Genomic DNA, 117109 nt, shown 5'->3' with positions numbered 1-117109 from the left:
GAATTTTTTCTAAATATAAAGCTTATTCAGTATTTTCACATGTTTTATTTCACCTTTTCGTTTCATATTCACAATCAAGTTAAATTATTTATTTTAATTATTACATTACTTACTATTTTTTTATTTAAATTGATTTAGAAAAATTCAACCCTTGCTTGTTATTACGTAGTTAAGAATATTTGGCGTTGCATTGCGTCGCCGCTAAAAGGGGGTTAGGGTTAGGGGTGGTAAAGAGCGTCCCCTTCTAGAATGTTCAACATTGAACCCGGCCCGGGAATTTCGACGCGGCTAAAGGGATCTTGCGCTTTGAATTCAAAAGTATTGTTACAGAAAATATATTTTTAAAAGACATTCATGTAAATTCCGACGGTAAAAAAATTAAATTTATAGCAGCAGTAATAGGACTCAGAAATAAAGGCTTACATCAAGCAGACACTAGGTCATACTACAGTAATATCTAGTGATCAACACATTATTATTTATTATCAATAATTTTTGAAGCTATTTTTTTATGTTATACATCAAAAAGATTACACTTATTTCATATTAATTATTTAATTTTATAAATATACGAGAAAAGAAATTCACAAAACTACGTTAGATGCGGCCCTGACACATCTCAGTGCCAGATTTTATTTATGCTTTCATTTTTCTGAGTAGCTTTGTTTTTGGAATTGCAATCACAAATTTTAAATTAAACGTATTCAAAGAAATTGATAAATTGTTTTAATAAACCTAAGTACTAGGAAGTCATACTTCGTAATAAACGGACGAGGTGAAAGATAAAAGATTATTGTTAAATTGTGATAAACAAAATGATAAAGGCTACGACGATCGATTTGCGTTAAATTATTAACTCCTTATCTCTGACCTGAAGCGGTTTGGCCTGAATTTATTCATGAACAATGTCGGAAATTTCCAATGTATCCGTAACATAAAAATTCAAGTTTTTGTTTGTCGCCTTAATTGACAATCTTTATCATATTTAGGATTATTCCATCGAACCATGTGAGTTTGCCACTGCAAACTAAATTACTTTAGGTGGAGTAAACATTAAGTGAACTACTGCAATATGCCTAGGCTTATGATGCTGGCAACATTGTCAAAATCATTCTAAAGGTTTAAATTAGTGATGCAACGGATGTCTGTTTCCGTTTCCGCAAGTGCGGAAGTTCCGCGTGCTTTTCAACATCCGTTTCTGCTTCTGTTTCCGCAACTTTTATAACGGAGATAAAACGGAACTTTACGACGGCTGAGAGATCCAAATGCGCGGCGCGAGACGCGCAGTCCGTGCGCGGCCTTTCGGCACTTGTCGCATTTGTTTGTTTACATACTTTTTCGTGAATCTAAGCGCGTAATATTTTCTGCTGCTGTTTGAAACAATCAGTTTATCTTGCTGGAGTAAAATGTCTAGTTGTTGTCCATATAAAATTTGACAACTGGCAAAATGTGACTATTTCATACTTACGAGTTATTAAATGTACTTTTGAATAAGTGATAACCATGTAATCACCATCATTATTATCATCAGCTCACTATACATCCCCACTGAGGGGCTCGGAGCCTACCCCAAATTAGGGGTGACTAGGCCATAGTCAACCACGTTGGCACAGAGAGGGTTGACTTCACACATATCATTACATTTTTTCTCAGATATGTGCAGGCAGCATCACTATGTTTTCCTTTACCGTAGGAACGTCGGATAAAAGTACATATCTAAATCGAAAAACACATTGGTACATAGCGGGATTCGAACCCAGGCCCTGCAGATTGCAAGTCAAGTGCCTAATAATTATATCTTTTTCTAATCTAGATTTGGTGTTTTTGATACTTAACACATTCACTGTTTACAAAATAAAAAAATGGTAACAGCTGGGAGCCAAAACTTTTAATGGTGAATTTTTATTAAGTATATCTGGGAGTGTTAAATTAATAATGTTTTTTGCATTTGAGCGCTAGGGATGGCAATGGTTTAGTTCACTAATATGTAGATATTTGTTCCACCATTGCATTTCTGTGTACTAATATGTTACAAGATTTTGACAGAGTCAAGTTTTTCATCAAATTCAGGAATATTGAGTAAAACATGTAAGGATACTAATCAAAACCAGCTTTTATCTTCTCGGTTCAAGATCTTGTAACATTTCAAACACACCCACACATACACACACGTATACACACACATAAACATAAACGCATACACACACACGTACACACACATACAACATGGACTCGCTTCAAACGCCGGCGGCTTACTGGCTACTACATAGTGAACGGGCCCCTCGCTCGGATCCGAGGGGGAGGTGCCGCTACTAATAGCTCTGCCCACTCGGATCCGAGTGGTCAGCAGTGAATGTTTTAATAAAGAAATATATTTGTCGTTTGTCAACACGAGTGGTTTGGCGAACATTAATTTGTAAACAGTGTAATTTTGTTCCCTGAAAATAAATTAAAAAAAAAAACATATTTTAACTTATTGCAGCACAGTAAAAATACATATATTGAAGGCTAAAGGACACCGATATCCAATGCCTTAATAAATTAAAAACGAATACAAACTGTTTTTACTAAAAAAAAAAAAATTGTAAATATGTTTTTTTTTTTTATTATTTACACTTCTGTTTCCGCATCCGTTTCCGTTTCTGCTAAAATTTATTTTTGACATCTGTTTCCGTTTCTGGTTCCGGTAAGACACTTCCGTTGCATCGCTAGTTTAAATATTGTACAATTCAAAAATTAAAACAATAAAGTTATAGTACAATACTAAGCTAATACTAAGTCGTAAATTCGTCGTCTTAAATTCTGATGTCTAAACGTGATGAATTCAAATAAACAAATGGAATAAAAAAATATTTAGCGTTATTTTGTGATATAGCAATTTTCACATAATACGAATTTGTGGTTACCACGTTAGCTGGTCACCCTATTTATTTTGTACAATGACGATAAAAGAACACTCAAATTACTTGTATTAACTCATCTTGTGATTTACTATACAGGACACAAGCGAGGTAAATGCTCTCTATCGAATGGAATATTTTTTATTGAATGGTATTTATATGAATTCATATAAGGGTTGTGTAAGACAATTAGCTTGATCTTGTTAAAATCACTTCTTTTAACTTTTTCTTAACGATTTTTCTTTGTCATGAACAGTTGCAACTATAAAAGACATGGTTAACTATGAAATAGAACAAGTATTTTGTAGTATTTCTCTAACGTAAAGATTTTGGATACAGACTTACAAAGTCAATAGTTGATTGTCTGAATTTGGTCTACTATTTTCATGAACAATCGACAAGTATTAGCATATTAAAGTTTCATTGGAATGGTTATCCATTAAATCTTTAAAGTTAATTATTAATTAGTTATCTTACAAGAAATCTCTTTAAAATCTTACAAATGTACCTACAAACTTCATAGTGCTTACAAAGTATACACAGTCATAGTATACAAATACGTAGATTCAATACACATAGTGAATATGCCCTAATTTAGCTAATAGATCTAATATATGACGTCGCAGAAGTTATTTTTATGACGTCACAAAGCAAGGCGCGCTTCTGTCCAATTGACACTGCAAATTGATATTAGCTTTGTCATTATACTAATGAAAAACACAGTACCCATAGTGACGTAAATGCCTCGTTTAAAGAACATAAGTTGAAGTCAGTTTCATCGAGATGTCTACTGGTTTGAGGTGGTAAATTGATACTTTAAAGGCTTCATATTTCTATTGTTTACCTTTACATAATATACTTAGTCAATGTTATAGGAATATTTTTAAAAAGTATGCTAAATTATACTATTATAGTAAAGGTTTAAGTAAAAGCGATAAAATTTTACATCATTCAATTTCACATCATCGTTTTCGTACTACTCGTAAATACTTGAAGGATTAGTTTTACAAGAGGCATTTTTTTTAAAGTGCTGCTATCTGTCGAAATTAGGTTAACGTTTTCGGCCATTTGTTTTTTGACATTGTGGAATATACATACACGTACATATTGGGATTTGGAGGGATTTCGTCATGTCAGTTTGCATAATGGTCAAGACACTAGGTTATAAATTAAAAAATAACAACACGTCAAAGTCAAAGTAAAGCGGTTTCAGAATGAGAATCATTCGATATTGTATCTAATAAATCGTTCTGTCGTCTCGTGTAGACGCTGCGCTGTGCGGTAATTATTTACAATTTGGTTGGTGAGTTTGTCGGCGTGGAGGCGATTGTCTGGCCGTAAACTGGTTCGTACCAGTTAGCACATACAGTACAACGCGAATACGCCTCTACTTACACAATTTTATCGATCCTATTCACTTTTATTAGATTGATAACAGTTTACCTTGAAGATACAGATACACAATCGAACACAGTCTTAGCACGTTTTGAAAAGACCAAACCAACAAAGACCGAGCTTACTACGTGTAATTTATCTTTTAAAGTACTCAAGTACTATGTTATCAGAGCTATTTTTCTAAAATCTCATTTTAAATATCAGATTCGACTTTTAAAGAAGTGGAGTATTGCTCTCTCCATTGCCCTGAGTGCTTTTAGTAATTAGCTAGGAAATTATTTAAGTATTTCTCTGTTAATATTATGTTATCTTTCAATGAAACCGGATCAAAGAGGTTTTATTTCAAAGATGTTTTATAAAACCGCGAGCACGTGTCATCTGCCACTGTAACTGATCTACCACAGAGCATTGAAACAGAAGCTGTGTCTATAAATAACTAGAATATTGATTCACTCGCGATTACGTATTTGTTGCATATTTTATTTACGTCATGTATACGAGCGCAGTGGCATGGATGATTCATGCACGATGTGCTGCTCATATTTAATTGAAGTTTAATTTTTATTCGAATTATGGTTGAATTTAGCAGTAGAATAAATTAAAATAAATTAAAAAAAATATTGCTTGCCTCTTTATTAGGAATCATGTCACGTCATTCATTAAAATGCACTTGCAATTTTTATACTAAGAAAATATTGAATGAAGATTAATGTGTCATATTTCACTTTTCTTTAATACTTTTTAATTGTTTTTTTTTTTACTTGGCTTAAACTAACCTTGACAAAAATTTATGCTCCAGTTATCAAGCACGTTTTTATAGATTTATAATAAAATGACCTACATGATAGCTTTTGACACATTTATCAGATTATTTACAAGGAAAATATAATCTATGTAGGTACCTAAGATAATATAAGTCAAATTTTTGTGGCTATAAGGTTAGAGACGTTGGTACTACTTTTATCAAGATGCTAGCTCTCACCGCGACTCCGTTTTTTGAATTAAAAAAAAGACATTATAAGCTTATGTGTTCTACCAGACTCACACAGACAGTTCGAAATCCGTTAAGTCGTTCTGGAGATACCTTCAAACAAATATCCATCCAAACATTCGCATTTATAATATTAGTAAGATAATTGTAACTAATATTATAAAAAGAGATTAAGTTTACTGAACACTCTGACTAATTAATCGTGCTTGTGTAGGCAAAACTGAGAAATGTACAGTGTAACTAACAGTCTAAATTCTGTCTAATACACTTAAGTGTGAAGTGAAAATGTGTGTAGCTGGCTTTATATTTTAAGATATCGTAACATACAAGTACCTATGCGATATCTTTTGTCGCACTTTATCAATATCTTGTTTATAAACAAACTAACATTATAAAATTATAACAAGGTTAACATTTAAACGCGATTGATGAGATGAAGGAAGAGTAAGAACTAACAGCTGGCGTACTTATTCAGAGACATTATCATTTTAGCTTAAAATGTCCATACCGAGGGGCTCAGAACCTATACAAGGGCTGACTAGGCCATAGTCAACCACGCTGTGCCAGTGCGGGTTGGTTGACTTCACATTTATCTTGCAGGTGTGCAATTTGACAAAAAGAGGGATCGAACGTGGACGTGTAGAATACGGTCCTGTCCGTTCAAACGCTTAACAACTCCGACACTGACGCTATTAAGTGACATTAAGCGCCATTAGATGGCCACTTAGGGAGCCTCTTAGTGTAGTTAACTAACCATTAAACGACTCGAAGAAGGTGGAAAGCAAGTAGCTGATCGCTTAAAGCTATTCGTCGTCCATGAACATTCGCAACACCAGAGGAACCGCAGATGTGTGCCGGCTTTTTAGTGAGGTGTACGTTCTTTTCTTGAAGGTCCCTAAGTTTCAACAAGTCGTACGTCGTTAGATTATTTTACTAAAAACTTTTGAACATATGCATCCTTCTATGTCATAATATTTCGTCTATTTGATTCAATTAATATTCAATGTGACGCACAAGTGACGTTGCATTCTATAAACATGTCACGGTAAGTATCTTGTCTAGTGCTTGTGGAATATTTTAAGGCTTTCGTATTTAGATAATTAATAGATATTCCTCGGGAAGCACCACTTCATTTCTATGAGACATTGAATTAAATGTTCAGACTAGAATAAGTCATGATAAAATGTATATTGTTATTAATGCCCACACATTCAGATGAAAGGCATATACGTCTGTCTGATTATATTACTTCATAATTCACATTAAAACACTCAAATTATTCCCTTTTTTAATTGCGAACTTGGTAAAATTGCTCTCGTTAAAAGTAATTCTTATGCATCTACAAAATAATTACCTAATACTCTTTAATACGATATTGCTTACGTTTTACCAACAGCCATTAATTTAATAATATAACTACACTATATTTAGAAGATCTTTCATACGAATGGTATACAATAGAATGAAATTATACAAATCAATGCGTTGTTGTGTCCGCAACGAAGCTTGAAGGTCAGGAGATGGGAACGACCTTCGTTACATCTAAACATGTTACAAACAAAATTATTTACATTGATTGCTATTGATCTAGAAATTATTAATTATTTCAATTATTATTTTTTTACTTTTCCATATTGAAATAAAGTAGACGAAGACCAGAGAAGTATGGATGGATTGAGATGATTAAATATGTCTGAATTGAGATACCTATACCAGCCGATAGAGATGTATGGAAGAGTAGTAAATACTGTACTTTTTGTAGTAAAGGGCAGGTTGACGAAGATGATGAGAGGAAATGAAAAGTTGCCAGTTGTAGAAAATTTATGAGCAAATGGTTAGCTTCGTGTGGACTTTTTATGCGGAGAGATTATTGGAACACAAACAAGAAAGTAATGTGGATGTTGTGTAAAATAATAATTCCTTTCTACCTTCTTATTTAGAGGGGGAGTGAATTCAGATATGAGTGATATAGATAAAAAATAAAAAGCATAATAAAATAAATAGCTTTAAATATTTATTGAGGAGGTTATTCAATTGCTGAATGCAATAGAGTGTCATAAATTACTACTGATAAGCGCGGCTTATTTAGGACTTTTAGAAAGATATCTTTTCTATCAAACGTAGATAAAAAACGGCTATAGGTACTTATATGTTTACGTACTGTTTATTACATTCTGTAAAAATTCCAACTCAAATATGTAATTAATTTTTAATAAATACAAATTAAATACATGACCGATCATCGTGGTGATCTTTGGGGTAGGCTTATGCCTGGCAGTGTGCGTCATATGGCTGAAAAGAAGAAGAAATAAAAATTGCTAGTCTGGTTTTAAGTACTTAAAATCGATCATGATATCAAAGACATTTTTTGCAGACTTCCTATTTTGTATTAAAATGTAAATTATATTATAAGATAATGTTATCTCTGTGAATCATTGGAATAATCAAGTGGACGCCGCCATCTTGACGCCATCGCATCATCCAACTGATAAGGGAGTAGGTTAATTATTTTTGAATGAGATATTTAAACTATATTTTATTTAATAAAAAAGATTTTTCTAGTTCAATTATAAACGTCTTTACCCTAAATTACTGAAGAGTCGGATTTTAAACCGACTTCAAAAAGAAGGAGGTTCTCAAGTCTTTTAATTAACAAATAGTGTTATTATCTGAACGTGGGCTGATTCGTGGTTTCTTTAGAAATTTAAAAGGTTAATAGAAATGGTCAGTACTGAATAGAAAAGTTTGTTCCTAAAATAGACAGACCATAAGACCGAGTTCACAAGGGTATTTAATTAGAGGTGAGTTTATCTTAGCTTCAGAACGTTAGTATATTTATTTATATTGCTTATATTGATATACCGAAGAAACGGAATTATTAATGTATGAGATGTGTTGTTATTTTTGTAAAATTGACGATTTCTTCCATTTCGTCAGCACACGGAACGGAGCCAAAATAATGTTTTATAGCTCAGCTTTATGGTTACATTTCAATAAAATCGTACGTTTGTTATTGCTAAAATTAAGTACTGCAACGAGTTTACATTTGCATACCGCATGGTATTGTATTTGAATATATTTTACTTACTGAACATCGAATTAATAGAATAAATTTTGTTTATCATGTGTATACGTCTTAGAAATAAAGAACACCATACAGACCTGCAAAACAGACTCCAAAATAACAATAATTATACAATATAGACATGTTACAAGAAAGAAGAGAACTTTCTTTAGAGTTTAGAGACACGCAAAATACGCGCTTGTCGTGGAGTTGCGGAAAACTGAGCCCCTACTACTAACTACTAGAGTTTAGAGAGTTTTCATGACATTATTTTGTTTCTTTTTAGTGCATTTTGTTTGAAATTGTTTTTTTATGTTACTTTTGAGTGCATTTTGTTCTAAATTGGTTTTTTTAGGTAACTTTTGAGTGCATTTTGTTTGAAATTGTTTTTTTATGTTACTTTTGAGTGCATTTTGTTTGAAATTCTTTTTTTTAGGTTACTTTTGAGTGCATTTTGTTTGAGATTGTTTTTTTTTGAAGTCGGCTATTTTGTTTTCTTAAAATTTTTGTTTTATTTCACAATTTTTAGTGAATTTGAAGTTCAATTACAAATTTCGTTAATACGTATAAAGACATAAATAAGACAAATAAAGAAAAGGACTTTCCTATTTGATATGTGTGTAATTCAATTCAAAAACTAATTTAGAATGCAGCAGATAACCACTTATCCTTTAAACAATGAAATAATTATCAAAATCGGTATACAAATTGAAAATTAACGAACTAATACATCGTAGTCGTAGCGTGCCTATAATTTTGTCCAGCCGCGCGCCGCAGTAGCATTTTTCGAATGCGCGTAGTTTTTAATTATTTAATATCTCCCAAACTATTGATCAGAATTACATAGTTTAAAGGCTAATGTAATCTGCATTTAATACTCTAGCCATCAAACATATTTATTTGGATAAGGATTCATATCGAATATAATATAATAGCGCCGTAAAATTACGACGCTGTTTTTCGTGTGCATTTTAATCGAAGTTTGTTCACAATAACATGTTTTTTGTGAGACATCCATAGATGATAGATATATGCCACCGAAGACTTTTATTTAGCAAATTTAAGGATCTATAATTACTCCATACATCATTTTTATGTAAGTCATATAGTTTGACCTACGTAAGCCCAGAAAGCAAAATTGTGCTTTTCGTGTAGCATTTTTCGTTTCCGCGTAAATTTATTCTTACGATATCTCCTAAACTATTAGACAGAATGATATAGTTTCAATTGCAAATATAATCTACATTAAATTCTCTTGATAATGAACATGTTTATTTACATAAGGGTTAATACTGAACTCGAATAATAGCGTCGGAAATAGGGCATGAATTTAATTGATGTTTCTGAAGAAAAAAATGGTTATTGTGAGAAAACTATAAAATATAGATATATGCTATCGCGGACTTTTAATTAGCACATTTAAACAGCTACAATTCGCCATACATAATTTTTATGTAGGTCCTATAGTTTAGCCTACGTAAGCGCTGAAAGCAAAAATGTCCCTAAGTTTCGCAACAAATTTTGAAGCTATATTCAAAATCTACTAGTCTTCTAGTTATTTAAAAAAAAAAAAAAAATGGGACCCACCTGCAAGCACTTCCTTTCGATTAAAACAATTTTTATCAAAATCGGACCACCAGGGGCGGAGTATCGCGGTAACACACATAAAAAAAAAAAATTCAGTCGAATTGATAACCTCCTTCTTTTTGAAGTCGGCTAAAAAGAAAAGAAGATTTCGTGGGCTAATTAAACTGATTAAATATGATACATACAACAGTTTTATTGAAATTGGGTGTCCGAATAAAAAATATTACCTATACAAAAAGGCATAAACAACAGCAGAAGATTTTTACAATTGCAAATCTTTCGTAAACATACAAACCACGCGACAGTTCGTCCGCCTTGTATTCAACTATCGCGCATTCCATTACAATAGGTACGGGTGAAATCGATAACTTGGCTGTAGGAAATTTCCATTCGACGAAAAATGAATCGATTGCCATTCTGAACGCACGGATCGAATCAACAAAGATTGATGTAGTCTTTTATTGAATGTTGTTTTGTATTGCTTACGGATAATTAGATATCAAATGCAAAGATTAAGGGCTATTGATAAGGAGATGTTATTTTTTATATATAAAATGGGGCGCACTAAGTTAGCCTGAAGAATTTAAAGTTGAACCAAATATAATAAAACGATTCATTGCGGGATTCATATAACGTATACACAATATGTTGGCATTAAATTCATAATTTAAACAAGTAACTGTTCTCTTGCCTTAATTACTACTTATTTTATTTGATGTACGAATTGTTAAGAACTCATACTTACCTTTGAATCTAATCATTACCTACTATATCACATAAAGAAATACAAATCTATTATACATTCAAAAAGTCGCAAGTATGTGATAATTTAACTCGAGACAGAAAAATAAAAGGACATGTAAATTATAAAAATGTAACTATCTACGTGCCATTTTCTATGGAAGTTGCCGTTGTTGGAATACTACTCTGTATTATAAGGTGCTGAAAATTTTTTGAACGGAAAGTTTATATTGATATCAAGTAGCGACATAGCTGACGCATTATGACTGTGCCTACATGAATAACTGACTACTAATCGTTGGTTTCTGAGACCAATATCCATGTATAAAATATATCGTCATCCTTCTTTGACAAAACATAGATAACAATACATTTTATACAGGCATTTTGGTTTCAGAAACCAATGATAAGATTTTTAAGGAGTCATTTATTGTGTTTAAATGACTTAATATTTTTGTTTTGTTATTGTCCTACATCCACGGGTATATATGTACCTACCTTGGTATAAATATGTCTTTTCGTTTTGGTATCTATGGATACCTTGAGCGCTTTTGAAGTGTTAATGTTATTCGATTCGGTTACCGATTTTTATTCAACTTGATTAACAAAACTACATCAGTTTTGTTCGGAAATAGGAAGTAAAATAATTGAAGGTGAGAAAATAGTTAGTACCTAGGTTGCATAAATTAGTGTTTAATTTAGACAGCTAAAGGAATATCACCTAAGTGTCTAATACCTATCACATTTTAATAATTTTTAAACTGCTTCATTCTTCATCCTAGCCTCACAAATATAAGCTTTACTAGTGACGTCAGAGTAGGTCGATAGATGTCGATGAACTCTTTTGAATAGCGCACTGTAAGATACAAGTAAGCTCTCGGAAAAACACTGACTAGTTAATAAATGTTACCGGTTTTTAGTATCACTTGATTTATGAGTTTCATGTCAAGTTTTCTAAATCAAGTTGAATGTTGCAAAAATTTCACTTTAAAGGACTTAAGTCTTAAGATAAATATTTTAATCTCATTACATTGATAAAAATAATTTTATAACAAACTTAAACCATATACATATTAGTTTTTAAATATAGAGATTATTATTACAAATAAAGATAAAAAAACTCAAATAAAAGCTGAAACGGTCAATTCTATTTATATCGAAAGTTGTTTACTAGCAATGACATATCCCACGACCTTACAACGAAACGTAGACTGGCATGTTGCCAAATTGCCCATTTGAAGACGAAACAAACGGATAATGTTACTTTAGTCCTAGCAATGATAACCTCAGCTGAATCCAGGTCATACGGTCAAGGACGACCGCTTTGCTCTACCTATGAAGGATGGAGGTAATCAATATTGCCAGTATTAAAAATAGCTTCGCTTGAACTATCTATAATATATATCTTGTTTTTATTTTTAATTCTAATGTTGTTATTTTTTAAGAAATTTGAAATTTTTTTTGTCAATGTAAACGTTAATATTTGATTTTTTTACCAATAGTTTTTTTTAAGTCAATTCATCGTGATTCGTTCCTTGTTTTCAAATTTAATCTTCGTTTTTAATTCAAGTAAATTATATCTTACTAATATTATAAATTCGAATGTTAAGATAGATGGATGGATGGATGTTTGAAGGTATCTCTGGAACGGTTCAATAGATCTTGATGAAATATGGCACAGATGTAGAATATAGTCCGAAAGAAACACATAGACATATTACGTTTTTTTAAATTCCGCGCGGACGGAGTCGCGGGCAACAGTTAGTAAGGAATAAGTGAAATCATTTTTGTTTTTTACCCTGGAGGTATTATTCATTTATTCCTTAATTTTTTTTTTCATTACATTTAGGATAAAGTCTTTAAGTTTTTGTAGCGTCGCGCTTTGATAATTCTTGGATTAATTTATACTTGCCTAAAAGTTTCACCAGGAAGAATATGTAATGTATAATTGTACATTACAATATTTGAACCATAACCCTTGTGAGACGGAAGCCTTTCCTGAGATGCAATTCTACAACGACGTAACGCGCACTGAGAAGAATTACGCGAAAGTAAACTTTATCACAATCGAATAAAGTCATATAAACACGCTTTAAAACTAAAGCTGTAATCATGAACGTACACAGAATTAGTTGCAACCACTTTCATCTGGCCCCGAGCTAGACTCTGCGACGATGGAACGACATAAGACCAGTTCATTAATCGGAGACTAGGTTACACTGGTCATGTGTGTTACATTATATCTAAGCCACGGGTACTCAAACTGAAATATTGTTTTCAATGTATGGTTTTCGCATTTCGGATAACAAATCCACCTAACTTACTTAAGAATAAAGGTAAAATAAATATATACAAAATTTGTATGACTATTAAGGTTTCTTACCGATTTTGGTTACTTAATTACATTCCTACTTATGCTTACCATAAAGGTAACAAATAAAATCGTTTTTATTGAATACTGCATAAGACGTAAACAGGCCAAGTACACTACATAATCTGTACCTCACGTGTTTGAGGACATAACATAATAATATAGTGTATATTTTATATGAATATCCTTAACATAGGTTCTATAAATAGGCTTACTAATTAAGTTTTTTTAAAACTCCGCGCGGACGGAGACGGGCGACAGCTAGTTTGTCATAGGTGTCAGACTAGACAACCGAAACTGTACCCATGGTTCGTATTTTTGAGAATATGGTTAGGTTCGTAATGCCCCGTTTATATGTATCTGTTTAATTTCTCTATAAGTAACGTTGCCAGGCGTCCGAATAAAGCCGGACATAGGCAGGCTTTTTGATTGTGTGTCCGGCCAAAATAAACGATTTTCCGGCTTTTGATAGGCTTTTTATATTTCACAAACGAGAGTGTACCTATTAATACTGAGACAAAATCCTAAATAACATAGGGTGTCCGACCTTTCCACCCAAATGTCCGGCCAAACTGGCTGGTCTGTCCGGCTAGTAGGTTTGACAACCTGGCATCCCTATGTAAGTTACATTTATCGTTACATCCAGAAACTTAGAAAATATCTAATTGAATAACAATGGGTTTCTGAGACCAAATATCACTGTATAAAACATATCGTCATCCCTGTCATTATCTTTGACAAAATAGAGATAACGATATATTTTAACCGGAAATTTTAGTATCAGAAACCCACGGTAAGATAATACGAAAGACAAATTATTATTGCGTCTGAATTCCGTTATTCCGTAAATTTCAATTGCAATAAATTAATCATTTAATGCACAACGTAATAAAAGATTTTAATAATGCAATATCACTTACGAAAATGTTCGGCGCACGTTCTGCGTCACTAGTCCATTAGTTTCAATTGATTTCTGCGCAGTTTTCTTATGGGATGGTTTCATAGTTCGAAAAATAAATTCACGCTCGTCAGAGAATGGGTATAAATAGTGACTGCACAACTGCATTTTGCGGGCAACACTTACGAATTGGCAACATTATTGATACTTTACTGTTGTAATAATGTAACGTAAACTATTTGTAATTTCAAACATAGTGAAATTATTTGTTATGCGAAAATCCTGTATTTGGTTCAGGCGGCCGTGAAAACGCACGTTTATAGTACTTAGTATTGAGATCCCTATCTCCAAAGCAATTATTTTTAACTAAAGTAGACTTAAATTAGATTCGACTCGGCTCACGAGCTTACGACGCACAATATTTTGCGCGCCTCTCGTCACGTAGGCCAATTTCAGACGCCTCCTTGACAAATACGACCCTTTCAAGGTTTATTTTATTTATACACAATCTATGTACTATTTACTTTGTATAAAAACGATATTTTTTTTTGTAAATTCAAAGAATAACATATAATTATTACAACAATCAAACGACTATACAAACGACTGAATTTTGCACTGCAGTGGCCCTCAATCCTCGACCGGTAACAGTACCGTTGATACAGATCAAGGGTTATTGTATGAAGTGTTATTTGGAAAAAAAAAATGTAAAAAAATTGTAAATTGTAAATTTGTAAATATTAACATGGTAATAATGTGAATCATTCATTGAAACAGTCATTTAAAGCCACGTATATTATTGTTGTATGACGAAATATGTTAGTAAACATTGACACTCTCGTCAAAAGGTGCATTGTAAATCGGCCATAGAATAGTAATGAAAATAGATTCTTTATCTTCCTGTTAGGTGTATAAAATAATGAGTTTTCCGCATTAAAACAAGCGGAAAAGGAAGCCACGGTTCCGTATCGGTTTTAGATTGATCACTTTTGCAATCCATGCAACTTGTGTTTATTACTGCAAGGTCGGGAATCCCCTAAACATGTTTTTACATGTAACATTAGTTAGCAAGTGGTATTGATTATTGTGTCAATTCAACAAGTTATAACGTCATTTACTTTGTTTTAAATAAATTTTCGAAAACTATGGCTTATATTTGAGTCACTAGGTAATATAAGAACATTGACCACTGAGACATACGTAACAATTGCCATACCTACTATTCGTCCTTTGCATTTCGTTTAAATATTACAATTTAATTATTACTTAGCTTTAGAACTTGTGTTATACAACAAAATTAATCTTATACTTATAATAAAGTTAAAAGGAATTTCACATTTAAATAAAGATAATATTTCTGAATTCCGTTGAGAGAGTTGAAGCGAAATATTTTTGAATAATGTTAGCTGACCTATGCTTTTGTATGATCGGATAGGTAAAGTAAAGGTCACGCTGCAAACAAACATGAATTCTTAAATTATTTTTCTAAAAAATATTTCGTACTGTACGATTTTCACGTATATCTTACTAATATTATGAATGTGAATGTTTCGATGGATGTATTTTTGTTATGAGGGATGGACGTTTAGAAGCGATCTCGCTGAAATTTTGCATACATATAGATTGTAGACTACATTGAAGAGCATAGTCTGGAAGAACACATAGGTTACTAATTAACTTTTAACACCGCGCGGAGTGAGTCGCGGGCGACAGCTAGTGTTTAAACTAATCTTTATTCCTTTCACGCTCGCATAAAGTGAGCGAAAAAAATGTAAATTCGTTAAAAAATAAAATTTCGTTTGGAATGTAACATTGTTTAAAAATAGATTTTATGTAGCGTCCTAATATTTGCGTACAAATAGCGCTGTATGTGAATCATTTTATAAAAGTAGAACGTGATATTTATAGCGGCAAAGACGGCGTTAAAAATAAATAAAAGATTTATCGATAATTATTCATAATGCATAAATTTGCAAAAAAAAAAAAAATACCCGCAAAAGAAAAGAGTAATTTAGAGTATTATAAATATTAAAATAAAACAAAATTACAAAAATGTATTTACTGATTTCATATCTAACGAAGTTGTTTTAAAATTTAACTGTTTCTTTTTTCGGCGATTAATGTGTTTTCTTACATCAGTAAATATTTATTACTGTTGAACGTATTAAAACTTTGGCAGCCATGATGAATTGCGTGCGAGCCGACTGACTGACTGTAATCATACGTAAATATGTATTAGGGTTGCCATTTATTGTTTGAAATGATTTTCTTTATTACGGGTGTCCATAGGCGATATGGTCCAATCGTGAATTATAACTTTTGAAATCAAAATAAGAATGGAGTCACTTAACTAAGAGAACACTTTTATATTGGTTTATAGAATTTTTAGAGTGGAATTGTTTCATGTAATAATGATTGATAACATAATACGAATTAAATTAAACAACACGATGACAAAGTAACAACTTTTTCACCGTGTTGTTTGTTCATTTTATGGATTAATGATTAAACTACTAAACAATTAACGTTTAAGACTAAGTCACGTTTTAGAAACATAATATGGACAATATATTAGGTAAACAACATGTACAGGTTTCATGATCGGCCATCTTGACCTTGATTATCGTGCCAAATTTAAAACTTATTCAGGCAGATTATTGGAGTTATGTCAAAACTTTTTTTACATTTTCTTTAGAACAAAACAGTAAAAGTCCAATACGTGAGCAACATCACGAGGCAGCCAACGTGGCGGTAATGTGTGCCCAGCTCGTTCAAGAACCAATTACGCAGACGATATTCTTTATAATGTTGATAGATTATATTGTTTATTTTTGCTCCCAGATAAATTGCAATAACTCGCCTTTTAGTCCGTCTTAATCATATTGGGCGCCCGGTACAAAAATCAGTCCGGCGCGTCGTAGTTACCACGTTTAATCAGTGTTAAGTTTTTTTTAGCCGGATCGCGTTTTTACGGGTATTTGGTAAGCTAATAAAACCTAAAGAAAGAAAATGTTATTACGTTTTCAAATGTTTTTCACCAAAATCCACCCATAGAAAAATGAGAATGCTTATTCTAAATTCAATTATACCAATTCTTCAGACGAAACCCAGACGATTTACATAACCAGTTAAATGCTTTTTAGTCCAGTCATTTTAGTAAGTTCACCTCGGAATTCGAGATACCCAGCTGTAAGTCTGTAAATACGTGTATATTGACACCCTAAAAGTTGTCTCAAAACCTACATATGGTAGGGTGTAAGCAACTATTAAATTTCAAGGTCAAAGGTCACAAAAATCGGTTTCTCGCGCTTTTTTTGGAAATATCTCATTTCCTATGGGTTTTTTGCTATTTGTATTTCTTATCAATATTGTTGTATACAAAATTCTCTACAAATTTTGTTTAAAAATTTTTTTTATACGGTGAATCGTTTTCGAGCTAGAGGGCGGAGAGCGCGCGGTCACAGCATCACTTCAGCCTCCGGTCGAAAACGCGCCATATAGTTGAACTATCGCTAAATCAATGATTATAAATATTTGTCAATTTTTTATTAACTATTATATTATACTTTATCATTTTTTTCGTAACTTATCCACTTTTTATTCAATATTAATTTATTTAACATCACTTACCTGCCCATGTAATTGCAGAATTGTTAATGAAAATATTGGAATTATATTTGAATTTTAACCTAATTAATATTAATAACTTCTTACATGATGATAAAAAAAACAAATAAATTATGAATTAATCTTTTTATTAAAAAATATCATTGAATACATTATTTTTTATGAAAGTAAAAAAATGGAATAAAGGGTACAAAAACTACAATATATAATTTTACTCATCTTCTTCCTCTTCATCGTCGTCTTCTGGCTGCTGGTAAATTACAAACTGGTCTTCATTATCGTCTTCAACGACATTTGTCTCAAGTTCTTCCATGATTTCTGGGTCAAAGGTTCCATCTTCGTTAATGTTGCTCTGATATGGTAGAGCATTGAGACAAGCTTGCCCATTACATTGGCCACAAGTTAAAGAGCATTGCAAGCCCGCTTTCCTGTACAGTGACTTCGCTGTCCTGTAGTTTCGCAGTTGCAGAAAATTGTATTTAGCAAATCTTCTGGAGCAGGTGGTAAAATTGTCATGATAGGCTCCAGAAAATCGTTTCGCATTACCCAACCCCATACATGGGCTTCCAAATCATGTCCTAACCAAGTTTGAACTTAATAATATACACGGTTGAAATGTTGATGAGCAGCTGCACTTGTTGGTGGAATATTTGAAAGCTGCACAGGTTTATTAAGTTTTGTAGACTTGACGTAATGCATGTAACGAAGATGATAGAGACTTTTCACAGATTTCGGAGCATTATAGACTGCCAATAAGGTTTGAGTTCCACTCTCTAATAATTTCTGGGCCGAACAATTTTCTTCCTCAAATGCTGCAGCTAGTTCATCCAAATTTGTCAGTAATTAATTAATTTGACAAATATTTATAATAATTGATTTATTGATAGTTCATCAACTATATGGCGCGTTTTCGACCGGAGGCTGAAGTGATGCTGTGACCGCGCGCTCTCCGCCCTCTATCTTGAAAACGATTCACCGTATAAAAAATTATTTTAAACAAAAGTTGTAGAGAATTTTGTATTCTACAATATTGATAAGAAATACAAATAGCAAAAAACCCATAGGAAATGAGATATTTCCAAAAAAAGCGCGAGAAACCGATTTTTGTGACCTTTGACCTTAAAATTTAATAGTTGCTTACACCCTACCATATGTAGGTTTTGAGACAACTTTTAGGGTGTCAATATACACGTATTTACAGACTTACAGCTGGGTATCTCGAATTCCGAGATTCTTACCTAATTTAAGCTTAAATGACTGGACGATTTGGGTTATCTGCATTCAAATTTGAATTAATGCTACTTGGAATAAGGTCCAAAATGCATTTCACGATATTAATGCCCATAACTAAATATTGCGGGCGCAGATAATATAGTGTTTAGTGGAACTGCTTCGACCTTGCCATCCACGTGTTCACTTTGAGGCACTTTCTTGAATTTATACGACACATCCAATGTGAGGAAGTGGATGTAAGATTTATTTGAATATAAATAGAATAAATTCTTAAAATTGTTACAATTTCATGCAACTGGTAGAAAAATTTATTATATTTTAAGTAAAAAAAGATCTTGTTTGTTCTTCAAATTAATTCAGTGTTACAGTTTGCACATGTTTTATTTTAAAATTAAATTAATGCTGGTTATCAATAATGCTAATATGTAAAGTAAAAAAATAAAAAGTATTGGATAACTCGTGAACGTATCAATAACAGTGCGAGAAATAGAAAGCAAGTCTAGTGGGTCATTGAACGCGGAGAGCCGGTGGCCCGCGAATCACAAATTCGCGGCCGCAAGCCGGGCCATCAAAATCATTGCGTCTAGGGCTTAATCATTTTAAGGCCAAGGCCTCTATTATTTTTGGTTATCAATATAAAAGCAAAAAAATGAGTGCGCCCGAATGCCATAGACAAAGATAAAAATGTATTATGTAGACGTGTTGGTTGTTCTCGTTTTTATAACTGTCAACTATATTATATGTGAAAAGACATTTTGTAACGTCACAGTACATTGTTGCAATGAACATGTTCCTCGGTACGTATGAAGTAACTGACCTATCTTTGCTTCTCTTTGCAAACTAATTTGTATTAGTTTTTTTTTATCTAATTACATATTTTTTTCATAACTTTCTCTACATATTTGTTGTTACTGTATAGCTAAGTATTTCCATATAATGATAAAATAATGTATTGTGGTACATATTTCTATCGTTTTTCCGTTGAATGAATCAATTCTAGAGAATTTGCTTAGAGGGGCAATCTATGTCTACATCATTCCCCTTTTCCATGCCAATCGCTACATCTTACAACTATAAAAACATTTTTATTGATAAACAAACCATTACGAATTCTTTGTAAATTCTCTCTCAATCCTTTATTATCACAAAAAACCAACCATGAAATTATAAGAACGTGAAGGTCGATTGATTGCTATTTTGTTTTATATAAGAAAAGCCACATAGAAGATGTCAGTCCAGTAGAAGGTATTGTTATGACCGTTAAAAGGCAATTATGCAAGCTTCGCGGCTGCAAGTGTACGGACGAACGGCTCGCGAATGCTAGGGTTCCGACGCGTTGTGCGTGTCGAGGTCATTCGATTATCGATATCGATATTTAATTAAAAATTAAAAACATAGTAATTAAAAATATCACAGCTTACGGGGTAATATATCCCTTGGCTAAGAGCAAGATTAAGTAGTAGGTAATGTTAAATGTCAAAGCGTTAAATGGTAGTTAAATAAGTATTTATGCTTATCTTTTATGTTGTACATTATTTTTTTTTAATTTCAAACATGCAATCGTAATAATCTTTTTTAGTAACTCTAAGACACCAACTCGATTATGAATTTACGGTTTTGGTAACTTTCCAACTTCGACCTAGTCAAAACCCCTACTATTGCACTCGAATTTCAATTCTGCAACCAATCAAGTTAGCTAACGATAACACTATGCTTCAAATAAATTCCTAAGCAGTGTCCTTTCGTCATGGAATTTTAATAAAATAATTCTGTTTGTCGACACTTTTAATTTCTTACACAGCACGTCACGTGCGTTCATGTTTCATTGTCGACAGTGGAAAATTCCACGGCAAAGCATTTAATATTTCTAGTCTCTTTCACACGCGTGTTGCAAGACATAAAGGTATCTCACTTGTTTCCACTCGACGCAGGCGCTGTGACCTAAGCAATTTTTCTCGCTCTCCCTTGTATGTTCGCGTATATACTTTTCTCACTCTGCAGTGCAACTAAACGTTCTATTTTACGAATAGCTCTCTGCTATGTATACTTCTCGGTCGTCGTCCAAATGATTTTTGTTGGCTGTCTTTCTCTAGAGCTTGAATGAGGTAAATTTTGTTGCCTTGATGCAGAGCTACAGCTTCAAATCCAACAAAATACTATACTACGACCACGTGCTCGAAAGGTTAACGACTGATATAACAGATAACAATATAAATAACAACAATTGCAGACTCGCGCTATTAATTAATCGAGTCTATGTATGGAAGTAGGGGAATAGCTCTTTAGGGCTTTATACTTTACTTGATTGTAAAACGATTTAACTCGAATGTAATGGAATTTTTTACACAATTCTCCTTCATATGAGTCACTGAATTATTGTGACTATTCTAATTTAGTTCTGTAAGGAATTACACTACTGTGAAATATATATATTTACTTACTTAACAAAGATTGTACAACAAACTTTTGCAATAGAATATAAAAAAAGAAAAAGCCACAAAATTGGTGAAAAAATATTTAACAAAGAATACAAATTAAATTTTAAACTTACGATACATTAATGACATTTAAAGGACATAAGAATGAATTAATTTATTAGATTTGGTAGATATTTAAAAGCTAAAAACAAAATGCATAGACAACATTGGAATATAAGTTCTAAAGTGACTCCGTAGTAAATGTTCAAAGCGTTCGAGAAATTTCTAGATCGCCGAGACCCGAGATCCACGGCCGGCCGATGATGCCATAGACATTTATTCTATTATATATACATACATACATTTTATTCTATTCCTATGCACATTTTGATTTTTATGGTAAGAAACTTTTTTATATTTTAGTTAATTAAGGTTGCGGTATAAATCTATATTTTTTTAAAAACTTAAATGTTGATCTATAATTACTAAACGTTAATATTACAATAGAATTGGTACGTTTTTACAATAGTCAATAAAAAATCCTACAAGAAAAATGTGACCATAAATTTTTATTTCTTTTTTACCTGTCTCTAAATAGACCTTGATGGATTAATGGCTAGGAGTATTTATCATGAGTTAGGTAAATATAATTGAGGAACTACGTAAAATCTGTGTAGTAAAAAATAATTAACGTTCAATACGTATTCCAGAAACTCACATTAAAAAATTGAGTCATTTGCGAAATAAGTGGGTTATTCAGAAAAAATATTTAATTTTACTTGAGACTTAAGTGAGAACATTGTGAGAACCGAGTAGCAGTTTCTATTGGTGGAAGTTTTGAAAAATTTGAGGTTAAATTGGTAAGTTAGGTTATAACTTTTAATAGAGTTATTACATCCAGATGTTTTCATATATATTCTAAGATGTTTACAGAACGAAGGGTTTTTTATTTGTTCTATTTTTATTATTAAACAATTTAGTTGGGAAAGTATTAACAATATCTGTATTGTAGTAAAACACAATATTACTTAACCAATAAATTAGTTACATCACGTCCATGCGTAGAATTTACACTAACAAATGAATCCAATTTGGAATTCAGATAAGAAACATTCGATACAAAATAACTTTTTACTTATAAAATTTTCTGCATCGTAAAATATCATAAGTCTACTTGGGCACCACGTAAATTATTTGTTGAAAAAGAAATGTTAACAAAGTAATTTTAATGAGATATTTATTACTATTAAAATATACCTACTAGGTATTTACTACGATAAGAAAAATGACAATCTAATATAGCATTCGTGTTTCATACACGTAAGGCACAGAGCATAAAAGTGCAAAATGAGAGCTTAATCAAGATAATCCTATGCTCATTTGTAAACAAAAGCGTCCGCATGTTTGATATTTTCACTTGCGCAAAATATTGATGTCCGCGTGACGTCACGGGCGTCGCAGAAACGAGAGTTGTTAAATTTACCCGCTCAAGAATTTGGCTTCCGAAATGTTACCGTATTTCCACTGTCTCTTACGACAACGTTTGTGTCTATTTTTAGACTCTGAATAATTAAACACTTTGTATAATATCTATTTAGGAAAAATAGGTTAAGTAAAATTGTAAGATAGGCGTGTTTTGCAATTGTAAAATTTAATTCCTTCCTTACAAGACGATGACTTTCAATTTAACCTCTGTTTAAACAAGGATTATGTCTGTATGGTGTTAGCTTTAATAACTTAATTATGAGAATGGACGTCAGATTTCGTATTTTATTGTTTCATTTACTACCTACCTACCTATGTATAAATTGAAAAGTTCAAGTATAAGCGACCTCTTTAAGAAAATTGCAGTGTAGTGAGACGACACCTTGCGAGTGGAAACAAATTTAAGGTTGATTTAAATGGCCACATGCTGTGACGTGTGCGATAACCGGGGGACTTGGCACCATACACCGACTTTGTTTACAGCGGTCGGCCATGAATTTGGCGGGAGTAGGATGATGAAGTTCACAGTCAAATGTTTGGCAACCAGACAGGTCGCAGAGACGTCGGATACTGCAAAAGGAACGAGGAAGCTTTCTATTTTAAAATCATAATGTTTTTAAGAAACAATATTTAGCATACTTTAGAAAGGTTTAAATATATATATATATATATATATATATATATATATATATATATATATATTTATATATATATATATATATATATATATATATATATATATATATGTAATATATATATATACATATATTACAATTTAATTTCAAAAATGTATATGATGTAGGCACGGTTTTATCGCGGGTATATTTCCGCTAGCGTGGGTTTACCTGGTTGGTACGGCCGGACATTTGCCATCAGTCAGACGAAATGAAATATGTATAGCTACGTATATGATGTAAAATCGATGTCAAGACTTTTGTTGTAGGACTCGAGACTAATTGAACGTTTTTAATTTTATAATACTTCCATCTGTTGGTGAGTAGCAAAAACTAAAAGCCCAGTGCAGTTTCGTCGTCATCTATTGGAAGAATTTGTAATCAACGATTTACATAACTTTGAAGTTTGATTCCAAATTTTTAAAATTATGTCTAGATGGCATTGTTATCAAACATAAAAAATTGCAAAATAATCTCCTAAAAGAAAATGTGAATTTGAAGTGTGATCTAAGGATTGCAGCTGTCTATTCTCATGCATTGTCTTTTTGATTTAATATAATACATATAAACACAGTCCTACTTTAACACTAAAAATTAAATAGATTATTATTTTTTTAAAGTTAATATTCTTTACTTACTTATTTTATACATCTAATTGAAAAAAAAAAAAAATAAGTAAGGTCTCATGTGTTTCTCTGATATAACGCGTTGACAGGTCACGTGTTCGCACTAGATCGATTGTGCGTTGTCTGGGGAAATCATCCCAGAGGTGGTGTAATCGACGCCCATTGCCCACCCCTAGGGGGCGCAGTAACAAGCTTCCCACAATTACATCACGCGTATTACTTAATTAATTGCCGGATAATGTAAATGTAATCGTAACTGGGCGTGAAGATCTAATTTTTAATCCATTACTTACTACTGATTCTTTCAAAACTTAGAATTTTACAACGTTGGTACTTTTTACATTGATATGAAAACGAAAAATTAAAAAGTTGCGTCAAAGTTGCAATAAAAAAAATAATATTATAAATATTAATAGTCATCCAAATCCGGTAACAGCATCACCTGTTTATTGTCTGTTGATATTAAAATTATATTGTGAAAATTGTGTTTTCAATCGATTTTAAGAAAATTTTATTCATGGATGGATGTTTGTTTAAAAGTATCTCCAGATCAGTTCAACGGATTTCGCTGAAATTTGGGGACATCGTCTGAAAGAACCCGTAGGCTACTAATTTGGTTTTTTATTAATTCCGCCGGGATAGAGTCGCGGGCGACAGCTTGTGTAATTATTTTTCTTTTACACCATAATATCTAATTATAGCCCCAAGTTCTCGACACGTGCGCCTTCACAAGTTAGAGGCGCGGGAAACTCACTTACACGACTATTATCTCGGTCGAATTACTACAGAGTTTTGTTGTACATTCGGATTGAGTTAAATTAAAATTAATCAATATTACTGATTATATCTTCCTATTCCAGATACAATTTAAATGTAAATTAAAAAAATATATTTACATGGTTATAAGTTGTCTCGCTATATTCTGACAAAGACATTCGAAGTTGTTTAGCACGTTATTAGCTCATGTTAAATGTATGGGAATGTGCAAATATATCGGCGATAGAAGTACGCAGAGGAAAATGGCTGCGATCCCAAGGGAAGCTCATAGGGACACCTGCGTCCCCCGTCTCTACATTTTAGTACTGTCATTACATTAAAGCAAATATTTTGGTGATTCAAACAAAATTGCAATGTAATCTCTCTACTATATGTTTTTATCGGCCACCTGCGTTAAATTATGATAACGTATCAAATTAACTATATACCAGTAGATTAACTCTGCCCGAATTTAATATCGACTCCACATTAGTATCATAGGTCGATCGAATCAGTGGTCCTCAACAAAATGAAAGTTTTGTGACATAAAGAATATTAAACTATAAACAATGAAGTTAATTATAATTACAGTGGTTATTTTAAGCTGTCTCTACAGTGCTACAGCGAGATGTGTAATGCGAGGCGAGTGTGTAGAGATCAACGGGTTCGCAAAACCGTGCCCTTTCCCGTACGATCCTCCAGCCCTACTTGTAAATTTAACACAATCTGATAGAATCGAGATCTTGGAAATTCTGGAATCGCGATGTCCGTTTTTAGTATACGATGAATACGGTACTCTTAAGCCGATCGAAGACATCTTGACATGCTGCGATGAGATCCAGTTGAGGAAAATGCAGGAGAGCTTGATGCTAGCCGAAGGTATCCTCGGCAGATGTCCGACGTGCTTACGAAATTTTGTCAGACAAATCTGTGAGATGAATTGTTCCCCAGATCAGGCGCGGTTCGTAGAAGTAACAGTGATAAACGCGACGGACGGTACTCCATATGTCAACGAAATCGATTACAGAGTATACGAAAACTTTATGTTGGACGCTCACGCTTCATGTTCCAGTGTGGTCGTCCCTCAAACTGGAATGCCGGCCATCAATCTCATGTGCGGCAATGCTCCCGTTTGCGACGCTGACGCATGGTTCGGATTTACTGGAGATACTACGACGAATCCTTTAGCTCCTGTTCAAGTAAACTTTTTGAGATGGCCAACGGTAGAGGACTCGATGAACGCTCGTGCTCCTCCGTGTGAAGAAACCGTGGGAGAAGATCTACCCTGCAGCTGCGTCGATTGCTTAGCGAATTGCCCTGTTGGAACTGAGCCGCTTCCGCCAAGTATTTGCACTGTTCTTTCAGTAAACTGTATTAGTTTCTCCATAGGAATAGTGGTTTTCGTCATCGGTGTTACTATATTCTGTATACTTTCGATATTGGAATACAGGAGGTTGAGAAACGTTAGAATTGAAAATAATAACTACAAATCTGTTCCCGAAGACAATTTCTTCATTGCATTTTTCCAAGAAACATTTGGTGCAATCGGCGCATTTTCGTCAAAAAATCCTGTACTTGCTATCATGGTCACCACATGGATAGCTTTCGCTATGCTCTTCGGTGTTCTGAATCTCAATCTAAGCTCAGATCCTCTCGAACTTTGGTCTGCACCGGATTCAAGGAGCCGGACAGAGTTAAACTATTTCAATTCAAGGTTCGGGCCATTCTATCGCGCCGCTCAAGTTTACCTTCAGTTTACCGGTTTGGAGCCCTTCGAAGTAGATAACGTGACATATGGCCCGGCTTTCAGAATAGAAGCCTTGCAAGAATTAGTCAAACTAGAAGACGCCATATTTAACATTGGCAGAGACACAGGGGGCGTCGTTTTGAAAGATGTTTGCTACGCACCTCTTAGACCTCGTGGCGGTGAAAAGAGAGTAGAGCAGTGTACATTCATGTCAGCATCAGTTTATCTTGGCAGAGACCGCAACAATATAAATAATGAAACATACTTAGATACCATTCAGAATTGCTTGAATAATTACTTGGCCCTTAACTGTATGGCTGAGTGGGGCGGCGGTGCCGACCCTGATATTTCTTTCGGAGGTGTTACGGGAGATAATATTTTAAGTGCCAATACGCTACTTATAAACTTTCCTATAAGTAATTTTCTTTTAGAAGAAGAGCTGCAACCCGTGCTCGAATGGGAGCAGAAGTTTCTTGATTTATTACACGATTATGAAGCAAATTGGAAACCGGATTTCGTCGATGTTAGTTATGGTGCTGAGCGGTCAATTGCTGATGAAATTGAGCGAGTTTCACGGGCAGAAGTTTTACCTATTGCTCTGAGTTATTTACTTATGGTTATATATGTTATACTAGCTTTAGGAAACATACGATATTGTAGAACTTGGTTGGTCGATAGCAAAGTAACAGTAGGTATAAGTTGCATAATTATTGTAGTAGGTTCCATTTTTTGTGCGATGGGTGTAATGGGTTACGCTCAAATTACATTGACATTGTTAGCGATTAACGTGATACCATTTTTTGTGTTATCAGTGGGAGTAGATAATGTTTTCTTAATGGTTAATACCTTACACGATATAGAAACTAACTTAAAAGAGTACGATGATTACAATGAAAACTTTAGTGCTAGAAAAAAGAGAACATTCGTGTTCACTAAAATGATGAAGAGAGTTGGGCCATCTATGTTTGTTACTTCGGTTACACAAATCACTTGCTTTGCGATTGGAAGTCTTGCTAATTTCCCTGCAGTGGTCACGTTTGCGGTGTTTGCTTCATTGTCTTTAGGTTTCTTATTTATTTTTCAAATCACTACTGTTGTTGCGATATTATCAATTGACTATGACAGAGCCAGTCAAAATAGACTAGATGTATTTTGTTGTGTTCAAAAGAAAGTCCTTCTAGATAATGATCCTTTGAACGCAGATACGCCGTATCAGAGTATCATCGCGAGATTAATGAAACCCTACTCCGAATTTATTTTAAATTGGAAAGTGAAAATTGTTGTAGCAATTATATTTATGGCAATATTTTCCATCAGTATAATATTAATACCGCAACTTGAAATAGGATTAGATCAAAATTTAGTTTTACCTACCGATTCTTACATGTACAAATATTTGCAATCAGTAAATGACGTGTTGCGACTTGGACCACCAGTTTATTTCGTTTTGAAAGGAGGGTTAAACTTTACAGACACAAACGATCAAAACGTTATTTGTGGAGGTCAATTATGTTATCCAGACTCTCTCACAACCCAAATATTCTTAGCTGCTCGGCACAGCGACATTACGTATATAGCAAAAAGTTCTAATTCTTGGTTAGATGACTTCTTCGATTGGTCAAGTTTAACTGGGGCTTGCTGCAAGTACAATACTACAAACGGTGGATTCTGTTCTAGTACTGATCCCTCTCCCGAATGTCAATTTTGTTCCCTCGGCAGAGACGAATTCGGCAACGGTTTACGACCAGATTCAAAGACTTTTGAAAATTACATACCGTTCTTCCTACAAGATACTCCGACCGATCAGTGTAATAAAGGAGGTCTCGCTAGCTACTCGGGTTTTGTTAATTATTTGTTAGATTCAGAAGGGCGTGCTACTGTCCACGACACTGCCTTCATGGCATATCACGTAGCGTTGGGAACATCATATGAGTATATAAATGCTGTTAAATACGGGTACGAAGTTTCTGCTAACATAACTTCTGCGATAAAGGAACATACCGGTAAAGATGTTGAAGTGTTTCCATATTCAGTATTTTATGTATTCTATGAACAGTATTTGACAATGTGGGGTGATACATTCTCTTCGTTAGGTTTTTGTTTGATAGGAGCATTGGTTATTAATTTATTAGCTACTGGATTTAACGTCTTAACGACTCTTACTGTGATGTTTACTAGCATTATGGTTGTTATAGATATGATGGGGGTCATGTACATCTGGAACATTCCATTGAATGCTGTATCATGTATTAATTTGATCGTATCTATAGGTATTGCTGTAGAGTTTTGTAGCCATTTGGCATACGCTTTTACAACCAGTAAATGTCCACCCAATGAAAGAGTCGCAGATGCAATTTGTAAAGTAGGCTCAACTATAATTACGGGAATAACATTAACAAATATACCGACTATAGTTTTAGCATTTTCTTACACTGAATTGATTGAAGTTTTCTTCTTTAGAATGTTTTTCAGTTTGGTGATACTCGGATTATTGCATGGCATGGTATTCTATCCTGTGTTCTTGAGCTATTTTAACGATATTATTAATAAGAAATGAGTGTCAGGGTCAGATTTAAATTGACTCTAAATTTAAGATACCTATTACATTAGATGTTAAAAAACTTGAGAGGTGTCAAGGGACACCCGGATGGAACGAAGTTCCTTTCGATTAATTAGTGAAGGAACCAATGTTTATTCTATGAATAAAAAACTTAAGTCTTCACAAGAAGTACATTTTATTTCTATGAATTTTCGTTATATATTGTCACGTCGTTGCCATGGTGAAGTAGACGTTAAAAGTGTCGTGACAACTTTTCGTAAGAATTTTTTTCGTCTAGCCCCCTTTCACAACGCGCGATAAGGAACTTCGTTCCAAAAAGTACATAAAAATCATTGCAGTTTCACAGTAGACTTCACTCATTATTTTTATATCCTAGTTTATACTGTGTACACTTTTTAAATTCTGCTTGCTGCTGCATAAAAAAATGTCCTATTTATGTTACTGTAAGAGTACCTATGTGATATATTTGTAAATATAAAGATGATTAAGTGTTATTGGATATTTTTATTTACAAAACAAGGAAGACATCGATTAAAATCATAAAACGAACATATTAACAAAACCTTAAATATAGTAAAATAAAATTAGTAGTCTTTATATTTGGCTCCATCCAAATTTTTACAATTTAGTTCAGGATTTTTTTTCTATACTAAATGACCATTTTAATCTGATACTAGAATTAATTTGAATAGTTATCGTATCTTTCAAGGAATTGATAAACCGTTTATTGATATCTGCAACATATCTTAAGAATGTGAATGTTCTAAGACCTTAAATAAAATAATGACTAGCTCCTAAATACAAGATGATTCATTCGTAACAGTAGAATAATAAATTATTTTTATACATACATATTGCATATTCGTGTGACTAATAATAATATCAACTGAAATTCTACATAACGAATTGCAATTCATTCTTAACAACTATTATTTCTATCACGCGTCTAATACATGATTTAGATAAGCTATGTAACATATTGCGAGTCTTAAAATTTCAATTTTCGATAATTTCTTATCCGGAGGTAAGGTTGGTAGAAGGCGCCTGAGTGACGCGAATGCGGCATTAAATGCTTCCACACGTATTCGTTCCCTGGTGGCATGCGCTGTTCTATACTTGAGTGTAGCTCTGCGTCGCCGTCTACGCTCTTCCCGGGAGAGTCCGGCACAGGGAGACCCTGTTCCACTGGAGAGGTATGCCTCTTCGGATAACGCGCATGGCTCTAGTGCTCTTTCTCTGAACAAAAAATAAATAAAAAATAATAATCAATAGATAAAACATTATTATATGCCAACATTTTGTTACATTATTGCCCGAAAGCTAGAATTATTGTAATACTCGCGGGATTATATCTACATATTATGACCGTTCCATTGTGAACGGTAGCTCAAATGGCTTGTCTGATTTTGATGTGTGAGGCGTCTGATTCATGTTCTTCCAAGGACTTTATTTATTTATTTTTATTTATTTACCCGGGATATAGTCGGTTAGACCCAATTCCTATTATATTACGTACCGTTTCCTGGGTGCCAAGTTCTCCCTGCCCGTAATGGGCAGTAGAGCTTCGCGCGGTTCGGCGAGCATGCACGACAACGCGCCGTCGTCCATACTAACACCACTCTCCAACCAGCTCTTCATTTCCTATCTGATTCAAATAATATTTTCATAAAACAATATTATCATCTTCATCAATTTTTTTGTCAAATTAAAAAAATTACAGGTAAATAGTTTCGCAACAAAACAAAAACGAACTGGAGATGGAAAAGCGTATCATTAAAATGAAATAATGCCAATTGATGTATTGTTTTAACTATGTAAGTTCAATATTTTGAAAATATATAAAGTTATCAAGATTAGCAAATTAATAAAACCACTATTATAAGTAGCTTATTGTGGATGGGTACGCCACTCGTCCAAAATAATTATTAGGAAATGAAACTACGATCAAGTCCTTGAATCCTTTATCTCCCGATGAAATAATTACAAAAGATTCTAACTTATATTTCTTGAAAGGATTCTTATTTATACCATATCGAAATTATATTCTATCAAGTTCGCCGTAACCCTTTACGACCGCAGCACGTTTGTTTGTGCACGTCCAAATCAAATTCTCCGGCCGCGGGCAGATCCGTCGGGATAAATAATACATCACGGGTTCGCACCTCGCACTAAGCGAGCTCTTTAGGGGATAATAAATCCGTATTTATTCTTTTTATATCGCCTTCGCTACCCTCTGCCCTTACGTAATCGAATCATGCTTTCTAACCGTATCGAATCGATTGGGCTTTCTGCCCCTCAAGCACTTATGACCGCCTGGTAAAATACGGTAATAATTGTATATTAGATCTTGGTATTTGATAACAGATGTCATTTTTATGGTACAAGTATGTGAGAAATATTTTCTCACATTAATTTTTGATCTCACAGAAGACAGACGTAAAGTATAAATATTTTGTCTTAGTGCGAGGTGTGGGTGTGGAACTTCGTACGAAGTTTAATACCTTTTTCCACCTTGTCCTATTCTAATGTGTCTTATGTAGTATAAAGTGGGTAGTGGAAAAAAAATAACTAAGTATTTTAAAAATAACATGTTTCGTACTCCTAATAATAGTAAGATGCAATCATTAGGTATACTTAAATAACCTAAAATAAGATGGCTAAGTATAGAAAAGTCTAGGTTTCTACTAATTAATATCCCAAACGGAAAAGAAAGTTGCAATTATGGAAAATATCCCATCATTATTTTGAATACATAAGAGCGATGTTGAATACATAAGTGCGATGTAATTTTGTACCCACATTTCAAAAATATTCCTGGATTCTTCGAGAACCGGGAATTGCGTGCTTGAGAAACATTTACTAGTAACATTGAAAAAAAATCTTATACTGTGTTATTAACTCACCTTGTGATACAAACAAGCCGTAAAATTATAGTAAGTAATCTTTAAATAATTTCACATAAATTACGTCACCATTAAATTATCAGGACGTCACAGAAAACCATATAAAATCACACTGATCCAGATGTGAACTGGGATGCAGCTTATAAGTCCTCCGAAAGAGGGATGGAACAACCCCCTCCGAAGGGCGGAGCCTAACGGGAGATCCAGAGGGTTGTTCCTCAAAACAGATTAGAAAAACAATTAAGTTATTATACACAGATTATTATTGTACTTGAAGTTGGCTGCAACTTCGTTCGCGCCAAATAAAAAAAAACTTAGTAATAAATATAATATCTTATTTTATTTACATTTAATGTATACGGGAATAAATACAGTAATATAAATATTTGTAACAATCGACTTGGTCCTACGCGATCGGTTCTTTTCTCACGTTGTTTTAAATCTACACGATTGATTCAAGTATAAAAAAAATAGAATTATATCAGAAATACATGTCAGTTTCCTTTTGCATTAAGTATGTCAGTGTTATCCTTGTTACTTTGATTACATCTGTGTTCCCGACTCCTCCCCGTGCTCAGCCTCCAATCCCGCTCGGCCCCGCCTATCGATCCCGAACTGGGCATCAGGTGCTGTGGGATAATGAACGACCAAACACGTTCAGAGATCGATACACTTTCAGGGTACAGCTGGAAAGAAGCCTGTAGCATTTTATCTTTTCTAATAAAAGTCTTGCATGCAAAATGAAGTAAATAATGTGAAAAACTATGTTTTGTACAGAATTAAAAGAAAATCTGTTGGCTAGATGAAAAATATTATAATAGTTTTTTTCATATTTTGAAGTATGTTTAAAATATTTTCAATTTTTCGGATTCAAAATAAAAATAATTTTAGCAGTTTTGCACTCTGGAAATTTTGAAAAACGCAAATTCGATAACATTCTTCAAATTACGTTCCTAGTTTCCTTTTATTTGGTATTCGAATTGTAACAGTAGGTACGAGTACTTTATCACACTTTAACGATATTTAATTAGACTATCTTTCTGGTAGGAATTCAATTTAAATAAAATTTATTGCATGCATTCAATCAATATTTTAAATTAGCGATAATTTACTTAAGTACATTTCAAGGTCGGTCATTAACTTTTAGCCTTTTTATTTATGTATAGTTTTATATTATGTTTTTTTTTACAGGTGGTTTCAGTCTCTTTGATGAAACATAACATAGTCTCTATGGGAGCCCTTGTGATTAGGTATATACCTACAACTCCCTATGCTGCTATGTTATGTGCGTTTCGTGTTCTAAACAAATTCTACGATTAAGTTTTCTTTACCAGTGCTTAAATGTCTTTGTCTTTATCTTTTGCCAACTACAATCTGGTATAGACCCTTATCAATGCAAATGTCAATAAAATTCGTATGAAATCTTAAACGGATCTCGTTGATTTGGCATGGATGAAGAACATAAGAAGAACACGTAAGATACTAATTAAGTTTTTTGTAATTTCGCACGGACGGAGTTGTGGGCGACAGCTAGTAAGCACATAAAAGCTCGCGCAGCATTTTAGCCGTTGCTGTTTTGTTAGAGCAAGAATCGTGACATTAAAAATAACATTATAGTTCAAGGTTAAAGTTAACCTCAACAAACTTCGCGACTTGATTTAATGCCTTCCAAAGCATGCGACATATTTAAATGTATTTAAATAAACGACGATCAATGGTAGGGTTACCAAGAAGCTTTTTCACCGCACAGAAAAGATATCGTTCAAATATATAAAATGAAGTCGGCTAATAAACCGAGTTAAGACAAAATAGAATCCCTAAATTTGTAGCATACATTTGTCAATTCTCTAATTTAAAACAAAAACACCGAAATTAACTGTGTTGCTAAAGAATGTTATATTCCATCCTTTGATAAGTAAATAAAAAGCTAAATTATTTTTATCCTATGCGTGTAATTAATTTTCCTGTGCGGTTCCTAAGCAAGGCAGTAATTAACAAAATTCCTGCAAAGTTAATTTCCGTAGAAAAGGTAGAGTCTTGTAGACACTGGTAGTAAATACAAATTTAAACCGTAATTTATGTAAAGATTCATGTACCTGCCGGCGACATCTTCCAACTAATGTTGGTTCGCATTAGATTATTAATGCTGTAATAAACAATTGTATACATAACAAATAAAATATAAAGCGTAATGTTGAAGGTCACGGCAAACCTTAATTCTCTTCATTGTGACATCGCTTCCGAACACGCAATTTGTTTGTTCACAACTCTTGACAGTTTTATGTATTTTCTTACTTTGTTTGCCTTGTAGGAAATTCATAGACGACTAAGAATAACTCCTTTGGCATCAAGTTAAATCGTTTTTCTTAATACTTTATTCGGACTAATGCCTTTCAGACACAAAACTCATCCAGAAGCTAGAAAAGTTGATACGAGATAACAAATTTCAATTTTGGATTATAACAGACACTTCTAAAGTTTTTTCCAGGTCTACATTTCATACAACTGAATGTTTGACGTTTCCCACTGCCGAAACATTTATACAACAACATGTCTTTGTTTAACAAATACAATGAATGTGTTAGTGAAAGTTTTTCTATATATGTTTTTAGCAAAGAGAACTTACGATAGCATATCAATAATTTGATCGGTATAAATTTAAAAATGCTTTAAATAATGTCTCTTTTGAACATATTCATCGGATATGAATATTGCGTGGGTGCATTACGCAAATTAAATAGTTTCTATAGCAACAGGACGGTTGTGCCAATAGTTTTCCCCCAATTTTCCACGTTCATACGAAGCCTCCAAACCGTAGACAAATATGACGTGAACGTACGATTTTCTTAAGAATTTTGACATGTTTACAATATTTTTGACGTATTTTGGCAAACCTCGAGCAAAACTGTGATATATTTGAATCGTTTTTTATAATTTACAAGTGATATTTAGTGAAATTTAACCTCAAGATGGCTTTTAACTTTGATAGTGGGCAGGTAAATACTTAAATTTATGTATTAGCTTAGGTAACAAGTTATAGTTTATGTTTCTTTAGATTTCATATGTTATAAATAATAGTTTTTGTCTATTTTCGTATAAGTAAAAGTAAATATAAATGTTAAAATACAAAATACCCATAACATAACCTATTGCAGTATGTTTTCGCCACTTTCAAGTATAGCTGTAATGAACGTTTTAAATTTAATTTTCTTAACTTTATTGCTAGAAAAACTGTGGTTACAATTCAGGTTTATGATGTAATATTTTTTTATTGTTGCATTTACTTAAGTAATAAAGGAAAATTTGTTTTATGTCTCTAATTAATACAACTTTCACGGATGTAGTTTTTTCAGTCGTATTCCGTATTAACTAATCCCATGTATTTTTTAACTAAAGCGCACCTGCAACACTATTACACTCCCCTATTCTATTAATGCTAAGACCTTTTTTTATTTGCGCGCAATTTGTAATGCCTTTAATCCCAGTTAGATACATCCAATTACATAGTAAATATCCTAATATTTCCAATCATCATTCGAAATTATACTCTATTTTCAGTGACTCTACGGTTTATATTTAATTGTGTAATAATTTATGGTCATTGTTGAGGGGCAGATTGTTTTTTACGGGTTGTCGACAATTTTTCACCGCTTTGTATGGGATGGTAATCCTTGTTTGACATCTTGCGTCGGTGGCGTTTAGTTAATGACACTTGTGTCTATGCGATTAATTGTTTTGGTACATCCTAAATCTATGGTTTAAAAATACAATACGAAGCAAAATATTTTGCAAATCGGAATTAGGAGACATTGGTGGACTTTTCGGAGATTTTTGTTTTTATAGGGCGCATAAAAGTGGCACATGGCGAGGGCAGATCGTCATTCATAGATTTATGAACACATCAAATACTAATATTGTAAATGCGAATGGATGGACTGTATGTTTGTTAGAAGGTATCTCCAGAACGGCTGCATTGATCTCGCTGATATTTGACATAATTGTGGAACATAGTCTAGAAGAACACATAGGCTACTATTTAAGTTGTTTTTTAATTTCCCGCGGACGGAGTCGCGGGCAACACCTAGTTCAAATATAACTGGGGTAGCTAACTATTTCAACGCAAGAGGTTGTTACATCTGGTACCTTTAAACTTAAGATCGTATTCGCCGCCTTCCATGGTTCGCTAGTCTCTCAAAGTGACATATTTATTGTAAAAATTGAATCGAAGACGACAAATGAAAGGCAAATGTAGAATACTAGCTGTCGACGGCGACTCCGTCTGAGCGGAATTAAAAAAAAAAACTTTATTAGTAGCCTATGTGTTCTTCCAGACTATGTTCTACATCTGTGCCAAATTTAATTAAAATCTGTTGAGCCGTTCCGGAGATACCTTCAAACAAACATACATCCATCCATCCATCTAAACATTCGTATTTATAATATTAGTAAGATTTAACAGCAATCATAATTTTATTAGAAAAGAAAATGCGAGTATTCTGATATAAAACATCATTCACATAAATAGCTTTTTAAGTTAAATAAAAGTTTTGTCTCTGGCATTCAGCTTTATAAACATGTCAATTTTACTTGTAATAAATCATAGCATAAATGTAGCATGTTTTATTCGTACACTAAATGCAAATTACGTGTCATGCTGTACGCCATTACTGTAACATGCGACATCAGTATTTTAGAATTTTGATTCAGTATTGCGTTTTATGGCTTACGTTTGAGTTTATGGCCAGTCTCCTGTGTAAAAGTCCACAGTCCACTGTGGTAAAACTTGTACTACAACAATACAAAAATACCATTTCTAAATCCATTCTCTTAAATAAAGTCCATATACAGGATGTCAAGACAGTTTAAATTGACCACCAATAACAAAACATCTGTATAACTATAAAACACCGTAGCCAGTGAATTCGACTTTCTCTGCAAATTTTTCAAAATTCCTATTTCTGTATAGGAAACATATTATGCATTTAAAATTACTTTTAACGTTAGTTATAGAACTAATTCCTAAAAATATAAACTAACAATTTTAAATCCTTTATAAAAGCCCTCGACAGTATAATTCTAAATTATGACACCCGTTCTTATTTGTTGGTAATGGGAGCGTGATATATGGGCTAAATAATAATTTGCAACCCTTTGTCCGTACTCGGAAGGGATGGTCATAACAATAGGCCAACGGGAGTTTGACACCTGCTCAAAAGACTTTTACATTGTTTTATTTTTAGAATTTTTCTTTTCTACTTTTAATTTAGAGTTTGGAATATCTTGATGTTTAAAGACTCATTTTTATTAGTAAAGGTACTTAGAAAACATGTTATTTTCAAAGAACGAAAGAAGTCAATATACTTTTGAACCCTGAACATATTTTTGATTCCAGCACAAATTGTATTGTTGTTTAGATTTCATTTATAAAATCGAAAAGTAAAAAAAATGAATTACAAAATAAATACATAATTAAATTACGATTTAAAAAACACTCAAACAGTAATGGTATATTTTTAGTTTTACAATTACAGTAGTGGTGAACTGGGGCCTTGACGTCTTTGGTGTTTGATATGTCATTTCGACATTTGAATGACTTTGCCACGTGTTTCCCGCCATTGTCACACGTTATGCATCAGTGATGAATGAAAATACAGACGCCTTTCAACGCCTTTTACTAATTGCAACAAAGATTTTAACTAAGTTCACAGATTAATTTTACACAACCCTTGCAAAATTGTAACAATAGCAGATATCAACATATTCTGGGCTATTTTATTCTTAAAAAATTCTACATCCAGCCTTCCCAGCGTTAGAATGCTACAAGGGCTTAATCAACTACACTTGTCTAGGATGGATAGGTCGACTTCACGCATATCTTTGAATTTAATATTGGTTCTTTGGGTAGTTTACCTAATTTCTACATTTCTTACAGTTCAACCAAGAAACAACACCTAAAAGAATGGGCAACTGGCAAGTGCGGAGATGGTCACCAACTCGTGCGCGCCCGCTTGAGATGCGACCTGACCCGAAGCCCATTTGCGACATCAACGGACACTTCCTACCCGGAGCACCAAAAGGATCTTCTAAGTGTTTCGGACACTTCACGGGAACTTGGGACTTGCCTAGAAAAATAAATAGGAAAGTTGGTAAGGAATACCAATCAAATACATTTGAGTTCACCTTAGTTACTGATATAATTTTTCAAAGTCTATACAAAGAGTATTTGGAAAGTTTTTCCATGTATCTAAAAATAAATTCTTAACGCAACAATATCGATTTGTCCTGACTCTTGCTGTAGCTCTATATTTGTCAACACTCACGTGCTTGAGTACATTCGAGATATTTTGATGTTAGTTAGTAGTTTGCGAATTCGTATTCAATGCGTTCCATGAATTGAATCCAACAAATAAACATGTGACCTGACCTACTGATACTGGCTTTCCGTTCAATTTGTATACATTCAAGCTGTATGAATGTTTAACAATTATTACGTACTGGAATATATCCCAAATTGAATAGTAAATCAACATATGTCTTTTGTAGCGGAGGAGCTAGCGAAGGAACCACCAGCTGACAGATTTGCGGATTGGTTGCACCCCCGCGTCCAAAGACCCAAGGTCGTCAGTACTTCAATGCGCATGCGTCCTGGTAAGCGTGGCAAAGCTGTTACTGAAGAAAAGGAAAAGGCGCCCAGTACAGAACCGTTCCAAGTAAGTCGCGCTTTACACGGCTACAGATAATATTCCCGCGCCTTTACTAATAAATTACCGCGGACTTTAATAGTTATTGTAAAACGTGAGTGTAAATTTCGTCACTTTTAACTTTATGTGTAAATGGAATTCATTTAGTTAATGTCCTAAGTTAATTTTTATCTATAGTAAAATTTTTATTTAAATTATTTATTAATTATATTAATTATTTATTAAAGGCAGGATGTATAGCTTTAGTACACTATATTAACTTGATATAAAAAAAATCACACAGACGAAAACGCATTGAAATCTTCCTTTTTTAAAAGTTGAATAATTTTCAAACTTTATTGAAAATCAACAAAACTACTTCTTGAACCACTGCTAGGTAGTTTTACTTCATAAAACGTTAATTAATTGATTTAATATTAATTACAATTTAAAATATATAATCGTAACTAGCAACAATGTTGTCGTTCGTTAGGTAATAAGCTGTGATAAAATGCTAGCCGCTTGTAGATAACACACCTGCACGATATTAAGATAATTTAATACAGACACTGTTAAAGTATTATTAAGAATTTAGATAAGATTTACGTATCCTGTGATTCACAATTACAGATTTTTTAAATCGAATAAGCTTAAATTGTCACTCTTAACTTTCTTTTACAAGCGTTTAAATACGATTTTAACGTTTCGGGATAAATGGAGACATCGATTCTCTGATATGTTGATACTTGTGTAATTGTTCTAATATAATTTTTTTTATAATTACACAATGTGTTGTGTTATGTTTATATGTAATTAAGTGATCGTATTTTAAAAAAAATCCGGTCTAGACGAAAAACATATTTTGTGCCATTTCGAGAAAGTATATTTCTGTTTTTTTTTCATGCTAGTATCAGTGATGCAATTTATTTCATTACTAATTTGAATATGTTCGTTTCAGCCACTTCTGTGTCCGATCCATAAACATGATCGAGAAGAACATAAAAAATAAACCTATAATAAAACTCCAGACCCCAAACTAACTCCAGAAAAATACAACATAGAAAAATTTATACATTAGTAATATTTGACATATTATAATTTATTTATGCTTTTATGTTTTATACATTTTTTACTTGTTAAAATGTTTTTTTAAATACATATTTATATTGTATCTTTTAACCAATTTTTACATGTCTGTACAAAGGATCAAGATAACGAAATTAACGCGGATGTAAATATCGATAAGGAATCTCATATCCTTTCCGAACGCAAAGAGGACGACCCTTTAGGATTACAAGCAGACAACAACGAACCGGTCGATAGCAACGGACATGGCCCGTATGTCCCCGGTTCTGTAACAGATCCAAAAAATAGACACGAAAGCTATGATATTTTATTAAAAGATTCGCTCGAGAAAATACACGGACCTAAAGAACATCCAACAGATCATTTTTGGCGAAAAGTTGCCGAAAACGCTAAACACCATGAACAAATCGACGAGACTATGAAATACGAAAAAAAGAGCGAAACCCCAAAACTTCCTTACGTGAATGTGTCGCAAAATTTCCAATTCGCAAAGAAAATGCACGTTGGGAACTTAGAGCATCAGCCCTTGCCTGACACGTTAGGATACCGTCACTTAACCAAAGTCGGGGAGCATCGAGATTCCGATATAGTCGTCAAGCCATACGCTATTGGATGGAAGGGTTACGGTGCCTCGGGGCCTACGTGCTGCACCAAAATGCGCGTCCACAGACCTAAGACCTGTGACCCCAAAAAAACTGAAAACGAAGTTGACGAAAAAAAACAGCGTCCGTCGACGTCCGCTTTGGATTTGGGAGGACAATATAAAAAGCCAATGTCTCTCATGGATCTCGCAATATGTTGGGATTTTAGACCCGATGATGCTAAATTGGAACCTTCGCCGCCCAAACATATCGATGGCTCTAACGGTTCTAAAGCCCCTGCAGTGTTTACTATGGTGCACACTCCAAAGGAGGAAATTCAAAATCCAGTCAGTCATTCCGTCCCGATTTTTAATAAGAATAGAATCGTGGAAGACATGGGACATCATCCGGTTCCATACTTCGAAAAAGATATGACGAAAGAGAAACGCAAGGATTCATGCGATGTACAATATTGCTCACAGCACAATGCTAATAATATCAAATCAAGGTCTTCGAGTAGAAAAAGTTCTTCAACGTCCGTCAGAAACGACAAATGTGACGGAGTGCACGGCTGTGGTACGCCGAGCTCTGTCAGCAGAAGCTCTAACGGCAAAAGACCTGATGAATTGCGAACGGTAAAAGACGCTTGGAATTCAAACAACGAGAAAAATAATAATGTTAACGCTCATCAAAAAAGAAACAGTTTGGAATCGTACGATAAAACACCACTAGCTCAGGGAAAATTACATCAAAGTTCACCGAATGAGTCAATTTCGAAACATTCGAAAGATCCCTCGAATAACGTCAAGCATAAGCATTGTTTTTCCTGTAACGGTGTTAAAATTTTGCAAGAGCCGAAACAAAAGGAGGACTACAAGTTCGCATTTAAGGCGGGGAATCCTAATTCCGTGCAGAGTGTGAGTTCGAGCGATTCGAAGAACATAAAGATGCCTAAGATGCGTCATCCGTACACAAAGAAGTCATACACGATAGCGACACTAGCGCCCCCGTTTAGTATCTGGCGCGATGCGAACGCTACCGGCTACCCGGAGCACTGGCGGCTGGCGAGCGTCTATCAGCACGCATATAAACCTCCGGAGCAACGCCGTAAACCTCTCATTAACAGTGTATACCAGTGAAACGACCATCTTTTCGTCCCATCTCACATTTTATGAAAGGTGACAAGACAAATGAGTCAATGAAAGCTACAGAAAAAAGTATTTTTTCTTTTCCTATCGATCTTTTCTGTCATCAAACTATTTGTCACAAGGAGTGCTGAATTTGGTCCTTCGAAACCTCATTAAACTAATACGTTTACACATTCTAACTTTTGTATTCCAAAACTGGAAAGAAAATGTTAGTTATTTATGTATCAATTTACTTTCTGATCTCTTTTATCATACTGGATATAATGAAACTATTTGATGTAATTTTAAATAATTTTTATTGGGTCCAATACCTCAAAGGCAGTACATGTTATCTTTAATACATTCTTTTGACTGTACACTTATATTATTTACAAGCGACACCTGCCTTCTTATCAATGTAATGAAATCATCATTATCAAGGAAAACTTCGCTCAATTATTTCATGGTAACAATCTTTCGTATTCAATGAAGAATGTGCATTTTCTAATTGTTTCCCAAGCTTTATTGCAGAACTGGAACCAGCCTTTTTCTGAGAGATTTGGTACATTTGTTATCTGATGTCTGTTCGCTCCCAACACAAGCCAACGAAGTCTCCTCGCTAATTGTTCAAATGTCGGGTGACCTCGGTATATATCTTTGTTATCTGTAATTTTATAAATTTATTACAGATATTAAATGAAAAAAAAAATGATTACTAATGCAACGTAGTATTATTCCCTATTTACGTAGCGTAGCAATACTTACGTAATAATACTAATTGTAATTGTAATTTTAAATTTAATAAAATTTAAAATTACATTAGACAAAGACCATTGGTGAATATGTTTTATTATACTCGACAACTGTATTGCTAAATTGGGGTCGGAAAGAGATAATACGGTATTTTTTAGTTTGTAAAGCGTTATGTATGCAACAGAGATAATGACAATGCTCTACAAAACAATATTATGTATATAAATGTTTTCAGATATCTTGGCAAATCAGAATACACTGTTAGTTGTAGGAGGGCACTAGACAATGCGCTGATGACCTTGGGACCGCCAATATATATGAAAGGAACTATACCGTTTAACCTATAGTTATATCACACTAATATTATAAACTAGCTTTTACCCGCGACTCCGTCCGCGCGGAATAAAAATTAGAAAACGGGGTAAAAACTATCCTATGTCCGTTTCCTGGTTTTAAGCTACCTGCCCATCAATTTTCAGTCAAATCGATTCAGCCGTTCTTGAGTTATAAATAGTGTAACTAACACGACTTTCTTTTATATATATAGAATATAGATGTAGATATTTGGATGGATAAATGTTTGTTTGTAGGTATCTCCGGAACGGCTGTGTAATGGATGTCGAACACATAGGCTACTAATAAAGTTTTTTTTTTAATTCACCGTGGACGGAGTCGCAGGCGACAGCTAGTTTTTAATAAATTATAAAAATTCTAATGCAGAAATCTAAGAAAAGGGAAATATATATCAATAATATATGAATGAAACTTACCAAAATCACTATAAATCTCCGGAAGTAGGAACAAATTGATTGGCTGTCCACAATTGTCTATATTATAACCTTTGTACACTTGGTCCACGTGGAGACCATTTCTGTATGTATCACTGTACATATACATACCGGAGTTTAACTGCAATGTGGACTTTTGAAATGCTTTCCTAAAAAAACAACAAATACAATTCTGATTTCTTTTAAGAAAATTAGTCAATTTGTGGAGTGAAGAAATTTATAGTTGACAGTTAAGGTAAAGGCATATTATGCTGTTATGATTCAAAAATGTCATAATTTGAAGCAAATTTACAGATTTGATTATTGGGATCTATCATCAAGGGTACTGGTCAGTATTTTTACATAAATGGTCTATATATATGGCTTCCTAATATTATAAATGTGAAAACTTAGATAGGTAGAAGGTATCTCCACAACGACTCAATGAAATATGGCATAAGATGTAGAACATAGTCAAAAAAAACACATAGGCTATATTAAGTTTTAATCGCGCAGACGGAGTCACAGTCAACAGTTAGTTTATAAGTACTAATTTGACAGATGAAAGTTTACAAAAATATATTTGCTCACCTATAAAGATCTTGCATAGTCTTCACAGCTTCAGGCGTAAAGTCTTCCAGCTGACATCTGTTGTGTAACAACAACAAATGCGGTTGCCACTCTCCATCACCGGATGACTCTGAACCCTCAGTGGGTACACTCACTGAACTTGAAGCTGATAATGTTGGTTTCAACATTTCAGCTGTTTGTATATATCTATAATTGTAAGCTTCAAATAAAACGGCATTCGCAACATAGTGATTATTATGGTGCTCCACGGAGAGTGTGGCAGTCGCACTGGTTCTGCTATTTTCCAATACAACTTACACATTGGTTTGGTTTCCGATACCAAAATCTTCATTTTAAACATATTGTTATCCATTTTATACAGATATTTTGGTTTCAGAAACCCAGTATATAAAATTAAACTTGTATTAATAGACTAAAGAAATTTTATTAAAAAATGAGCAACATTTCATTGTTACATTTTAGTATATTGTCCGTCAAATCATAAAGTAAAAAAAAACTTGTGAGCCGTCATGGGACGCCTGCCAGATGTGAAACATCGTGTGTGTACAAGTAATATGCATAAAATATTAAATATTATAATTAAATAAATAATAATGATAATTATGATAATAATGACAATAATGATAAAAATAATGATAAAAAATGATAAAATAATGATAAAATGATGATAAAAAAAGATAAAATAATCTTTAAATAATGATAATAATGACAATAATGATAAAATAATGATAAAATTATGATAAAATAACGATAAAATGATGATAAAATAATGATAATAATGAATACCTCAGCGTACACTCTACTACACATAAAATATATACATGTATACCTTAGTATAGCTTGGCGACCCGTCGCCACGGCAAGCGTCGCCACGCCAACGATTAGGTTTACAAGTGATCCTATAGATGTTTCACATCAAAAATGATAGGATTCAAAAATTTAAGAACCACAGTAAGAACATAGTTCTGTCCTAATGATTATGGAAAGATAAATGGTAACATGTGCAGAGGATTTTGTGTTTATAAATGTAGGAATCTAATTATCTGGTATTTTAAAATATGAAACAGTTTAAATACCTTAGAAAGTTATAATCTGTGAACCAGTCTTGCACAGCTATCAACACATGACATATTGACATTAAAAATGAGGCAATTTCTAAGCAATCAACAGTCACAATGTTAGCACATCTCGGGTTCATTGCTATGTTGTTAGATTCATCAATAAGAGATGGCGACCATAATGGTTGACAGTCCAATAAAATTACACGATCATTTGTTACATACATGTCCACACCTGGAATAATTCTGATTTAAAATTGATGTACAGTTTTATATATGTTTATTATTCGTAGACATAGTCTATATTTTATTGCATAAAACATCTTTAAGTTATGAAGTTTACCTTAGGATTTGCAGAATTTATAAAAAATATTAAAATCTCTTTTGAAACTCTATGACAGTGCAACTAATTGCATATGTAATTTAATCCCCCCTATTAACCTTTTATCTAAATATAAGTGAGAAATACTGGGTATGATGCCATCCAAGCTTTATAGCAACTTTGCATTTGCATTTTAATTGCAATTTTCTAGAAGATACTGTGCAGAACACAATTTTAATTAGCAGTGGGTCAAAGGAGGCAGCACTCTTATGAGTACTTAACTTGACCAGCGAAACATGAGCCATAAAGTTTAAATCTTAAAATAAAAAATCAATAAATACCTTTAGTACAGTGAGCACCTCTTTCTATCTGTTCCATATCTTGCATTTTAAATTTGAAAAAACTATTGTTTGTTTCATTTGATGCATTTGTAATGTTCAAATTTTCCATTTGATTTTCAATGGCCTCATCATTTGATTCTGATGTGTTGGGTATTTCATGAGAATTCAAAATTTGTGTGCAAAGATCTGGTAAAGGTGTATTTTGTGCAATAAGGTTCAATATCATTGATTTACCCACACCTTGTGTCCCTGTAAATTAACAGATTTCATTTTTAATCAACAATACTGACACATTATTTGTATGGAGTTTGTTGGATGTGGAAGGTGGAGCACACTGCATACATGGAAGGCATTGAAGAAGGCCTATGTCCAGCAGTAGGCAGACAAAGGCCGTTAATAATGGTATATATTATGAAAGCTTTTCTGTATCATCAAAAACCACTTTAAAATATACAATAAAACAAACAAAGCATTTGAAAATTAAAACATTGAAGTGTGTAATTAAAACAGTGTGCAAATCATTTTTTTTTTATATTAACACCCCCTATTATCTATCTTTAATTATGTGACTAATGTGGGATCAGTGATTACCACTTCCTATGACAATATCTAATATATAATATTCTCGTGTCTTGGTGTTTGTGGTTAAACTCCTCCGAAACGGCTTTCCCGATTCTCATGAAATTTTGTGTGCATATTGAGTAGGTCTGAGAATTGGACAACATCTATTTTTCATACCGCTATAAGTTTTTTATTAACTGCGCACGGACGGAGTCGCGGGCGACAGCTAGTCTTATATATAAAATTCTCGTGTCACAGTTTTCGTTCCCGTACTCCTCCGAAACGGCTTGACCGATTCTCATGAAAATTTGTGAGCATATTCAGTAGGTCTGAGAATCGGCCAACATCTATTTTTCATATCCCTATTAAGTATTTTTTAACTGCGTGCGGACGGAGTCGCTGGCGACAGCTAGTAATTTATAAGAGATTAGTTATATCAAATTTATACATACCCATAATGCCAACAACTAAATAATTAGTGTTACTATCCTGTAGATACTTTAATCCAGATTGGCTAAATTCCAAATTTTCATCTAATAACTTGATTGGCTTTGTCATTAATTTCAGGGTAGGTGTAGGTTTTGATTCTGTGATTTATGAAAAAAAAATAATAAATTGTTTCAAAAGTCACTTCCTTAACTTTCATGAAACTTTACTACATCAACACAAATCTAAAGTAATTAAAACAGAAAGTTTATTTAAAGTAGTGTGAAAGAGTATGTTAAAGAACATATATTGTAAAACACAGTTTTGTAAAATTAAAACTGTTTTAGAAGAAAAAAGTAAGTCATTTTTTGTTTAAACATAGCTCCTTTAATAACCAAATTAAAAAATCAGCGAAAGGACACAATTTCATCTTGGAGAATCATCTAAGTTTGAGTTTATCGGAGTCTTCATAGTAATTTATTTATCCAAAAAAATACATACCAACAATCTTTTTGTCCTTATTTTCATTTTGAGCTATCTTTTGTGGATGATATCCGTCACCTTCTGATGTCTGAGCTTTTGGACTTTGTGGACGTTCTTCCTTGGGTGCATTTTGTTCACGAGTCTTTAAAATTATTGTAGGTTGCTTTTCCTTCTCCTGTTTATCTTTATTTTGTTCCTTCACAACTTCACGATCAGATTTTAATATCATTGGACGTCTTGTTGCTGCTTCCTGAAGTAAGAGGCTATAATTATTACAATTTCTTCAAAATATCAATATCAAACATTTAAAGGATTCAACCTTTGTAAATAAAATCTTTTTCTTTTTATCAGCCATAATATTCTATGATGAACCGACTTCTAATTCACAACTAAGAGATATAATTTCTTAAAAACTCAGTGAGTATACAATAAACAATGTTTATTTTACCAGTGAAACTAAATATAAAAGTATTTATTTGTAAATTTTAATTTATAAACGTCTCTTAACAATTATTATGAGTACTGTCAATCAAAGTTATGTCAAATTGACATTGTCAATGTCATGTCAATTTGGTTTGATTTTAAAGCCTGTTCTGCTCTATCTTTCATGGCACTCGGAAATCCATAGATACAGAAATTACTCTGTGTATAAAATCATTTTTTGTCATTTCACAATTCACCTCCGTGAAGTTGGCCCCCTCACTTTAATTTTTTTAACTTTTTTTTACGCAAATCGTTTGAGAATCGTTTGAGAGGGTTTGAGAGAAAAGAAATATCGTTTGAGAGTTCCTACTTTCTCCGTAAAAACAATTTCAAATTCTAGTGTGAAGTTGGCCCCCTCACTTTACTTTTTTTTATTTTTTTCAATGCGAATCGTTAGAGAGTCGTTTGAGAGACATTAAGAGAAAAGAAAAATCGTTTGAGAGTTTTTACTTTTTCTGTAATAAATATTTTAATTCTGGGCATCGAAAGTTACAAATCGATTTTCCTTTTTTTCCGAATTAAATATAGCAATCATGCACTTGGACGATTCAAATTTATTGTGTAGGTAGAGAATGGTAAGAGAGTGATTGAGAGAAAAGAGAAATCGTTTGAGAGTTAATACTTTTTCTGAAATATATATTTCAATGTCGGAATCGAAAGTAACAAATCGATTTTCCTTTTTTCCGAATTAAATATAGCAATCATGCACTTGGACGATTCAAATTTATGGTGTAGGCAGAGAATGGTAAGAGAGTGATTGAGAGAAAAGAGAAATCGTTTGAGAGTTAATACTTTTTCTGAAATAAATATTTTAATTCTGGGCATCGAAAGTTACAAATCGATTTTCCTTTTTTTCCGAATTAAATATGGCAATCATGCACTTGGACGTTTCAAATTTACTGTGTAGGTAGAGAATGGTAAGAGAGTGATTGAGAGAAAAGAGAAATCGTTTGAGAGTGAATAATTTTCCTGAAATATATATTTCAATGTCGGAATCGAAAGTTACTAATCGATTTTCCTTTTTTTCCGAAATAATTGTGGCAATCATGCACTTAGACGATTTAAATTTGTGGTGTAGACAGAGAATGGTAATAGAGTGATTGAGAGAAAACAGAAATCGTTTGAGAGTTAATACTATTTTTGAAATAAATATTTCAATGTCGGAATCGAAAGTAACAAATAGATTTTCCTTTTTTCCGAATTAAATATAGCAATCATGCACTTGGACGATTCAAATTTATGGTGTAGGCAGAGAATGGTAAGAGAGTGATTGAGAGAAAAGAGAAATCGTTTGAGAGTTAATACTTTTTCTGAAATAAATATTTTAATTCTGGGCATCGAAAGTTACAAATCGATTTTCCTTTTTTTCCGAATTAAATATGGCAATCATGCACTTGGACGTTTCAAATTTACTGTGTAGGTAGAGAATGGTAAGAGAGTGATTGAGAGAAAAGAGAAATCGTTTGAGAGTGAATAATTTTCCTGAAATATATATTTCAATGTCGGAATCGAAAGTTACTAATCGATTTTCCTTTTTTTCCGAAATAATTGTGGCAATCATGCACTTAGACGATTTAAATTTGTGGTGTAGACAGAGAATGGTAATAGAGTGATTGAGAGAAAACAGAAATCGTTTGAGAGTTAATACTTTTTTTGAAATAAATATTTCAATGTCGGAATCGAAAGTTACAAATCGATTTTCCTTTTTTCCGAAATAGTTATGGCAATCATGCACTTAGACGTTTCAAATTTTTTGTATAGGTAGAGAATGATTAGGCAGTGATTGAGAGAAAAGAGAAATCGTTTGAGAGTAGATACTTTTCCTGAAATAAATATTTCAATTTCGGAATCGTAAGTAACAAATCGATTTTCAAAAACTTACAAATCTCAAAAATTGAAATATTTATTTCAGAAAAAGTATTAACTCTCAAACGATTTCTCTTTTCTTTAAATCAATCTATAACCATTCTCTACCTACACAATAAATTTGAATCGTTTAACCTCATGATTCCCATATTTAATTCGAAAAAAAGGAAAATCGATTTGTAGCTTTCGATTCCGACAGTGAAATATTTTTTTCAGAAAAAGTATTAACTCTCAAACAATTTCTGTTTTTTTTAAATTACTCTATAAGCATTCTCTACCTACAAAATAAAATTGAATCCTCTAAGTGGATGATTGCCATATTTAATTCGGAAAAAAGGACAGTCGATTTGTTAATTTCGATTCCGAAATTGAAACATTTATTTCAGAAAAAGTATTAAGTCTCAAACGATTTCTCTTTTCTCTCAATCACTCTCTAAGCATTCTCTACCTACACAATAAATTTGAAACGTCTTAGTGCACGATTGGCATATTTAATTCGAAATAAAAGGAAAATCGATTAGTAACTTTCGATTCCGAAATTGAAATATTTATTTCAGAAAAAGTATTAACTCCCAAACGATTTCTCTTTTCTCTCAATCACTCTCTAAGCATTCTCTACCTACACAATAAATTTGAAACGGCCAAGTGCATGATTGCCATATTTAATTCGTAATAAAAGGAAAATCGATTTGTAACTTTCGATTCCGACATTGAAATATTTATTTCAAAAAAAGTATTAACTCTCAAACGATTTCTGTTTTCTCTCAATCACTCTATTACCATTCTCTGTCTACTCCATAAATTTAAATCGTCTAAGTGCATGATTGCCATATTTAATTCGGAAAAAAGGAAAATCGATTTGTTACTTTCGATTCAGAAATTGAAATATTTATTTCAGGAAAAGAATTAACTCTCAAACGATTTCTCTTTTCTCTCAATCACTCTCTAAGCATTCTCTACCTACACAATAAATTTGAAACGTCTTCGTGCATGATTGCCATATTTAATTCGTAATAAAAGAAAAATCGATTTGTAACTTTCGATTCCGACATTGAAATATTTATTTCAAAAAAAGTATTAACTCTCAAACGATTTCTGTTTTCTCTCAATCACTCTATTACCATTCTCTTCCTACACAATAAATTTGAAACGGCCAAGTGCATGATTGCCATAATTATTTCGGAAAAAAAGGAAAATCGATTAGTAACTTTCGATTCCGACATTGAAATATATATTTCAGGAAAAGTATTCACTCTCAAACGATTTCTCTTTTCTCTCAATCACTCTCTTACCATTCTCTACCTACACAGTAAATTTGAAACGTCCAAGTGCATGATTGCCATATTTAATTCGGAAAAAAAGGAAAATCGATTTGTAACTTTCGATGCCCAGAATTAAAATATTTATTACAGAAAAAGTAAAAACTCTCAAACGGTTTTTCTTTTCTCTTAATGTCTCTCAAACGACTCTCTAACGATTCGCATTGAAAAAAATAAAAAAAAGTAAAGTGAGGGGGCCAACTTCACACTAGAATTTGAAATTGTTTTTACGGAGAAAGTAGGAACTCTCAAACGATATTTCTTTTCTCTCAAACCCTCTCAAACGATTCTCAAACGATTTGCGTAAAAAAAAGTTAAAAAAATTAAAGTGAGGGGGCCAACTTCACGGAGGTTCACAATTCTGATTCTGACATTTCTCTTGTCATATGTAATTTTCTGTCCATCACCGTCATCAAGAAAAGAATACATTATAAAAATGTGTAAAAAAAGTAATATTATAAGTTGTATGCTAATTTACTTTTCTTTTTTGTATACCTTAACACGCGCAGATGTATGTGTTAAAAAAAGTTCTTGTGTTTGTGAATTTTCCAATGGCACCGGCATCGACTTATCGTTAGCTGTGAAGAGTACATTTTATACAGTTGATACTTTCGAAATCAACGCTAATGAATCTCAATATACTTTTAGTACATATTTATATCATCCGTGCTTTGATGCGCTGCCAATAACAAACAAATCAGTCGCAAATAACACGTGTACAACATCTTTGTCTGTAAGTACCTCTTTTAGAATAACTCTATATTTATGTCATTTACAAACCTGTAATCAATTTATTAAAACCAGTTTATATACATAATTACGATGCCTATTTATTTTTTTGGTGTTTTTTAAATAAACATGAGTGTATTGGGATTATAATATGCTGTCTTGGAAACGTGTTTTTTGGATGTACACATTTGTTACGAAACATGAATATCTATTGCCCAATGTGAGCCTAGCCAGTAACAGTAGTAGAACACCTTGAACACATTAATGCTTGGATAATAAATAGTAAATATTGATAATGTATTAACTCTATTTTGACCACAAGATTTATTATATGGACCATATATTTGAATTTTATTTTTATGCTAGTGTTCTAAGAGAAGAAAATTTATAAAGACACTCCAGAAATACAATGTTTACTTTCAAACCCACAAACTCTTAGTATCCTTTTTTACTAATTATGCATCTTAGGTATTTTTTAATACCAATTCTTAGTCAACATATTTTACTGAGGATTATTACAAAATGTTTCTACTACTGAGACCGACCCCTTCATTTTAATGTTACAGAGTTACATCCCATACATCTTTTAAAAGACATAACTTATTTTTTGGGTTGAAACTACTTTAGAAAAATATTGAAAGTCCATGATATAAGTAGAGAATGACATTGAACTGTTTGTATAATTTTACTTTAAATATTAACAGCATTTTTCTGAGACCAAAATTTTGGTTTCAGAAACCAATGATTAATCACATTATGAATAATCTTATAGTATTTTTTAAATATCTTGCCACTTGTCCCTGTGCTGCATGCTGTGCCATCCCCCAGCATAACTTCATACCCTGCTACACCTTAAATTTGTTCCACACAGGGATCCATGTGATGTTCAAAGCCGCCAAGATATTACAATAAGAAAATACTAACAGTTTATTCATTTATAATTCCAGTTATGCCGATACGACAGGACTCTTACTCAAAGTAATACAACAGGGACTTTTGTAATTGACAAAGGTCTTTATGAATATATGGGAACATCAAATAATACTGAATTTTCTGCTGATGGTTCTTCAATAATTTACCACAATGGGCCTTCGTAAGTATTTAATCAATATAAGACATAAGTAAGATCATAGTTGACATTTAACTGACACTTGTAAAAATTATTGTTGTCTCTATTTTGTCAAAGACAATGTAACAATGAATGGCTGACCGATGTTATGTTGTAGAAAAAATACATTTTTATCTTCTAAAATTTCAGATCAACAATTGTTCGACTTGTTTGTGCTGAAGGTGAAAATAAGCTTGCAGTAGATTCATTGAGTGTGCCTAAAAATGTTGTAAGTATCTTAGCTAATAGCATAATGTAGTTTCTTTGCTTTTACAGATATCTGACAAATTGTTATTCCTAATTAACCTCTGTTGAGTCAACTAGTTCATAATAATATTGTTATTTACATGGTGAATATTCTTGCGAAGTTATGGTAACATGGCCCATAGTTACAAAAATAATACCATGACTAGACAAATGACAGGCGTGTAGTAGAAGCATTTCCATTACATTGCATTTGTCTATGGGCATCAGTTACTATACTAGTCCAGTTGATTATCACATGATGGTTATTTGCTCCTCGTCATCTATATATATAAAAGAAAGTCATGTTAGTTACACTATTTATAACTCAAGAACAGCTGAATCGATTTTACTGAAAATTGGTGGGCAGGTAGTTTAGAACCAGGAAACGGACATAAGATAATTTTTACCCCGTTTTCTATTTTTTATTCCGCGCGGACGGAGTCGCGGGTAAAAGCTAGTTTTACCATAAAAAATAAATGTAACTAATTTAGTCTATCCATTTCAGGTGTTAGCATTCTATTCAAGATATGCGTGTTTAACAAAAATCGAGGAGCCTGGCCGATCATTTGGTTCGACGCTGTTAATAATTTTCTTCTCATTTGTGGTATTCTATCTCGTACTTGGAATTTGTACAAAGAAATTCTTGATGGGTGCAACAGGTATTGAAGTGATCCCCAACCTGGGATTCTGGACGGATTTGCCTAATCTTGTTAAAGTAAGTACATGAGTATATCAAAAAATGATCTTGTTTTTGTCTATTGTCAGTTAGGGTACATTTATATTTTTATACATTTAATTTTTTTTTTCAAATAGATATGAATGTTCATAAACTATTTTAATTACAGGATGGATGGGCGTTTATGATAAATGGGTTCAAGTTGCCAACACGAGGTGCAGGACCGGTGACGTCACCTGACCCCAACAGCTATGATAGCATATAACATCAGAGGGACGAGACCTTTGATGGTCAACTTGTGCTCCTCGAGTAGACAAAGTGCATACCATGTGCTCACTTCATCTGTGTTTATTTGACTGTAAATCTCAAACAAAACTTGCCGTTTTCATTTTGATATATTGTGGTAAGTTTTTTATCAATTCTCTTTGTTGTTTTTGCGTTTAGAAATTTATGCAGTACAGTATGAATCTAAATTTTCATAAAATAATACACATATCTCATTTACTTTTGGTTGTCTAGAAATCATTTTTATTATTATTTTATGTCATGTCCTTTTAAATATCTAATAATATCAATAAAAAGAGTTATAAAACATATGTAAACTTTTTGGATGCTATATAAGCACTATGTAATATGTAGATTTTTTTAATCTGTAAATTATGTACTCAATGAATATATATTTGTGTAAATTTGCTATATAAACTAAACTGATAAATTTGTAGCTTGTAAATAACTGAAAAGAATTGTATATAATATTGCATTTGGAATCAATGTAGTCTTTATATCATATTTAAACAGACTGTAGTAATTACATTGATTTATGTAAATAAATATATAATTTATTTGTTTGAGCGCATGGTATATAATAGAATCTAATTTCAACCAAATGCATAGCACATAGTCTAGATTACCTCCACTTAGAAAGCGTAAAAAAGGCATAATATTTTAACATATAATATAGTCTAAATTACCTCCACTTAGAAAGCGTAAAAAGGCATAATATATAAGTTAACACTTATTCATTTATTTATATAACTATTTTTGTTATTCAGTTCTTAGGATGATTTAATGTCATTGTTATCTTGAAAATTAAGATTTAAGTTTATATTTCTATTACATTTGAAAGTTCAATTTAGTTGATTAATTTATCTTTGATTTTGAATTTGCAAAGTTATTAAAAAAACAAAATGATGATAACATTTTGCGTTAAGCTTGATTTTTTATGCCCCTCATACTTAAAACTTGTGTATAGAAAATATTTGGTATGGACTTCTTGTAATTGTGCCAATTTATCATAGTTTGTTAACGCACTCGTACAGAACATGTGAGTTGAGTTTGATGACGTCATAAAGCTATCTTAAGTTACGTCACCAAAAATCTGACTTATCAAATTGCATTACTCGTATTGATCAATGTTATAACATATTTTTATAACTATTCATATGAATACACATATCTTTTTGTGAATACAGTGCAATCTCACTAATCCGGCACTATTAAAAACCGGAGGGTGCCGGATTACTGAATGTTCGGTTTGCTGGGTTATACTGAAAAAGTCACGGTAATAAATAAAATAAAGCATTTCATAGAGAGAATAAATGTGTGTAATTTATTATGGAACAATTGAATTAACATGTAGGCACATATGTAATTAACTAGATTTGAAATAATCACAGGCACCCTCCGCCCGCGCCTCCCTTTCCCCTCTATACCTGTGCGACCAAAGCGCAAAGGGAAAGGGAGGCGTGGGCGGAAGGTGCCGGATTATTGAACGTGCCGATCTATCGAAGTGCCGGATTAGTGAGATTATACTGTATATAATTACGATAAAATTCTTCTGGACCAATATGGTTTATTTTGTTATACTCTATGGCAGGAATTCCCAAAGTGGTCGATATTGAACTTAAAGTATTGCTAATTCTCACTTTGTCTTCTATTGACCTAAGTCAGAATAAAAAAAAATAATAATAATTGATCTTAAAAGTAGGTAATTTGGCCATGGGGTCTGTGGTAACGATTCATTTTGGAAAAGGGGTTCACTTGTCCAAAATAGTTTGTGGGTCCCTGCTCTACGGAGTCTACTAATTATGTCAAATTCTTCCATATTTTGGCATCTTATTTGATTCGTAAGTTTTTACTCTATTTTAAAAATATTTTTTTCTTTAAATAAAATTTTTTTTCGTTCGTAGTAAATGTCTGTCTTATAAAATGTTTCAAATAAGCATGTATGTCAATGAATCTGCGCTATATTGTGACTTCATAGCTCTTTAATTGAAAAAAAGATAGCGAGACAGATATTTAAAAAAAATAAACAATTTTGATCTGAATCTTTGCGTTTAAAAAAATAGTAGTTTTTTTGTATTGTTCTACGGAATTTTTACAAATTGAGGACATGGACGGCATATTTTTTGAAACTATTGTATGTGTTATAATAGAATATGTTTAATTCCTAAATATTTGTTACGATTTATATAAATCGTAGTGGTGTTTGGAATGTTTAAGTTATTACCTACATTTCAACTCTAGTTACACCTGGATAAGCGAGAAAGTTCTATGAGCGAGACTTATTATCCGGACGACCTCCCTAAGCGAGAAACGATGGTTAGAGAGAAAGTTGTATAAGCGAAAAAATATCTTGAACTTGGACTTTGGCTTATTCAGGTCCAAGTGTACATATTGTTGTTTCTATTTTGTAAAAGAGAATGTAAGGGATGGCAATATGTATTATACAATATACAAAAGTCTGTAATTCTTGAAAATTTTTAAAATAGCAATAATTTTTTTTTGATAAAGACATTAATTTCTTTAAGAATAGTTTCGATTCGTGTATTTTTAAATAAATTCTCATTTTTTTGTGTATTTTGTTCAGTATGTGGTTGTGAATTAATATTTTTTAAAGTCTGAAGAAAAGATGTAATTTTTTTTTTGTAATCAGTGATTTTTTTTCTTTACCTCGTACAAGACGAACAAATGCGATACTTATATTTATTACTTGTTTTATATAAAATTCGCTCAAGTGTTTCGAGAGATTTTTTTTTAAAAGTGCTTGAACTTTTACGTAACAATGTATTTCAAATAAAAGTTTACGTCGTGAAATAAGTGAATGGTGGAGGATGAGTTGCACCTCTCATGTTTTTTTGCACGTATTGTAATTGTATATAAGGAAATACTTTAGTCTCATTACATATTTTTACCAAACATAACCGTGCATAATTTTTAGATATATTTTATATTCTGTACTTGTAAGACAACACATGTATATGTTTTTACTGTTTGCTGAATAAAAACAATTTTTAATTGCCAATGAGTTTAATTATAACATATATAATTACTTAACTTTTTTAATTATTACGAATCTAGCTCGAAACCCATCTGAAACAAAAAGAGCTGTTATTAAGGCTAAAAATATAGACGTAAAAACAAGAAAGGTTATACAGTCATTACAGTTCTTTTCAAATATCTTGGTGGCTCTAGGTTATCGGTGCGCTTCGCAGTGCTTACCTCCGCATCCCGTTACACCCCAAAACGCCAAACGCGTGAAGTTAAGAGTCAGCAACATATTTGGAAACTAATATACATGGTTCATGAACAATACAATGAAAATAAAAATGTACCTTAGGAGCATTTTCTGTAAGACATTTAGTCAATTTTGCAGCTCTCTCGCAGCCTTCGTCGCCGTCGCTGAAAGTTTCTTCATTTACTGTGGATAAAACATCGTTATCATATTAATATTAAACTAGTAAAACAAGAAACGTAGAAAAATATTAAGGCCTCGTTCGTACGGGCGCTTTTTAATCGTGCGTTGTCGCGCATTTTTGTGCATTAGGTGAACGCAAAAAGAATGATTTTAAAGGGTTCGTCGCTCGAGAAACGCCTACACCGAATTTTGACACGGCGTTAAAAAAGCGTCCGTGTGAATGGTGGCTAACGTATACACACGTCGGTTATTAACCACGGTGTTCCGGAGCTAATACAATTCCACACATAGCCATCTCTTTCGCTCTATTTCAATAAACAGTGACAACATGATTTTGTACATGTGTTTCTGTAGTGGAAACTCACGTTAAGTGCGTGACAATCTCATCGATGTTTGATTAACCTTTAGAAATGTGTAATGTTTCGTTTTAAATAATTATATACCTTTGCTGCATAATTCAAAAAGTTCCTTAGATTTATCCAACTTCGCTTTGTCGTCGGGATGCTTTTCTTGTGCAAGTTTATATGCGTTCTCCTTCACAAACATTCCTTTTTCGTCCATCTGAAAATGCGCAGTAATTAACAAAATCTTCGCATCATTCAATCTATCATAATCTTAACGTTCTTGAGTTAATTCTATCTGTTTATTGTAACTTTGGAAACAGAGGAATATTTTGTTTGAGAACTTAAACTTTGAAAATGACTCTCCCTCAGACTACTATCGAAGAGCCGACCTTTGCATAGAGTGGAGTAACGCGTTTAGCTTAGCAAGCAAAGCTTAGGCCGACAGGTCTTATAAAAAGCTTGTAAGAATCAAATTACCCATGTAGTTCTTCTGTAGATACATGCTAAGAGGCAGCGTGCGTTCTTACTATCGGGCAGCTGGTGTTTGTTCAGCATAGTCATCTCATCAGCGGTCACCGGGTGGTCTTTAGCGCATTCTACGCTTTGTTGCAAGAAGAATTTCTTCACTTCAGCTTCGGTGCGAGCCTGTATACATAATAAAATGTTTATTTGTGTTGTTATAACTTTTATTATTTGACTATTGTGGTCAATGCTTATTTAACATTAGGCAGCTTGTTGCGAGATGTTCAGTTCTCATGTTATTGTGAATAACTTGTTTGTTATTCTGCATTCGTAAATGTCACATAATGATATTGCAAAATGTGTCACAACTTAATATTAAGGTTAAATATATAAGTGGGTAGCGAGAATAATAGTTTCCGTTATACATTGTGCAAAACATGTCACTTTCAAAAAAAAAATTTAGAATTTACAATAAACCGTGATACATTTTAAGGGAGCTCAAGAATGTACCAGAATGTACGATAATATCCTAATCTTTTTTTTGCCTTTCAAGTCTAAAGTATTTTAATTATTAAAATTTGTATAAGTTCTTACCAAAGCCCCACCAAGCATACAGAAACAAATAACAAATTTAAAAATGGACATTTCGATCGGTATTTTAATCTACTCATCTGACTTTGGGACAAGCTTTATATACTTCGATATTATTATTACATCCTATTAAAAATTATGCTATCCTTGCAATTATATAATTATCATAATATATTTTTGTTTACTTATTTTAACCTCTACTTATGATTAGTATCTTTTTTGATTATAATCTGTATTTGCCATATTTAAATATAAATTTAGATTTTATCGGATGTAATGATCATTATAAATAAATCACAGCTTCCCAAAATACATAATGACTAGTCACAAAGTAGGTATATAAAGTTTTAAACACGATGGTCGATCATTATATCTTTCATACATTGTTAGCTGAAAGAAGCCTCTAACCATAACCTAGTTTTTTTTGCTTGTGATTTTTTGGCATCCATATATTTAAGATAATAATTATCTACAGGACGTTACACTTGTTTTCTTATCAATATTTCATTTCCAATTTAAGTTAGATGTTCCCTTATTCAAGTTAGTACTTTGTTGTCCCGATGTTGTGTTATAGCTACAAGTTAGTCACTCAAATTGGGTACAAGATTAAGATGAATAGCTGTTGTTAACGTCACGTAATTACAGATAATTTAAAACATCGCAAATGTACTGTTTTTCTGTATTTCACAGACGTTAAGATTGCACGTAATTTGTCTTGGAGCTGAAGCTTGACGTTAATTGCTATATACGAGAGAACTACGTAATCTATTGTTTTGTTCATCGCAATAATTTAAAACTAGAAACGATTTAATAATGTATTCAAAATAGTGGCTAGATTAAAGCAGTTAATAGATTGCATTTACAGTTTTTATCTCAGTTAAGACATTTTATAAGATAAATTGAACTCCATAGTTCTCATGGTACATAATATTTGTCCAAAACAATGTACGTTCTAGATATATTACATTATGTACTACTGTAATCGAATAACAAACATATACACCGTAATCGTAAATCTTTCGATATGTTATTCGATTATTAAATCAAACGATAACATTAAAATATTAACTCAAAAATATAATATTTACAACAGATAACATTTTTATATTATGGGAAAAAGAATATATCTGGATTTTCTTTGTAAATACATTTCGTCACGTAGAATGAAGCCTGGCAGACGTCTTTATACGAGTCAGCTGAAAAAAAAAACAAATATCTTACGGTCACTTTCAAAAAAACACTGATTTTTTTTTCAAAAGTTTCTATGTTGAAAAAATACGTGATAATGTAATGTAGTTCAAAGATATTACTTCGATTAATATAATACGTACCGACTTTTCTACAGGCAGTTATTGCAGCCTTTGTCGGTTCTTTAATCTCATCAGGCAAAAGCATGTCGGCTTGTTTGATTGCCGCTTCGTAATTCAGTTTTCCATTTTTCATCTGTAATTTTCATAATTTATTTTTAACATGTAATTGTGAAACAACTTAAGACTTTTTTAATGATTAGTAGAATTTATAATTAAAGCCTGACCAGCTTTTTGTTACTTTAATTTAATTAGAAAGAAGATTTCAATATCGTTTTTTATTTTTAAATTGTGCATACCGTGTTTGCCATTTTCATGATACATGCTACGTAGCACATCACTTCTTTTTCTTCAATAAATACTCCGTCATTGAGTGGATCGATTTTTTCTAAATAAAAAAAGTAATTGATCATAGAATTTGCAAAAAAAAAAACAAGATTAGATTTCTGATTTGTTTGAAGTTACTCACCGTCTTCGACATTATTTTTGGGTTGACAGGATTTCCTCATCATTTTACCCGTTGACTTGATCTGCTTCATTGTCATCTGTAATTGAATGAAATAAAATTATTATTATCCTCAATAAATAAAGTTTTACTAAATTATTAAAAGAAAAAACCACTCCATGCCAATAACTTCTGTAAAGATAACCTAATAATTTTTACAGTTTTTAAAATCGCATTTAATTGCATCTTGTTAAAAATAAACTTACAGCTTCACAAATAGTTGCAATAACTAAAAATTTTGCCAATGCAGTCAAAATGGACATGGCCTCGAGTAATATGAAGAATTGAGATAGATAATTCTTCTTTTATAAAGAGCTTAGTAATTAATAACCATGTAACGTTTAACACCTTTGAAACTGAAATAGTAACCATAAAAATTGAACATGTTAGAATTTTTTTAAAGTATAGTTTTATAACTTAAGACCGTGGTGTTAGCGTCGAATCAGGACTTGAGTTTCTTGGCGTCGTTTTAAAGGTGAAGGTGACAAACGAGTACTTGAGCGCCTAATATTAATTGATCCGCCCATTCGATCGAAAGAAATTGTATACAAATATGACTCTTGATAAGTCAAGGTTATGTTTTGGTTAGAATAATTTATCCGCCGCAGATTTTTATGTACATTTAAAGTTGTTGTTCATTTGGAACATTATGCTCATTATTAAATTTTGAATAATAAATAATAGGTATTGTAAATTAATATATTGTTCTACCTTGTATTAAACAAGTGTCTTTGAAACATTAATAAAAATGTCTTCATTGAGAATTATGGTCACCCTATAGATTGTCGTATAAAATCATTGGTCATTGATTTTTAATTGACAGGTATTATATCTAGATAATGAATAACTTCTAGACCTTTCTATAAATTCAATCATTATCATCGGCTCACTATACATATGTCCCTACTTGGAGGGCTCTGAGCCTACCTAGTCAGGGGTGACTAAGCTATAGTCAACCACGCTGGCCCATTGTAAGTCGGTTGACTTCACATATCTTTGAATTTCTTCTTAGATATGTGCAGGTTGCATGAAGATGTTTTCCTTCACCGCAAGAATGTGAAAAATAGTACATGGCGGGATTCGAACCCAGGACCTGAAGTTAACAAATCAAGTGCTTAACCCTTGAGCTACCAACGCTATTCGTTAAATTAATGAAATAGTATTATATATATATAAAAAGAAATTACCCAATTTTACATACACAATTATTAATATGGTTTTTCAATATTTAATTTTTGTTTTTATTTTTATTATAATATCAAAGCGTCAGTGTTTGTCGATTGTATATTCCGAGTATGTTAGAGGACTGAGGAATTGATTTCATTATTCACTCGTTAATATCACCTTAATCACAGGGCGTTACTATTTCTTAACATGAAATTAATGTCACTATGTGCATATTGTCTTGTCAGTTAGGATATTATTAATCAATCATTATGGAGAGTATAATTTCAACAAAAATATATAAAGTGAAATACGTTTATAACTGTCGATGTATTTAACGGAATAGAAAAAAAAACTTGCGTCTATAATTCGAATCGTTATTATGAATACACTGTGCAATTGTTTTGTTATAATGTTTTTGTGGATTACTCTGTGCAACTCGGTGAGTTAACGAACTTATAAAAAATAAAAAAAATATACAACATTTCGTTCGTTTAATGTCTTTCTTAACACGGAACTTAACCTGATTTTCGTTCAGCTATTGAAAAACGCTAATTAAATTGTCTACGCGTTGCCCTAAATTTGTATATTTAAGGTTACCTCTACCGATTTTGTAAAGTAAAGTCTAGTTACTTAGGTATATTCTTGTTTAGATGACGCGACAACAACTTAAGAATTCTGGCAAAATTATGAAGAAATCGTGCATGCCAAAGAACGACGTCACTGAAGGTGAGACATTGTCATACCGGTAATCTGAGGATTTTTCTTGAGGTCTAATGCTATTTTTGTACTTCACTATGATTTTTTATGATTTAAAGTCTTGCACTTTCAGTTTATTTGCAGTCTGAATTTCCGTTTATTAGCAATTGATGAAAAAATATAGTAATCTGTGATTTCTTTGTTGTTTGTTTGCACACTTGTAGTATTTTGCGCAATATTTGGATGGTTAAATAAAAAATAATTTCAACTTTCAGAACAAGTAGGTGAAATAGAAAATGGAAAGTTTATTGAAGATCGGAATGTGATGTGCTACATTGCATGTGTTTATTCCATGTCACAAGTCGTAAGATTTTGTTTTTGTGTACTTTTACTGCAAAATGTTTAGCCAAGCAGCTTTAGTTGTTCTTGGACACCGACTCAGGAGCGGTGCTTGAGAATTACAAGAAAATTGTTTTGGCACTGAAAGCGTTAACAATACGAAAAATAATGATATACCTAAAATGCATAATCCCGCATAACGTATATTACTTACTAGCTACCTCCCGCAACTTCGTCGGAATGAAAAAAAAAAGCCTAAGTTATTCCTGTACACATAAGTTACCTTCTATTAAAAGTTCCATCAAAATCATTTCTGCCGTTTCGGAGATTATATTATAAAGACAATCCGATTTTGTTAATTCTATCGATAATCATTGCTTATATTATTTATTTATGTTACGGAGTGCCTAATACCTGCTTTCTTATATCTAAAAATTACATGATAAATTGAATCGTAGGTCAAAAACAATAAACTTAACTACGAAGCGCTTATTAAGCAAGTGGACGTAATGTTTCCGGCGGAAATGAGGGACGCCGTGAAGGCTGCTGCGGCTAATTGCAAAGATGTTGGTTAGTTGACAATGGCCTTACTCTATGCTATTTTCACACGAGGGCAGTATTTTTCAGTCTTTGTATTTTTTATAAGAGAAGGGGGGCAAATGAATGGCAGGAACACCGAGGTGATCACCGACGAACATAAACTTCCGGAACACCAGATGAATTGCAGATGCGTTGCCGATATTTGAGTAAAAGGCACGGTTGCTTCTTGTAGGACTAAGATGTACTGGAATGGAAATGGCATTTGTTCTGAAAAAATGTAATTAACTATATGTTTTGTACAAGTTTTCGGACAGTGGAAACTCGCGGTTATTGATGACTTAAGATTATCAATTTACTTATTAAACTTTATTAATTCCAGGTAAGAAATACAAAGACATTTGTGAAGCTTCATACTGGACAGCCAAATGTATGTACGACTTTGACCCGAAGAATTTTGTTTTCCCTTAATTGAAAAAAATATATATTTTATGTGTGATAAAATAAATTTTTATTTCGAAAATGTTCAAAATTATGTTTTATTTATTTGAATAATATAAACGTGGGTTTTCATTGTCAAAAACTTGTAAAATAAAATATTGTGATTCCTCTAATTTTTCTTCAAAAAATAGTGATAAATAGTAGTTTTTCGTTTCGGGTATTTCGGCAATATAAACTCACATTAATGTTTTTTTATGTTTCCTAAAAGTAAGGTTAATTTGTCGTTTAATACAGACCTAAACGTTTAACATGTATTATTAACTAATTTAACGAGCAGTTTCGTAAAACTGCTGGCGGTTTTATATTTTTTATGTTAACATTTGAAAGTATTTAAGCAACCTGACTAAAGAAACCACCATTTTATCTTTTAACTCTTTATGTAACATAAGGACACTCTTGTCTATTATTTCGTATTAAAACTGTAGATACCAAATTTTTTGTGAAAAATGTTACGGTTTACTCTAAGTACATTGTTAATTTTCATTCACATAGGTGTAGTTTTTGGGGTGAGTAATGTTTTATTAAATTATATCCGCGTAAAGTTCCAATTACAGTGCCGTGTTTTAATGAATTTTGTTTAGACAGTTGTAGAAAAGTTAAAAAAAGATGAATATTGCAGCAAAACGTTGCTACAGTAAGAAAATTATGTACCCGTTCTTACATTTTAAATAATAACTTAAACGAATTGAGTTATTAATATAAAATTTACTTATAATTTAATAGATGACCAGAGAACAATTAAAGAAGACATTAACTATTATGAAAAATCAATGTATGTCGAAACATAGTGTTACGAATGGTACGTAGAAAAAAAAACAGTTATTTTATAGCAAAAAAAAAAATCAGAACTTAAAACATAATTTATTTTTCACAGAGAAAGTCGGTAAAATAGAACAAGGTGTATTTATACCAGAACACAACGTTATGTGTTATATAGCTTGTGTTTATAAATTAACTCAAGTGGTAAGCAGTTCACAAATCATACTAATATTATAAATGCGAATGTTTAGATGGATGGATGGATGGATGTTTGTTTGAAGATATCTCCAGAACGGCTCAACGGATCTCGATGAAATTTGGCATAGTCTGGAATAACACATATGCTTCTTATTACGTTTTTGTTTTATTCTCCGTGGACGGAGTTGCGGGCGAGAGCTAGTCTTTAATACTTCTCACATAATAATCGTCATTATAAATAGCACAAAAATAGAAAAATAAAGTTTTTTTGTTTTTTATTTAATAAAATTAAAATAAAATAGTTTTATTTCATGACACTTTTAAAACAATTGATGGTTGGATGGCTGCAAGTGAGATGGTTTAATTATGAAATATTTTTTTATATATCATAAGGTGGCAAACGATCGAGCGGTCACCTGAATTCGAAGAAATAGCGAAGCGGCCGCTGCCATAGACATCCACAATTTTAGATGCGTTGCCTATTTCTAATTGACGGTGCAGGGGACGCACAGAGAGATAGAGACAGAGAGAGTACTTCCTCTTCCTATGCATTCCCTCCACCGTTAAATAGACTTTTCCTTCCCATCCTTTCTTTATAATAAAATTTAATATTTTCCAGGTAAAGACTCCGCTACAGACTGTTGAGGCGAACGGACGTGTTCGCTCGCCGCACATCTGTCGCTCCGCCCAACATTACGTTGAGCAATCCGCACCTGCGCGCGCCATAAAAGGTGCCGCCGTCCTTTGTTCGCGAGCCGATTGTGTCGGCGCAATTTTTATTGCGCCCGCCTTCTGGTAAGCGCTAATCCTAGTTTCTAGGTAGAACGTCGTAACGTCTATTGTTCCGCTAAGGAACTATTATTGCTCTGCCATCTGGCAAGCCATCTGGTTTCTTGGGATAGCGACGTCATTGTTTCCGACTTCGGGAACTGCGTGAAAGAAATTGTGAAGTGCAGTTTTCACTGCGCTGAGCAATATCTTAATAACCGCAATTTTGAGAAAGGCTAGCGGATACCTAACGGTGATAACGAAGCTAGTCAGGCAGCCCCGTTCGCCTGCGTTTCCCCTTCAGGGAACCGCGTAATTCGGAAGGGACCTCCATCATTGGCCTTGGGTAGTGCCCTAGTCAACGTTGGTCCACGCTTGGCCCTTTAGAGCCCACGGGTAGCTTTAGTTAGACCTAAGTACACACCCGAGTGCACAATAAGATCGGCACTCGGACACACTAGGGCTACACGTAGTAGGCACACATCCTCCCTGCTAAACCCAGCAGGGAGGGAGCTAGGGATACACACCCCGGCATCCCACCGGGAAACTACATATAAATTAGATTTGGTCCACCATAAGTCCAAATGGCGGACCAGAGTTTAGTAGGCGTTCTTGACTTCCTCAGGGCTAAGTTCCCTGATGCGTTCAAGGCGTTAACCGCCTCTTTATTGGAATCGGAATCCGGGGCCCCCGCAGTGCCTCCTAAATCGCTCGACTCGACGCCATCAACCACCGACACTGAGGAGATGGAGTTGGACTCCCCCTTGTCCCCTGAAAACCCCGACGATGCAGGCGGCTTGTTCACGGAGGTGAGGAACAAGAAGAAGCGCAAGAAGCGCTCTTCCCCCGCTCCCTCGTCGGCGTCATCATCGTCCCGATCTCCCGTGCCTCAGAAGGCGCCGCGCCCATGTCCCCAGCTCGAACCCGGATCTTCCCAGCCGGTTCAAATCCCAGCCCTCATGGCTATCCCCGTGGAAGCTACTCAGCCACCGTCGGCTGTCCGTTCGGCTCCCCCAGCAGCCCGCGCGCTGCTTGACAAAAAACCTCCGCCCATTTACATCCAAGCCCAGGACAAGTGGCCGATGATCCAATCGGCTATGTCCAATAAGTTTAAGGTCGTCGCTTCAGCGACAGCCCAAGGCATTAGGATGCAGCTGGAGACCGCCGAGGCCTTCAGATTCGTAACCCGCTTCCTCCAAGAAAAGGAGGTGTATTATCATACGTACACGCTCGCCGATGAACGTATCCTTAGAGTGGTGATCAAGCGCATCCCTAAGGAAATCCCCGTCGTAGATATCGTCCAGTCTCTTAAAGATCAAGAATTTCCGGTCATTAGCGTCTTCCGCATGACCAACAGGCGCACTAAATTGCCTATGGATTTGGTACAGGTACACTTAGACCTGTCGCCCGAAGGAAAGGCCATTTTTGACGTAAAGTCAATCTGTGGCCTTAGCGGGCTACTAGTTGAACCGCCACGCAAAAATGGCCTACCCGGTCAATGTCACAAATGCCAGTTGTACGGGCACTCGGCCCGCAACTGTTTTGCCCGTCCTAGGTGCGTTAAGTGCTTAGGCGACCATGGCACATCGGATTGTACAAGGCCGAAAGACAAATCGTTATTAGAGGCTTTCGGGAAGCCTGCATGCGTCCTTTGCCGCGGTGATCATACCGCCAACTATCACGGATGCCCGAAGGCACCAAAGCGAATCCAATCGCAACCCCAGCGACCGTCGCGACGTCTAACGCTTCCGATACCGTCAGCCAACGAATTTCCACCTCTTCAACCATCGTGGAAAACTAACACCCCCGCATGGGGCAGTAACAGGCCCACCGCTAGCGCACTCGCGCACAATACATCTACCGCGCCCATTGCTAAACCGGTACCGGTCAAGCCGGTGGCAATGCCTACGCCACCTAAAACGACAGGGAATCCGTTTGAATCCCTCAATCGTCTTTCAGGCCTCAACATGGAGGAAGTCTTAACGTTCGCCGACGAATACGAAAAGGCGTCAGGAAATATAGGCACCCGACTGTACTTGATTAAGAAGTACAAGCACATCGTCAGTGCTCTCGAACACAATTAGGCTTTCCGATGGCTGCAAACGCGTTAAATAATTGTAGTCATCCGCCCCTCGCGCATAATAATGGCAGAGTCAAACCGCGTTCAATTATCGTAGCTTTTTTCAACTCGAACGGTGTTAGGAAACAACGCGACGAAATTCATAACTTCCTTCGCGATCATCAAGTCGACGTGTTACTCGTGCAGGAAACCTTTCTCAAACCGGCTATGAGGGACCCGAAAGTCTCTAATTACAATATCGTTAGAAATGATAGGACCGGCGCCCCAGGCGGTGGCACTGTCATTTACTATAAAAAATCCCTGCATTGTGTACCGATTGACACGCCCGCGTTAACGCACTTAGAGGCCTCGATCTGCCAGCTAGCCATGACTGGCCATGCCCCCATTACGATAGCTTCGGTCTACCTTCCTTGTAGATCAAGCTCAACCATCATACGCTCCGACTTTGAATCGCTTCTATCTATCGGAGGAGCCACCATCCTTGCTGGTGATTTCAATAGCAAACACATTCGATGGAACTCTACCAGAATCAGTAAACGCGGCCGTGAGCTTGACTCACTGTCGGACTTACTTGATTTTGAAATCATAGCGCCACTAGAGCCCACTCACTACCCCCACATACTGGGACACACTCCGGATGTGCTTGATATTGCAATCATCAAGAATATTAACCTAACCTTACGTAATATTGAGGTGATACATGAGCTTCACTCAGATCACCGACCAGTTTTGCTACAGCTAGGGCCCTCTGCACCGGCTGACCCCCCAATGAAGACTGTCGTTGACTGGCACAAACTTAGTGCCAGGCTCAAAGATATTAACTCCCCACATCTAAACGACATCCCCGACATAATTAATTCTGATAACGATATGGACGTCGCGATCGGCTCTCTAACAAGTCATATCCAAACCGCCATCAAGGACTGCTCAAGGCAAATGCCAGAGTCAGACAGTCAACGCTGGGCACTACCACCAGATGCCAGAGACTTGTTGAGACGCAAGAACGCGGCTACCCGAGCTCACGATTTGTATCCCACTGAATCGAACCGAAAACAGCTACGTAAATTACAGCGTGAAGTAAAAACACGCATAGCTGCCATCCGGAACGAACGATGGGATTCAATGCTTCGAAATATAAAGCCATCACATTTAGCATTCTGGAAGCTTCCCAAGTCACTTAAAGGCGACACGTACTCAACGATGCCGCCATTGTCGCGCCCAAATACAACACCAGCTATGCTGGACGAAGAGAAAGCCGAATGTCTTGCAGACAGCCTCGAGGCCCAGTGTTGCCCCAGTAGCCTACCGGTCGACCCTGACCACCTACGGCGGGTGGACAGCGAGGTCGACCGGAGGAAAAACGAACCCCTTCTGGACTCAATTCCTCCGGTTACTAGCGACGAAGTCGAGAAAATAATTAAAAATCTACGTCCACGTAAAGCTCCCGGCTCAGATGGCATCACCAATAGGGTGGCGAAACTATTTCCAATTGCCATTATACAACTTCTTGTAGCCATTTATAATGCGGCAATGACCAAAGGCGTCTTTCCCAGCGAGTGGAAGGACGCTGAAGTCATAGGGTTCCTCAAACCCTCAAAGCCGCCTTCCAATCCCACCTCTTATCGCCCCATAAGCCTTCTCAAAACCTTTGGGAAGATTTATGAACGATTAATATTAGCACGCCTTCGCACCTTTATGGACACAAAAGGCATGCCTATTGCAGAACAGTTTGGCTTTCGCGCCAAACATTCATGCACCAATCAAGTGCACCGCATCACGGAGCACATACTTGTCAAACGCCAACGTGGCCTTAGCACCGGAGCTATCTTCCTCGACGTAGCGAAAGCGTTCGATAAAGTATGGCACAACGGGCTTATATACAAGCTATATGAGTACGGAGTACCCGACCGTCTCGTATGCATAATACGAGACTTCCTAAGTAATCGCACGTTCCGCTACCGCGTCGAGGGAGTGTGCTCACAATTGCACCCTGTTCGAGCCGGGGTGCCTCAAGGTTCGGTGTTAGGGCCTGTTCTATTTACCTTATACACAAACGACATTCCCCGCGTACACGGTGTAGAGCTTGCTCTATTCGCCGATGACACCTGCGTATACACATCTGGTCGTTCACCCGAAGCTATATGTCGACGTCTCCAAACCGCTGCCAACACGTTAGGTGCCTGGTTTCGGAAATGGAGGATCGAAATTAATCCTAGCAAAAGCGCGGCGCTCTACTTTTCACGCCAGAAAGGGGCTGCTCTTCCGTCCATTAAACTCATGGACAGCCCAATACCTTGGGAAGACCAAGTTAAATACTTAGGTGTCATATTAGACTCTAAACTTAACTTCTCCGCTCATGTGACCCGGGTCAGGAACCGCGCGGCTTTCATCCTAGGTCGTCTTTCCGCGTTGATTAATAGAAAGAGTAAAATGTCCCTTCGGAACAAGGTGACACTCTATAAATCAGTAGTTCGTCCCGTCATGACATATGCTAGTCCGGTATTCGCGCACATCGCCCCGAAACAAATACATCGACTTCAGGTGATTCAGAATAGATTCATGCGTAGAGCCACGGGAGCCCCGTGGTACATGCGCAACAGCGATCTCCATATAGACTTGGACTTGCCCACCATTGCCCAACACCTGAAGTTGGCGTCGCGTCGTTATTTTGACTCTGCCGTCGGTCATCCTAATCCGCTAGTTGTAGGTGCCGCCACCTACAATCCAATCGCGCTCGGTAAGTTTCGTCGGGATTATCGTAGACCTAGGCACGTTCTTGACTTTCAAGACGATGCAATTACTATCGCCCAGGCTAAGCTCAAACATCACAAACAGATCACACGCCGCAGTCGATGTCGGCTGCGACAATCATTCTCGCGATACGGCCTCATAGCAGGCAGGTTTTCTCCTATTAATAGTAGAAGCGTTGCTGGAGTTTCTTCCGCCACTTCTTCTCCCAGCGCTAACGCTTTCCGAAGTGGTAGTAATGTTAGCTGTATTAATAATCAGATAATAGCAACCGATCAAGCCGAGGTTCGGCCCTCTCGGGCACCCTTGAATCGGAATGCTAAACGCGTAATGAGTGACAGCCCAAGCCGAGGTCCCCTCTCGGGGGCCCTTGCGCCCAGTCACTCCATGGAGCGTCCACCGAAGCGACCTAAGAGCTCGGTGACCTCCCAATCCGGTAATAAATAATAACGAAGTAACAGCCCGAGCCGAGGCTCCTGAGGGAGCCCTCGAGCCTAGTTACTCTTAAACGAGGTTTAGGCTAAGCGCCATCTGCGCCCGGCCACCTCAAGCCCGGTGAAACTGTAAATGCCTCCTCAAGGCAAACAGTGACTACTCAGTCACAAAAAAAAAAAAAAAAAAAAAAAAAAAAAAAAATTTCCAGGTAAAGAACGATAGATTAAACAAAGAGTCGATTACTAAACAAATAGACATTTTGTATCCTCAAGAGCTCAAAGAGTCTGTAAAAAGAAACGTTGTTAATTGCGTGGAAATTCGTAAGTTTTTTAAATCTATTTTGTTCATAAGAAAGTTTTATTTTAATATTCCATGCACTTGTATATTATATAATGAGAAAATTTAATACATCTGGTCTTTTAGATACACATATTTATCTGTTCTTATCTGTTCAATTGTTTTCAGAATACAAATACGACGATCCTTGCGAGGGCATATTCTACTCTACAAAATGTCTGTATGAAGCTGATCCACCGAATTTTATATTTCCATGAAAACTATTATAAATAGATTTATAATAAAAGTTACTACTATGTTCCTTAAAAGTTCTTTTATTTGAGCAAACACTCAACGTATTCGTTGCCTGTATTGTTTTTTATTACAATTATTATTCTCTTTACATTCTCATACGGAAACAATGTGTCATGTAACAAAATGTTTTTTGTTTCAAAATGGTGTCGTTAAAATAATTTGTAGATATTATTGATTATTAAATAATATTAATAAAGAATATAAATTTAGTTTTAGTTAAGAATAAAAATAAATTTCTTTTGTATTCAACTTTACTTTGATGTTTGTATTATTTAATTAGTTTATTGTACATAAAGGAACAATTTATATTAATAATATGAAAAAAAAGGAAAAAAAACGCGGGAAATTTCTCTTTTTAATACAATGTTGAATTGTAAATTTTCTTACTTTTGTTTGCACCAATAAACATCAGTGTGCATACAAAAACACCCTTTAAATTGTTTTTTATTCATTTAATCATATTTTCGAATACTGAATACCTTTGAGTTTGTTATTTAAAATATTAAACATGTTAATTAAAATAAGTACAGAGATATTATGAATAAAGAGTTCTACGTAATTTCAAGTTTTACGTATTTTTACTCGCGACTGTACCAACTGATACTGTTATATATTGTAGAATAAAAGTCGTCTGAAAAGTTGTGGTTTAAGATCTTTATTTCTCTAAGAATTTACAAAATTCACTGCATGAGAAAACAAATTATAACCATACAATTCAAATTACACCAGTAGTCTTAGTTTACATATTAAGGTTTGCAGATTTTTAGACATTTTATATTAAATTTACATTTTACTAACAAAACTCTTCACTTTGTTTTTAAATGATGACATTTTTTTTATTAATAATATTTTAATAAGTTTATTTTGTGTCCTTTGTAGAGTATCTAGGGTTGCCTTTGAAGCAGAACCCCATACTTCTACTAAATATTCTAAATGTGGTTTAATTAATGAATTATAGACAATGTGTTGGTTTTGCGGTGGAATACATTTGTTTACTCTTCGTAAGACTCCAATCAGGCTATTAATTTTTGTGCGTATGCGGTTAATATGTATTTCCAAGTTAATTTACTATCTAAATGAAGGCCGAGATATATTTGAGTACTAGATTGATTTATAGTTTTATTATTTATTACTAGAGGTGCATGGTTTAGTATTTTTTTATGTTTTACTGCAAATGTCACGTAAGAAGTTTTAGAAACATTTATTGTTAGTAAATTATACTTTAGCCATTCTTGTAATATATTTAAATCGCTTTGGGCCTGCGCAACAATATCATGAATAGAATGTGCAAAGTAAAAAAGACCAATAATTGAGCCCTGTGGGATTCCACAGGTGATTTCACATGGTTTACTTTCATATTTATTTATATTTATTTATATTAACTATCTATACATATTATTTACAATTTGTTATTATTACTACATTATTATTGTACAAAAGCGTAATGTTGTCTCTATTTTTACTAGGGCAACGAAAGAGATAGGAATATCTTATGTCCAGGTGTTTCAGCAATGAACTCGCAGCTGAGAGTGTGTTACATTTCACCGCAGGTGTGCCACTGTGATATCAAATTCAGGCGAAGTAAATTTGAGGTACTATTTACAACTTCATTTTAAATTATAAGAACTTAAAAAGCTTGCGAGTGACTAATGGTAAATAGGGTCGCGAACCATAAAATAATAAACATTTTATGTTAACAGTTTTTATTAGAGTGCTGTAAGATATAACTATCTAATGTGAGTCCATCGTCCATCGTCATTTTGGTCGTTGTAATCGTCGAGACACCGCATTTTTAAAAGTCAAAGCCAAACTGAAAACAAAAGAACAATTAAAATCTTACTTATTTTACTAATACTCGTATTCTAAATGCGAAAGTTTAGATTAATGGATAGATGGATGGATGGATCTTTGTTAGAAGCTATCTCAGGAACAGCTAAACGGATCTTGATGACATTTTGCACATATGTAGAACATAGTCTGGAAAAACACAAAGGCATATTGATGTAATATTATATAATATTAATGAAAAGAATTAATTCTCATTGGGCTGACTAAATCCATAGAATCAATCGGGCCAATTTGATTTCTTTTGATTCTCTGACCTCAGTCGGCTGACATCCATCGGCCAAATGGGAATTTTTTTTGATTCTATTCACACAACGTTGTATCTTCGACGCGAGTCAACTATTCTGTCAGTAAAGGCAAAGTGACTACAAGTCAACTGTATCGATTTGCTCCACCATCTTGAAAATCACAGGGACTTTTCTTACGGTGATATTCACAAACAAGGTGCGACTGATTTTGGCCACTAAAGAATAAAATGTTGGCGACGTGTGTCCGTGTACGAATCTCTATAACATTGTATAGTGTAAGTTACCTTCCTAAGGGCTGCACGGGCTGCCCGAGAAACTACGCGCCTGGATTGCTGGCTTATTGGAGGGTCGGAGCATTAAGATTGTTGTCGACGGTGCATGCTCGGACCCCAAACTAATTAATGCTGGTGTTCCACAGGGCTGTCTACTGTCGCCCACCCTGTTTCTTCTGCATATCAATGATATGCTGCAAATTAGCAACGTCCATTGTTATGCAGACAATAGCACGGGTGATGCACTATACACGGCCCGCGCTAACGTTTCTCGGGCTACTGCCGATGAGAACCGGACCAAACTTGTGTCTGAACTGGAGACCCTTTTGGGCGAAGTTTCGGATTGGGGTCGACGAAACCTTGTTTGGATTTCAATCCCAAAAAGACACAAGTATGCGCCAATACCGCTAAAAAACAACCCTTTGTCGCGGATCTTCGTTTCTAGGGCACTCCCCTGGTTGCCTCAGCCAGTATCAGTATTCTCGGCTTTGAAATATCGAATGACGTTCAGTTTCGCGGTCATTTGGAAGACAAGGCCAAGCTGGCTTCCAAAAAACTGGGTGTGCTCGGCAGAGCGAAGCATTATTTCTAACCGGGCCATCGTCTTCAGCTGTATAAGGCGCTAGTTCGGCCCCATATGGAATACTGCTCGCATCTCTGGGCTGGAGCACCCTAGTACCAGCTTCTTCCATTTGACCGCATACAACGGAGAGCGATTCAAATCGTCAACGACCGAGTTCTTACTGATCGGCTCGACACTCTGGCGTTGCGGAGGGACGTTAGTTCCCTCTGCATTTCCTACCGCATCGACCACGGGTAGTGCTCACAAGAATTGTTTGGGATAAATCCTGCCGCCGAGTTCCGTCATCGGACGACACGACAGACCGCCAGGTTCCATGCACAACATCTCGATGGCTGGCAATCCACAACTGTGCGGTTTTCGCGTAGCTTTCTACCACGTACTGCCGCGTTGTGGAACGGTCTGTCCTCGGCGGTATTTCCAAACCGTTACGACTTAGGGTCCTTCAAGAAGCGAGCGTATCACCACCTCAAAGGCCGGCAACGCATCTACGATTCCTCTGGTATTACAGTTGTCCGTTGGCTTCGATGAACACCTTGGTGTTCCCGCTGCTCGTTTGCCCCCTACTCTTATAAAAAAAGTTACTTGGTCACTAAAAATGCCGGGTTTTGAAGATTTACCTAGCCTTGTTTTCGAAGGGCTGTAGTTTGTAACTCTAACAATTAAGAATGTTCGTAGGATATTACCTGATATGCCTTTTCTAACATACAATTGAAAGCCAGTAATGCTCGGTCGCAACCTTTTTCTCCATCGCTAACAGTTTCCCCGTTGACTAAAAATTAAACAAAAAACTTTATTGAGTATATTACCACACTTGACAGATTTTTATCTAATTTTAAAACAATGTTAAGGGTTGTAAACTTTTATAATGTTTTTGAAAATGCAAAGTTGCTTACTATGCGAGCAAGTATGCAGGTAACCCTGAATAAGTTTCAATTCTTCAGTATCACCAAAAACTTTTTGGGCGTTTTCAAGAGCCGTTTCTTTCTGCAACATACCTTTGTCGTCCATCTAAAAGTTTAATTAAGATTTATTTTTAAATTTGACTCCGAATGACTTTAAATGCATCTCTTTTTCGATACACTCATGCAAATCTACTTACAATTCCGACTTTATTCAATAAACACGACAAGAAACATGGTACATTTTCACCGCTTCCGATTTTATTAGCTCTTAAATTATTAACATCTTCTTCATTAATGGGATAATCCTTCATACATTCTAATCCCAATTCTTCGAAATGCTCATGAATTGCGGCTCTTTGTTCCGCAGTCATTGCCTGAAGTATAAAAAAATATTTACTTGAATGTTAGCACTTTGTTAGTATTTGGTATTGATAGAAAAGTTGAACTTGACGCTATATTATAGTTCTTCTACATATAGTATACATATACTTCTTTTCTTTTAAAAAAAAACATAGGATTAACTGAAATTTGGAAACCAGATATGGCTTGAATATGTGATATGAGTACTAGAATAGAAACAAATCGAACAGATAAAGAAGAGAAGAAAACATTGGACTGGAATGAATTCACGACACTACTCGAATTTCTATTTACAAAAAATAAAACAGAGATGTAAAAATAAGTAACACAGGATGTTCATACATAATTATTTTGATATAACTTACATGAGATTTAAGAGGCATTAAAGCAATTAAGCAGAAGTAAATATAGATATCTTTATACATTATAAGAAATATAATTTATCACTGGTAACACGACACGTTTACTTACTGTGATAAAAAGATGTCGAAAATTCAAAAATACGCAGTTTTATACATTTGACAATAATGGAAGGACGAAAAATTCGACCAGTCATCATTTTTGATTAAATAGTAGATTTGAGAACTGACATTGGGTTTAATTGGATATAGTTAACAGGTTGTTTTTTGGACCTATTTAGCTATTTAGCTATTTAGGAAAAACGCGCGAATCTTTAACGTTGTATTATTTCAAATTACTTTTTACGAGTATCAATGATCTTTCTTTACGTGTTGCAAGTATTAATTTGGATGTATTTGTGAAATTGTTTTTTTCACAAGCAAGTATAGTAAAAGAAATTCGTTCTCTAAATAATGTGATGTAATGAGCGTCGGTGGCACATGACTTGCAACTTGCAGGTCCTGGGTTCGAATCCCGCCATGTACCAATGTGTTTATGTGAGATTCTCTCTTCTAATGGCCGCTGGTCGGTACGTGGGAGCACGACCTCGGTAACACTCTGCTTGCAAAGCTGTTATACGATGGCGTGTGATCCTGCGTCACATCGCGTAATCCCGGTGACTCATCACCACTGGGACCGCGGGCCCCTGTCTTGAACAAGACGGGGGCCAAGAGATGGGTCTCTATAAACCCTAGAGGTCACCAGCGGGGGAGGGCGGGGATCCCGAACCTGCATTGCACGGTGTCGTCTTCGAGGAGCGTCTACAGGCGCAGCACCCCTTTAGGGGCGCAGTGAGGGCCCCTACCCGGGGCGGTCAGTGGGGCGTCGCGGTTGCAAACTCACGTGATCCCGTGGCGCCCCATATAATGGCCTTGAGGGAACAGAGGGTTTTAGTGGGTATGCTCCCATTCGGGGAGAGAATCTCACAAAAACTACCATGTCTGCCCCGAGGCACGGAGTATGCATTAAGCATTCCCCTCTGGAAAAAAGAGGTTACGGGTGTGCTAGGGGTGCGGCGCATCACCTTGTCCAGGCGCAGCACACTTCCAGTGTGCGGTGCGCCGTATCCTCGCCGTTGCCGCACCCGTGGCACAGCACCGTCTCCTCCCTTCCGATCCGACACAGGTACCGCCTGAAACAGCCTTGCCCGGACAGCACCTGTATCAGTCGGAAGGTGAGGGACCCGTGGCTCCTCCCACACCATTCCAGGAGCTGTGGGCGTATGGCCTCTATGATGCGCACGCCATATTCGGCGCGCGCTAGGCCACTCGCCCAGAGCTCCACGGTCGTCTTTCTCCTCGTCTCCCGGGCACGGGCTCCTCCGGGGTCGGTATTTCGCCCCGGGCTCTTTGCTCAGCCCGCGCCCAGGAGGCAACAGCCAGCACTCGTCGAGGACAAGACCCAGATATTTTATCCGGGCCTGACCCCGACCTCTTCGCCGTTGACCCGGAGGGTGGCCCCCGCAGGTACCCTCCACCTCGGCTCTTTGAAGCAAAGGGCCTCGGTCTTGCTGAGGGCCACTCAGAAGCCTATTGCCTCGATCCTCCGGGTCAACAGTGTAGCTCCGACCTCAGCCCTCCTCTTTAATCTATTTCAGGTGGTGTCCCGGACGGCTACCAGCGTGTCATCTGCATAACAGATGACCGTCACCCGGGAGAGCACCTCTACGCGGATGGCCCAATCAAATCCGATGTTCCACAGCAGGGGCCCTAATACGGACCCCTGGGGAACACCTGAGGCCATCCAACTCTCCTCTCTGCCCGCTCTCCCAATGTAGGATACTACCCGTCGCTAAGGGTGGTTAACAGTGGTAGACGCCAGCAACAACAACATCAGTTGCACGAATTGGCCGGCTCGCCCGGTGAAATACCACGACCACACAGAAGACAGGCGTGAAGTGGAAGCAATTCCGCGTTTCGTCTGATGAGTGTGGTGCCGGAGGCCTAATTTTAGTCCTCTTTTCGTTTCCACCCTCTTCTTATTAGGAAAGGATGGGAAGGGGAAGTGGATTTGGCGGAACAGGGGACGCAAGGGAAGGAGATATGTCCTCTTTCTGTGCGTCCCCTTCTCCGTGCATATGCGGATGTCTATGGGCAGCGGTTGCCTCGCTATTTCGGCGAATCCAGGTGTCTGTTTGCTCGTTTGCCACCTTTTTGATATAAAAAAGGGGTGCCCCTAGCTAAGCCGTGGATAAACTAACGTAGATGCCACAGCCCGGTCAGGCGAAGGAGAACACCGCGGGGTTTAGTGGGTACTACGGCCTTTTAAGGCCGGGAGTACCCCAAGAAGCCGTCCCTGCTGCCCCCGCAGCACGTAAGGCGAAGTGTACGCACTCCCCGGGTTAACAAAAAAAAGTATTTATTATGTTCCATTAATAGTTTTTATTGTTAAGTGTCTAATTCGTTAATTTGCATGTTATTAATATTTTTTACGACGAATAATCCAGCGCATTACTATGATAGTTACATTTATTTAAAAACTAGCTATCGCCGTCGACTCCGTCCGCGCGCAATTAAGAAAATATATAAGTGGTCCATGTATTCTTCCAGACTATGTTCTACGTCTGTGCAAAATTTTATCAAGATCCGTTTTGCGTTCCGGAGATACATACCTTCGAACAAACATCCGACCATCGATCCAAACATTCGCATTTTATTAGTAAGATTTGTAAAATGTAAAAACAAATGCACCCAAAATTGTTTTCCTATCATCGTAAAGTTAGCTTGTGTCAGTCCTCCGTTTTAGCGATTACCTATCGTTTTTCTCTGACACAATATTACCTGTACCGTGAAAGATTCAGATATAAGCTGTTATCGACTGCCTTAACATGTTATTATAACATTGTCTTTATTTATTTAAATGTCATGTAATTAATAGTCATTTTTACGAATGGGCGAATTCACAACACACTGCTAATGCGAAGGTATAATTTGACGATAAAAAATATAAAATTTTTCAGAAGTAATAAACTTTGAGGTAAGATAGTTTTGTTAAAGAAGTTATAGGAACGTTAAAAATAAAATAAAATCTGTATTAAATATTTGTACTGTTGTTTATTAAACTTTATTTAATTGTTTACGTTCACAATTAATATTAAATCCTTAAATTAGTTGTTAGTACTTAGTAGTAGAGCATCGGTGGCTCAGGAGCTATGCACTTACAATCTTCAGTTCCTGGATTCAAATCCCGCCATGTACCAATGTGTTTTTCGATTTACATTTATCCGACGTTCATACGGTAAAGGAAAACATACTATGATTCAACCTGCAAATACTTGCTAAAAAATTCAAAGATATGTGTGAAGTCCACCAACCCGCACTGGGCCATCATGGTTAACTATGGTCTTGTCACCCCTAACTTAGGGTAGGCTCCGAGCCCCTTATTGGAGACGTATAGTGAGTTGATGATAATAACTTAGTAGAATTATTGCACGACTCAATTGTAAAACCACGGTCCAGTTCACTCCTTCTATTTCTTCCTTCTTCATATCCTCTCCTATATCACAGAATATGAGTGTGGTACCGGAGGTGCCTAATTTTAGTTCCCTTCCCCTTCCCACCCTTTCTTTATAAATGACAGGATGGGTATGAGATAGATTTTTTGGAGGAGGGGATCCATAGTAAGGAGAAATATTATCTTTCTGTGTGCTTCCTTCTTTGTTGATTAAAGGTAAACAAAGCATCTTCAATTGCGGATGTCTATGGGCAGCGGTCGCCTCGCTATTTCAGGGAATCGGGTGGTCGCTTGCTCGTTTGCCATCATATAATAGAAAAAAAGTTATGAGATTTCTTTACTAAGTCATATTTTTCTCATTTATAAATAGGAATTTAACCTACGTGCACCAACTTGTATATACCCCTGTAAAAAATTGTGCGAATGTCATAACTTATAATTTATTTTTCATAGACAATTTATAAAACATTTCACATTTATTCCGATGTCACAATTTTTTACAGACTCCTAAAACATAAACACATCGCAGACAAGTAACAATGATTTTCCGTATTGTGTATTTTATTTTATTGACACAATCTTTGGTAATGGCAGTAAGTATTTAATTGTAAATTATTTAAACTATTAAATCTAATTTTTTTATTTGTCTTGTAATATATTTATTTATTTATTTATTTATTTATTAAACACGTCATCCTTGGGATTAGAACAAAGTTCGACAAAAATTTCATTTTTAATAATTTCAAATAGGAGACAATGCGGTATAAAAGAAGATGTTGTGAGTAGAGTTGAAAAAGGCATGCATAGATGGTTTGGCCACGTTGAAAGGATGAACGAAAGCAGATTAACAAAGGCAATTTATGGTGCGAAAGTTATTTACCGTCCAGATTGACGAAATACTCAAGAAGGGCGGTATTAAGAGCACCAGAACTCGACGTGCATGTAGATGTATGAATTTAGAATTGTGTAGATGTATGAATTTAGAAGAAGCGAGAGAGGTGTGTTAGGACCGCGCCAAATAGAGGTCCGTGGTCTCTGCCTGCCCTTCTGGAATATGTTGTTGTTGTAAGTTTCAAAATTATTTTGACTTGAATATTTTGAATATAACGGAAAATTCCCATCAAGATTATTTTATGCTAATCACTTTTTGTAAAGTGTGTTATGTACGTTGCGTTGTTGTAAAAACATCTGACTGATAAAATTAATGGTAACTTCTACATCTAACAATTACTTCGTAATTAAAACTTTAGCAGTATGAAAAAAATTAACCTGTTTTCAATGGCTACTAAAAATATCTTGATTTTTGTTGATTATACTCAAGTTATAAATTATTTATTTTTCTAGATGACGAAGCAACAGCTTAAAAACTCGGGAAAACTGATAAAGAAGACTTGTATGCCCAAAAATGATGTCACAGAAGGTAAGATTTACGTTATGTATCTTAATTTTAAACTAGTTTAGACGAACATTTGGAAAAAATGAGTAAGAGGGCGGAGAATTTGTTGTACAAACTTACCGTTGGTTTCAGAAACTAAAATCTCTACCTAAAACAGATCGTCCCTGTCATTATTTTTGACAAAACAGAGGTAACTAGGTTTTTCGTCTCAGAAATCCTCGGATAATGACGCATATTTAAAACTTAAAATAGAATCTTGATTATTGTGTAAGTACTGTGCATTTATTGTAGATCAAGTTGGCGAGATAGATAAGGGTAAATTTATTGAAGATAGAAATGTGATGTGCTACATCGCATGTGTGTATTCAATGGGACAAGCGGTAAGATATATATATATACATACATATAATAATTTGTTAATTAAAAATTATTACAATTAAATATGCTCTATCAATAAACACTTTTAGCTATGCAATAATTTTTTTAATTGAGGATAAATATTTGCAATACCTACATAACTACGGGTCAGGGTCCAGATATCATTCTTGGACATAATTGTCGTCGTTATCATAAAGCATACCTTTATATACATAAAAGACTACAGAAGGAAAATTAAATATAATCACTGGAAAAATGATTGAATTTCAATTGATTGACCATCATTAAAGATTAAATCTAAATTATATTGTATTGTTGATTTTTCATACGTATAAAATAAAACTAAAAACATTCTCTTTAAAATACAGAGATAACGAAATATCTTTTATCCTTTAAGAAACTCACAGTTAGATTAACGAAATTACGTGTAGGAATGGGTGTTTCCCGTTGGTTCAATCGGCCTACCAATTCCACATTACGCCGATTGAGTCCACAGAATCAAAAAACAAATCTTATTGGTCTGATTGATTCTATGGATTGGGATCTTTTTCTATGAATTATATGTTTATGGTGCAGGTGAAGAATAATAAGATAATTTTCGACGCTATGATAAAACAAGTAGACATGATGTTCCCCGCTGATATGAAAGAACCATACAAAGCAGCTATAGAAAAGTGCAAGGGAGTTGGTACGTACACTATAACATTACTTAATCTTTGCGTAAGTACTTAGTTAGATTTTAAATGAAATTTACCTAGATCTTTATACAGGCCGTTTTTTCATTTGTGGCCTTTTAATTTAAGCTGTATACTGTTTCAGCTAAGAACTACAAAGACATTTGTGAAGCATCTTACTGGACTGCGAAGTGCATATATGAAGCTGATCCCGACAACTTTTTCTTCCCATAATAACTATATAACTTACTTTCCACAATTTATTTATTTATTTTAATAGGTACACAATACAGTTTAAAACCATTACATAGTTAAAAATAAATCTTTTAATTTAAAGATAATTGTTTGCTTATTTCAAAACCTTACCATTTTTTAAATTCTAGAGTGACGACTATGCAAAAAGGAAATTAGGACACTCTGTATCTTTACAAAGCATACTTATATAGAAGGTTTATTTAGAGTTAAGAATCAAGATTTGCCATCGGTGCAGTCGATCTCAGTACCGTAATGCAAAAGACCTAAGGAATTAATTAGCTTTAATATTGTCATAGTAGTCCTCCAATTTATACATTCGGATTGAAATATGTACGTATGTTCAATCTATCAATTAAACTGTACCACAAGCGTTAATCTTGTTTATTTACCTAGCTCTCTAATGTACTATTAGTTTAATACTAAGTCATCATATTACACTGTTCCAATAGTCTTTAAATTACCAGGAAATGACAACAAGAGACCAGTCTTCGTTGTTCTGCAAAGAAAGGATTTATTGTTATGGGTTATCGAATATATTTATTAATTCTTATATCTATTTTAACACGTGGAGTACACACTGTAAGTTTTAATATTCGGAGTTATAAACATTGCGTTATTTATGTTAAAATTTTATTGTGTTTAGTATCTTATTGTAAGCGTCTCTATGTTTGTTTTCGAAAAATCTGCTTTTTTCTATTTTAAAATATTGCAATCATTTTTTAACCTACTACTTTAATAGCTATTATTTTTATTTCGTTGTCTTTCTAAACGAGTTAATTTGGTATTGACGGTTAATTAAGTAGTGATTGAAATTTATACTTTTTCGAAAAAGTTAATTTTTTTTTAGATGACTAGACAACAGTTAAAGAATTCGGCAAAGATGTTGAAGAAAACTTGCATGGCGAAGAATGACGTCACCGAAGGTAATCAAAATAGTGTTTAGTTAATGAAGATGTTTTTAATTAAGCATTCTCTTTACAGATTTAATCGGCGATATACAGAAAGGGCAGTTTATTGAGGAAAGGAACGTGATGTGTTATATAGCTTGCATTTATCAAATGTCGCAAATTGTAAGTTGATTTGTTAGATTTATTATTTAACTTATGGTGATAGTTTTTCCTTTATTTTAAAAGTTATATTTAATTGTATAATTTTATAATTAATCTATGTGAACTTAGAAATACGAGTTGAATGACATCCGTCGAGCCGTTTATGGTTCAGGAAGACTTAATGAAACGAAAATACTTGCTTATTATATTTTAGGTAAAAAATAATAAGTTGAGCTACGAGGCTTCATTAAAGCAAGTGGACATGATGTACCCGCCTGAACTGAAGACCTCAGTTAAAGCCTCCATTGAAAACTGTAAAGATATATGTAAGTATGTTTTAAACCAACTTTAAGTGCCAGTGAAAAATTGTACAAAAAGATTGCACTTGATTTTATCTAAGTCTTAATACAAAAGATATTGGACGGGAAAAAAACATATCTTCAATTTCATGACATTTTGCTCGGACAGAAATAAACTTAATTGTTTTACTTACAGCCAAGAAATATGCAGATATATGTGAAGCATCTTATTGGACCGCTAAATGCTTGTACGAGGACAATCCAAAAGATTTTATATTTGCATAACTTTAAAAATAAAATTATTATATAGTTGAAATTATATATTTTTAATTTCTTTAGACTTAAACCCTCCTTTCATAGTAATTATAATTACGAAATATTTTAAATAACTTAAGAGCAATCTAATTATTATGGAATAAAATTTTCGACATTAGTAATTCTTTATTGTACACACTGTAAACAAAGAATAAAACAGCTTCGCTTAAACTTTCAAATAACTTTGAACAAAAGGTCTATCAAACGCCAAAGGACCAGCAATTTACCTGAACGTCCGATGGTGGAGTGGAGAATTGAATATTGTACAATAATTTCATACATTATATAGACTTTATTTACATGTGATAATGACTGGGAAAACCAGTGTAAATTTTCCATTATTTCGTGAATTACCTAATGGTTGAAAATTGTCGGCTTTTTAGGTGCTAACCTTGACTGTTGCACCGCTAGATCTGTTAACGTCAATTAGAAAAAATTGTGCGGAAAATCATACTTAAATGTGTCTGTTAGAATTGCTTAATCACTAGCTTTTTATAACAGTTATATTGTGCATATATTTTTAGAACTAATAATGGTGAGTTTCTGAGACTAAAATCCTCGTTTAAAAAATATATCTTTGTCTTCTTAAAAATAATGATAAAGAGGACGATATGTTTTATAAAGAGATTTTGGCCTGAAAAACTAACCATAAAACATTTTGCTTTGACTTTCTCAATGGTTTTTCAATAGTTTATTAAATTTTATCGTGAATATTACAAGATCGGATAACTTCTACATATATAAGTACATCGAATCCTGAAAAAAAAACGAACCATTTTATCGAGCGAAATAAGTCATCTATTCCACCTAGTCCGTTTTTTGTATTCCTTTTTTATTACTATAGACTCATCTTGCCAGTAACATACGCCGAGTCACGTTTCCGTCCAGAAAGATGTAATCAGAGTTGGTAATTACACAAAATAACTCATTCGTCTGTCGGTCAACAATTATATCAAGGTTTTGACGTACATATGTTTACACTCTATACATAGTAATTGTTATTATTAAATCTGAATTTCATGATGGAAGGTTTATTACAACTTTATTACTTAACAAAGTTATGATATGTACTTTACTTAGCTATGGTACTTTTTATGTTTTACTACCTGTCGCACGCGGCTGCGTGCGTGTGAAATTAAAAAAAAAAACTTGAAAGGTGTCAAGGGACACCCGGATGAAACGAAGTTCCTTTCAATTATTTAGTGAAGGAACCAATGTTTATTCTATGCATAAAAAACTTAAGTCTTCACAAGAAGTACATTTTATTTCTATGAATTTTCGTTATATATTGTCACGTCGTTGCCATGGTGATATAGCAAAAAGTGTCGTGACAACTTTTCGTAAGAATTTTTTCCGTCTTGCCCCCTTTCACAACACGCGATAAGGAACTTCGTCAAATTTTAATATTCAAATAAAAAATTTCGTCAAGATCCGTATAGTTGCTTCTGAGATACCTTCTAACAAACAAACATCCATCTAAACTTTCCCAATTAGTAAGATAGTAAGATTTTAAATCGTTTTTCAGTTACAATTTCACTGAAATATGGTTTAAATCTCGACAATAGACTTTGTGATTACGTGTGATCATCAAATTCACTATGCATCAAAATAATAGTAAATTAATAACCTCCTTTATGAAGTCGGCTAAAATAACAATGGGAACAAAAGAAATAATTTATACGAGTAAGTATCTAGTCTAGTAAGTTCGGTGAGAAGAAGTAATTTTTCTAAATTTAACCAGATCGTATACCCAATTCTAGTTTCTTGATCTCTAAGCTTTCAATTTTGAATTCAATAATAAAATCAACAATTCTTGTTTATTTGACCTGGGATTTTGAGAAACGAATTGGATGATATTTTGTATGTACGGTTTTATTTGTAAGTAAATACTATATAGAAATTTTAATTATTAAAAACTCAAATTCCCAAAGCAAATCAAAGCTCGATATGATATTAAAAACTTAAGATCTTCTGTTTGTTTCATTATAAAAAAAATTCAGTGTCAAATCTCAGTTTTTTTGTAGTATTACAGCATTGTATGTGTCGGATGGACAATTAACCTTTGCATACAAAAAATGCTCAGCGGGCTTTGTATATAAAATGTGTGTTTTCCTAATACAGGACAGAGTGGTACAGACCTAGGAACAAGTAACTTGACTTGCAATTTTATCAAAGGAAAATGTCGAAGTTGTATTGTGTGTTTCTTTTCCTTGGACTTGCTGTAAGCTTGAGACATGTCCGGGTGAGTTTTGGATTCATTTTGTTTTATTTATGTTAGTTAATCTTCTAAACGATTGGACAGACTTTGGAAATTTTACTAGAATGTAGTCGATATATGCAGGACTAATTAACTTTTGTTATTTTTTTAATACCACTCTGGGGAAGTCCCGAGCAACAACTTTTTAAAATAAAATTTAATGTATTGTATTGTATAGTGCGTGGTATGAACTTGTACAGCATAAATATTAAAATAATATTAGTTTCATTAAAATTTAATTAATCAAATACTCTTTACTAAATTAAATACTACAACGTTAGTATTGCTTAATGATGTTTGATTGTTTTTATTAACATTAGACTATCGAGATTATCGTAAAAATTCTTTTTTAAGTTAAAGCTGTAAAAAGTATCATGATTAAAATTTACAAATATATAAAAATTTACTATTCCTGTAGGTTAAAATTTTATCATGATAATTGAACACAGCGTTGAAGATATTCTTAAATAAAATGTAATATTTTTCAGGCTCTTTCACAAGAAGAGATAGCCGCTATCAAAACTGGCCTGCGACCGCTGATAGCGGAGTGTGGTAAAGAGTTTGGTGTGGATGAGGCAGACTTCAAAAAGGCAAAGGAGTCCGGTAAACTAGAATCTCTAGACCCCTGCTTGTTTGCTTGCATCGGAAAGAAAATGGGAATGGTGAGTTTAAAATTGATTATTTATTATTATTAATCTATATTTTCTATTTCATTATTTCAACAATTTCAGTTTTTTTTAAGAACGTCTGCAGACAGGCCCATTAGCTCAGTTGGTTAGAGCGTCGTGCTAATAACGCGAAGGTCGCGGGTTCGATCCCCTCATGGGCCAATCTTTTTTACTATTTTGCATTATAGCAATATTTTCACAATCTATTTTAGAAATGAATTTTAGATTGTTATTATTCTAAATATTTCTTTTATTCAATTTTTTCCTATAAAAATAATCAAAGCAACTACTGTATTGGTACAATTTGTGTTTCAGATCAACGATAAAGGAGAATTCGACGTTGAAAAGTCTTCGGAGACGGTCAAGAAGTTTGTTAAAAATGAAGACGAACTGAAAAAGATTTTAGATGTAATTGAAAAATGTGCTTCAGGTAACTTGTTTGCAGCTTTTAAGTAAATTTTAAAACTTTTAAACCTAAAAAAATAGTGGAAGAAGTTAATAAGCTTGCAAACCTTTGAGGTATCTTTCAAATGTTAGAACAAAAATAATAGTAGTGGTTAAAATATATTTTTTACATTTATATAAACCTAAAAGGTTTTATATCGACTACAAGAAGGATAATTTAATTAAGTTATATAACTGATTTTTATAGACTTGCTTATTTTTTTTTTAGTGAATGATGAAGCAGTAAGCGATGATAAAGGCTGTGACCGAGCTGTTCTTTTGCACAAATGCATGGAACCCTACAAAGATCAGGTAATCATTTGATATTTATCACGGCTATAAAAAATTGATAATACGTCGTAGTTGAAAGAAGATATCACAACGTTTTAGAATTAAAAGAATTGACTTAACAGACTAAGAGACTGAACTCTCACTAAGTGATCGTTTTTTTTTGTTATTGAGACTAGCTGTCGACCGCGATTCCGCCCGCGCGCAGTTAAAAAAAAAATGAAAAAAAGATGTTGGCCGATTCTCAGACCTACTGAATATGCTCACAAAATTTCATGAGAATCGGTCAAGCCGTTTCGGAGGAGTACGGTGACGAAAACTGTGACACGAGAATTTTATATATTAGATATTCATCATATAAGAACTATTAATTTGACAAATACGTATTTGACTAAAACTTTAACTGTTTTCGAACGACACATTTCATTGATTTAATAATTTTTTTCTATTTTAGTTTGATTTCTCCATGTAAGGACGTTAAAGGATGCCTGATGAAGTAACATTGGCCAACGACTACAACGGATTTAGTATTATTTATTTTGTTGTAATTATTGAGTAATAAAAGCATTATAAAAATATAAATGATTTTTTTTATGTATTTCCTTTTATACAACATAAGATTCTGGTTTTGTTTGGAAAAACTTTTGAATATTTTTGATACATTAATTTTTATACTGGGTACAAAAGTACAAGGGTATAAATTTAAGATTTAAATTTTACAGTTTGACTAGCTTTTGCCCTTGACTACGTCCGTGCGGAATTAAAAAAAAAACTTAGCAAATAGTCTATGTTCTTACCTTCCGGACTTTGTTCTACATCTGTGCCAAATTTCATCAAGATCCGTTCAGCCGTTCCGGAGATACCTTCAAAACATCCATCCATCCAAACATTCGCATTTATAATTTATACGAGTAATATATAATTTATAATATTAGTAAGATAGTAAGATTGAAATATTTTAATTTACAACGAATAATTGCTACAACGCTTTACAGAACAGATTTTGAAACAGAACTTCTTATCCTTCTATTTAAAGGAAAATAATTAAGATACTCGTAGCTATTTAAACAAACATTTTTATGTATTTTCCATACACGTGCCGCTAGTTGCACTGTTTTAAAGTACAAAACTAGTGTACTGTAGTACAAAAGTATTGCACAAAAGCGTAAAGTTGTCTTTATTTTTATCAGGATAATGAAAGAGATGGGAATATGTTTATGTTCAGGTGTTTCTGCAATGAAAACTCGCAGCTAAGGGTGTGTTTACTTACCTTACTACAATAAATCAGTTGTCATGACGTTTCACCGCAGGTGTGTCATTGCGATATCACATGCAGGCGAAGTACCTTAAAATTATATGAATATGAAATATTATAACTTAAGAAGCTCAGGTGTGATTAATGGTAAATAGGGTCGCGAACCATAAAATAATAAACATTTTATTTCAACAGTTTTTATTAGAGTGCTGTAAGATACAATATAACTATCTAAGATAAGAGTCCATCGTCCATCGTCATTTTGGTAGTCGTAATCGTCGGGACATCGCATTTTTAAAAGTCAAAACCAAACTGAAAACAAAAGAACAATTATTAACATCTTACTAATTTTATTAATCGAAAGTTTAGATGGATGGATGTTTGTTAGAAGGAATCTCCGGAACGGCTAAATGGATCTTGATGAAATTTTGCACAGATGTAGAACATAGTCTGGAAGAACGTATAGGCTACTAATGAAGTTTTTTCTTGTTAAATCTGCGCTGAGGGAGTCGCGGGTGAAAGCAATTAGGTGTAGTAAAAGAAAAGAATTGATTCCCATTGGGCCGATTAAATCTATAGAATCAATCAGACCAATTTGATTTCTTTTGACCTTCGGACTCAGTCGACTCAATGAGAAATTTGGGATTCATTTCCTATAAAGCCGACTGAGACATCAATTGGCCCAATAGAAATATTTTTTTGATTCTATGGATATAACATTGAATCGTCGACGCGAGTCGTCTATTCGGTCAGTACAGGCAAAGTGACTGGATGTCAACTGTATCGAATTGCTCCACCATCTTGAAAATCACAGGGACTTTTGTTACGGTGATATTCACAAACAAGGTGAGACTGGTTTTGGCGACTAAAGAATAAAGTATCGGCGACGTGTGTCTGTGTACGAATGTCTATAACATTGTATTTTGTAAGTTACTTAGTCACTAAACGCCTTGTGTACGAAGGGCTGTAGTTTGTAACTTTAACAACTATGAATGTTCGTAGGATATTTACCTGATATGCCTTTTCTAACATACAATTGAAAGCCAGTAATGCTCGGTCGCAACCTTTTTCTCCATCGCTAACAGTTTCCCCGTTGACTAAAAATTAAACAAAAAACTTTATTGAGTATATTACCACACTTGACAGATTTTTATCTAATTTTAAAACAATGTTAAGGGTTGTAAACTTTTATAATGTTTTTGAAAATGCAAAGTTGCTTACTATGCGAGCAAGTATGCAGGTAACCCTGAATAAGTTTCAACTCTTCAGTATCACCAAAAACTTTTTGGGCGTTTTCAAGAGCCGTTTCCTTCTGCAACATACCTTTGTCGTCCATCTGAAAGTTTAATTAAGATTTATTTTTAAATTTGACTCCGAATGACTTTAAATGCATCTCTTTTTCGATACACTCATGCAAATCTACTTACAATTCCGACTTTATTCAATAAACACGACAAGAAACATGGTACATTTTCACCGGTTCCGATTTTATTAGCTCTTAAATTATTAACATCTTCTTCATTAATGGGATAATCCTTCATGCATTCTAATCCCAATTCTTCGAAATGCTCATGAATTGCGGCTCTTTGTTCCGCAGTCATTGCCTGAAGTATAAAATATTAACTTGAATGTTAGCACATTGTTAGTATTTATTATTGATTGGAAAGTTGTACGAGACGCTATATCAGCGTTCTTCTACATATAATATACACATATATGTCTTTTATTTTTAAACAACAAAGGATTAACTGAAATTAAGAAACCGGATATGGCTTGAATATGCGAAACAAATCGTACAGATAAAGAAGAGAAAAAAAATTGAACTGGAATGAATTCACGACATCGCGGAAAGAATTGACATAGTAATTTCTATTTAAAAAATAGAAAACAGAGATGTAAAAATAAATAACACAGGATATTTCAAACATATACAGGATGTTCATACATAATTATTTTGATATAGCTTACATGAGATTTAAGAGGCATTAAAGCAATTAAGCAGAAATATATGTAGAGACCTTTATACATTTTAAGAAATATAATTTATCACTGATAACACGACAAGTTTACCTTCTGTGATAGAAAGATGTCGAAAATTCAAAAGTACGCAGTTTTATACATTTGACAATAATGGAATGACGAAAAATTCAATCAGTCATCATTTTTGATTAAATAGTAGATTTGGAAACTGACATTGGATTTAATTGGATGAAATTAACAGGTTGTTTTTTGGACATACATACCTATCTAGAAAAAACGCACGAACCTTAAAAATTGTATTATTTAATAACATTTTTTATCAACGATCTTTCTCTACGTGTTGCAAGTATAAATTTGGATGTATTTGTGAAAATTCTGTATTCTCTTAATAATGTGAAAAGGTTTATTTTATATTACACTAAACATAAATTGACCACTTGAGAATAAAATTCTAATTTAATACGTTAAAGTAAAAAACGCTTCCATATTGAACTGTCATTATCACAAAGAGTAAATTATTTATTTATTCATTGTATTTCCGATTTGTACAAAAGATAATATTTATAAATGATAGGCGTTGACACATCACGACGAGTACTAGTATATATTGTGATAATTATTTCACACATTGTCACTTGGTGCAGTGGTGATCAAAACAGTGTAACCATGGCGCAGTTTCTATTTCAAGTTTTATACTCGTTTATGATTGTGACAATTGTTTTGGTACGTTTTGAATTTAAAACAACACTAAATAATTATTCATGAAAAATCATTTGTTCGATTATTTTAAAGTTCTTTGAACAATTTTGGAATCAGTAAAAAACTACGGTTGTACTTTTTCTACATAAGTATGTACTATGTAAGCTTTCTTTTGTTTTTTCAGGGCAATTCATTAGGGGAATTGCAAAAGAGTTACGCAGATTTAGTTATGGAATGTGCGAAAGAGTTTCCATTAACTCCTGAAGACATTGCTCAGTTACAGAACAAGCAATTGCCAGAAAAAGAGCCGGTGAAATGCCTTTTCGCTTGCACTTACAAGAAGGCTGGAATGGTAATAAAATATATAACCGACAGATACATTATGAAATTCCCAACAATTCGTACACTTTCCAATATGTATAGTCAGATTAAAAACTACCTAATAACTACAATAGGTGACGTATGCAAAACATATAGATAGATTACTTGTAACGACCAATGTATAGATTGGAAGTAAGCTATGACAGCTTTGATTTAAAAATGCAATATCAAACCATAGCAAGCATGCAATAAGTTGCAATTAAATAAACAAGTAAAAGTTTGATTTATAACTTACCTGAAATACAGCGTGACGTCATCGTACTTGTGTTAAAATATGCGACAAGAAAAAACATTTTTTTGACTTCACTTAAAGAAAACATTATTTTTATAACACTAAGGAATTTAGTACTCGATATTTTATTTGATAATTCATATAATATAATTGTGAAGACCTCTAATCACAATTTATAATAACGTGTAATTATTATCTATTATCAAAAATTTTGTAACTCAATTGACTTCCGAAACTCTGAATAATCGCTTTCATTTTTATTACTCTACATTTGCTTTATTACCAGTAATTTATTAGTATGAAAACATAATTTAATTTTCAACACTATCTTTCACGTTAAAATAATTTATAATATGGACAAATATAAAACATATATGTAATAATTTTTATAGCTCATAATTGTAATGTAAAACAGAGATTTCTGAAATAGATTAGAATATGGTTACAACATAATAGACATACCAAGCGCAAGGTCAGTTTTGATGAGTCTAACAATTACACGGTCTGTGGTTCCGACAACGAGCACAAAATAATTTGTCTTGAATACCGGAAACATATTTTGGAAATATACCTACAGAATATGTATTTGCACATTTTTAACACATTGTAACATAAGTTTTCTACTAAATTATATTTTGTACAAAGATAATTGTTACCATTAAAAAGGTTTAACTTTAACTAAAAACATCTAAAATTTAAATCCTTAAAATTCTAATAACAGACTCAAATAATATAATAATTAATTGTTTAGTTTTATAAATGGCGGTCGCCCGCAACTTCACCATCTCGGAATTTTAAAAAAAGTAGCCTATACTTGTAATTATGAACGCCTGCATCAGTTACCTTCCCGCGAAAGTCCCGTCAAAATCGGTCTAGCCTTTCTGAAGATAACGCAGATTAAACGCGGCCTGACAAACATACCTAGACCAAATTTTAAAAATTTATCTTTAGTTATTAGCTACGCAAATACATCATGTGTACGAAATATTTTTTTTTTCGATATTACGTACAGACACTCCAATTTTATTAAAACGTTTAGATTTGAGAACTATTTACTGTTAATCGGGTATTTAGGTATAGAGGTTGGTAAAAATAAAGTCTGAGAGATGATTATAAAAGGGTAATATTAATTTTCTCAGATGGATGACGAAGGTAAAATGTCTCTGGATGGTGCTCAAGATGTTATACACAAATATTTAGCCGACGATCCGGACACTATGAAGAAAGCGCTCGATTTTATTAACGCTTGCAGTATTGGTAATAATCATAAATATTTTAAAGATCCAGATATGTTGGATTCAACTTTCGAAATACTTGTACAAATTATCATTTCGAATAATTGTTCAATTTTAATGTATAGAAAAATACAATTCTTTAATTCTAGTGAATGAAGCAGAAGTTAGCGATGGAACTAAAGGCTGTGATAGAGCTGCATTGATGTTCCGCTGTAGTATTGATAAAGCCGATGAGGTTTGTATCGAGATTTTTTTTCAACAGTATATCGTAAAAATTGTCTAACACTGTTTGCTACAAACAATTATTATATTTTAATTAATATTATCTAAAGTTTTAAAATATTCCGGCGATACTTTGTATGTAGTTTGTATGGACATGTTTTCCTTTAACAAATAAAAATCAATACAAATAATCAAGTAACTATTTCGGATTTCCTGAAAATTCATCGTCCAGATGAAGTCGCGAGCGACAGCTAGTGAAAGTGTTAAAAAAACGAGATTATTAAGAAAAAAACTTTTTTTTCAGTTCGACATAAATATTTGACACAAGAAACGACGACAGCCGACGTAGTTTAATAAGCAAAATTATTGTTAAAGTAAACTATATTGTACTATATTGGAAATAAATAAATTAAACACAACTAATACTGTTTTATTTTAATGTTACCCATACTGTACTAGAATTTAACTGACATCAGGTGAACATGTGCACAAAAAATATAAAATGTAGTTATAATTATATTTTTTCACGATTGTAATCAAAATTCTCTACGGCTCAAGAAAAATTGTTATTCTACTATATAGTTAACTAGATTTGCACGCGATTCTGTCTGCGAGGATTTAAAAATATTTGCCTATGTGTTATAATTAATATATATTTATTTATATTCTTCCGGATTATGTTCTATATCTATGCCAAATTTTACTGAGATCCGTTTAGGTTTTTCAGAGATATTACGTAATAACAAACATTTCGATTTGTAAGACTAAGTAAGATTAAAAAATAAAACGATAATTTGTTTTTATTAGCCTATTAGCGTATGAAACAGTGCGTAACTTATAAAATACATGGATGTTATTGTGTGCAATTGCAACCAATTTGTTTAATATATTAATATCGGAAAATGCAATTATGTTATACAAATTTATCGCACACAGGAACGTGTAGAAATAAATAATATCACCGATATTTACTACGACCAAGTTATTTTACAATGTTTGACAGACCGTGTTAGTTGTGACTTTATTAAATAAAATTAAATATTCGATATCTGGATATTATAAGAAAACACGAGTAAAGAAATTAAATTTTAATTAAATCGAATAAACTTAATTAAAAATGATTAATTCAAATTTATTTTGTATAGTCATGTTGTGCTTTTGTAATTTTGTTAATGTAAGTACAGTAATAAATTTTATTTTCATAATGACATTTACTTGTGACGTGATGAAAATATGTAATATTAGCTGTCGCCCGCGACTCCGTCCGCGTAGAATTAAAAAAAACTTTATTAGCAGTATATGTGTTCTTCCAGATAATGATCTACATCTATACCAAATTTTATCAAGTTCTGATGAGCCGTTCCGGAGATACCTTCAAACAAACATCCATCCATCCATCCATTCAATCATTCGCATTTGTAATATTAGTAAGATTACCAAGCGAGTCTAATTTTATTATTTAATACCTAAACAAAGCAAAATGTTTTCATGGATTTTTCTTAAATAATATAAGTATCTATGCGAACATTATTTACCGTATTTAAAATTTAGTGGTCAAATCTTTCCACAATGAACAATCTTGTATTTCGAAAAAGTATGATTATTTTTTAGAGTTTAAATGACGCTGAGGTAAAAGCTGCATTCACAAAAACAGTATTGCAATGCACAAAAGAGTTTCCCGTAGACATGAAGGAATTGCTTCAGCTACAAGCACTTAAAGTACCCAAAAAACAACAGACCAAATGTCTGCTCGCTTGTGCGTACAAGAAAATTAAAACTGTAAGTACAACATACCTTTTTACGCCAAATTCAAACAAAGTTAAAGAAGCACTAAACAGACACATATAAGGGATTAAATAAATATTTCCTGTTGAAATAAAAACAATTTTACGGTATTTTTACCGTCATGTACTTCTTATCGCACATGTTTACGGACGAACCGAGTACTTACTTGACGAAAATGTCAAAGTTTTTAGAAAAGTACCCTCTTTTATAAATATTATTTTTATAAATGTTTTTTTTAGTCTTGTTATTGTAATTCTTGGCTTATAATAATTGTAGCGTACCAAAATAAATAAAGTAAATTAAAAAGCACAAAAAATTGTGGAATATTTATTTTTGTTGTTTATGTTACACTTTGTAAAAGAAGAAAAAGATTATACTAGAAATAATAACAGTTTAAGTTTCATACCAGCCAGTAACATTTTATAAACAAACAAAGGGGTTTTTTTAAATTTTCTTTGAATGAATTTTAGTTCAATGACAAAGGAATGTACGTTCTTGACGAAGGTTATAAGTTTGCAGAATTAAGTAAAAACGGCGACGAACAAAGATTAATAAATGGTCGAAAATTGGCTGAGATGTGCAGTATGGGTAAGAAATTGCTTTTTAAATCTTCAAACCTGTTTTTTATTTATTTATACAAGTGTAATTTTATTAATTTATTTTGTTTATTTTTCCAGTTAACGATATGGAAGTAACCGATGGTGACAAGGGTTGTGATAGAGCGGCATTTTTCTTTAAATGTTTTACAGAAAATGGACAAAAGGTAATTGTACAATTATTCTCTCCAAGTTATTTTCGCCGATCCCTGCTCTAAACTTTTACAGAAAAGTTTCGTTATTATGATGAATCCTTTTCATATCTTATTTGTGACATCTCTTGTATAAGAGTTCATAAAATCTATGTTTATTTTATTTCAGTTGGGATTCAAAATGTAGCCGAATGACTAAGCAAAGAAGTGATGCTCCTTATTATGTTGCACAATTAAAAAACTTTTTCAAATCTTTTTTTTTTCAAATTTAATAATTTTCTTTGTAATAGTAATAGCAAGTCGACGTGAGGTGATATTTCTTAAAGAGGAAAATGCCTTTCAATAAATATGACAAACTACATACAACACTGGGCCCTATACCTAAAATACAGACAATATTCAATGGTGGATTTTTGCTATTAGAAAAATAAAGGCAATTTCATAAAGAAATAGATATCGCGACATCTATTACTTATATGTGTACTAGATGCATTCAGAAAAATATATGGAACTGACAGTTTATAGTTGTAAGATGACGGCAAAAGATGTCACTGTATTGCAAAATGGTTTGAATCAAAACTTATTTCTTTATATAAAATTAATTATGAGTAGACTAAGCATACAAAATTTTCATTACAACTATGTGATAACTGAAAACAATGCTACTACATATTTGACAGGCCTATAAAATAACAATATGATAAAACTTTTCTAAAAATAATTTTTATATGGAAAAAAATGAAAAAAATACTTTTAACATGTAACCAACCCCCTTTAGTCAGTACCTTTTTGAAAGTAAACAAAATGGGAGCAAGACGAATACAAGTAGTTTATCACAGCTATAGAATTCGGTGCACATATGCATAATAACAAAAAGATCACTGACACGGTTACGCACACTAAGACAGCATCGGAGCAAGTTTTTAAACACCCCTGCTCCGGCGCAAGAGTTTACGCACACATGGAAAGGTCAATAGGTAACCATTAACCAACTTCATTCAATTCAAAGCCGCCTCGGCCGGCCGTACGGCGATGTTTCTTCGTTCCAACTTCACTCCTTTTGTAAACAGCCGTTCGATCGTCGAATGTCCTCTTTGGTGACGTATCGTGGTAACAATTCGTGGTTTACGGTTTGTTTTGTCAATATCAAGCATTCAATTGTTTGTTTAAAACGAAATAAGCACGTGTTGTGTCGTTCAATTTGATTTATTGCGTGTTGTGATCGGAAAGTGCAGATGTCAATGTGAAGAAGTTTTAAGTGAAATTTTGGTCATGATTTTAAGTGAATTTAGTGGCAAAGGAGACTTTTACAAAGCGTTAAATAAATCTGTGGTAAGTTTCAATTGTAAATATCTACCATTATATGCAATTGTTTAGTTATAACTTAGATAAAACATAGAAGACCGGTAGTTTAAAATAAACAACATTGTACATTGAGATTGTTATAAAAATATCTGTATTTAACACACTTCTCAGCATTAAATATATAAAAAAATGTCTTCTTTATGTATTAGATTTTAGGTATTTTAAGTGGTATTGGAATGTACCTAGGTTCCTTTACTTGTCTTTTATAACTTAAATTGACCGCGGTCGTTGATGTCATTTTCGTAGGAGTGATATTTTCGAATTTTTCTTTGCTATTTTTTGTCTGAATTCTAGTAAACATTGGTAATTTACTCAAGTGCAGTTGCTTATTGTTTTGGTCTTCTAGATTTTTAGTGTTTTGTGGTTTTTTAGCCCATTCATTGACGTCTACATCTGGGCCGGTTATTTCTTCAGTGTCGCGTTTCTTGCGACCAGATACAACACCCAGTTGAAGTAGAACAGGGTTGGTGACCAGTGCCGCTGCTGCCCCAAGAAGTGCAATTCCCGCTATTGGCCATAACAATGTTTTCGCTGCCAAATCCTAGAAAATACATAAAACGGATTCCTTTGCATTGCCTGAATATAATCAATTAAAAATGGCCATTTGTAATGTAAACATTAACAGCAACAATAGTTCGTTAAATGTAATTCAGCGATTAAAAAGTTCCAAGTATAAACCACGGAAAATAATATGTGTTGTGGGTACCTATTTTGCTGCGCGTGAGAATTACGAACATGTAACGGCGGTTGTTTGGCAAGGTGCGGTAATGCAGTTATTAAAGAAAATAGCTAACAAGCATTTCTTACATCAATTGCTAATATAAAACTTTTTTTACGATGAAATTTTCTGACAGGAGAAAAGTAAACAGAACTTAAAATTATACATCTATTTTACTTATGTATTTTTGAAGGCCGATGATCACCTCGGTCCTCCCGCGCCTTGTTTACCCACATCTCTTATAGAAATGGGTCTGGGTAAGTCTCCTGTCCTTAAATTAATTTAGAATTATGCTTACATGATCGTGATGTTTATAATGATGTCCAATGTGGTGATGACCATGTGGGTGATGACCATGTGGGTGATGATCGTAGTAATCGGGATGATAGTTTCCGTGATCACCGTGCCCATGGATGGGGCCTGGGTGATGAAATCCATGGTGACCGGTGGTGTCTTGAATGTGGTACTCATAGATCTGATGTGGACTGTCTTCGTAATCATGAACACCGTAGTCTTTAAAAAGAGAAATGGTTATAATAAATACAATGAAGTCATAAAAATAATTATATATGTTTGAATTACTATCGCACTCAGACTCGTTAAGTGATAGCTAAGGGAGCTGCTTAGTGTATGAATCTGCATGCGCAAGTTAATGTTCATTATCACCATTACTGCAAACAATACTATTAACGGTAAATATTTTTTAAGTTGATTACGCATCCAAAGCACATGAGTCAGAAATATGACCCCAAAAAATATTTTAGCGCCAATTTTTATTGTTTGTAGTTATAAAGTGGGGAAAATGTACATGATAAAGTGTAATACGTATATATAAGTATCGCTTTATTTTATCTTATGTTCTCTTTGTTTTATTATAATTTACCATCTCACATTTCATCTGAACTCACCGGCGTGATGCAAAAGACCTCGACTATGGCTTGAACTTGACAGCTCATTGTCGGCGATTGTCTGAAATATATCACATATTAAATAAAAAATATGGAAAATTTCTGGCGTATTTAATTGAAAATGGAAAATGAAAATTAATTTATAAAAAACCAAAAAAATAGGTACATTAGTTTTGTTTAGAAGTACTGATTAATACCCTCGAACTAATTATAAAAGATGTAAATTGTTAGCTTTAAATTAAAAATCAAAACAATGCAGATTTAGCGATGACACAAGGATATAATATGGAGTTAAATTAGACGCTTAAGGTTTTGTTTCACACAAAATGCCAAGTTGCTTGTTCAATTGAATTTACATTTTTTTTTATAAAACACTTGATATTTAATAATTGTTAACGGTAACTCATTATTTAGACTCTCAGCAACAAGATTTAATTAAGATTTACGTTGTTAAGTAAGTGATTAAAAGAAAATTTGAAGTTTTCAAATAAATTCTAACACTCGAGTTTAATCTGAAAGAGGGTAGAGGAGTAATTAATGATAGAAATTAGTATTCAATTTGGATGGAGATTTTTCTTTCGATATAATTACGACCAATTAGAGCGTCGTCTATCGAGCACGCCTCGCTGCCTCAACACGATCGTTCGGAAACTTCTTCTCACGATGTTTCTGTTTAGAAATATCGTGCGTCTTGAATATATGGAGTATGCTATTTTTTATTTTGATACTTCTTGGCGGGAACTTGAACTAGTAGTATTTAAAAGTTGAACTAACTCTTCAGTTCGTAATCGGAATTACCTACACAAGTATGTTTTGTATATCTGTATGTTTGATCCATTGTAACTGTAATTGAAAGGTCTTGACCAATTTTAAGGAGTGAATTGTCAAAAGATTCGTATTTCTCAGAATGTGTAATCGTGAAACTGTCTTTTTTACAAGAAAATGAGAGGAATAACATGTGTTTAAGCTAGTATCTAAACAGTGGAGACCTCTGGGTCAACACCAGAGATCACAACACCCGCCTAAACATACGCCTATATCTGTATATGGTGTTGTGATTTTCTTTTAACGAATTTATAGTTTTGATGGTTGACATTGTAAAAATAGACATCTCGTACAGAATTGAACCGATATTACGGATAGACTCTTTGAAAAATAGTCCATAGTTGCAATAAATAGAAAGCGTATGACTCACACGCAAAGTATCTGTTCTCGTTGAAGGCATTATTCATTATTACTGGGAAACAATCTGATTTCTGACTAACAGTGGGCAGGTTGAGGCTACCGGTTATGGGAGATTGTTCCGAGTTATGCAGTTGGGCTCTAGTTTTAAACAAATGTGTTATTATTAAGCCATTGTTTTATTACTTTTGATTGTAGTTACAAGGACAAAGATGTTATAGATGATATTCCTAAATGTCTTTATTTGGGTCAACTATTTAGTTTTATTACTCTACGGCTTATTTATTTTGAATTAATTATGAGTTCATCTTTTTTTAATAGGAATTTTGTGGTCAAAATTCAGGTAAAGTTTGAGGTTCTATATGCTTAGCTTGTATGATCATTATATTATATTGGTCAAAGATTTTTTTATTATTGTGAATAAACAAAAAAATTAAGGACTCAAGTTGTTTTGATGCCACATGATGTATTTTGTAATGGAACATAAATAGATAAAATAAATGAGCACTGGTAATTATGGTGTCGAACATTACATTTCGCAATTTTATAGGCGATGAAAAAAAATACGCAGTTTAATATATCGGTTGTCGGTTGACTCACATTTCCGCTACAACGAGTTTTATCAAGAATGTGGGGCATTCGAGTGATATTCCCACCACCAGCTTGTGTTTCTACATTTCAAATACTTTGAACCGTAACGTGTAGAATTTGCTATCGCTTTTAAATTGTCCATATAAAGCCTACGCCTTATAACGAGTTATATGACAAACTTCCTTCAGCTATTTAGATGTTTAATTTGCTAATATTTATGCTATTTATTATTACAATTCCTAAATATTAATATTAAGATGTAATAATCAATAATATTAAAAGATTGTAAAGGACTCTTTGCTGAAATTAACACAAGAAGGAAGAAAGTTACGACACAAAAACCAATTATAAATATGGGATTAAGCGAACCTTATATTTTTAAACTCTGAACATATTTTGTAAGAAACTTAACAAGACATGGTGCATTATGAATACTATAAGTGCGCTTGAAAAAATCTTAAGTTATATTTAACTTAAACTTTGTTTTGGTTTGTTTGTTCTAAGCTCTGTAACGTAGCAGTCAGTGGCGGATACAGAGCGGCATACAAAATAGTCATAACAGGATTAAATCTTGCAAGAAACATACATTTCGGCATACAAATTGCGTCCGCCTTTATTTCATAAGTACCTATGAAGTTTATTGGCGCGCTTACGAAATGTTTCTACTTTTGAAAATATTACTTGTAAATTATATTTCCCGAGGTTGAAAACAAAGCACGGTCAAATTTAATAGATTTAGTACAGGTTATAGTGTTGAATTTAATGCAGTTTGCATTTAAATGAAGGGTTTCGACAATTTTTCTTAGGAAGCTTATTCGTTTTAACATTTCATAGAAAATCATTAAGTAATATTTACCTTAAAGGTTGCTGGATTTGGTATTGGCAGAAAATGACTGTACTGTTCCTTTCCTTGTTTCATTAATGTTGTAACATTCGTTGTGTTCTGAAAGAATAAATGTGACTTAAATTATTTGAAAAAAAAACACATTATACTCTTTCTTTAATTTGGTTTTTAGTTTCTATAGGTTCTTAAATCCCTTTGCTTAAAACATGTTTTAAATTATGTAATTATTTTCCTAATAGCCTCTGTCTAAAATGTTAACTAGTTTAGTGTTTATTCATTCTTCTATAATAGAAGACTTTCTAGACTCAAGACATCTTAAGCCTACGTTTTTAAATGTAACGTATTCCTGCACACACGAAACACTTACAGTATCTTCTTTAACTGAATATTTTCTGATGTTTTCGTTGAAATTTGTATTTGTAATAGCACTGCATACTCGTTGTGTATCGAGCAAGATAATTAAGAAAACAAAAAAGAACCTAATGCATCGTACTGGCCACATGTCACAGATTATGAACGTCATAGAAAGAATGAGAACTGTCTCTCGCGACACATTAAAGCTACTTGTACCGTTACAGGGCTATATAAAAAGTGCATTGAATAGAGGGGCGGTTTGGATGACAATTTGATAGGTAAAACAATAGTCCAAGATTCAGTCACAGCCTGTTGAGCTTGTTGCGAAGCTGTTTCATTGTTCGTTATTTTAATGACTGCCATGTTGGCCGCCATATTGCCTGATTGTTGCACGGTGGATGCGCTTTACTAAATTGCACCTACTTTGGTTTCCTTTTCGTATAATGCTATTTTATATTAACAACTGCAAATTCTATAATACTAAAAATATTAGATCCTGTACCTATCACGCGTCTTACTTCTTTTATTTAATTTTATCAGGATATGATCAAACAATGAAAGCTGAAAAAAAATCTTGATTCATAATCTAGAATCAAGATTTTTTTTCATAAAAACTATGTGTATATGCACACTGAATGCATAGAAAGCCGCGCGTTTCTGCAATGCATAATGCGTTTTCTTCAACGTTGGCGTGAATTAATTATGTCTGTGTTGCCATAACGGTTCTAAAACAATTACGATAACGTATCAATTTGCTTGCAAATTAACATCAAGTAAGTGGTAAAAGTGTGATATAACTGCTATGATGGCCCAAAAGGAACAAATGATAGTTTTACATTGTTGCTAAGAAATGAATGAATGAATGCTCTTTTGCGGTTTAAATTTTTAGTCTGATTTGTAGAATAATCTTAAGATTAATAATCAATTATTTTTATATTATTATCAGTAAGTGGACAATCAAATATAAACATTAGTTTCAATTAATGGAAAAATAACTTAAAAACAAAAACTTTTAAATTATCTCAGGTCTCATTTAACAGTGGTAGATGCCAGCAACAACAACATCAGCTATACGAATAGGCATGCTAGCCCGGTGAAATACCACGATCACACAGAAGACGGGCGTGGATTTGACCGAGGTCCGGACCATAGTAAGGGGAAGTATTCTCTTCCTGTGCGTTCCCTCCACCGTCGATTAAAGGTAGGCAACGCATCTGCAATTGCGGATGTCTACGGGCACCAGTCTCGTCGCTATTTCGGTGTATCAGGTGGGCGCTTGCTGGTTTGTGACATTATAACATAAAAAAAGATTACATGTCTAAACATCTACCTGATGGTCTAGAGCAAGAAACAGTTGCTATTGTTAGACACATATAGCAACGTTTCTTTATTTATTGTATCACATAAAATATATCTAAAGGTATTTATCAATGTTATAGCTTCTTAATGAAAAAATAATACTATGAAAATTGTAAACATTGTATTCAAATGATGTATAAATGCGTTCCTACTGCACGTTAACATGCGTTCTAGTGTTACGGAATACGTCTTTACGCTTCGATGCAAGGGTTCGATGCACTGCTACTCGTGTGTACAAGTATGTATACTTTTAAATGACTCAAAGCGACCAGTATCGTGGCTAGGGAACGAGACAAACACGTTTGTTTAAAGGTTTTTCGTCACCATAATGACTGCTTATTATGGGAAGATGCTTTTCTTACGTACTTCTCATCATACTACTGTGAGTAAAAACCATAGGTGCTTATGAAACTGGTTAGAGTAACATTCAATTAAGTATCTCGTTTTTTTTTATTAAAAAAATATACTTAGAATGTTAAAAAAATTGTAATCTTAGGTTTTTTAATTGTCTTTTTGTTAATTTTACGAATAAACGTCATTGTTGACTTTATTACTAATTAAATCTCATAAGTTATTTATAGTTTTACAATCCATTTAATCAATTTGCAATAAAAGAGTGTAGAGAAGTTTTTTCATTCAATTATTCCTAATAAAGGATGGAAAGCAATTACTTTAGGAGCGAAGGTACCAACGAGTTGCAATATAATTTATAGAGTGCTCTCGCTACGGTTATATAGCATTCCTCTCGTCTATTAAGCGCAAAATTCGCGTGTGCGGAACTTGGTTTTTTTATAAAGAATAAATCTAAATGGGCCAGCAATTTGGCGTGTCGAGCGCAGTCCACTTTTATTAGTTTAAATTATTTATTTCACCGCAACCAGATTTACGAGAGACATCGCGATATATCAAGGGCCCGCCAATAAAATTCTCTTAAACAAAGATCTAGTACTTAACAAGAAGTAAGAGTGAAAACAAGTTTCGTAGATAAATTATAAAATCACCTAATGTCAAAATCCTGGAAAACATAAGCAAAAGATTGGAACAGCTTGCCAGCGTCAATTTTTTCGTCGAGTTAAAGCATGTGTTAAGATAAGAGTAAATATGTTCGAGAAACTTACTTTTCATTTGTTCATTAAACCACTATGTAATACGAGATAGTAAGGATTATAGTAATCCTGACAGTACCTTAGTCAATTATCCCGCACTGGGCCAGCGTGTTTGACAATGACTTTTTCACCACTAACTTAGGGTAGACTCCGAGCCTCATTGGGGACGTATAGTGAGCTGATGATGATAATAACTCTACAATAATTTGTAGAGTTCAAGACCAATTCAAGTGTCAACGTCCAAGAAACTATTTAGACAGCGCAAGAGAAAACTTATCTCAAAGTACATTTCTCCTAATTGTAATGACTAATTCCCAGTTTAATGACTGCATCAATTACCGTTTATCTAAAAAGTATTTGACATACAATATGTTGGCGCCATGGTGTCGATACATATTTAGTTATATACTATAGAGATTTTTTATGATACGTTTCCTAAAATATTTTAATTTTTAATGTTTTCGAGAACTCTATCTGATTGTTCGAGTAAATTGTTATGTTGAGGTTGACATTTTTATACCAGAAAGTAAAAAAAAAAAACTGAACTGTGACATCTAGAAGTTGAAAGTCTTTGTATCTTTTGGTATTTTTACACTTCGCCCTCCAGACAACGTCGGAACCCCCCTTTTATTTTACGATCTGAATTCTTCACAAAGTCCATAGGTGGAAAAAGTACCCGATGGTATTTCAATGGATGGCCCGTAAGTAGAAAAGCTGGAATTTATGTAGAGTTAGCTCGAAACAGGCGCTTGACGATTAATGGGTAAGCCGATTTCGCCCAATTTATATATTTTGCATAGACCATATTAATCATGTATCAGCCAATTCAAAACTTAAACCTTCCAAACATTAAATATTCCATCTGTAGTTTTTGAAGATCAGAGCAGAGACGTAACTCGATCTTATTTTATATTATTTAGAGCTATATATGCTCATGTATCAAAGTTGAAATGCAAATATATGTACAAAAATGTATTTCTGAAGAAATTTCCTAGCAAAGCATCGATCAATGTCCCAGACACGTCAAGGTGCTAATCGAAGCAAGTTGGATGTGTCACGGCAGATAGATCGCTTCTAATCGATGGCCGATTGAGACGTGATTAGTGCAACTGGTGATTATACCTACACTTACACCCTCTTGACGGGAATGAGTTGTAGTGTCTTAATTTTCTTAAAAAGACCAACTAGATTTTAGTTTCTTTCATTTTAAACTAACACACGAAATAGAGGACATAATAAAGAGTTTGTCATTTATTTGAATGCTTATATTTTTAAATCACACATTGTAAGTTGAAATGAACTTCTTTGTAATTTCAAAAATGTTATGCATAATACACAATATTTAAGCATACAACTTTGTTTTACATTAAGGATTATTGTACAGATTGCAATCGTAAATTCTAGAAATTAATCACGCTCAAAATTTGTGAAAAGACGATTGCAGATACGTAATATCAAGATGAGTGAGCGTTCCATCTCCAATATGGATGTGAGTATGAAAAATGTCGTAATACAAGGAAAGCTGCCGACATTAACGCATCTGAATATGTCGGGGGCGCGAATGTGTCGCAGACTGGGGCTTACAGTGGGGTGACTCAGACACTTATAAATATTTGGTGCAAGCTGAAAGCCTGAGGAAATTTTTATTGCAGACTTTAAGACAAAAATTTCAGACAGCTGTGTCGAATGTACTGATGTATGTTAGGAGGCTACGATTTACTATTAAGATAAATTCACCAGTTTGCTAAACAGTTATAGATTTTTCCGTTTTCGTAACTTGGTTTTTCCAGTTTTTTGGCTTGCAATTTGAATTAATTTTGTTGTAATTTTTTTATTATAATAATAAACAAATATTGTTAAATAACACCCTAAGAACACCTTTTTAGCAATAAATACGTACTATTAGTATAATGTTATCTGTGGTAAGTACTAATTTTCCTGAAGTACTTAGATAATTTCGTTTGATAAGTCTCCACGAACGGTTTTCAAATGATCGCTAAAAAAACTCTATTACCTTCTACAAACGAATAACGTGAACCCCCGAAGAAGTCTTAAAAAATGACGCTCGTTAGTTATCGAGGAATTGGCGTTAATAAAAAAGCCAACGTAACTCGGGGGCAAGGGCCAAGGGGACTGACAAACGGGCGGACACGTAATGAGGCAGGCCTGTATCACCTGTCGCCAGAGAATGAAACGCCCATCTGTGGATTGTTAGATACGCCAATTTGTTAGGATTGCCCAAAGGCGAGGTAATTGTTTACTTTCTTTTGTTGCGTAGTCTGAGTGACTTGAATGCATACCGGTAATTGATAACGTTGGTTATATTAAATGTTCCTGATAGATAAGGAACAAAAGTTATTTGTTAATGTCGCATAAAATTTTCTTTAAAATATGTAAAACTCAACTTATAAGTCTATGGGATAGTATAAAATATTCGGTTATTTAAAACCATAAACCTAACATATTTACGACACATCCAATACATGAAGGGTGGTTTTATTCAATATTAAAGCTCTATAAACCTGCATCAAAGTGAAGTATGTATGTATGTAAATCATAACATTGGTACGTGAGTATTACCATAATTTGCGAATGTGGGGGATCGGTCTGCGAAACCAAATAAATCGCAAACCTAAAATGACGGCCGAATAATCCCGTAATCCCTTAGCTCGGACCAATCGCAGTGGGTACGAATATGATGCACTAAGATGGTGTCCTGGTGTTTTCAATAGAATATTTTTATTTTGTAACCAAAAATATTACTACCATCCTTCCTTTTATCCCAAGGCCTATGAACTAGCAGCTCTACGTGTCCTGGGTATCTTTATGTGTACATATGTTATTCCACAACACAGTCTGGAAGAACACATAGACTACTAATTAAGGATTTTTTTTAATTCCGCGCGGACAGATTTGCGGGCCACAGCTAGTGAGCGGAAAAGGCTGGGAAATAATCTTATTTGTATAACATAGGTAAAGCCATGACATTGGACTCATAATTGTTAGTGATTTATAACAGAGCACAATCTTAGTGACCCGTATGAGCACAGGTTGTTTAATTTGTAAAGCGACGGTTGGGGATCACGGTCTATCATACGCATCTAGCACGTTTGGCACGTCTGGCTACTGGTGGCACGTCTGGCCACGGTTAGCACGTCTGGCTATATCTGGCAGGGTTGGCCAGGTCGTGACCGAGCGCCACACAGCTCACTTACGAACACTGTGCGGTTCATAATCCCTTCGTTTCATCTGATTCGTTTTATTTGAATTCAAATAATTAAATTAATGCAATTTCGGATAGGTTAGAGAAATTAAAGGAAGGGGACCAATCATATATTAAAATACTGTTTGTAAATATGTAAAACACGATGTATGAATTGGAGATACTCTCTGATATATCAATATCATTTAAGAAAGTAATTGTACGCATCGCGCGATCCCTCCGTTTAAATGTAAATGGATATTTCATTTATTGTAATTAGGGATGAGACTGTTTAACACCAGCCGACAAGTCATATTTTACCTGCAAATAACCCGCTTCTGTTTCCTACCTATCATAAACACTCATCGCCGAAAAGCTTTCGACCCTCTTATGCAAATTGGCGACGTTTATATCGAAACTAGGGCGACCATGACTTCAAAAGACTAGACGAGAAATTATAAATATTTAGGCAAATTGAACATAGTGGGCATATTTTGCTGCTTTGGGGTAAGCTTCGTTGAATAGCATTTCACGAACGCTATACGATATGCCATATTTTGTTTAAAGTATTTGAAGCTTCTATAAGATATGAAAATGACTGACTTAAAATGATGCATAGGAAGTTGAAAAAAAGAAAAGAAAAGCAGGTAAGAAATATTCTCAGCTAAATTAAGATAAATTATCAACCTTATTACCTTTCTTACCTATCTTTTTTATTACTTTTTTCTCAACCATTAAGAATGAAATATATATACCATAGAACATAGTTACCCTAATTCCAACTACGTAACTAACGCACAAGCGGACTGTTGTGAGACGCACGACCTACCCTTTTTCGAAAGTGAGACTCATTTTTGGCAACCAGGAAATTACGATTTCTAACTAGAAATACTGGAGCACGGATCTAAAAGGCAATTTGTTAAAACGATTGAAGTTGAGGGGACTCGTGAAGTGGGTTTTAAGTTATAAGGGAAATGTTTCATAAAGCTACAACCTACAGCGAACTTTGCCTGCATTCAGCTTAAAACATCAAAGACTTGTTTTAATTGGCCACGTGTTGAAGTTTCTTTATAGATTGAAATCCTACAATTGTGCTTTTTGTAATGACATAAGTTGTGGTTTTTCTAAATACAAACGTTTGTAGGGATTCAATTTCAAAGTATGGATTTAAAATAAGCCTGTTGGTTTTCCATGTTAATATAGCTTTGGTCTTATTGATCCATCACATAATTTTTGATTGAAGTATATAGGGCATGGTCGCTTTAAGTTTGCCTACGACGACTTTTAATATTACTAATGTAGGTATCAAAATATCTCTTTTCACTCCTACTTTTTTTTCAGTTTATCTTGAGCAGTCGAAAATATGTGTGAATGTAACTAACATAATTGCTCATAAGCGCTATATTTGTTTGCGGTTTACGTCCAATTTTATGCTCCGTGCGGTTTCGTTATTGTAAACAATAAGGAGCTTAACGAACTCTAGGTTGTTCTCAAAGCAGCTTACAGGAGTTAAAAGAGCTTTATTTCTCAAACATATTTCCCTCTTTACTCGTAAACATTTAACGTAATGTTTAATGTTTGTGTTGTGTTTTGTTTCACGGTTAATGATTTTAAAGTCATGAAGTTATAATAATAATTTGATTTGTACGCGAAAGATAAAATTGTTTTTATCATTGGAAAGCACCGACAGTTTTAAATAAATTTAAAGCCTAACCTGCATTTAAGGCTGGCATTTACTTTATTGGTTTTTTATCTTTCAATTAATATGTCAAGTAAATATAGTACTCTATCATTGAATGATCTGTTGTCATGGTTTCACAACATATAGCAAAGTTCATATTAAAAGTATATCCCATATGTTTATTTATTACCAAAGGTCACACCTAAATAAGGTTTTAAACATCATTAGCATTAAATGTACGTTATTGTTTCATTTGTTTTTACATAAAATGATCTGAAATGCAATAACGGGAATTACCATTATAGTATATAGTGAATTAATAACAGTACTGTTATTATGTTATTTCTCTGAAACGGTAGAAACATTGTAGCCCCCCTTCAAAGAGAAGGGGCAACACTCATTGTTAGGTTAGGTTACTTAAACGATGGGTGTAGCTTGGTTTAAATTCGTTTACAGGCTATATTATATTGTTTACATTTATAATATAAACATATTTTAGCTGTTGTTGAATTTTGTTTATGAGTGCAAGTTATTTTCGAAGTTAAAACCACCGAAATGTTTTAACATGACTTAAAACTGAAGTTATTGAATAACATGAAAGACGTAAATATAATATTATGTTAATTTCGTGGTTAATTAATATCAAGAAAGTGGAATATATAAGTATATAGAAAAATCTTGTTTTATATAAAGTGTCTTCGTCTAGTTTGCTGACTTGTATAACCAATGACAAATGTGTTCTGTTCTTTGTAATAGTGAGTTTTCGCTGCTGAAACTTATGTAAAAAACATATTGTCGTCCGGTTCATTCTCCTTTAAAAAATTGAGATAGTAATACGTTTTTATACATGTGTTTGGTAATGGAAACTCACAGTGGGCCAACGCTCTTAATGAAAACATTACAAAAACAGGAAGCAACATGTTGTTTTAATTCTATTGATAACGGTTTGTACAGACATACATGCGTCTGTACGCAAATAGAAGAAATTTCGGGTTTGTTTGTTTTATGATGCAGAGTAAAAAGCATTTAATTTTCAACGCCGGATGTAATTGAAATTAATCTGAAGAATTATTTATGTTGAAATGTACAATTTAATATCAAAATTAAAAACGGTACATGCATTTAATGCTTTTAAAGGTTATCTAACTAATGAAAAAATTATTTCTTGTCTCTAAGTTTTACCGGATTCTTTTTAAATTAGACGAGCACTTGTCTCTAATCCTAATAGAGTAGAACATAGTCTGGATTTCGTAGGCTACTAATTATTGTATTAATTCCGTGCGGACGCAGTCGCGGGTAACAGATTTAACTGACATTTTTTGTGAGACAAACTGACGTTTTTATGTCACTCGCTACATAAATACAGATATCCACAAGATCCTAGAGTTTATAGAGCATCCGTGTTGTGTTTCTCAATTACGGCTTACGATTATTTTGAAAGCAAGATATCCAGGTTATCTCAAAACGTAACATTCCTTTCGTGTTTGACTCACATATTCTTTGGTATGTTACAGAGCGGAAAATGTCGAACATCTGCCAACGGTACATACGTCGGCACTGCGACGAACAAAATGGCGGATCTTATATGAAGGTAAGGTAATTTTTTTATAAAACATAACCGATTCAAAAATTCATAACCTCGGTACGTCTTATTGCGATTCTCTTAAACCATAACAGGCCTGCTCATGAATCTATTAAGATGTAAATTTTCACAAGCATATGTTTGGAATCCAACGTCTAATGTACAAAATAACATGGGTCCCTATAAGAAGGTCCCTTTTCCATCAAATAGAAATGTATAAATGTCGAAGTTCTGGGACTAAAAGGCAAATGTTAAAGATACAAAGTATTGAAAATCTTTTTTGAATATGTTTAGAATCAAACATTAAATTAAGATTTCAAATTAATTTGTTTTGAGGCACATTAATTATTTTAATTATTAATTAGTAATGACATAAATGTAATAAACAAGTTATGTTGTGTTATATTTAATTTGAACTAAGCTGTTTTTGCGTGTTCAGCATTAATAAGTTTGGGTTACCCATTTCGTATGATTAAATACTTAATAACAGGAAAGTTCCCGAAAGTGGGTACATTCCATTATAAGTTGGGCGATTAAATAATACTTGAATTAGTTACCGATTAGACAAGATATTAATAACAGATGCTGTTTTTACAAAATAGTACATATTTAATAACATGTTTTAGTAATTAAATATTAAAGTATCTTTATTAAAAACATGGTGTTCAAAAAATGTAGTTTGTTATTTCACACTAAAAAAATGAAATGATATATTAAATGCGAAACAAAAATATATTCATATTGCATAGTTTTAAAGTACCATTTAAAACAAACAAACTCCTATACAAGCACATAATTTATTGTTATATAGATCTATAGGTACAATACGTATACTTCATTAAACAATTATAAAGTATAGGGTGTTTGAAAATAATTTAAATACAACTACATCATGCACAATGTATTACTTATTACATTGTATTGTATTGAACCGCAGGATCCACTCTTATGATTTCATTGAAAAGCTCTAAATTGAACGTGTACTTGACATTTCAATTTCCTGCTTTATTAAGTCTGAGGACAGCGTTGGTCAGTGGACAACACATGTCGCCGGTGAGGGCTAAACGATTGAACCGAACGGGTATTAATATACTGAAATACATGAGATGAATTTTAACTAATATTCGTTAAAGATATTTGCTTATATGTGAATTCCAGTAGCACAGTGATATATGAATCAGTATTGCGAAGTTAAAAAAGTCGATGCAATGATTTTTTCTGGATGAATTTACTAATGTCCAGTCAGTGGAAGACGTGAACACTGTCTGTCTGACTTTCTTATATAATTTCTATGATTGACCATAATTATTCAATGGTTAATTTACTAGTTAATCGCAAATGTATCATAAAACGTTTTTTTCTTTAATGTTATTTGTAGAAAATATTATTAATTTACATTAAATCAAAGCTTCTAAGAGCATTTCTTCACTTACGTCAAATTACATTCAAGCCAAGACGAAACGACGTCCAACTTGAAAGCTGTCTGTAGACATCCTTTAAAAGTCATAAATCCAATAAAATCTAAGGCTAAAAGCATCTTAGCAAACTTCGAGAATGATCATTAAAACTTTCCTTCACAATCATGGAAATCGTCCATTAGCGTCGGCGACCGTTTTCTGAATAAACAATCCATCGCAAGACGCACCACGGGTCTCTAATTAGTGGTCTTTGATGATTCTAACTCGTAATTACTATTGAGATGAACTTCCTTCCTAATTATGATGAAGCTATTTATGTTTTTAAATAATTTAACTTTTGGTAACACTCTTGTGATGTGAATTTGTTTTACAGCTGGTGCTTCTGAACTTTCTTTATCAATCAAACCATATCCAAGAAAGATATCTGTAATAAATATGACCTGGTTTTTAGTATAAAATATGTCTGGATATCATCTTAATTTAGCTATGAATTATGTGTCTAAATCAAAAGTATAAATCGATTTCCACTAAATCCCATAACTTTATGATAATCATTAAATCCATGCCTTCCTTGTATTAACTACGGATGAAGATTATTGCATGCATAAATTGATGCAGTATCCGTTAGAAATAGTAAGTGGGTGAAATAAGTCATTAATATTGATATGAGCAAGTGGATGTATATGGCCGTTTGCTTTATAACATAATTTCAACGTTATTTATTATGACATTTTAATCATCTTCAATATAATTTTAATTTGAAAACCATTACTTTCATGTGCATTTAAATTATTCTACTATACTAACGAGTTGTCTGACATTCTAATCGGATAAATGTTCTTGTAATATTAAGAATTGCTTATTTGCTAGGTAATGTTGGCTATTTAACTCTTGCTTTTCAATTTATATTGTGGTTTTACTTTTCAATCAACTTTCGTTATCTAAAAGCACACATGTACTAGACGCACATAAACAAAAGGGGGTTCAGATTAAAGTTTGCGTGTATAGTCCGGTCGCGGAGCAGGAAGAATTTCGTACATTGAACTCGCATTACCTGTCTCTGTCGCTCCCGCGTAAATACAATGAGTCTCGCTCGCACAGAAACAAAGGCCACCGTCCTCAGGGATTCTAAACCTTTAGTTTGTTTGTTTGCATAATAAAAATTTTATGGGCTCCGTTAGAAGGATTACCGAAAAGGTTAATTATTGGTTAGTTCGAAATGAACAATCGAAACGAATATTTGAAAGACGGAAGTGCAGGCAACATCATCTATTTTATTGCCGGCTTTCCGATAATTAATTTTTGGTTTTAAAATATTATGCAAATGAATTCTTCACTTCTCGAAATTGAACAATAGAGCAAAGTAACAGTTACTCCGAAACAGAGGAATCAGATTCTGTTTTTTGATTTTTTATTATTAGATACTTGTCTAGATTTTTATTTTTACTTGTATTATTAAATCTAAATAAATGATTTATATAGTAATAACTATATTTTATAAGTTGGTAAATTTTCTTTCACTTTCAAATAATTCATGTAAACCGCACTTAATACAAAAACGTTTGGAACCTCTGTCAGTAGATAAAGAGGTCATTGTACGAAATTCTTCCTGCTCCGCGACCGGACTATAGTTGCGTTGTGGCGGGACGGCGCTCAATTTCCGAGACAGCCGCAGAACGGCGCCGCCCGTGACGTCACTCGATGTTATACATCTGAGCCTTGCTATGTACTATTATACATACGAGTATCATAGCTGTCTGTAATTTATGTTGCTTTGAACAACATCAGAAGGAAATCATTTTTATCAGTGCTTAGACCAGATGATCAACGAACAAAGACATTTGGCTTAAGTTTTTTTTAAAGAATATTATACTTGAGCAAATTAATAAACGCTATTTATTTATGCTACAATTATTCTTGTTGATTTCGTTAATTCTTTTTCATCTGTCATATCTTAAATGATTTGAAATTTTTATTAATTAATACATCTTGTTTTTGTATTATTAAATTGTGAATCTTGAATAATCATCATCATCATCAGCTCACTGTATGTCCCCACCGAGGGGCTCGGAGCCTACCCCAAGTTAGGGGTGACTAGGCCATAGTCAACCACGCTGGCCAAGTGCGCGTTGGTTGACTTCACACATATCATTGAATTTCTTCTCAGATATGTGCAGGTTGCATCACGATGTTTTCCTTCACCGTAAGAACGTCGGATAAATGTACATATGTTAATCGAAAATCGAAAAACACATTGGTACATGGCGGGATTCGAACCCAGGACCTGCAGATTACAAGTCAAGTGCTGAAACCCCTGAGCCACCGACGCTCTTTTTGAATCTTGAATAAAAGGAACTAATTAGACCATAAGTTAAAAACAAAGGGGAATAGAAGAAAGGAGACTGATCACAATCGACGCGTAGGGAAATAAACGCTGTAACAAATCAGAAATAGCAGAGTTCTGTTTAGTGATTAAAAATACCTCGTTTTCCTCGCATTGGAAACTCCCCTGCGACGATCGACGCTCAACTTTCTTCATTTGCAACGGTAACAAACAATGCAATAGACATCATTTATTTGCTACGAAGGAAGTTATAAACAAGCTATGCTGCTTATGAATGAAAACTTTTGCAATATGCAGTGAAATATCAAGTAGGTACATTGGGTAATATCCATGTTTTTTTTATTTTGCTCACAAAATGCTCATATAATTACTCATTCATTTTCAAACGTAAATTTCTGTATTTCTTTGAAATGTGTCTCTAGTGATAGCATTGAAACGAAGATATGCTAAAGGGTTTTCCAAGAAAAAAGAATAATTTTGAGTAAAGTACGCACGAGTTTATCTTTTTTTGATGGTACTGATTATAATTTGACTTGCAATCAAACAAAAATATCACAGTATATTCCCATCGAGTGCATACAATTATTTTGTTTCCCAACAGAGGGCAAAAATATTTAACTTTCGTGAACTTTTTAACGAGATTCCTCTCGATGTTTCAGTTTTCGTCGATTTTAATTCTATGTCGATTTTAAATTCTTTCCCCGTGCTGAGGGATGATGTTTGTTATCTAATAATCTATATTTTAGTTACCTTATACACAATTTTTCTGCTATATTCTATTAATGCTAATTTTGCCTACTTCTGCCTAAAATGTATGTGTAATTCCAAAAATTGTTACTTTAAATGTTTTTGTATAACAAATCTAGTAAATGCATTTCTTTTGTTATTTGCGATGATATTTGTGACTTCTCGACTTACGAGATTAATATATAACGTGAGGTGCGGGAATAAAAGATATCATCTGTGGAATGTGACGGTTACATTTTATGAATATTACCATCGGTTCTCGAAGTTGGTAATAACGCTGCCCATCAAAAAATCTCGAATTATAAGATAATACTTTCATAGTAAATTCTTGTAATATAAGGAACCAATGTAGCATAAAACATTGTGATCATATCATAATTAATATGGAATAAAATATAAGTATTTTTTAAAGAAGATTGCACGTTATTTTACGTCTGATACCTGATACCTGATCTGTAACCAAAAAATTTAATGGTGATTTTGTAGGCCCCAGACTCACAACAATTTTAATGTTTTAATAATACTTTTTAGAATATTTTTTACCAAAGGAGAATGACATTTTTGGTGAAAGGTGAAACCATCTTAATGTTACCATTACAAATTGTAGAATTTAGTTATTAAAATCTGTCTGGAATATTACAGCGTTTTAATCGTTTAATGGCCTTAAACTAAATGAAGAAGCAAAGTATGTTCTACTACTTTTTAGAAATCATTGAGCAAATATTATTAATAAATTTGTAATATTTCGAGTTTGACAAAGTTCGAGTTACAATAGTAAGTATTCCTCGCTCCAATAACGCTAAGTAAAGGATGTCATTTGTTACGTTGTACAAATGACAGGGAGCAAGTAGGCGACAATTTATTTTGTCTCTTTTTATCGACATTTGCTATTTTTATTCAATCTTCCTGATCTCATTTATTTTCTTTTATTTGTTTTCAGTTTTATTGATGTCGAGTGACAATTGTGTTGATTTGTCAAATGTTTTGTTAAAGTTTAGTTTAATTTTTCTTTTAACGTTTTTTTCTAAGTACGATGTATCAATGTAAAAAATATTGTTTCTTTCGTTTTATTAGTAATTTATACAGTTAAAAGATATAGGTAAGCCATGTTAAAGTTATCCAGCAGTTAAGCAGTATTGCTGGTAAATAATAAACAAAATTAATTATTCCAGATCCTATTTATATCAACAGATATATGGTATCTGCGTAAATATGTACATATAAAAAATGAAGATATGTCGTGATGTAATTATGCCAGATGAAAATGTTTAATTTACATCTACGTCGCTGGTACATGGCGTAAGTGATTATTCTAAGTATTTTAAAATTTTAGATAATTCAATAGAGGTGCATAAATGTGATAATTTACCGTAGTTATAACGAAAGGCCATTATTCATATAGCAAGCGGCAGGCGGCGAGCGGCCGCTGGGGACGCGCAGTTTAATGGCCAAATTTGCATATCGCAGTACACTCGAAATTTTAACACAAAATAGTTGTTCTATTGAGACCTATTAATATAGCGGCTAAGGTCTGTATAACGTCGTTTAGCTTTGCGGTACGTTAATTGATAAATTATTAAATTAAGGATTTTGGTAATGCTGTAAATTTAAAAATTTAAACAATTATACGATGTGCACTTATATTGTAAGTAAGTGGTATTCGGTCTAACGACTTTGACAAACTTTTATGGTTAATCTAATAGACGATTGATGTTTTCAATAAATATTATTCGTTGTGGTTGCAGATTATTTTTGTGTTGGGCTTATCGCATTAAGTAGTTAAGGCTTGTTTAAAGTGTCTATCGATGTTTTACCTTATTCGATTACAACTGCAAGGAATTTATTGTTGATAACTTATAAATATACCTACTCATCGGCTCGCAACTAAAAATTAAGTCTTTCATATTTTAAACTTTTACGCCTGTTAGAAATTAATCTGCAAAATTCAACCGTACTTTATTCGATGAAATATCATCTCATAACATTAAACGGCGAAAAGAAGTAATAAGTTGAGCGACAACCTTCCCTGTTGCGACATTACGAGACTTCCAAACAATTAGATGGGCCTCGTTAGCTTTATGAGAATATAGAAGGCGTTTTTTTGTCAGCCCTTGTGCGTTTAACGAGTTCATAAAAACGGACGATGAAGCAGTGTCAATGGTAAAGTGTTAAAACGTTTTAGT

At 33.7% G+C, this 117109-nt stretch overlaps 15 protein-coding genes and 1 non-coding gene across 18 annotated transcripts; 9 read left to right on the top strand and 7 right to left on the bottom strand.

Annotated features, from left to right (window-relative positions):
* Positions 1-25241: 25241 nt before the first annotated feature.
* LOC106719793 (NPC intracellular cholesterol transporter 1 homolog 1b) lies at positions 25242-29127 on the top strand. Its single transcript, XM_045680849.1, has one exon. It carries the CDS (start codon positions 25335-25337, stop codon positions 29067-29069), a length of 3735 nt encoding a protein of 1244 aa, XP_045536805.1. The 5' UTR covers positions 25242-25334; the 3' UTR covers positions 29070-29127.
* An 883-nt stretch (positions 29128-30010) lies between these two features.
* LOC106719995 (helix-loop-helix protein 1) lies at positions 30011-30711 on the bottom strand. Its single transcript, XM_014514499.2, has 2 exons — positions 30589-30711; positions 30011-30308 (listed from the first exon to the last, which is right to left on the bottom strand). The coding sequence occupies exons 1-2, from the start codon at positions 30708-30710 to the stop codon at positions 30011-30013; spliced, it is 420 nt and encodes a 139-aa protein (XP_014369985.2). The 5' UTR covers position 30711.
* Positions 30712-34853: 4142 nt separating this feature from the next.
* LOC106719993 lies at positions 34854-41526 on the top strand. The gene is made up of 4 exons (XM_014514497.2): positions 34854-34971; positions 37908-38121; positions 38519-38685; positions 39860-41526. Exons 1-4 carry the CDS (start codon positions 34945-34947, stop codon positions 41459-41461), a joined length of 2010 nt encoding a protein of 669 aa, XP_014369983.2. The 5' UTR covers positions 34854-34944; the 3' UTR covers positions 41462-41526.
* Positions 41527-41753: 227 nt separating this feature from the next.
* Positions 41754-47231, bottom strand: LOC106719794 (protein SMG9). The gene is made up of 8 exons (XM_045680913.1): positions 47071-47231; positions 46770-47001; positions 46295-46429; positions 45282-45530; positions 44637-44853; positions 43561-43746; positions 42973-43139; positions 41754-42113 (listed from the first exon to the last, which is right to left on the bottom strand). The coding sequence occupies exons 1-8, from the start codon at positions 47104-47106 to the stop codon at positions 41911-41913; spliced, it is 1425 nt and encodes a 474-aa protein (XP_045536869.1). The 5' UTR covers positions 47107-47231; the 3' UTR covers positions 41754-41910.
* Positions 47232-50792: 3561 nt separating this feature from the next.
* LOC106719994 lies at positions 50793-53577 on the top strand. Of its 2 annotated transcripts, none has more exons than XM_014514498.2 (5): positions 50793-51152; positions 52096-52241; positions 52407-52485; positions 53008-53217; positions 53348-53576. In XM_014514498.2, exons 1-5 carry the CDS (start codon positions 50856-50858, stop codon positions 53441-53443), a joined length of 828 nt encoding a protein of 275 aa, XP_014369984.2. In that variant the 5' UTR covers positions 50793-50855; the 3' UTR covers positions 53444-53576. The 2 variants fall into 2 exon arrangements, with proteins under 2 accessions (XP_014369984.2, XP_045536947.1); XM_045680991.1 differs by lacking the exon at positions 50793-51152 and adding an exon at positions 51260-51368 and having other exon boundaries at positions 53348-53577.
* Positions 53578-56476: 2899 nt separating this feature from the next.
* Positions 56477-58327, bottom strand: LOC106719889 (general odorant-binding protein 19d). Its single transcript, XM_045680992.1, has 5 exons — positions 58276-58327; positions 57697-57864; positions 57319-57436; positions 56793-56878; positions 56477-56550 (listed from the first exon to the last, which is right to left on the bottom strand). The coding sequence occupies exons 1-5, from the start codon at positions 58324-58326 to the stop codon at positions 56527-56529; spliced, it is 447 nt and encodes a 148-aa protein (XP_045536948.1). The 5' UTR covers position 58327; the 3' UTR covers positions 56477-56526.
* Positions 58328-59379: 1052 nt separating this feature from the next.
* LOC106708153 (general odorant-binding protein 72-like) lies at positions 59380-60141 on the bottom strand. The gene is made up of 4 exons (XM_045680994.1): positions 60049-60141; positions 59879-59967; positions 59604-59715; positions 59380-59468 (listed from the first exon to the last, which is right to left on the bottom strand). Exons 1-4 carry the CDS (start codon positions 60122-60124, stop codon positions 59380-59382), a joined length of 366 nt encoding a protein of 121 aa, XP_045536950.1. The 5' UTR covers positions 60125-60141.
* A 1460-nt stretch (positions 60142-61601) lies between these two features.
* On the top strand, positions 61602-63294 carry LOC106719890 (general odorant-binding protein 72). The gene is made up of 5 exons (XM_014514363.2): positions 61602-61690; positions 61902-61977; positions 62223-62311; positions 62745-62856; positions 63206-63294. Exons 1-5 carry the CDS (start codon positions 61631-61633, stop codon positions 63292-63294), a joined length of 426 nt encoding a protein of 141 aa, XP_014369849.2. The 5' UTR covers positions 61602-61630.
* A 753-nt stretch (positions 63295-64047) lies between these two features.
* LOC106719795 (general odorant-binding protein 19a-like) lies at positions 64048-70866 on the top strand. Its single transcript, XM_045680993.1, has 4 exons — positions 64048-64123; positions 64199-64287; positions 70521-70632; positions 70778-70866. The coding sequence occupies exons 1-4, from the start codon at positions 64048-64050 to the stop codon at positions 70864-70866; spliced, it is 366 nt and encodes a 121-aa protein (XP_045536949.1).
* A 1723-nt stretch (positions 70867-72589) lies between these two features.
* LOC106720048 lies at positions 72590-78142 on the bottom strand. 2 transcript variants are annotated; one of them, XM_045680954.1, is made up of 5 exons: positions 78124-78142; positions 74951-75127; positions 74745-74859; positions 74535-74620; positions 72590-72713 (listed from the first exon to the last, which is right to left on the bottom strand). In XM_045680954.1, the coding sequence occupies exons 2-5, from the start codon at positions 75122-75124 to the stop codon at positions 72696-72698; spliced, it is 393 nt and encodes a 130-aa protein (XP_045536910.1). In that variant the 5' UTR covers positions 75125-75127; positions 78124-78142; the 3' UTR covers positions 72590-72695. The 2 variants fall into 2 exon arrangements, with proteins under 2 accessions (XP_045536910.1, XP_014370100.2); XM_014514614.2 differs by lacking the exon at positions 78124-78142 and adding an exon at positions 75479-75578.
* Positions 78143-80309: 2167 nt separating this feature from the next.
* On the top strand, positions 80310-83301 carry LOC106719796. The gene is made up of 9 exons (XM_045681081.1): positions 80310-80385; positions 80653-80741; positions 81316-81427; positions 81559-81642; positions 82147-82247; positions 82516-82591; positions 82650-82738; positions 82932-83043; positions 83213-83301. Exons 1-9 carry the CDS (start codon positions 80310-80312, stop codon positions 83299-83301), a joined length of 828 nt encoding a protein of 275 aa, XP_045537037.1.
* Positions 83302-85439: 2138 nt separating this feature from the next.
* On the top strand, positions 85440-87570 carry LOC106720049. The gene is made up of 5 exons (XM_014514615.2): positions 85440-85573; positions 86077-86250; positions 86572-86686; positions 86930-87012; positions 87443-87570. The coding sequence occupies exons 1-5, from the start codon at positions 85511-85513 to the stop codon at positions 87458-87460; spliced, it is 453 nt and encodes a 150-aa protein (XP_014370101.2). The 5' UTR covers positions 85440-85510; the 3' UTR covers positions 87461-87570.
* Trnai-aau lies at positions 86345-86418 on the top strand. The gene has a single exon. It is a non-coding gene; the product is annotated as a tRNA-Ile (tRNA).
* An 885-nt stretch (positions 87571-88455) lies between the features above and the next one.
* Positions 88456-90312, bottom strand: LOC106720050. The gene is made up of 5 exons (XM_014514617.2): positions 90212-90312; positions 89671-89847; positions 89465-89579; positions 89255-89340; positions 88456-88555 (listed from the first exon to the last, which is right to left on the bottom strand). Exons 1-5 carry the CDS (start codon positions 90269-90271, stop codon positions 88538-88540), a joined length of 456 nt encoding a protein of 151 aa, XP_014370103.2. The 5' UTR covers positions 90272-90312; the 3' UTR covers positions 88456-88537.
* A 553-nt stretch (positions 90313-90865) lies between these two features.
* LOC106719797 lies at positions 90866-95770 on the top strand. Its single transcript, XM_045681022.1, has 8 exons — positions 90866-90946; positions 91107-91274; positions 92675-92792; positions 92920-93005; positions 94604-94771; positions 95248-95365; positions 95455-95540; positions 95695-95770. Exons 1-8 carry the CDS (start codon positions 90890-90892, stop codon positions 95710-95712), a joined length of 819 nt encoding a protein of 272 aa, XP_045536978.1. The 5' UTR covers positions 90866-90889; the 3' UTR covers positions 95713-95770.
* Positions 95771-97035: 1265 nt separating this feature from the next.
* Positions 97036-101862, bottom strand: LOC106719798. The gene is made up of 6 exons (XM_045681080.1): positions 101794-101862; positions 101501-101674; positions 101146-101232; positions 98517-98577; positions 97907-98121; positions 97036-97431 (listed from the first exon to the last, which is right to left on the bottom strand). Exons 1-6 carry the CDS (start codon positions 101860-101862, stop codon positions 97036-97038), a joined length of 1002 nt encoding a protein of 333 aa, XP_045537036.1.
* Positions 101863-117109: the final 15247 nt, after the last annotated feature.

Source organism: Papilio machaon, chromosome 14 (genome assembly GCF_912999745.1).
Source record: "Papilio machaon chromosome 14, ilPapMach1.1, whole genome shotgun sequence".
NCBI classification, from domain to species: Eukaryota; Metazoa; Arthropoda; class Insecta; order Lepidoptera; family Papilionidae; genus Papilio; species Papilio machaon.
This window is presented reverse-complemented; position numbering and strand designations above follow the sequence as displayed.

What these genes read in the sequence shown, in the direction of transcription:
- LOC106719890 (XM_014514363.2), top strand. Translation starts at nt 61,631, where the DNA reads ATGAATACACTGTGCAATTGTTTTGTTATAATGTTTTTGTGGATTACT. An exon ending in TTTATTCCATGTCACAAGTC is followed by an intron (nt 62,312 to 62,744) that starts GTAAGATTTTGT and finishes ATTGAATCGTAG; the next exon opens with GTCAAAAACAATAAACTTAA. An exon ending in GGCTAATTGCAAAGATGTTG is followed by an intron (nt 62,857 to 63,205) that starts GTTAGTTGACAA and finishes TATTAATTCCAG; the next exon opens with GTAAGAAATACAAAGACATT.
- LOC106719993 (XM_014514497.2), top strand. Translation starts at nt 34,945, where the DNA reads ATGGCTTTTAACTTTGATAGTGGGCAG. An exon ending in AAAAATAAATAGGAAAGTTG is followed by an intron (nt 38,122 to 38,518) that starts GTAAGGAATACC and finishes TGTCTTTTGTAG; the next exon opens with CGGAGGAGCTAGCGAAGGAA. An exon ending in CCAGTACAGAACCGTTCCAA is followed by an intron (nt 38,686 to 39,859) that starts GTAAGTCGCGCT and finishes GTCTGTACAAAG; the next exon opens with GATCAAGATAACGAAATTAA.
- LOC106719795 (XM_045680993.1), top strand. Translation starts at nt 64,048, where the DNA reads ATGACCAGAGAACAATTAAAGAAGACATTAACTATTATGAAAAATCAA. An exon ending in GAAACATAGTGTTACGAATG is followed by an intron (nt 64,124 to 64,198) that starts GTACGTAGAAAA and finishes TATTTTTCACAG; the next exon opens with AGAAAGTCGGTAAAATAGAA. An exon ending in TGTTAATTGCGTGGAAATTC is followed by an intron (nt 70,633 to 70,777) that starts GTAAGTTTTTTA and finishes AATTGTTTTCAG; the next exon opens with AATACAAATACGACGATCCT.
- LOC106720048 (XM_014514614.2), bottom strand. Translation starts at nt 75,538, where the DNA reads ATGTATAAAGATATCTATATTTACTTCTGCTTAATTGCTTTAATGCCT. An exon ending in TATTGAATAAAGTCGGAATT is followed by an intron (nt 74,860 to 74,950) that starts GTAAGTAGATTT and finishes TTAAACTTTTAG; the next exon opens with ATGGACGACAAAGGTATGTT. An exon ending in CCTGCATACTTGCTCGCATA is followed by an intron (nt 74,621 to 74,744) that starts GTAAGCAACTTT and finishes TTTAATTTTTAG; the next exon opens with TCAACGGGGAAACTGTTAGC.
- LOC106720049 (XM_014514615.2), top strand. Translation starts at nt 85,511, where the DNA reads ATGTCGAAGTTGTATTGTGTGTTTCTTTTCCTTGGACTTGCTGTAAGC. An exon ending in TAAGCTTGAGACATGTCCGG is followed by an intron (nt 85,574 to 86,076) that starts GTGAGTTTTGGA and finishes AATATTTTTCAG; the next exon opens with GCTCTTTCACAAGAAGAGAT. An exon ending in TCGGAAAGAAAATGGGAATG is followed by an intron (nt 86,251 to 86,571) that starts GTGAGTTTAAAA and finishes TTTGTGTTTCAG; the next exon opens with ATCAACGATAAAGGAGAATT.
- LOC106719798 (XM_045681080.1), bottom strand. Translation starts at nt 101,862, where the DNA reads ATGGCGGCCAACATGGCAGTCATTAAAATAACGAACAATGAAACAGCT. An exon ending in CGCAACAAGCTCAACAGGCT is followed by an intron (nt 101,675 to 101,793) that starts GTGACTGAATCT and finishes GTGTCGCGAGAG; the next exon opens with ACAGTTCTCATTCTTTCTAT. An exon ending in AGGTCTTTTGCATCACGCCG is followed by an intron (nt 98,122 to 98,516) that starts GTGAGTTCAGAT and finishes CTCTTTTTAAAG; the next exon opens with ACTACGGTGTTCATGATTAC.
- LOC106719995 (XM_014514499.2), bottom strand. Translation starts at nt 30,710, where the DNA reads ATGAAGAGCTGGTTGGAGAGTGGTGTTAGTATGGACGACGGCGCGTTG. An exon ending in AACTTGGCACCCAGGAAACG is followed by an intron (nt 30,309 to 30,588) that starts GTACGTAATATA and finishes TTTTTTGTTCAG; the next exon opens with AGAAAGAGCACTAGAGCCAT.
- LOC106719796 (XM_045681081.1), top strand. Translation starts at nt 80,310, where the DNA reads ATGACGAAGCAACAGCTTAAAAACTCGGGAAAACTGATAAAGAAGACT. An exon ending in AGAAAAGTGCAAGGGAGTTG is followed by an intron (nt 81,428 to 81,558) that starts GTACGTACACTA and finishes ATACTGTTTCAG; the next exon opens with CTAAGAACTACAAAGACATT. An exon ending in TAACACGTGGAGTACACACT is followed by an intron (nt 82,248 to 82,515) that starts GTAAGTTTTAAT and finishes ATTTTTTTTTAG; the next exon opens with ATGACTAGACAACAGTTAAA.
- LOC106719889 (XM_045680992.1), bottom strand. Translation starts at nt 58,326, where the DNA reads ATGTCCATTTTTAAATTTGTTATTTGTTTCTGTATGCTTGGTGGGGCT. An exon ending in GTATGCTTGGTGGGGCTTTG is followed by an intron (nt 57,865 to 58,275) that starts GTAAGAACTTAT and finishes TTATGTATACAG; the next exon opens with GCTCGCACCGAAGCTGAAGT. An exon ending in TTACAGAAAATGCTCCTAAG is followed by an intron (nt 56,551 to 56,792) that starts GTACATTTTTAT and finishes TTTTTGTTTCAG; the next exon opens with ATGGGTTTCGAGCTAGATTC.
- LOC106719994 (XM_014514498.2), top strand. Translation starts at nt 50,856, where the DNA reads ATGTGTAAAAAAAGTAATATTATAAGTTGTATGCTAATTTACTTTTCT. An exon ending in ATTTACCACAATGGGCCTTC is followed by an intron (nt 52,242 to 52,406) that starts GTAAGTATTTAA and finishes CTAAAATTTCAG; the next exon opens with ATCAACAATTGTTCGACTTG. An exon ending in TGAGTGTGCCTAAAAATGTT is followed by an intron (nt 52,486 to 53,007) that starts GTAAGTATCTTA and finishes TATCCATTTCAG; the next exon opens with GTGTTAGCATTCTATTCAAG.
- LOC106708153 (XM_045680994.1), bottom strand. Translation starts at nt 60,124, where the DNA reads ATGACAATGAAGCAGATCAAGTCAACGGGTAAAATGATGAGGAAATCC. An exon ending in CAAAAATAATGTCGAAGACG is followed by an intron (nt 59,968 to 60,048) that starts GTGAGTAACTTC and finishes TTTTTTATTTAG; the next exon opens with AAAAAATCGATCCACTCAAT. An exon ending in TCATGAAAATGGCAAACACG is followed by an intron (nt 59,716 to 59,878) that starts GTATGCACAATT and finishes TGAAAATTACAG; the next exon opens with ATGAAAAATGGAAAACTGAA.
- LOC106719793 (XM_045680849.1), top strand. Translation starts at nt 25,335, where the DNA reads ATGAAGTTAATTATAATTACAGTGGTTATTTTAAGCTGTCTCTACAGT.
- LOC106719797 (XM_045681022.1), top strand. Translation starts at nt 90,890, where the DNA reads ATGGCGCAGTTTCTATTTCAAGTTTTATACTCGTTTATGATTGTGACA. An exon ending in TATTAACGCTTGCAGTATTG is followed by an intron (nt 92,793 to 92,919) that starts GTAATAATCATA and finishes CTTTAATTCTAG; the next exon opens with TGAATGAAGCAGAAGTTAGC. An exon ending in GTATTGATAAAGCCGATGAG is followed by an intron (nt 93,006 to 94,603) that starts GTTTGTATCGAG and finishes ATTATTTTTTAG; the next exon opens with AGTTTAAATGACGCTGAGGT.
- LOC106720050 (XM_014514617.2), bottom strand. Translation starts at nt 90,271, where the DNA reads ATGTATAAAGGTCTCTACATATATTTCTGCTTAATTGCTTTAATGCCT. An exon ending in TAATGCCTCTTAAATCTCAT is followed by an intron (nt 89,848 to 90,211) that starts GTAAGCTATATC and finishes TTTATACTTCAG; the next exon opens with GCAATGACTGCGGAACAAAG. An exon ending in TATTGAATAAAGTCGGAATT is followed by an intron (nt 89,580 to 89,670) that starts GTAAGTAGATTT and finishes TTAAACTTTCAG; the next exon opens with ATGGACGACAAAGGTATGTT.
- LOC106719794 (XM_045680913.1), bottom strand. Translation starts at nt 47,106, where the DNA reads ATGGCTGATAAAAAGAAAAAGATTTTATTTACAAAG. An exon ending in TAAGGACAAAAAGATTGTTG is followed by an intron (nt 46,430 to 46,769) that starts GTATGTATTTTT and finishes CATAAATCACAG; the next exon opens with AATCAAAACCTACACCTACC. An exon ending in GGAGATTTATAGTGATTTTG is followed by an intron (nt 42,114 to 42,972) that starts GTAAGTTTCATT and finishes ATAAAATTACAG; the next exon opens with ATAACAAAGATATATACCGA.